The sequence below is a fragment of the Rhinopithecus roxellana genome, chromosome 9, assembly GCF_007565055.1.
Source record: "Rhinopithecus roxellana isolate Shanxi Qingling chromosome 9, ASM756505v1, whole genome shotgun sequence".
Lineage (NCBI taxonomy): Eukaryota > Metazoa > Chordata > Mammalia > Primates > Cercopithecidae > Rhinopithecus > Rhinopithecus roxellana.
In genome coordinates this window covers 72,536,290-72,680,468 of record NC_044557.1, presented here as the reverse complement: position 1 = coordinate 72,680,468, position 144,179 = coordinate 72,536,290, and the positions used below count along the sequence as shown (strand labels likewise).

General features: G+C 36.3%; 1 protein-coding gene across 2 annotated transcripts; it reads right to left on the bottom strand.

The window, feature by feature from the left end:
• Window positions 1–35,385: 35,385 nt before the first annotated feature.
• On the bottom strand, window positions 35,386–87,694 carry EMC2 (ER membrane protein complex subunit 2). Of its 2 annotated transcripts, XM_010370810.2 has the most exons (11): window positions 87,585–87,694; window positions 78,287–78,400; window positions 77,728–77,792; window positions 74,739–74,824; window positions 72,041–72,098; window positions 52,844–52,929; window positions 52,633–52,692; window positions 46,839–46,920; window positions 45,904–46,014; window positions 43,645–43,749; window positions 35,386–36,117 (listed from the first exon to the last, which is right to left on the bottom strand). In XM_010370810.2, the coding sequence occupies exons 1-11, from the start codon at window positions 87,622–87,624 to the stop codon at window positions 36,031–36,033; spliced, it is 894 nt and encodes a 297-aa protein (XP_010369112.1). In that variant the 5' UTR covers window positions 87,625–87,694; the 3' UTR covers window positions 35,386–36,030. The 2 variants fall into 2 exon arrangements, with proteins under 2 accessions (XP_010369112.1, XP_030793788.1); XM_030937928.1 differs by lacking the exons at window positions 35,386–36,117; window positions 43,645–43,749; window positions 45,904–46,014; window positions 46,839–46,920 and adding an exon at window positions 51,756–51,900.
• Between the last annotated feature and the right edge of the window lie 56,485 nt (window positions 87,695–144,179).

Here is a 144,179-nt window from a genome sequence, read left to right as displayed (position 1 = left end):
AGAAGAAACAGTGATTAAGTAAGTCAGTTCAGCCAAGGAAACCTTCACTGAAAAAGTGGCATTTAAGTAGGACTTTGAAAACAAGTAAACAAGTGTATCAGACAGAGAAAGGGAAACATAGGAAGACTGATGAAATGTGGAAAACTCATAGCATGTTAGGCAATAGGAATGGTGGATGAAATGGTAGAAAACAAAAATGAAAGCTAACTTATTAAGTGTATGCTACATGTTGAGCACTTTAAGTGGATTATAGCTCCTTTAATCCCTAAGTAAATTCCAGGAAATGGAAATTTTTATTGCTCTCATCATGACCACTTTGTGGATATGGAAACTAGTCTTACTAAAGTTAGGAAATCTGCCTAAGTAAGTTACACAGGAAGTCCTGAAAATGGAATTTTCATCCAGGTCTGTGTGCTTTAAAGCCCTACCCTTGGCCACCAACAATAACAATAGTGAGGCTAGAAAGAACATTAATTGCTCTATTAATAGAGTTAATGCCATAACAAGTGCAAAATAATCAAAGTTCTTAATGCAAAATAATCAAAGTTACTGCAAGGCACATTGAGAAGCTAGAGAGAGTAGAAGACCAATTAGGAGCATAATACAATAGGCTAGTAAAGCTCTGAATCAAGAAAATGAAAAATGAATGGAGAAAGGAAATTCAAGAGGCTTTTCCGAGAGAGAATTGTAGGACTCATGATCATGAAGGAGAGAAAATAATCCAAGGTTTATACTTTGGTGACTAAAAGACTAGTAAATCAATTAACCAAGAAACAGAACACAGATATGGTGGAAAAAAGTGATGAATTTGATCAGGAAGCTGGAATGGCTAAACTTGTATCAGACAAAACAGACTTTCAGTCAAAAACTTTTACAAGAGAAAAAGAAGGACGTTATATTATGGTAAAAGGATCAATTCATCAGGATTATATATAAATTATAAATATATATGCACCAATATTGGAGTATATAAATGTATGAGGCCAACACTGACATAACTGAAGGAGAAATAGACAGCAATACAATAATAGTAGGAAGCTTCAAAACCCTACTGTCAATAACAGGTAGAACAGCCAGACAGCAAATCAATAAGCAAATAACGGACCTGAATAATACTATAGACCAAATGGATATAAAGGGCATGTACATAGTATTTCAGCCAACAGCAGCAGAATACACATGCTTATCAGACGCACATGGAACATGTTCCAGGATAGATCACATGTTAGATTAGGAAACAAGTCTGAACAAATTTTTTAAAGTGAAATCATATCGTGTATCTTTTCCAACCACAAAGTAATGAACTAGAAAAAGAAGAACAAACTAAGCCCAAAGTTAGCAAGTTAGCAGAGCAAGAAAATAATAGATTAGAGCAGAAATAAGTTAAATAGAGAATATTTTTAAAAACTAATAAAACTGAGTTTGTTTTTTGAAAAGATAAGCAAAACTGATAAACCTTCAGCTAGGTTAACCAAAAAAGGAGATAAGACTCATATAAATAAAATTAGAAATGAAGGGGAAAATTATAACTAAAGCCAAGAAATACAAAGGACCATAAGAGACTATTATGAGCCATTATATGCTGACAAATTGTAAAACCTACAAGAAACGAAGAAATTCCTAGAAATATACAACCTGCCAAGACTGAATCATGAAGAAACAGAAAATTTGAACAAATAACAACTAAGGAAATTAAATCAGTGATCACAAATCTCCCAAAAAAGAAAAGTCCAGAATCAAATGGCTTCACTGGTGAAGTCTGCCAAATATATAAAGAATGAATGCCAATCCTTCTCAAACTGTTACCAAAAACTGAAGAGAAGGGAACAGTTTCAACTCATTTATGAAGTCAGCATTACCCTGATACCAAAGTTAAAGACATTACAACTAAAAAAAACACAGTCCAATACTCTTGATGCACATAGATTCAAAAATTCTCAGTAAAATACCAGAAAACTGAATTCAACGGGATGTTAAAAGGATCATACACCATGAACAAATGGGATTTATCTTTGATATGTCAAGGATGACTCAGTATACGCAAATCAATAAATGTGATAGACCATATTAAAAGAAATTAGGGTAAAAATCACATATTAATCTCAGTAGTTAGAAAATGAAATGAACAAAACTCAACAGCCTTTCATGATTTAAAAAAAAAACACTCTCAAAGAACTAGGTATAGAAGGAATTTACTTCAAAATAATAAAAGCTGCATATGATAAGTTTACAGCTTCATATTCAAAAGTGAAAAACTGAAAGCTTTTCTTGTAAGATCAGGAATAAGACAAAGGTGCTCTTTCTTACCACTTCTATTGAATATAGTACTGGAAGTCCTAGCCAGAGCAATTAGGCAAGAAAAAGAAATAAAAGGCATTCAAATCAGGAAAGATGAAGTAAAACTATCTCTGTTTGCCAATGACATGATCTTATATGTAGAAAACCATAAAAACTACACACATACACACACACACACACACACACACACACACACACACACACGAGAATCACCAAACTGCTAAAACTAATAAGTGAATTCAGTAAAGTTGCCGGACATAAAATCAACGCGTAAAAATTGTTACTTTTTTTTTTTTTTTTTGGAGACAAGGTCTCACTCTGTCACCCAGGCTGGAGTGGCATGATCATGGCTCACTGCAGCCTTGACCTTCAGGCTCAAGCGACCTTCCCAACTCAGCCTCCCAAGTAGCTGAGACCACAAGCATGTGCAAGCATGCCTGGCTAGTTTTTAAACTTTTTTTGAGACAAGGTCTCCCTATGTTGCCCAGGCTGGTGTTGATTTCCTAGGCTCAACTGATCCTCTCACCGCAGCCTCCCAAAGTGTTGGGATTACAAATGTGAACCACTGCACCCGACCCTAGTTGCATTTTTATATGTGAACAACAAACTATGTAAAAAGGAAATTAAGAAAAAATATCCCATTTATAATAGTATCAAAAAGAATTATTTGCTTAGGAATTAAACCTAACCAAGGAGGTAAAAGACTTGCACACTGAAAACCACAAAGCATTGATGAAATAAATTAAAGAAGACATAAATAAACGGAAAGACACCCCACATTAATGAATTGGAAGTTTTAATGTTGTTAAAATGTCTATACTACCCCCAAATGATCTATGAATTCAATGCTATCCCAATCAAAATTCCAAAGACTTTTTTTCCCAGAAATAGGATAAACAATCCTAAAATTCATATGGAACTATAAAAGACCTTGATAGTCAAAGTCTTGAGAAAGCAGAACAAAGTTGAAGGCATCACATGTTTTGATTTCAAAGTATATTACAAAGCTACAATAATTAAAACGATATAGTACCAGCATAAAGACAGATGTATAGACCAGTGGGACATAATGGAGAGTGATGAAATAAACTCATACGTATATGGTCAACTAATCTTTGACAATAGTGCCAAGAATACACAATGGGGAAATAATAACTTCTTCAACAAATGGTGGTGAGAAAACTGGATATCTAAATGCAAAGGAATGAAATTGGACCTACTTTTTACACCACACACACAAATAAACTAATAAACTCAAAATGGATTTAAAGGCTTAAATCTAAGACCCAAAACTGTAAAACCCCTAGAAGAAAACATAAAGGAAAAGCTTCTTGACATTGGTCTTGGAAATGACATCTTGGATATGACACCTAAAGCACAGGCAACAAAAGGAAAAATAGACAAGTGGGACTACATCAAATGAAAAAGCTTTCTGTGCAGCAAATAAAGCAACAGAATAAAAAGGCTCCCTATGGAATGAAGAAAGTATTTGGAAACCATATATCTGATAGAGAGTTAATATCCAAAATACATAAGGAACTCACAAAAACAAATCAAATTTAAAAACAAGTATCCTGATTAACAACTGGGCAAAGGACTTGAATAATCATTTATTTAAAGAAGACATACAAATTACCGATAGGTATGCTCAACATCACTAATCATCAGGGAAAAATCAAAACCCTTTTACACTGTTGGTGGGAATATAAAACAGTGTAGCAACTATGGAAAACAATATAGAAACGCCTCAAAAAATTAAAAATTGAACTGCTCTATGATCCAGAAATTTCCACTACTAGTTATATGCACATACAAATTCAGGATCTCAGATTATCTGCACTCCTATGTTCACTACATCATTATTCACAATAGCATACATGTGGAAACAACCTAAATGTAAACTGATAGATGAATGGATAAAGAAAATGTGGCATATAAAATACCATGTGTCCTCACTTGTAAGTGGCAGCTAAATGATGAGAATATATGGACACATAGAGGAGAACAACGCACATTGAGGCCCACCAGAGGGTGGAGGTTGGGAGGAGGGGGAGGATCAGGAAAAATAACTAATGTTTACTAGGCTTAATACCTGGGTGATGAAATAATCTGTAAACAAACCCCCATGACACAGTTTATCTATGTAACAAACCTGCACATGTACTGCTGAACTTAAAACATTTAAAAAATATTAAAAAAGAAATTGTGGTATATATTTAATATATACAATGGAATACAATTTAGCCTTTAAAAAGAAGGAAATCTGCCACATGCAACAAATTTAGATAACTTTGAGGACACTATGATAAGTGAAAGAAGTCAGCCATGGAAGGACAAATACTGTATGATTCCACTTATGTAAGCTTTCTAAAATAATCAATCTCAAAGAAAGAGAGTAGAATGGTAGTTGACAGGGGATGGGGTAAGGGGGAATTTGGGAGTTGTCAATGGGTATGAAGTTTCGGTTATGCAAGATGAATAAGTTATAGAGATGTGCTCTACAACATAGTGCCTACGACTAAGAATACTGTGTTGTGCACGTAAATATTTTGTTAACAGGGTAGATCACAGGTTAAGTGTGCTTACTACACAAACAAGAGCATAGGGAAACTTTTGGAGGTGATGGGTATGATAATTACTTTGACTGTAGTGATGGTTTCAAGCATTTGTCTAAACTCATTAAATTGTGTACATTAAATATGTGCAGTTTTTTTGTGTATCACTTATATCTCAATAAAGTAGTTTAAAAATAGGCAGTTGTAACCACAGCCTATGAACAGAATTTTATTCCAGAGTGTTTTCTGATGTTTTCATCCATCAGTCAAAATTCTACATTTTAGCAGAATCTCTTCCTTTTTTATCTTGAATGTGGGTACAGTTAATACTTTAAAAATAAATATTTTTAAATACTGAAATTTCAGTGTTGATACATTATTTTAATTAGCAAAACTTTTAAATAATCCATATTTAAAGTAATTGTTTCAAATTTTAAAATAAACACATAATGCTAATTTTAAAATAAACACATATTTTCCCAACTATATCTGAATTTGAAACAACAACAACAACAAAAATCAGCTAAACTAGGAAAGGGAGAGATTTAGTTTTACTCCATGTGCCATGATGGTACTTTTTCACTTGAGAGTTCCAAGAAGTCTAAAGTAATAGAAACATCTTTTATCTGACTTTAAATTCCTTCTGAGCATGTGAAGGAAATGAAAATGACAAATGATTCACCAGAAATCCCTGCATGTAAAGCACTATTAGTGGTAAGAACAGCCTCGTTAAGTGTTGTTCATTTGTGACTATTTGGGACTCCAATTCTGCCGAGGGAGGTTTTGTTGTTGTTGTTGTTGTTGCTGGCTAAAGGTTTCTTTTCTACCACCCCTGCATCTACCTGCTTTATTTTATTTTTTCCAAAACTCCCATAAAGCAAAATTTTGAAAAAGACTTCTTGGAGAAAACGTGTTGAGAAGGGAAGAAGGGATGAGTAGAAAAATAGCATCATCAGCCATGTAGCATTTAAGAATAAAAACTATTTGTTTCCAAAAACCATATATATTACTGGAAGATTGAGTTCCTTCCTTTATGTATTCACCTAAAATGTAGACCAATTAATATGTTATTTAAGTGTCTGTAATTCATGGTACTGGATTAACCCATGTTGCTGGACATGATAAAAATATTCAGAAAGAAAATTTTGAAAGCAGTTACTTCAGATGGCATTTTATAGGCCTGGGAAGTCACTGAAGAGATAATAATAATAAATATGAAATAGTTTAATAAAGCCAAGTATGTAATAAATTAAGTCATATAGTTATATGCTTTGATATAAAGTATTATCAAAACTAATTACATAGGACTTAAGTTGTCTCTGAGGCAGAACAGAGAAGACGAGGAAAGGCATCCTAAGTCTTTCAAATAGTAGGCCAATATAAACAGACAAGGGAATTCTCATGAAAAATTTTAAAATGGACATTGAAAATCTTGGGGGGGCGGAGCAAGATGGCCGAATAGGAACAACTCCAGTCTCCAACTCCCAGCGCGAGCGACACAGAAGACCGGTGATTTCTGCATTTTCAACTGAGGTACTGGGGTCATCTCACTAGGGAGTGCCGGACAATCGGTGCTGGTCAGCTGCTGCAGCCTGACCAGCGAGAGCTGAAGCAGGGCGAGGCATCGCCTCACCTGGAAGCGCAAGGGGGAAGGGGATCCGTTTTCCTAGCCAGGGGAACTGAGACACACAACACCTGGAAAATCGGGTAACTCCCACCCCAATACTGCGCTGTAAGCATACAGGCATTCCAGGAGAATATATCCCACACCTGGCCGGGAGGGTCCCACGCCCACGAAGCCTCCCTCACTGCTAACACAGCAGTCTGCCGCGATCTATCCGCAAGGCAGCAGCGAGGCTGGGGGAGGGGCGCCCGCCATTGCTGAGGCTTAAGTAGGTAAACAAAGCCGCTGGGAAGCTCGAACTGGGTGGAGCTCACAGCAGCTCAAGGAAGCCTGCCTGTCTCTGTAGTCTCCACCTCTGGGGACAGCGCACAGCTGAAGACCAACAGGGGAAGTAGCGGGAGCCGGTGCAGACGCGAACGACTCTGTCTGACAGCTTTGGGGAGAGCCGCGGATCTCCCAACGCGGAGGTTGAGATCTGAGAACGGACAGACTGCCTGCTCAGGTGTGTCCCTGACCCCTGAGTAGCCTAGCTGGGAGAAATCCCCCACTAGGGGCAGTCTGACACCCCACACCTCACAGGGTGGAGTACACCCCTGAGAGGACACTTCCAAAGGAAGAATCAGACAGGTACACTCGCTGTTCAGCAATATTCTATCTTCGGCAACCTCTGCTGCTGATACCCAGGCAAACAGGGTCTGGAGTGGACCTCAAGCAATCTCCAACAGACCAACAGAGAGTCCTTCTGACTGTCAGAAGGAAAACTATCAAACAGGAAGGACACCTATACCAAAACCCCATCAGTTCGTCACCACCATCAAAGACCAGAGACAGATAAAACCACAAAGATGGGGAAGAAGCAGGGCAGAAAAGCTGGAAATTCAAAAAATAAGAGCGCATCTCCCCCTGCAAAGGAGCGCAGCCCATCACCAGCAACGGATCAAAGCTGGTCAGAGAATGACTTGGACGAGAGGAGAGAAGAAGGCTTCAGTCCATCAAACTTATCAGAGCTAAAGGAGGAATTACGTACCCAGCGCAAAGAAACTAAAAATCTTGAAAAAAGAGTGGAAGAATTGACAGCTAGACTCATTAATGCAGAGAAGATCATAAACGAAATGACAGAGATGAAAACCATGACACGAGAAATACGTGACAAATGCACAAGCTTCAGTAACCGACTCGATCAACTGGAAGAAAGAGTATCAGCGATTGAAGATCAAATGAATGAAATGAAGCGAGAAGAGAAACCAAAAGAAAAAAGAAGAAAAAGAAATGAACAAAGCCTGCAAGAAGTATGGGATTACGTAAAAAGACCAAATCTACGTCTGATTGGGGTGCCTGAAAGTGAGGGGGAAAATGGAACCAAGTTGGAAAACACTCTTCAGGATATCATCCAGGAGAACTTCCCCAACCTAGTAGGGCAGGCCAACATTCAAATTCAGGAAATACAGAGAACGCCACAAAGATACTCCTCGAGAAGAGCAACTCCAAGACACATAATTGCCAGATTCACCAAAGTTGAAATGAAGGAAAAAATCTTAAGGGCAGCCAGAGAGAAAGGTCGGGTCACCCACAAAGGGAAGCCCATCAGACTAACAGCAGATCTCTCGGCAGAAACTCTACAAGCCAGAAGAGAGTGGGGGCCAATATTCAACGTTCTTAAAGAAAAGAATTTTCAACCCAGAATTTCATATCCAGCCAAACTAAGTTTCATAAGTGAAGGAGAAATAAAATCCTTTACAGATAAGCAAATGCTTAGAGATTTTGTCACCACCAGGCCTGCCTTACAAGAGACCCTGAAGGAAGCCCTAAACATGGAAAGGAACAACCGGTACCAGCCATCGCAAAAACTTGGCAAAATGTAAAGACCATCGAGGCTAGGAAGAAACTGCATCAACTAACGAGCAAAATAACCAGTTAATATCATAATGGCAGGATCAAGTTCACACATAACAATATTAACCTTAAATGTTAATGGACTAAATGCTCCAATTAAAAGACACAGACTGGCAAACTGGATAAAGAGTCAAGACCCATCAGTCTGCTGTATTCAGGAGACCCATCTCACATGCAGAGACATACATAGGCTCAAAATAAAGGGATGGAGGAAGATCTACCAAGCAAATGGAGAACAAAAAAAAGCAGGGGTTGCAATCCTAGTCTCTGATAAAACAGACTTTAAACCATCAAAGATCAAAAGAGACAAAGAAGGCCATTACATAATGGTAAAGGGATCAATTCAACAGGAAGAGCTAACTCTCCTAAATATATATGCACCCAATACAGGAGCACCCAGATTCATAAAGCAAGTCCTTAGAGACTTACAAAGAGACTTAGACTCCCATACAATAATAATGGGGGACTTCAACACTCCGCTGTCAACATTAGACAGATCAACGAGACAGAAAGTTAACAAGGATATCCAGGAATTGAACTCATCTCTGCACCAAGCGGACCTAATAGACATCTATAGAACTCTCCACCCCAAATCAACAGAATATACATTCTTCTCAGCACCACATCGCACTTATTCCAAAATTGACCACATAATTGGAAGTAAAGCACTCCTCAGCAAATGTAAAAGAACAGAAATTATAACAAACTGTCTCTCAGACCACAGTGCAATCAAACTAGAACTCAGGACTAAGAAACTCAATCAAAACCGCTCAACTACATGGAAACTGAACAACCTGCTCCTGAATGACTACTGGGTACATAACGAAATGAAAGCGGAAATAAAGATGTTCTTTGAAACCAATGAGAACAAAGATACAACATACCAGAATCTCTGGGACACATTTAAAGCAGTGTGTAGAGGGAAATTTATAGCACTAAATGCCCACAAGAGAAAGCAGGAAAGATCTAAAATTGACACTCTAACATCACAATTAAAAGAACTAGAGAGGCAAGAGCAATCACATTCAAAAGCTAGCAGAAGGCAAGAAATAACTAAGATCAGAGCAGAACTGAAGGAGATAGAGACACAAAAAACCCTCCAAAAAATCAATGAATCCAGGAGTTGGTTTTTTGAAAAGATCAACAAAATTGACAGACCGCTAGCAAGGCTAATAAAGAAAAAAAGAGAGAGGAATCAAATAGATGCAATAAAAAATGATAAAGGGGATATCACCACTGACCCCACAGAAATACAAACTACCATCAGAGAATACTATAAACGCCTCTACGCAAATCAACTAGAAAATCTAGAAGAAATGGATAATTTCCTGGACACTTACACTCTCCCAAGGCTAAACCAGGAAGAAGTTGAATCCCTGAATAGACCAATAGCAGGCTCTGAAATTGAGGCAACAATTAATAGCCTACCCACCAAAAAAAGTCCAGGACCAGATGGATTCACAGCTGAATTCTACCAGAGGTACAAGGAGGAGCTGGTACCATTCCTTCTGAAACTATTCCAATCAATAGAAAAAGAGGGAATCCTCCCTAACTCATTTTATGAGGCCAACATCATCCTGATACCAAAGCCTGGCAGAGACACAACAAAAAAAGAGAATTTTAGACCAATATCCCTGATGAACATTGATGCAAAAATCCTCAATAAAATACTGGCAAACCGGATTCAGCAGCACATCAAAAAGCTTATCCACCATGATCAAGTGGGCTTCATCCCTGGGATGCAAGGCTGGTTCAACATTCGCAAATCAATAAACGTAATCCAGCATATAAACAGAACCAAAGACAAGAACCACATGATTGTCTCAATAGATGCAGAAAAGGCTTTTGACAAAATTCAACAGCCCTTCATGCTAAAAACGCTCAATAAATTCGGTATTGATGGAACGTACCTCAAAATAATAAGAGCTATTTATGACAAACCCACAGCTAATATCATACTGAATGGGCAAAAACTGGAAAAATTCCCTTTGAAAACTGGCACAAGACAGGGATGCCCTCTCTCACCACTCCTATTCAACATAGTGTTGGAAGTTCTGGCTAGGGCAATCAGGCAAGAGAAAGAAATCAAGGGTATCCAGTTAGGAAAAGAAGAAGTCAAATTGTCCCTGTTTGCAGATGACATGATTGTATATTTAGAAAACCCCATCGTCTCAGCCCAAAATCTCCTTAAGCTAATAAGCAACTTCAGCAAAGTCTCAGGATACAAAATTAATGTGCAAAAATCACAAGCATTCTTATACACCAGCAACAGACAAGCAGAGAGCCAAATCAGGAATGAACTTCCATTCACAATTGCTTCAAAGAGAATAAAATACCTAGGAATCCAGCTTACAAGGGATGTAAAGGACCTCTTCAAGGAGAACTACAAACCACTGCTCAGTGAAATCAAAGAGGACACAAACAAATGGAAGAACATACCATGCTCATGGATAGGAAGAATCAATATCGTGAAAATGGCCATACTCCCCAAGGTTATTTATAGATTCAATGCCATCCCCATCAAGCTACCAATGACTTTCTTCACAGAATTGGAAAAAACTGCTTTAAAGTTCATATGGAACCAAAAAAGAGCCCGCATTGCCAAGACAATCCTAAGTCAAAAGGACAAAGCTGGAGGCGTCACGCTACCTGACTTCAAACTATACTACAAGGCTACAGTAACCAAAACAGCATGGTACTGGTACCAAAACAGAGATATAGACCAATGGAACAGAACAGAGTCCTCAGAAATAATACCGCACATCTACAGCCATCTGATCTTTGACAAACCTGAGAGAAACAAGAAATGGGGAAAGGATTCCCTATTTAATAAATGGTGCTGGGAAAATTGGCTAGCCATAAGTAGAAAGCTGAAACTGGATCCTTTCCTTACCCCTTATACGAAGATTAATTCAAGATGGATTAGAGACTTAAATGTTAGACCTAATACCATAAAAACCCTAGAAGAAAATCTAGGTAGTACCATTCAGGACATAGGCATGGGCAAGGACTTCATGTCTAAAACACCAAAAGCAACGGCAGCAAAAGCCATAATTGACAAATGGGATCTAATTAAACTAAAGAGCTTTTGCACAGCAAAAGAAACTACCATCAGAGTGAACAGGCAACCTACAGAATGGGAGAAAATTTTTGCAACCTACTCATCTGACAAAGGGCTAATATCCAGAATCTACAAAGAACTCAAACAAATATACGAGAAAAAAACAAACAACCCCATCAAAAAGTGGGGAAAGGATATGAACAGACATTTCTCAAAAGAAGATATTCATACAGCCAACAGACACATGAAAAAATGCTCATCATCACTGGCCATCAGAGAAATGCAAATCAAAACCACAATGAGATACCATCTCACACCAGTTAGAATGGCAATCATTAAGAAGTCAGGAAACAACAGGTGTTGGAGAGGATGTGGAGAAATAGGAACACTTTTACACTGTTGGTGGGATTGTAAACTAGTTCAACCATTATGGAAAAGAGTATGGCAATTCCTCAAGGATCTAGAACTAGATGTACCATATGACCCAGCCATCCCACTACTGGGTATATACCCAAAGGATTATAAATTAGTCTACTACAAAGACACATGTACACGTATGTTTATTGCGGCACTATTCACAATAGCAAAGACTTGGAATCAACCCAAATGTCCATCTGTGACAGACTGGATTAAGAAAATGTGGCACATATACACCATGGAATACTATGCAGCCATAAAAAAGGATGAGTTTGCATCCTTTGTAGGGACATGGATGCAGCTGGAAACCATCATTCTTAGCAAACTATCACAAGAACAGAAAACCAAACACCGCATGTTCTCACTCATAGGTGGGAACTGAACAATGAGATCACTTGGACTCGGGAAGGGGAACATCACACACTGGGGTCTATCATGGGGAGGGGGGAGGGGGGAGGAGGGAGGGATTGCATTGGGGAGTTATACATGATATAAATGATGAATTGATGGGTGCTGACGAGTTGATGGGTGCAGCACACCAACATGGCATAAGTATACATATGTAACAAACCTGCACGTTATGCACATGTACCCTAGAACTTAAAGTATAATAAAAAAAAAAAAAAAAAAAAAAAAAAGTCAGGGATCTGCAAGAATTACCAGAAAGAAAGGGAGCTGTCTTGTTAAGGACAGATTTTTAACAAATTCATGGAGTATGTTTCAGGAAGTTGACAGGAAGTAGAGTAGAGGAAACTCTAGCCAAGACAACATGAGAAAGGAAAGGGATCAGACAAGGAGAAAGCTGATCCCCTTCAAGAACCCCACAAGGTCTTAAGATCTGGAACTGCCAAGCCCAGGGGAGTTGGGAGATAAACGCAGAGCTGAAAATACATTGCATTTAGCAGGGAGGTCTCAGGACGACAGCAGTGCCGTGCAAATTGGAGTACTGGGAATCTGTGAAAGAGATCTCCAGAAAAAGACACAAAAGAGGAAAACTTGACTGTATACTTAATATAAGACAAATATTGAAAAAAAATGTAACACATAGCAAAGACAAATAGTTGAAAGTAAAAATAAAGGCAACTATAAACTCCAGAAGAAAAAAAAAAAAAAAAAAAAAAAAAAAAAAAAAAAAAAAAAAAAAAAGAAAATCTTTACCTCTTTCGTTTGATCAGAAGTCACTGGAAACCCCTAAGGAAATTCATTATGAGAACCCAAATGGTTATAGCAGTAGTAATAGTAGTGGCAGTGATTATTTAAGCTATGTGTATGCATAATTTGATAAAACTGAAAAATGAACAGTCATAATTTATAGACCATGGTGAATTTTTTTTTTTTTTTGAGATGGAGTCTCGCTCTGTTTCCCAGGCTGGAGTGCAGTGGCGCGATCTCAGCTCACTGCAAGCTTCGGCTCACTGCAAGCTCCGCCTGCCGTGTTCACCCCATTCTCCTGCCTCAGCCTCCCGAGTAGCTGAGACTACAGGCGCCCGCCACCACGCCCGGCTAATTTTTTGCATTTTTTAGTAGAGACGGAGTTTCACTGTGTTAGGCAGGATGGTCTCGATCTCCTGACCTCGTGATTCGCCCGCCTCGGCCTCCCAGAGTGCTGGGATTACAGGCTTGAGCCACCGCGCCCGGCCCATGGTGAATTTTTGAATAGAAGAATGCTTGTTCCAACTGTGTTAAAAAACAAAAGCTTTCTGTTGGCACTGCAAAAAGAACAAATAATGAAGGAAGGAGAGGGAAATCAATTAGAACTGTATTTCCCTAGGCTAAAGGGAGTATGTATCCTGAAGATTTGAACCAAGTTAGTATCAGTGGAACTAGAAGAAAAAGGGACAATTGAGAAAACATTTCAGATACAGAATCAGCAAAACATGGAGATGAATGGCTATAGGCATGCAAAGGAAGATGTTTAAGAGAATTTAGAAGGATGTTTAAGATAATTTGGAGGTTTTTTTCACCTGAGTTAGTAGGTGGAGCTGCTCTCTGGAAGAAGATAAGAAGTTCAGTTTGAAATAAGTTGAATTTGTCCATTTCTCTGTTTTAATTCATAACAAAAAGCATGTTACATATGATTATATAACATTTTTATGAATAATTATATATATTATGTGCATATATACACTATATATATCAAATATGTATATATTCATTGTGGAGAGACACTAATACCTTGGTTATATATATTGCAAGTTATATATATTACATTTATGTATAATTATATATTTTATGTATGTATATATTATACACATTATATATATATTCTAGAGAGATACTAATTACTTGTTGGTTATATAGATTGCAAGTATCATCTCCCAGTGGTTTTTCACTTTATGGTGATTTTTGGTGAAGGGAATTTCTTAATCTTAGAGTTTATTTGGCTTTCTTTTTCTTTTGTTTTTAGATACAGGGTCTTGTTCTCTCACCTAGGCTGGAGTGCAGTGGCACAATCATAGCTCACTGTAACCTTGAACTCCCAAGCTCCAGGAATCCTCCTGCCTCAGCTTCCCATATAGCTAGAACTACAGGTGCATGTCACCACATCTGGCCATTATTTAGCTTTCTTGATCTGAAGACTAATGTTTTTCAACAATTTAGGGGGTTCTTTTTGAATTCTACTCCCTCTTCCCTATTGGTTCTATAGTTTCCTTTTAGAACTCTAACTAGAAGTATTTTACACCTTCTCCCACCATTCTCCACAACTATTAACTTCTGTATCATAGTCTTCATTTGTTTCTCTGGACTGTGTTTTACATTTTCTTCAGAAATTACTTCACCACTTCTGTCTTCTGCCACATCTAGTCTTCTGGTTAATCTTCTCATAGAGTTTTGAATTTTAATTATTAAATTAATAGTTTCTATAAGTTCTATTTAGAATAGTTATTTTTAAAATCGTTAACTGTGTTTTCAAGGTTCTCTTTTATTTCTTTAATCACATTAAATATGGTTGTATATTCTGTCTGATAATCCCGGTGTTTATGGTTTTGGGGTCTACTGCTTTCTTACTTACGACATCCTTGGGTGTTCTTTGATTTTTGACTGCAAATGTTCATCTTCCTTGGAATTATATCTGTAGATAGAATGTGGTTGAGGCCTAGATGGAAACTAAATTCCTTGTTTCTGCCAGTTGCCGGGGTGTACAATTAGCCAGGAACATTCTAGGCTAAATTCTCAAGTGTTTTTCAGACCCACTGAGGGCCAACTTGTGCTTATATATTTTCAAGGAAGTTTTTACTTTTTTCTGCCACTTATCTAGCATTACTGTTACATTTTCAAGGAAGTTTTTACTTTCTTCCACCACTTATCTAGCATTGCTGTTATTTTTTTTAATTTTTTTTTTTTATTTAGAGACAGGCTCTGTCTGTCACCCAGGCTGGAGTGCAGTGGCACAATCACAGCAGCCTTGACCTCCCTGGCTCAAGTCATCCTCCCGCCTCAGCAGACCTCCCTCCAAGTAGCTGGGACTACAGGTGCACACCACCATGCCCAGCCAATTTTTGCATTTTTTGTAGAGGTAAGGTTACACCATATTGCCCAGGCTGGCCTAACACTCCTGGGTTTAATTGATCAGCTCACCTTGGCCTCCCAAAGTGCTGGAATTACAGACATGAGCCACTGTACCCGGCCTTATCCAGCATTATTAATGCAGGTAAATTTCCCTGGTGTTGCCTTCTTTGTTTCACCTTTACACATTCTCAGCTTTGCGTGGGGGTATCCTGTTAGGCTTCCTACCATGGATGGACCCTGAGTTTTCATTAGTATTCTCCATGTCCCAAGAAGCTGTCAAAATGCAAACCCAGTATTTCAGGATTCAGCAGAAATTCTCAGAACAAAAAGTACATATGACATTATCTTTTATGGTTCCTCCTTTCGTTTTAGACATGGCTCCTTTTTTTTTTCCAACTCATCAATGCCATTTAAAAAGATGTAAATGTTTTATTTTATGTAGCATATTTAAAATCCATTTTAAAGAATAACTTTGGGTATCTAATCTCCAAAAATATACATCCCGATGTCCATCTTTCTTTAGTTGTCAACTCAATTTTCTTTCTTCCCATATTGTACAATACCTTCTTGTTTTAACTCTGTTATACTGCTCATGGGTCTCTGATGTAGAGTCTCCAGTTCTCTACTGTGCTTCTTTTCTACAGTGAAAGGAAAAACTTATTTCATTAAATACATATAGCTAAACTGGACCTACATGGCTAATCTGACTTTTCATGTGTACAGGAGTATTGTTTCAGGTTTCTGGAAAAAGAACTCTGTAAAAATACAGTAAAAAAACCTCTAAGAAACCAAGCGTTGCTATATCTAGTGTGGAACAAAAGAACTTTCAGGAACCTTTGAATTATACAATGCCTTTCATTATTTCCTGAGACAGCATTTATTCAGATGCTCGATGTTGTTAGAAGGCTGGTTTGGGATTAAAAAAAACAACATTGCACATAAATAATTTCAAAAACTGGGGTTCTGTATATAGTTATCCTAAAATAGCTTCTTTATTTGAAAGCAGTTGCATCAGTTTCATAATAACTGATGTTCGTCAGTAAATACACCTATATATGTCCAAAGGGATGTGTCAATTTCTGACGACTGTTATTTCACTAAAGGAACTAAGTTCAGTCAACAAACATATTTTTAATTCTTATAATTAAGGCAAGGTTACAGATTAGGAGGGATATACATCTGGAAGGGAATTAAAAATTGGAAAGAGGAAAAGTAAGAGACACCTGCCACTTGAGAAGAGAAATATGATGTGGTTCTTCACACCAAAAGCAGTAGTAATTCACCTAGAGTGTGGTAATAACTCTATCAACATGGGTATGGAGAAGCTTTATTTTTCACACAGAGTAAGGTGGGACGATTTTCCCAGATATGGAGTAAAGAATTACTTTAAAAATCCAGCTAGCTAATAGACAGGTCTCCTCACTCATACTGTGAGATAAATAAAATAGTAGTGTGGAATTAGGGAATAACTTTTTTTTATGTTCAATCTACAGAAACATGAGCTAACAGCTCTGATCAACTGCCTGAGAAGTAAAAGAATACACTTTTGTTGAGTAGCTCAGGTTTTACAAAGGAAAACTTACTACTACTTATATACCGCATTCACAGTAAAATTAGATTTGGTACAAGCTAGTAAATTCATGGGTGTAAAAGAAATGAAGTAGCAATGCAATTGAAGCAAGAACTCAGCCTCTACTGAAAATATTGGAGAGATTGATGGATTTACTACACTCAAATTTCTCTACTTTCTGAACACAATAAGATACTATTATTTTGCTCATCTTAGAGCTACACAAACACAGACTTGTGCACCGTAGTACCACTAAGCTTTATCTTCTGCAAAAACTTTGGATTAGGCCGTAACTTTCTTCCCCGAGTAACTTTTTCTCCCTGAGTTAATATTAAAAAGAAAATGTAGAGCTAGCTAGATGCTTCAATAATGAAGAAAATTGTTTTGGCGTTATCCAAAGAGGAAAAAAGCCAGATTTGGAAACCTCAGGTCATTTTAGACCACACCCAGTCTGCTGCACATAGGCTGTGTGACCCCTTTTTGGTAACTTCCCAATCAGCTACATGCACTACGCAGGTTCAGCACTTCAGTCTTAAACATGTGCGGCCTGAGTTGGCTTCCACCAGCTGACTATCTTATTTCATGCAATCCAAATCATCCCTAACGTTAAACATCCTTCTAACTAAATCATACTCAGTACTAAACTGCCAGGCAAGCAAATGGCAGAAGAACAGGATTTTTAGCTTCACAGATGCAAGAACTAGTTACTGACTCATTTCAAAGAAAAAACTGACTGGATTTGTAACAAGGCTCCACTTGATTAAAGGGAAGCTGAATAATGCTAAGAATTCAGTAAACACCATAGCTAATCGGAGATGTACTTAGTGATTTAGGAAGAGGAAATGATCAGTAACACTTAAAACACTTGGTAAGCTAAGGAGGTCATCTTTCACCATAGGTACAAATCAGATTCTACTTCATATCTCAGGTTCAAAGAATTTTGGAACCCTGAAGAATTTTAGGAGGAAAAGAATTTTGGAATTCCTTTTCTACTAATATCTTTGTTCATTGGGAATTAACATTATTAAAATTATAATGCTTTGTGGTATAGAATATTTTCTATAAGCACTACAATTTCTGTTACAGAACAATATATTTTATTTTGCCATATGGGAAAGTGAGGTTGTGCATAATTTCAGTGTTTTACTTTATTTCATTTACTCTGCCATTCTAACTTACAAAAGTTTTCTGCCCTGTTGCTTATGAAAAACATGAGGCTCTTGGTTTACGTAAAAGTGGAAAGCAAGTATTTTGGAACATGTAATATGTAACTCGGGTCCTAAAAGACATTTATCTGTTCCAGATTCCCTTAGATGCAATCTGTTCCTTTAGTCTACCTGTATTTTAATGTGAAAAGCATCAGTCTAAAGTATTAAGAGAAGGCACATGCAAAGGGGGCACTAGCTCCTACTCCCACTCTATAAAAATACAGATCTTATGTTATCCTTTGTTCTTTAGAAATGACGGTCTCATAGTATTTTATATAGTAATATATTGACTCCTTTTATTCATTTTCAAAAGCAAGGCTCTGATTAAACAAAGTGTTTCTAATTTTTTTCCTTACCCTGCATATAATCAGCTTTGTATTTTCCAAATTATATTTCGTTTCAGAGTTTTGTTGCAATGCTAATAATCTTATTCATTTCCTTGTTACCAGGATTCAATAATTTACTTTGAGCCATATTAAGTATTGCATCTAAAAGCTAAAATGAAATGAAACTGTTTATTAAGCTTGTAATAGAATGTCATCATTTACAGATGTGACACTGGTATTGCACATTGGTGTTGTTGCCTACCTTTTATTCAGTCTAATCTATTTGACAGTATTCTAAATGAAGTTAAATGTGAATATTCACAGATAGAATTTCTATCAATTACCTTTCTATCGACTCTGAGTAAGCAGCACTGCCAAAGTAGAAGACATCAATCACTTTTCAGCATATATTTTCATGTTATTAAATGGAGTTTTCAAAACGTTTTACAGTTTTCTGAAAGAGCATTTCCATATGCCACAAAAACTAAATGTTAGAACGTTTTTACATAGGATAACATTTACATATCTGAAATGAGCTTCTTTATTAGAATCTCTAAATTTAAAACTGTGTTTACTAATACAAAATGGAAATGTTCAATGGGATATGTACCCCTTCTAAGTTCTCTAAGTAAAATATAAATAAATATTTTTCTTATTTTAGACACCAATTGGAACTTAATATAATGGCTAGAGCCATACAATAACTGTATTTTTTAACCACATTTAAGGAAAATATTTTACCATGTCTATTATTACTATAGATAATTAATCAATGCTCACTCTCTCGAGCTATTTTTTAAATTGTCTCCAAATTTTATTTTGTGATTTCAGTTTGGAGGATGGATGGCATTCCATATACAACTAATTGACTAATACAAAACTTCTTAACTCCACGTAGCACCAATTTGAAAAACAAATACATTTTCACTTTTTTTTTTTTTTTTTTAATCAAGTGCAGTGGCTCACACCTGTAATCCCAGCACTTTGGGAGTCTGAGGTAGATGGACCACTTGAGCTCAGGAGTTGAGACCAAGAATAGCCCGGGCAACATGGCAAAACTCCACACACACACACACACACACACACACACACACACACACACGCGCGCGCGCGCCAGGCATGGTGGCGCTGTGCTACTCAGGAGGCCAAGGTGGGAGGACTGCTTGAGCCTGGGAGGACGAGGCTGCAGCGAACTATGACTATGCCCCTGTGCTCCAGCCTGTGTGACAGAAAGAGACATGATCATAGCTCACTGCAGCCTCAACCTCCAAAGTCAAGTGATCCTCCTATCTGAACTGCCACACCTGGCTCATTTTTTATTTTTATTTTTTGTAGAGATGGAGGTCTCACTGTGTTGCCCAGGCTGGTATCAAACTCCTAGGCTCAAGTTCTCTCACCTTGGCCTCGCAAAGTGCTGGGATTACAGGCATGAGCCACCACACCTGGCCCAGAATTTATTTTTTAAAGTAGCTTTTGAAGCTCAATTTCAAAAACTTGTAGTAGATCCATGTGCTATCTCATGTTTATTTCCTATCAAGCTTTGTGTCATCGAGGCAGTCACATGAGAGAGAAAAACAAAACTTTTACTAGACTCCATGCTATCTCTTATCTAACACATCTAGTTCATCATCAAGTCTTAGTCCTAATATTTCTTAAATCTGCTCCTTTTCTTTTCTCTTCTCTCTTTATCCTCACCATAGTTTCATTTTTTTCTCCCTTGGGCAAGTCTGTTTTAGGTACATCAACTACAATGCTAGTAAGATAATGGGTTCAATGTAGACAGCACTTTAGCAGACTTCCCTCATCTATGGAATAAAGTCCTAGCTCTATAGTGTAATATACAAAGTTGTTGGTAACCTGGCTACGTTCTGTTTCTCCATTTCAATTCTTACCACAGGCTAATTATTATTTAAAAAAATATTTATTGAACTGCATTTGCCAGATATCTTCCTCTATGGATTATGCATTCATATACTTTGCCCATTTTTATTGATCTTTTGAAATTCATAAATGTGCACTGAATTACCTTAAAAGACTTTTTCTTCATTGAAAAAAATGCCGGAATAAGCACATGTTATACAATAAATTCTTTAAGATTAATAAGATGTCATCAATTTAAGATAAACCAAAATTTCTGTGACCCCACTTAGTCTAAAATTGTGTTTTTCAATGGCGTTACTGACCCACATGGCTACAATAGGAAGAGCCAGAGTAAGGGAGAGGTAGGAGGAATAATATTCTTCTTGGACTCCAGAGGCCAATCCAAATGGTTTATTTTCCATCCAACTTTATTTTTCATTATTTAACATCCATGTTGTCTTTAATTACTAACATCTTCAAATCATCTGTCCTTCTGTGAATCACTCCCAGAGTTCCATCATCCTTTGAATGTTCAATACCCATCAAGATCTTAAACTGGTCAAGTCTTTTTTGATCTGTAATCATCAATAGTCATGTACCACCAAGACCACAGTCTGGTGCCTGCTATAGGAAAAACTCTGTGCTTAGCATACAAGGAAAAGTAATACAGAACATTTACCCCATAATGCACCAGTACAGTGAGAAAGAGGTAAACACATCTGCTTACCTTCAAAGAATGTGGCTTTACCTCTCCTGTATGCTAGACTCTGCCCTTCAAGGCCTCTGCCAATTCCAGTGATCTTCTCTGAAATATCTTTTTGCTTGTTCTCCCTGTCACATCTAATGCAGAGCTCTCAATTATTATATTTATTTAGTTCTCATTCGTTTACCATGTTTTTTACTTCTGCTTCCAACTTTCTTTTTTTTTTTTTTTTTTTTTTTTTTTGAGATGGAATCTTGCTGTCGCCCAGACTGGAGTGCAGTGGCGCGATCTTGGCTCGCTGCAACCTCCACCTCCTGGGTTCAAGAGATTCTTCTGCCTCAGCCTACCGAGTAGCTGGGATTACAGGCGCCGGCCACCATGTCCGGCTAATTTTTGTAGTTTTAGCTGAGATGGGGTTTCACCATGTTGGTCAGGTTGGTCTCGAACTCCTGACCTCAGGTGATACACCAGCCTCGGCCTCCCAAAATCCTGGGATAAGAAGCCTGATACTTTAGCCCCTTAACCTGCTCTTCTCTCTCTACATTCCCTCTTTTCCTTAAGAATTACATGGAACCCGATGCTTTCATCAGCTCCTATTTAGACATTTTCCAAACAGTAATCCTTAAGGGCTCATGAAGTTCTCCTAGGGGATGTTAAAGTCAATAATAGTATCTGTTTCAGTACTTACTTTTTAATGTAAATAAAATTATTTTTAAAATACTCATCTCAATGGAGCATTTCGAGAGCCTGGGAGTGGAAGCACAGTGAAAATAACAGTAATCATCAGAAATCAAAGGAAGGTGCTCCAGGTGCAGTCACTGCCAGACTCAACAGAGCACTGCTAGTCACGACGATGGCATTCATCATTACTTCGTTTTAAATCATCTATTTCTGGTCCCTTAAGACATAATTTATATCCATAAGCAGTCAATGACTGAAGAAATACAAGAAAATGTTGAAATATATGATAATGAGGGGTAGAAATAGATAAATGTGCAAATTTGCCTCAAAATGATCTTCCTTGGACCCATTAGCTTAATTTGTCCAATTATAATTCTTTAAAAGTGTATCAATATTTCCTGTACTCCTCCCGGAAAACAATATTAATAAGATAAACTGTAGTGACAATAATATCCAATATGATCTAATTTTAATTGGGAGTAAAAGCTACTAATATCTACTGTGTGTTATTTGTGAAGATATACTAATAAGTAGCAACCTTCTCTCATATGTCATCATATGAGAGTAAAGTATAATAAGTATAAAAACTTTTTTTCCTAAATCACTTTATTACATGCCATATAAAAATTGGAAAATAATTTTTTATTTGGCAAGGTCATACATTATTGAGAAAGAGATCATTCATCCAAAAAGGTTGGAAAATAATGATAAATAGCAGTGGTCCCCAAAGTATATTCCTTAGAACATCAGTTGCATGAAGTTCTTATTTTAAGAATAATGCCTTTATTATTTTAGGAAAAGCTGATGCACATTCAGGTTAGAAAGTACACTAAAAAATGTCAAGAAAAAAACTCTAACAATCTACAAATATCCCATCACCTAAATATAGCCATTGCCAACTTTTATTAAGCATCCTTACAAATACATAGTTTGTAAAAGGAAACCTCAGATGAGCAGATAAAATTTAAGAAAAATTGAATAATCATGATTATTGTAAAAATAAAATTTAAAAATAAATGGAAAGCAATACTGAAATTCAGATAAAGTTTCACCTCCATAGGAGATATGGTTGCTAAATAAAGCATCTCTCTAAGGCTAAGAAAAAAATGTTAAGAGTCTTTGATGTCACTTTTGAAACCATGTGTTTTAATTTTAATCAGTCTCTTTTGTAACAAAAGATTAAATTATCACACTCTACCTTGTACCTATCCTCTACTCCACCCTAACTTTTGTTATATTTTTCTCTTTAGCTCATCAGAGGTTAAATTTATGTTTTGCTCATTTATATTTTATAACAATAGTTTCCTATTGTCAGCGCTATATTTATTTTTTACATAGGAGTAATAAAAATACTAGATCACAGGTATTTTGATTAAATGGGAATTATATAGAAATCTCTTATAAATTGTAAAGTGCTAAATATTTGTTCTAATATAGTAATACCTCCCGCCCTTCTTTCTCTCTACTTGCTTTTTAAAATTCTCCATCCTAGTAAGAAAAATCTACTCAGTGTGCCTCTAAAAATTACTGTTTTCTCATCTTTAAGATTGATGCATAAGTTGCTCCCTCCACTGAGAATGCCAACACTATCTGACTTTTGGTCGGGTGCAGTGGCTCACGCCTGTAATCTTAGCACTCTGTGAGGCTGAGAAGGGAAGATTGCTTGAGCTCAGGAGTTCGAGACCAGCCAGGGCAACATGGTGAAACTCCGTCTCTATTAAAATACAAAAAATTAGCCTGGCGTGGTGGCGCGTGCCTGTAGTCCCAGCTACTTGGGAGGCTGAGACAGGAGAATCGCTTGGACCCAGGAGGTGGAGGTTGCAGTGAAGGGAGATTGGGCCACTGCACTCTAGCCTGGGTGACACAGCGAGACCCTGTCTCAATAAATAAATAAATACTATCCAACTTTCAATATCAAGACCAAGCCCCTTCTCCTCCCTTGTCTTTACAGAATCCTCCAATCTTTAGTGGCATCTTCATCTGAAGATAAATATCACAAACATATTAATTCACTAGGCAATTAAAAGTCACTCTTCCAGCCTGGGTGAATGGCAAAATCCCGTTTCTACAAAAAATACAAAAATTAGCTGGGCATGGTAGCATGCACCTGTAGTTCCAGCTACTCAGGAGGCTGAGATGGGAGGATCGCGTGAGCCCAGGAGGCAGAGGTTGCAGTAAGCTGAGACTGCGCCACTTCACTCCAGCCTGGCTGGACCCCATCTCAAAAAAAAGGGAGTAAGACCTCATCTCAAAAAACAAAACAAAACAAAACAAAAAAAAAAAAAGAAAATCACTTTTATACTGACCTACTTACTGGAAAGCTATAGGCTGATTATACTGAAATAATTTTCATTCTTATGCCTTGTCTACAAACTAAATTACAAGGTCCTTGAAGGCAATCTCTAAGTATTAGATTTTTGTTTCCATGCAGCCTTCTGTTTTATACATACCAGGACCACTGGTATATTCATTTTAGAAGCTTCCAGAAGCCAGGGAAAATAATTGTGTACCATAGTTAGAGCATATACAGTGCTCTACATTAAGTTAGTAGATATTTAACTAAACTTTGCCTCTGAGACTGCCATTGTTCAAAAGATAAAAAGAAATACACAAATTACAATGAACATAATCTGCAAATCTATAAATTATGGAGAATATAATTTAATATGTGAGCATTTGGGAGTTCATTCCTCATATTTAGAACCAATACTAAGAAGGTGCTTCTATGTCCTTAATATTAAAAAGGCACTTCTTAGGATGACTGAAGATAATCTTTATGAACATCATCAAGCATTATAGGTCAATGTAGTAGATGCAGATTAATTTACACGACGGGCTTGAGCTAAATGTGTAGTAAAACGAAATCTAAAACATATACTGAAAATATTTTTAAGAAGAAATACCAGATACTTATGAGTTTACTTTTTATTCTGTTTCTGTCATAAAAGTTGAAGGGAAACAATTTTTAAATTAGTTCATTTAGATTTTCACTTGTTCTAATAAAACTTACATGATGGCATAGGTGATGATAGTTTTTCTTTAACTAAAAAGAAAACAAAAAATATCATTCTACATAGTTTAATTTCTCATATTAAAATTCCACTTGAAAAAATGCCATGTAAACTGACAAAGCATAATACTCTTTTTAACTTTTGGGTTTTAATATTATTATAAAATTTTATTATACTGCAAATGTAGTCAGTTATATGTAGAGTAAGTATAGCACACAACTGCAGTTGCATTTGGTGTTCTTGGAATATAATGATGCAAGTAACAAGAAGCTACTGCTTCGTTACCAAGAAGTCAAGTTTAATTTGCTTTCTTTTCCCCTCTCTCTTCAACTGGCCAAAATACAAGTTCCACTGCAAATGCAACAACCAGAAAACACAGATGCCATCATAAATATATAATGCTGCCAAGTAGGAAACCCTACATTGACAAATAACAGAACTCCCCATAGCAACTGGAAGACATTCTAGGCAGCATATTCAGTCTTGAGGCTATACTACAAATAAAATTTATGCGTTCCTTATAACTGAAAACAACATTTTTTGTTTTTTGTTTAACACCGACATTTACTGTTACCCAATGGGTAATTTTTCTGTCTGGTTCATATTCTTAATGGATTGAGAAATTTCCTACGTCTTTCATTCTGAACTGCTGCAATAGATAACTGCTATCACAAAGTTCCTGCTGAGCCTTAAATAAAATTGGCCACATTCAATTTAAAAAAAAAAAACCACAAACAACTTTCCAACTTTACTAAACAAATTCATAGTTTGATAACCTAATTTGAGTGTTAAAGTTTAGCAATTGAATGACACTCCTCACCATTAGCTGGCTTGGAGACAAAATATGAAATCAACAAATATTCATAAGCATTCACTGTGGGCTCAATATATGTTAGATGTTGTAGGGGAAAGGAAATTGAAGACAAGTTCCCCTCGTGTACAGGAATTTTTCCTCTAGCTTTTAGAAATTACTAACTCAGGACACTAATAAATCAAAGCAGTACTTCCTTAGAGAATCTGATCTCTTGCGGCCCATCTTGCAGGAAATAACATTTGCCTATAACTGTTCTAAAGTCTGAACATCTAAAAGTAAAAATTTCAAGCATTACGTATCAACAGATATAAAAACCAGAAGAGAACAGAATCTTTTAAAGCAGGAACAAGATAAAGGCTGTTTACCTCTGCAAATAGCTTTGGTTTTAAATCCAAAGTTTCACAATTTTTTAAATATCTTTCTCCATCATAATCACTATAACATCTCAATACTTTTTGACACTGCCTAGTTGAAGAAGCCTATAGGCTTCAACATCTTACGCATTATCTTCTCAATAAAGATATTTAGGTCTATGGATAAATTATAAAACTAGTTCTTTCTAGATTTTTTCCTAAGAAATACGCATGTATCATGTCCACCTGAAAACCATAAGAAGCCGAACAAAAAGTTATTTTCATCCACAATTTATTAGCATTTGAAAAACGTTACTGGTATTTTCAGATCTCCAGTATTAAAATTTACTCAATGGCTATGTCATCTGCAATTAAACTTTTTAAAAATCCATCAAAAACAACAAGGTTAACATACACTGTGATTGTATTTATATATATACATATATATACACACATACAATGCACTATTTATATCTTTCAAGTATTTATATTTTACTTGGTACAGATAACATTAAAATTAGTCCCAATGGCCGAGACAGGCGGATCACGAGGTCAGGAAATCGAGACCATCCTGGCGAACACAGTGAAACCCCGACTCTATTAAAAAAAATACAAAAACTAGCTGGGCGAGGTGGCGGGCGCCTGTAGTCCCAGCTACTCAGGAGGCTGAGGCAGGAGAATGGCGTAAACCCGGGAGGCAGAGTTTGCAGTGAGCTGAGATCCCACCACTGCACTCCAGCCTGGGCGAGAGAGCGAGACTCTGTCTCAAAAAAAAAAAAAAAAAAAATTAGTCCCAATATCATTGAATCAGACTTTACAAATTATAATTCCTGAGCATGATTTATTGTCTATCTTATGTGGGCATATAGGTGAATTGTTTAATCTGGAAGTATTAAACAAAAATATTCTATCCCCTATATAGCAATCTTGAGAAAGTTACATGTAAAAACCAAGAATACATTTATAAGATTCCATGATTATTATAATATTTGGCTTGATTTTGATTAAAATATGCCTACTTCTAGTTTAAAATAACCAAAACAAACAAACAAACAAACAAACCAGCCTGCAGTTTCTATAATTAAAAAAATTTAAAGCTCTAGGTGGCGTACTTCTACAAGCTAGTAGGAGGAAAATCATCCAATTGAAAAATCAAACTTTTTATTATTTCTAATCAATGACTGTTAAAACTATGAATTGAAAACTTGTCCACTGATATTTGAAGTTTGTTAATAGAAAAAATTAAGTACAAATTCACGTCCGGGCATAGTGGCTCACACCTGTAAACCCAGCACTTTGGGAGGCTGAGGCAAGCAGATTACCTGAGGTCAGGAGTTTGAGACCAGCCTGGCCAACATGGTGAAACCCCATCTCTACTAAAAATTTAAAAATTAGCCAGGTGTGGTAGTGCACGCCTGTAAGCCCAGCTACTACTTGGGAGGCTGAGACGGGAGAATCACTTGAACCTGGGAGGCGGAGTTTGCAGTGAGCCGAGATTGTACCACTGCACTCCAGCTTGGGCGACAGAGCAAGACTCAAAAAAAAACAAAAAAGACAAAAAGAAAATATTAAGTACAGATTCAAAGTCATTAAACAAAATTAGGCCATAATTTAAGCCACAAAATACCTAATTATGAGTCTTTTTAGACTAGTAAATATTTCCTTCTGGGGAAATCGTTATTATTTAGAGAATAATAAAATAAAACAATGAAATATTTAGCAGTATACACCCCCAAGTTAAAAGAAACAATATTGTCTTAAACTATTTTTACATCTTTAATGTATTTTCAGAAATTCCTTCTCTAATATTTGAAAGACTGCATTTGTGTACGCATTGAAGTCCTTTCCAAATACATGTATTTCATTGCCCTTAATATTTGAGAATAATTCTGCTTACATGAAAAGATAGCAACATTAAATCTGCCAGGTGACCATCAGATTACTCTCCTCAGAGCCAGCTGATACCACAGGGCCTGTTTCTAAGTACAGCTGTGATTCCTGGGTATTACTGAAGAGGTAACCATTTGTTTTGTACCATGTCTATGTCCCAACTGCTGCAACTTCTCTTAAATCATCATATCAGTGGTGCTATCTGAAGTTCGTTTTAGTAAGACATTCTTATACAGTCTTTCCCAATGCTTTTATTTGGAACTACCCAACTTTTATTCCTCTCAGAAGAACTATAGACATATTTATCCGTGCAGTTTGGTTTTGGTCATAGTAGGTGGGTCATTAGAAAATTACCAGCCAATGGGGCTGTGTTGTCTCCTATGTTCTCTGGCATACTACATATGACAGGTCGATCAGTATAGTGAAACTAAATCCAAAATCAGCTATCATTTGAGTCCAACTCTTGAAATCACTGGCTATTGTTACCACTCTGGAGACCTCTAATTTCATTTCAAACAGATATGATGTTGATCGTACACATTTTTACCTAGGGTTTTCAAAAGATGATACACATATGTTTTCACATAATTCTTACCCATGTTTTCATGTAATATTTAAGTTGCCTAAAAAGGGAACTGAATTCACAATTAAAAGAAATTCTTAGTATTGTTAGGCATGAGCTCAGATTTCTTCAGTTAGGAATCCATTCTGTCTGTTTGGAAATACTCACCATTACTTGGTCTACTGCAGGTAGATGTTTCCCCAGTAGCGACTTATTTGCAAGATTAATGTCTCCAAGTTTATTGTTGGTGGCAGCAGTCTGTTGAGCTGGAAACATTTTTCAGGGTTCTCATGATTTGAATATAAATTGTATTACTTATAATATTTACACATTCTTATAAGGAGTAGGAGAGATGTAACAATCCTACTGGAATTCACCTATTTATTTGTGGCTGCAAGTGGTTTATAGCAATATGCTTCTAATTTAACTTTTATTGGCATCCAAATCTAATTATTAATTGGTTTTTTAATTAAAAAACAATTTGTATAAGTCTTTATATTAAGACACATGCACACGTATGTTTATTGCAGCATTATTCACAATAGCAAAGACTTGGAATCAACCCAAATGTCCATCAGTGATAGACTGGATTAAGAAAATGTGGCACATATACACCATGGAATACTATGCAGCCATAAAAAAAGATGAGTTCATGTCCTTTATAGGGGCATGGATGAAGCTGGAAACCATCATTTTGAGCAAACTATTGCAAGGACAGAAAACCAAACACCGCATGTTCTCATTCATAGGTGGGAATTAAACAATGAGAACACTTGGACACAGGGCAGGGAACATCACACACCCGGGCCTGTCATGGGGTGGTGGGTTGGGGGAGGGGGGAGGGATAGCATTAAGAGAAATACCTAATGTAAATGACAAGTTAATGGGTGCAGCACACCAACATGCACATGTATACATATGTAACAAACTTGCACGTTGTGCACATGTACCCTAGGACTTAAAGTATAATAAAAAAAAAAAGCAAATAAAAGTCTTTATATTATTCTTGTCTTCTACTATGCTCACTATAATACAAAGTTCATACTTTCTGTTTCCACTGTGGTTATTACAATCGGGTTCTAAAATACATACAAATATGCATATATGCATAGAGAGATGCATACATGAACATACATGTATAGATAAATAAATTTCTTTTTCTAAAGACCACAGGCCTGGCAGGGTGCAGTGCCTCACACCTGTAATCCCAGCACTTTGAGAGGCCAAGGCAGGTGGATCACGTGAGGTCAGGTGTTCAAGACCAGCCTGACCAACATGGTGAAACCTCATCGCTACTAAAAATACAAAAATTAGCTGGGTGTGGTGGCGGGTGCCTGTAGTCCCAGCTACTTAGGAGGCTGAAGCAGCAGAATCACTTGAACCTGGGAGGCAGAGGTTGCAGTGAGCTGAGATCACACCAACTGCACTCCAGCCTGGGTGACAAAGCTAGATTCAGTCTCCCCCCCGCCCCCCCCAAAAAAAACCACTGGCCCATCTTCACTCCCTTCTCTTAAGAATTGTAAGTTTTTTTAAAAAAGCTGTTGAAAGCAGTCAATACAAATCAAGTGAATTCAGCTTGGCTTCTGAGAAAGAAAATAATAGTATAATTCTGTGTACTAATTTTAGAATTATTAAGAGAAAGATATTCCATTCAATATACAAAACAAACGTGTAACTCAGTTCTTTAGCATCTAGGGAGAATATGGCTGCCTCCCCCACCCCCCACCCCCCAAAAAAATAGAACAGGAGATGGGGAAAAACATATAAATAAGAAGAGGGGATAACTTAAAAAATGCCACACACAATCATAATGTAAGAAGCAAAGTAACATGCAGATCTCCATGAAATCATTTGCTTCTTTCAATCAGTTTTCAAAATACAATCTATTTGACACCAATGGCTCTCAAATTTTAGTGGGCCTCGGAAACATATGACAGGCTTGTTAAAACACAAAGTGGACCCCACTCAAGTTTCTCATTCAGTAGATATGGGGTGGGATTCAACAGTTTTCATTTCTAACAAGTTTCCAAGTGACCAGACTTTGAGAACCACTAACTAGACCTTTCTATAGTCCATCAACTTCTCTCGGCATTCACATAATCTTCAGAGTTGGGCAAAATTGGGGGCTAAGAATGCCTCCAGTTTGCATTTTTCAAACTAAACAAATTTCTAAGAATTATTTTTTCCTATTCTTTCTGTGTTTTATATATATGATCATCTTAGTTGTATTACTGTGTTGTTCATGATATGCAAATTAGATTTTGTTTTGTTTTGAGACAGATTCTTGCTCTGCCACCCAGGCTGGAGTGCAGTGGCACGATTTCGGCTCACAGAAACCTCAGTCTCCCGGGTTCAAGCAATTCTCCAGCCTCAGCCTCCTGAGTAGCTGGGATTACAGGCATGGGCCACCTTGTATTTTTAGTAGAGACAGGTTTTCACCATATTGGCCAGGCTGGTCTCAAACTCGTGACCTCAGGCAATCCATCCACTTCGCCTCCAAAAGTGCTGAGATTACAAACTTGAGCCACCACACCCGGCCAGCAGATTAGATTTCTGAAGTGCCTTCCTGCAGTTTCTTTTACTAGAGAACTAAGTGCAGACGTAGAATTAAGCTACTTCCGCAAGTAAGATTTGTTAAAACTATACCTAAATGTGCATAGTATTTTTAATTCATTCAAATACATACCATATGCAAGCACCATGGTAGAAACTGATAAGGTAAACATGGCCAAAAACATATAGGGTCTCTGCCCTCATGCAATTTAATAATCTACTGAGGGAGACAGATAATCACCTGAAAATATAATTAAAGTGATAAATGCTCCAAATGAAAGATGCATGATAGTTGTAACATAAAAGTGTATGATAAACTGATTTCCAGGGTAGCTAAACCTGTGTAATAAGTAATTCAGTAACTCTTATAGCTGTCTGCCTTAGGTTCTCTTTTTTTTTTTGAGACAGTCTCATTCTGTCACCCAGGCTGGAGTGCAGTGGTGTGATCTCAGCTCACTGCAACCTCCACCTCCCAGGTAGCTAAACCTGTGGTGGAAATTTTACATTCTTTAGAATCAGAATTATTCAACAAAGAATCCTTCTGGGATTTTTATAGGAATTGTATTAAACCCATAAATCAACTTGGGGGCAACTTAGTTAATATATTGTCTTCCAATTCATATAAATGGTTATGTTTCAGACTCTTTAAGTCTAGACATTTACAATCTATTCTCTCTCTGAATCTATTCTCTCTCTGAAGCATGTTATCTGGAGGATTCATCTGCATAAAACCTCGGTCTCTACAACCCGTTATCGTATCCCAGACATCCCTTTCTACTGATAATAACCGACTGCCAATCAGAAAATATTTGGATTTGTCTATGACATGGAAGCCCCCGCTTTCAGTTGTCCCACCCTCCTAAACTAAATCAGTGTACATCTTACCTGTATTGACTGATGCCTTACATCTCTTTAAAATGTATAAAGCCAAGTTGTAACCCAATCACCTTGGGCACATGTTTTCAGGATCTCCTGTGGGCTGTGTCACAGCCCATTAGTCACTCACATTTGGCTCAAAATAAATCTCTTCAAATATTTTAGAGTTTGACTCTTCATCAACAAGGTCCTGTAGGTGTTTTGTTGGATTTAGACCTAGTATTACATTTCAAAATTGTAAATGGTGTTAGCATACAGAAACACAATTTTTGTGTGGTCAATCTTGTATTCTGTGATCTTATTAAATTCACTAGTTCTTGTAAGTTCTTGGAGATTTCTGAGGAATTTGTATGTAGAAAATAATGTTAAATGCAAATATAAAGTTTAATTTTTTCATTTCCAATCTCTGTGCCTTTTATCCCCTTTTCTTACGTTATTGCACTGGATGCCAAGTACTACATTGAATAGGAGTGGTGAGTGTTCATATCCTTATCTTGTTCCTAATCTTAAGAGGAACGCATTTAGTCTTTCATCACATTATTTTGTAGATGTTGAATGTTTGTGGAAGAAGGAAGTATAACAACTTCATGCACTTTAAGCGTAGCTGAATTCAAAGTGTGGGAAAGTGGAAGGACATCGTTTACAATTAAAGAAATCTGAATTCTCCCCTTGATTCTGATACTATACAGATCCTCGAAGGCCAATAAATGGAAAACAACAAGAGTTTTAACGGTGGGGGCAGAGAGCAAAATGGCATTATATTATATTCTAAATATTCTGAAATAGTTCTCATATTGACTGTAAATGAAATAACATCTTAAATAATTTAAACACAATTTAAATTAAAATATAATTTACCTTTTTATTCAATTAAAAATTGTTTTACAAATCAGAACATCCGAATTATAATCCCCGATCTGCTAACAAGTTATGACCCTTGCATATAACTGGCTCTCATTTTTGTCACTCTAAAATTAGAACATCACAAGATAGCCAGATGCAGCAGAGGATACCAGAAAAAATGCTGACTTGGAAACCCCTGACATCCTGGGTCTAGTCCACGCTCTGTAACACAAGAGGTTAATTTATCTGAACCTCAGATCTCCTAATCTTAAAATGAAGTACAACAAAATCATCTCCAAAGTCCTGTCTAAAATCCTATGGTTCTATGAAATGAATTAAAATGAAGTTACTTTGACGATAAGTGGGCTACAGTATATAAGACAAAAAGATTATTTGAAATATTTGTCAATAAAAAGTTGGAAGTATACGCTTGCAGCATATTAAAATACTGTTCTTCCCTTTACATTTTTCTCTACATCCTCTTGTGCCCCCAAATCAGTATTATTTTTATGGTTAAAGCTGTGTAAACATGTCCCTTTTTCACCTCTGTTGGCTCAGAATGCTAGGTGCTGAGCTGCAATAAGACATTACTTCTTTTGTTATATGCAATTATCTGCTTGCTTTAAATGATTCAATTCTGAAATAGTATTCCTGACATGTCTAAAATAAGAATTTTACACGTTAAAAAAAGTTGAAGAGTGGATAAGCAGATATATTAGTTAAAAACATACATGGCTGAAGTAACAGGAAATCAAACAGTGTCTTAAACAATCAGGAGTTTATTATTTCTCATGTAATAATTGGGGAGTCTGGCAATTGCTCATCTTGGTTTGGGTGTTCAACAATTCCATCAGGGACCCAGCGGAGTTTGGCAATTGCTCATCTTGGTTTGGGTGTTCAACGATGCCTTATCAGGGACCCAGGATCCCCTTAATCCTCCTTCAGTTCCATCTCTGAAATGTCACTTTCATTCTCATATTTGCTGTTTCATGCCATTTAAGATGGCAGCTGCACCTTTTGGCATGTTGTTGGCCAGAAAGAGGAGAAAGAGGCAAAGACTGTTTTTACACAAAGCTCTGATTTTTTAATTTGAAGGGAAAGCCCTTCTCAGTAGGGTTCTGTTCATTTCATTCAATTTCTCTATTGCACTGGCCACATATCAAGTACTCAATATCACATATGGTTAGTAGCTACCACAACAGACAGACAGAACAGATGGTTCATTTCCTTCATTGCAAAAAGTAATCAGACTATACGGAATAAAACTACCACTTCTGTTTCAGATCAATGAAGGTGCAGCCTCTGGAGCTGGGATTAGGTCCTAATGTCTTTGAGGAAAAGGGATCCTTGCCACTATTGGATCAAATTAGGGTACTGTTAAACAAAGAAGAAATAAAGGTAATAGCTGTAGGCAACTGCCTACTGTAATGGGATTATCAGTACATTTAAGTTGAAGTTTATAAATTACTACGGAATGACAATGTGCTTAACAAATATAAAATCTTGGCAAGAAGTTATTAAAATTTTGAAAAAATAAAGTGATACTGGCCAGGCCCAGTGGCTCATGCCTGTAATCCCAGCACTTCGGGAAGCTGAGGCGGGTAGATCGCTTGAGGCCACGAGTTCGAGACCAGCCTGGCCAATATAGTGAAACCCCCCGTCTCTACTAAAAATACAAAAATTAGCCAGGCATGGTGGCGCATGCCTGTAGTCCCAGCTACTCAGAGGCTGAGGCACAAGAATCACTTGAACCTGGGAGGTGGAGGTTGCAGTGAGCCAAGATCACGTCACTGCATTCCAGCCTGGGCGACAGAACGAGACTGTCTCAAAAAAAAAAAAAAAAAAAAAAAAAGTGAAACTAAGGCAGACAGCTATAAGAGGCACTGAATTACTTATTACACAAATTTAATTGCTAGAGTAAACACTAATCCAGTGACTGATGGCGAGGAGGTTTGAAGGGGAAAAGGCAGTGAGACAACATACAGGCACTATTTTCTTTACAGAAAATGTAAATTTCAAATGGTTCATCATGTTGAAAATGCAGTTACTAATTTCATGTGTACAAAGAGTAGATCTTTGTCGTAACAAAGATTAGTAGAAAATTACCTTCATATGAAAAGAGTTCTTTCATGGAAGATATTAATTAGTTGCCTATTACTCATGGCAGAATAAAACAAAAATGACTGTAATATGAAAAATTAGACTAGATATGGAGAATAATTTATTAGCAGAACTATTCAAAAGGTTAAAAGAAGCTGATATTGACAATACTTTTCTTTCTAAACACTTCTAGATTGTCAATTCCTCCACAATCCCCACTTGCCCAAAGCAGTAATGGCAAGTCTGCAGATGCCTCTGTATATTTTTAATAAAAATAAATTTAAATATATTTATTATAAATACCACAAATATTTGCTATGAACAGTTGCTATTTTAAAACCTGATTTGTGTCTAAATGAAATTTAACTTTCAAAGTCTCTTCTATTTTACTGAAACATGTCAAATACTGTTGAAGGTAGCCTAATGGTTGTTTATTATGAAAAGAGAAAAATAAAAAATTCTAACTAAGGTAATGATAGAACAGGAAAATTTTAATATTTTCGTTTCTAAGGACAGTTTTAATTTTCTTATTTTTTTCAAAATTAAAAATAGCCACTAAAATCCCTTAATCCCTACTCTATATGATTCTTGAATATTCTTTCATGTAATTTACTATTAAAGGATTCAATAAATATAACTTGCATAAAAGTTAAATTTAAGTGTCATAACATATTTACCTTAAGGCATTTTATACGTATAAATCTCAATTATGTCCTATATCAAAACAAAAATTTTACAAAGAAATATTGCTGAACTTTGGAGAATGACATGTTTTAAGCAAGATTCATCAAAAGGATATTACAGCAGATAAAATAATTCAAATAGTCCACCGGAATGTACAGCAAAATCCAATTCGACAATATAAACAAAGTCTAAATAATCTGCTTCTGTCAGCTACACATGCTGTGTCTTTGCTATCACCAGTAAGGAGTTAACTAGAAACTGAGTTCTTAAACAATATATCCACTGTGAGTATAACAAAATGAAGTTAGAATCTTCATACGCAAGTTTAATAAAACATCATGGTTTATTTAACAAGGTTATTCTACATTAGAGTTTTATATATATATATATATATGTGATATGAAGAGACTGATGTACAATCAATAAGTCTTAAATCTCTCTTCCATGGATTTCCCCCATCTTCCCACTTAGCAGTAAAAGGCATTTTTAGGTTTATATAAACACATTCTTTACAACTGCCTTCTTAACAGAAAATTACTGTAGTATATAAACAGCACTGGGCATTTAGTAAATAAGTTACAGGCCAATAAGTTCAATTGTGCAGTTGTGAAATCTAATGTCAAAGAGTTTTTGAAACCTTAAGACTGGGTGATCTGCAATGTTTCCAACATGTCTTCGACAGCCTTAAGAGAATATTTGGTTTCCTTCTTACTTCGACCTGCAAACTAATTAAAAAAAAAAAAGCTCAATTAGGCTCAATTTCAGTGGTAGGTTCAAAATGACAATCTTACCTTCACATTGCTAATGAAACTTAACACTGACTATTTTATAACTAGTAGGAAATCAAATATATTCTTTGTTTTTTTCAATAAGAATAAAATTTGGGTATTAAGGACATTTTCCTTTAAGGTCTTACCTTCAGTAGAAGTGTACAGAGATTTCACTGCACACTTGGCCAGTTTAAATGTTTTAAATGTTTACATAGTGTAACAACCTATAAAATCATAGATTTGAAACTATCCTACTCAGACCAAAAAAATATGAAATAAAAAGTATAATTTTAAAATGCAATTTAGCTTATATTTATGTAGGAGTGTGAACCATTTCTACTCATCTGATGTCTAAACAGATTTTTACAATTTCAAACGAAGGTACAATATAAATACAAGTTATTTCACTAAACATTTTAAAGTTGCAAGTACTCTCTAAAATTATTTAAAGTAGCTCATAATTTAAGTTTCCAGATTTATTAGTTAACTAAATGATACGGTTCTGCAAACAGCTGTCAAGTAAAAACCTACGCTACACATTAAAACAATGTAAAAATGTTTTAAAGTATGCATTTCTACTTTATTAATTGTAATTTATTTATATTATAAAACTAATTGGGATTGGATTTTACTATGAAAACAAAATAGAATATATCAATACATACACAAAATATACCCTATATTTGTGTATTTAAAAGCAAATTCATGGCATATTAAATTCAGTATCGTACACATAATCGCTGGAGGGAAACACTGTTGAATACCACATGCTGATTTTAAAATGAGTTTGTTAACTGCACTGACAATTCCCATTATTTATTAGTCTGATTTAAAACAAAAGCTTTACTAGATAAGCAAGTGTTCCTTGTTGGAGATGGGAGAAAGTTTGTTTTATATACATATACTTTACCCATTTTCCCCCTGGTTAAATATGATTAAAATACTTGGTATTAGCAACATCTAGTGTTTTCAAGTTAACATCAAACCACTCAATACATTTTCAAGTGACTGATCATTTCTTCAAATAACAATGCTGTCTTAAGCACTTAGTACTTGATTTACGATGTGTTCCTTGTCTTTTGTAATTACCTTAATTTGGAAAACTTCTCATGACCTGTTCAGAAAGATTAAGTGATCAAGCACAGGTAACATCATAGAAGCAACAGGCTTCAGGAACTGGTAACCTGTCTCTGACCCCTCTGGCTACAGCTTAACGTTATGATTCCCTCACTTCCTACACTCTAAACCATTAGATTAGTTTTTGTAGTTGAATCCTGATTTGAAAAAGTAAATAAAGGATGTTTCTAGTGGAAATGCCAGAGGAAAAAAAAAAGCTTCTCATAAAAATCAATATCACCTTGCCTTTCAAAAGGCATCACGAATTTAAGGAATTCATATGTTAAATAAGGTAACAGCAATATCACATTTAAAACTTTGTCTTTTTATAATTTCCCCTGAGGACTAAAGGCTGTGGGGCATGCTTATTACTTTTGCTACCCAGTTAATAAATTACACAATACACAAGGATTTACCAGAAATAGAAAGCTTTTCCTTTTACCACCATTTATGAAACATAAATAGGAATGGTCCTAATCAGATATTTAAAGGTCTAATTCTGAGAAAATTAGGGGTACAGAATAGGACATCACATAGTAACATTACCACATAACATTTATTCTAATTGCTTTTAAATAGCAAAGTAAAAATAAAAAAAAATCTGCAGAGCTAAAACCATAACATGTATTTTTAAATACAGTATTTTTCTTGGTTTATACTTAAACATAAAAATAATACAGTGTGATCTTTTAAAATTAGCTAATTTTAAAGAGTCACCTAAAATGGTGTCAACATGACTCACAACCAGTGCAATTTGGAAAAAACCAAATGAATTTACTTGTGTCAGAAAAAATAAAAGAAAGTTGGAAATATAAATCTATCACTTCAAATGTAATGTGACATGCAATCATTCTGTCTATTCCAGAACTGCATGGCAATTTAACTGATTAAGTCAGAATCATTTTTTCTCTCAAATCATGATTTAATTTTCTGTTTCCCAAAAGGACAGTAACAGAATCACCGCTGCAATCATAAATAACATATAAATCACTAGCACAGATTTAACTGTGCACCAAAGAAGCATTTATCTGGAAAATCATTGTGAGTAAGTTCACATTAAAGTTTTTCATGTGCATTAATCAAATATGTCTGCTTCTACTGAACATGCTAAACCAATTACCTAATTGAAGAGCAAATAGTAGCCATATTCTGTTTCATCATTAAGTGGAAACAAAGAAAGAAAAGCAGTTTTTGAAACCTAATATTCCCTAATTTATAAGTATCTAGAAAAATCACATATTAAATATTATATACTCTATACTGGCTATACATGCTTAGATACGATTAAGAAATTCTCACTGAGATCCCAAAGATTTACCTAGTTATCAAGAATGTCATTCTCTGACAGTTATACTCTTCTACATGATTCACAAATTCTGTATTTTTGTTTTCATACAGTTAGATTTTGCTTAAGTAAATCTTTCAAAATTCTCTGTAAGATCTGTAAGAAAACTCATTAGAAAAAACCACAAAAACAATCAAATAATAAAAATTTGCTTATCAAATTCAGAGGTCAGTGATTCATGCATTGTAATAACTGAGATACCTTGCTTGGTATCTTTATATAATTTGTGGAAAATACACGGGTAGACAAAGTAATAGGAAAAATGAAATGGATTGTAAATGAATGAATCTCAAAAACATGCTGAGTGAAAGAAGCCAGACACAGAAGATCATATAGCCTATGAACTCATTTATACAAAGTTATAGTACAGGCAAAACTAATGTTTGGTGATAAAAATCAAATCAGTGCTTGTCTGTCTCCCAGTGGGGGATGAGGTTGACTGCAAAATGGCAGAAGGAAGCTTTCTTGGGTGATGAAAATGCTATTTTGAGTGGGGGGCTGGTAAGGGGGTGTACATATTTGTTAAAACTCAGACTGTATACTTAAAATATACGCATTTGATTACATGTAAATTATACCTCAACACACCTCAAGGGGGTCTTGTCACACTGAAGAGACAGGGAGAAGGAAAAACATGATAACTTATGTTTTAACTTCTTTGATTCTCAGAATATTTTATTATGGCTATCTTGCAGAAGAAAAGATAAGCCAAGAGATGTTAGGTAATTTACCCAAGTTTGCATAGCTAATAATTATATCAGAGTCAAAATTTGAACCCAAACAACATGCGTCCAGCATCTGTAATCTTCTCTTTAACGACACTGAACTAGCTTCCATGTACAGGCCTCATGATAGAATACAAGATGGACAGAAACACTGGATATCCATATGGGGAGCAACTGACCCCCTATTTCACATCATACATAAAAATCAATTCCAGGCCAGATGCAGTGATTCATACCTATAATCCTGGCACTCCACCGGGAGACTGAGACAGGAGGATCACTTGAGGCCAGGAGTTTGAGACCAGCCTGTGCAATACAGCTGGACCTCATCTCTACAAAAAATTTAAAAATTAGCTGAGCACAGTGACATGCGCCTACAGTCCCAGTGAGTTGGGAGGCTGAGGCAGGAGGATAACTCAACCTGGGTGGTTGAGGGCAAAGTGAGCCATGATCATGCCACTGCACTCCAGCCTGGGCGACAGAACCAGATTCTGTCTCAAAAAAATAAAAATTAAAAATTAAAATAAATCAATTCCAAATGGGTTGTGGATTAAATATGAAAAGTAAAATAGAAATTCTGAAGACACACAGAATTCTTTATGACCATGAGTAGCAAAAGATTTCTTAAACAGAACACAAAAAACACAAACAAATGACTGAGGCATCTGAACACATTTCATTTCAGAACTTCTATTCCTCAAGATCATATAAGCAAAAAAGTAAAAAGTTATATATATTTGCTTATACATAAAACTAGAAAAGGGCTCAAAGCAAAAAACTAAAGAAATAAGTCATGCAAATACTAATGAGAAAAATATTTCATGAAAGAGGATATCCAAATGGAACTGATCATCAGGGACATGCAAAATAAAACCATAAAGTACCACTCTACACATGTACCAGAATGGCTATAATTACAAAGACTGACAGAACCAAGTGTTGGTGAAGATGTGGGACTATTAGAACTCTTACTGCTGGTGGGAGCAAACTAATTTGGAAAACTGCCTTTAACTACTAAAGTTAAATATACATATATTCTATGACCCAGTATTTTCACTCAGATATACAGAACTGCACATACAGTAAGAACTGCATATACATGTCCACCAAAAGATCTGTACAGCAATATTCAGTATAGTTTATTCAAAATAGCCCAAACAGAAAATATTCCAAATGCATAGCAATAACTGACTAGACGAAGTGTAACATTCATACAATGAACTACAGTAGAAGAAAATGAATGAACTACAGACATAAACAAGGATAAATCCCATAAACTGAATAATGATAGAAATATGCAAGACAGAAAAGAATACATACTGGCTGATTCCATAAACTACAGGGTTATAAATGAGTACTCTTAAGGAATACAAGAAGAGAAATTAAGAGGACTTATCAAGAGGGCTTTGGGATGCTGCAATGTTTATATTTATTAGCCTGGATACATTTACCTTATATTAGTCACTGAAAGGCACATTTATTACTTGCATCCTTTTTTTCTGTTATAATTCTTATTTCTATACTGTAATTTAGCAAAAACTGATTTTAAAATAGTTATGTCAAAAAAGCACTCTGAAGAGCTGTTTCTCATAAATGTCTTAAAAATGATTATGTAGTATGCATAGCATTACTTTTGTATTATACAAATCTTACCTTTAAATCACACACTTCCACATACTCCCAAGCCTACTCTGTGTGGAACTCCATTACAGATCTGAGCTATCCCAAACTACATTTGAAGAAGCAGTCTCGCTAATATTTACAAATACTCTGACTTACAATATGCCAACAAAACTAACATGCTCTATAACAGACAATAAAAATACACAAAGGTGACTTTCGATGATGTGATTATGGAGGCATTACATTTTTTAAATCTCCTCAATTTTCTCCAACCAGAAGGGCAAAAACGAACAACAAAAAGCCAGCACCAAAACCAACATAATAGAACTCAAGCCCACAGATGACATTTTCAAAAAAACTAGGTAACAGTCAATTTTCTAAACCCTAGAATGTGACTATGTCATCAAGAGCAGCATGACCTACAAAAGATTAACAACTGTGTGGTAGGAGAAATAGAAATAGAGGACAACCTACTACTCTACAAGAAACCAAAAACCAAACAAATTATGAATTGTTAACCCACGGAACAAGAAAACCTGAGATGATGCATCTGCCAAGGGCCTAGAAGTCTTCATAAGCTCCGAAACAAATATAAGTGTAAAAAACTATTCACAAATATGAGATTAGACAAGTCTAACCATCCACTATCTTAAAATCTCTAAAATATCTAGCAAACATCCTCTTCCAGAAGGACAAAACTTCACACCCTGAAGAAAAACAATTAAAAACTGAAACCAAACCAGGGCAGAAACACCAGGGCAAGAAGGAGAGATGGTTCAGATAAGGAGGGGTGAGAAAAGGAGTGATGCCCAGAGGCAGCAATCCCAGAAGAAAACAAAGCAAAAATGAAGAAACACAAACTGTAACAACAATACGTAACATTTAAAGCTGACAGCAACACTTCAGAATTCAAGATCTTGAGGGCTCTAGAAATAGAACAGTGGGCTGAAGCCAGAAAATCTTTCCGGGTCACACTCAGTTCTAAGACAGATTCTACATTCACACTCAGTTCTAAGAAAGACTGGCTACACAAAGAGGTCGTATTTGAGTTCTCTTTAGCAAAAAAGAGGTAGAAATAGAATAGCCAAGCTGGGAAAGCTACCCTAACCTATCTCCAACTTCCTGCCATTCCATAAACATCTCCTCCTAATAGTCCAGGAAAACTACCTCATTTAAACATGGCGGACAAGAAAAATATGAATCAACTTCATAAAAAATTATGGAGAAAACATAAAATACAGAAAACGACAAAATAATTTGAAGGAAAATGAATAATAAAGGACACAGAAAAATGAAGTCTAATATACTTGTAACTGAAACTCTGAAAAAGAAAACTAAGCAGAGAAAAAAATGCTTGTAATTCTATAAGCAACTTTTCTCAACTAAAAGGGCTAAATTGATGTACTAAATGGGTGTACTGTGTATTTGGGAAAACTGACCCAAGAAGAATCAATAAAACAAATCGTAGTAAGACTACTGGATTTTAAAGATAAAGAAAAAATTCCTTTGGGTAACCAGACAAAAAGTCACTTATGATAAAAAGCAAGTCAAGATGGCATCATACTTCTTGACGGCAACATTTTATTCTGAAACAGAATGAAACAGTGGGACATGGTGATGCCTGCACCTGTAGTCCCAGCTACTTAGAAGGCTGAGGTAAAAGGATCACATGAAGCCAGGAGTTCTCTGCCAGTCTGGGCAATATAGCAAGATCTCGTCTATATTTAAAAAAAAAAAAAAAAAACCAACTGAACAATATGCTTAAGACACTTAGGTAAAGGATCAACGGGTATATAAAAAGCCAAACTGCCCTTAAAATATAAAGGCTATAGACAAATAAGGCTAAAGACATAAGAAGATGTGTTTTCCCATGAGTAAATTTCTCATGAAAAATAATTTCCCAAAAATCTGCTAAGGATGAGCTTTAGAAAACGAAGATACAAATGGAGAAGTTTCAGTAAAAGATTTGAAGTATAAGCAGACTGCACAAACTCTGTTACGCAGTTTGATTAGTTTACTTTAAGGCTTTTCTTCCTTCTTTTCTATTTCTTGAGATACCTATGATTAAAAGAAATGCGACATAATTTATTTATCCTGAGTTTTCAGAATTAGTCTGTGTTTGCCAAACGCAGAACCACTGAGATTTCTAGATTGTAAGGTTAATTATGAAATAATAATACTAATAGATTCCTCTTGAGGGGATAAAAAGGTAGTCTTAAAACCACATATTAATCCCAGCACTTAGGGAGACTGAGGCGGGTGGATCACGAGGTCAGGTGTTCAAGATCAGCCTGGCCAACATAGTGAAACCCCCTCTCTACTAAAAATAAAAATAAAAATAATTAGCTGATCATGGTGGCAGGCGCCTGTAATCCCAGCTATTTGGGAGGCTGAGGCAGGAGAATCACTTGAACCTGGGAGGTGGAGGTTGCAGTGAACCGAGATTGCACCACTTCACTCCAGCCCGGGGAACAGTGTGAGACTCTGTCTCAGAAAAAAGAAAAAAAAAAAAAAAACAAAAAAAACCACAAATTAATTCTACACAAAACACATTTCATAAAGCCCTAAAGGCATATAAGTCCAATGCTAGACATCTGACTTTGTAGTCTGTAGAAACAAAACTAAGAAATACATTAACTGACCTACATAGCAAAATGATCAATAAATACTAACCTGATAAGCTCTGTTTATTTGACTAGCTGCCCAACTAGCATATTTCATGTTGTCCTTTTTCGTTTTTGCACTTGCTTTTGGATTAGAAGCAATATGACTTGCCGACTAAAAACAAACAAACAATAACATCAAAAGCAAAATTCCTTTTTTGCTAGTCAAGATAATCAAAAACATAAGGGACATGGTTGCAATGGGATGATAATAAAGAATTTTTAAAAACTGTACCAAAATAATTTTTAATATAAACACAAAATTGAATATTAGTGCTTAAAAATGAAAATACATTTTAAAATATAGTATAAATCCAAAATAGTGGGAAGGGAAAATATATTTTAAATAATACCTAAAATTATTTAATTATGTATCTGTAACAGCTCTTAAAGGTAAAACTCCGTATTGTTTAAATAAAGAAGCTATAGAAGAACACTTTATAAACCAAAAGCACTTTACCACTGTAGGATATTACTGGTGTTATTTCTTGTTATTGAATTACATAAGCTTGCCTATGTCAGAATCACATAATCATTGAATATTTACAGAAAAAGGAAACTCAAAAATAATTTAGCCTGACATCCTACATTAATAGATAAAAGAAATTTAAGTCCAATAGGAGAGATTTAACTTGACCAAAGCAAAATAATGGGTCTTTGAAATAAAGAAGATCTTTATCTCTAATCCATTTCTCTTTTCACTATACCATGAGTTTTCAAACTGTGTTTCAGAGAACCAATTAGTCCCTGCAATTTGATCCACCCTCTCCTTTTTAAAAATGTATTTAAATGAGCAGTTCTTAATCTGGGATCTGTGAAAGAATCCATAAAACCCCAAAATCATATGCTAATTATTAAATGTATATATTACTGTGAAGAGTAAGATATAATTTTAATCCTATTCTTAAATATATTTTACTCTTAAAAGAATCTGACCATGTGATTCAAAAAAAAGGTTAAGCGTTTGTTTTATGCCAGCCTGTGCTATACCCTCTTTCACCTATGTCTCCGTCTCTGCCAGTGAAGAATCTATATCCCCAAATCTGACGTTTATACCTCTATGACTTTAATGTTACCTTCTTCTTATGAATTTTAGTAGATGCAGTGGTTACGAGAAAAACTATGGAGTTAACTTCCTGGGCTGGAAACCCAACTCAATCATTTAGGAGCTCTGTGCCCATCTTTGGGCAAATTAATTAAATCCGTGTCTCAGTTTCACCACCTGAGAATAGTATTGAGAGCCCCTACTCAAATACTTGATGTGAGGATGTATTGATTTAAAATAAAAACTACAGGTCAGAACAATGCCCAGCACATAAAGTGCTATGTATAAACTATTGATAATATGTTGTATATTATATAGTTTTTAAAATTAGTATTTATTTGATAAAGAGATACTTCTACTATAGTATATTTTCAAGCCATTGCAATTAGCTTTGCTAGAATCCAGGAAAATTTTCTTGAAATACATTTGAACCATTTTCCAATCATATTTTGCCATTCCTTTTTAAAAATTATTTCATTTTTATGTCTTCCTATCTCCATTTCTTCAATTAGTTCTTTTTCATTGAGCTGCAACTAGAAGACATTTATCAAGAAGTCTGTCAAAAGAACAGGATAAATAAAAAATTCAAAGAACTAACTGACATATTAAAATTTATTTTTCCCAGCCTTTCTTATTGTAGAGAGGTGCTCATTTTATATACATGTCTTAAAGGTCAGCAAATTATTCCTCCATTTCCCATACTCTTATTAATTGACTTTTCTAAACTCTGCATTTGGCATACCTAAACAAGAGATCATTACATACTTGCCACAATTTCCAAACTGTTTTTCTACACCATAAAAATGTTTTAATTTGATATATTAGGGATTTTATTTCTAATGTCTTTTATTGGCATAGTTTAAAAATACATCATACAACTATAATTTAGGAAAGAAATACAATAATGTTGGGCATAAACCCAAGAATATCAAAACAAGAAATCATATGTTTTTTTTCCTGTTACGATTTAATTTTATAAGGGCAGATTTCAATTCTGATACGATAAAAGATAGTTTACAACAAAAAAAGTCAAACAGCTAGGCTGTATTAACATTCAAAAATAAAACTGGCTTACAAGCTATTGCTCAGAATTAATTACAGAAAAAAATCATATGCTTATTAATAAAATACAAAAAACAGGAGAGGAGTGATGGGAGGGGATAGTTGAATGGATTTTAAGTGACAGATTTTTAAAAATAACATTAAACATGCACCTCCACTCACCATATAAAGCCCAAACAAAGCTCTCATATTTCTGTTGTTCAGTTTCAACGCCTGTGCAAAATACTTTCTTGAAAGTTCGAGGTTTTCAAGTCCACCTTGGGTATATTTAACCTGTTAAAAATTGCAAAGTGCTGAAAACTGTTTATTTTACTACTTTGAAATATAGCATGGTTTCATCATACCACAGGCATTAAGTAATCGAAACAGATATTCTCTCTAAAAACAAATACAAGATGTTAAAAGAATTCACCTAAAGGTTTTTAAAGCTAATCTAAAATTTCAAACATAACCTTCCCCCAAAAAGCTATTCTGTTCTACGAACATTGAGATGATTGAGTAGTTTTTAAAACAAGAATGCTGCCACAATAAAAAGCCAGAATAATTTCTATTTCAGCTGCCTCACAAATGCTTCACTTCACATTGTATTTTCTATTACTGGCATTATAAATGTGGACTTAAATATTGAATTGTCCTTTCATAATCTGTACGGACATTCTTTAATAATGAATCTCTTCTAGCCTTATAGCACTCAATTGTACTGCTATTCTTAACAGTATGCAAATTAAATAAACACTTCCTATGTCCCAACTGGCTTTAATACAAATTTCCCAGAATATGGATTTAACAATCATAATCACTATAAATGTCTCAGAAGCCATTAAGTGGTGGCAAATGTGATATAACTTATAATTAGGAAAGAAAATAGTACACAAATATAAAAATACAAGGAATTTCACTGTTTTAAGTATGTCTTAATTGAAGTCAGTATTACCACTGCAATGTTAAAAATTTTAAACTTTTATTCCCACAATGTAATGTTCATCAGATGTTTTAAATATATACTTGCTTAACATGAAGGAAATATTCTTAGTTCCATAATAATACCGAATAGTAACCAAAATAAAATTACAAGCCATTGTTCTGAAAACACTTACTTCAGCATACTGCTGACAGTATAAGTGGTTGTGTGGATTAGTCATCATTAGTTCCTCTAAACAAAAGGCTGCTTTTGCATAGCTAAAAACACATCAAGAGGAAAAATTAATTTTAAAAGTCACAAATTTTTATTTTAGTTAAACCTTGAAATAATTTAAAAACAACGTTAGTGATATTAAACAATTTATTCACAAATAATTTACATAGCTTTATTAATAAAGTATTTGTCATCTGAAATTCATAAATATCAATGACATTAAATTTTATCATGAAATCAATAAACACAGGCATCTTAAAGCAGCCTGTAAACAATCAATAGATACTGCATTTTAAAAATTGGTTCACTCCTACTACATCTCATCATTACTAATAAGAAAGGCTTCAAGACCTTGGATCAAGTTGTATACAGAACAACTTCTGGAAGCTCGCTGATCATTTTAAAAAATATTCAAACAGCTAATGTGTAAGGAGAAAATAAATACTTTATTAAATATTCTCTACTCACTAAAAATTCTTCACAGGCATGTATTTACCAACATATTCTATTACAAAGATTTCTCTCATTACTTAAGTTTACTGTCAAATATCAAATTATAATGAAGTTATAAATTTCTAAGCCCATGAAAAATAGATCAAGTTGGTTTTGATATACACTGTACTACCATTTAATCTTGTGGTAGAATAAACAAAAATCTTGCTGAAAACCTAAGGAAAGAGAACTGCCAGAAAGAGCTCTGGAAAAACATTTTAAAGCATGTGACTATAATTCACTAAATATATTTTAAATGTTTAATGCCATGTGCCTATCCTCACTATCTACAGGAAATCCTAATGAACACAGGTGTTACAAGATTTTTTCCCAGTGAGGAAGTGATGACACTACCCAACAAAAAGAGGTTACCTAAAGTTATTTTTGGCATTTGTTACCAACATACAAAAGTATCTACCTTTACACTAATGCCTGATATACTTTTAAAAATTATTTTCCTGTTTCACACAAGTATAAGCTAACTTTTAGTAATTGCTTATTAGGTGTCATGCATTTTCTACGTGTGTTACATATATTAACTCATTTAATCCTACCAAAATCCTAGGAAGAAGGAAATTATTATCACCATGCTAGAGCTGAGATTACTGAGGCACAGAGCTGTAAACTGAATCCCAGGCTGTGCCACTCCAGACAGCTTGTACTCTTTAACCACTACATATGCTGTTTATATGCATTACACATAACATTGAAAAACTGAAGATGTCAATGGTAACATGAAAATGTGTACAGCAGTCACACCCAAAGGGACTGAGGAAAAAAATACACCCTGCAGATTACCTAATAATTACAGCATTTTAGATTTATGAAGGACCATATATATATACTCTCATCTAAGATCATGCAGCTGTTTAGCCCTTTCCATGTTTAAATTCAAAACCTAGCATTGGTTCTTGACACATGATAGGTATTTAGTAAGACTGAACAAATGACTAAATAAATGTCTAAAACAAATGTATTATGATTACCTACTTAATATCTATTTATCACTCTAAAAGAAAAGGGAAAATTTGTCTCTACCTTAAAACACTTTATCAAAAGACAGTTCTCTTCTAAATGTGTTCCTTTAATTATAAAGTATGATACCAAAAATTCATATTGAGACTAAGAATAAAAGTTCTTAGAGATTTAAATGGGCTGAGCACAACTGTGACACTGGTGCATAAAGCAAGGTAAAATGGGCAGGTAGTAGTAGTTCTTAGGGTAAAATGAATACCAAGATATTTTATCAAAACTCAATTAGTATCACATATGAGAAAAGGATTCCTTCCCCCAATTTTACAAAGTATGGTATCAAACTAATTTTGTGGATAAAATATAGAATTAAATAAAATTAGAGCTAGGAGGAGCTCAAGAGATGGTCTAGTCCAGCTTTTCTAGGCCATTGTTAGGCCACACAAAAAGTGACTATTTCCTCAATCTTGTCAGGAATAATACATAGCCAGTACTATTCTAGGTGCATAGAGAAGTTAATTCATTATATACAGTGACTCAACAAGACTAAGAATAGAGAAGTGAAAATAATTTGAATCTACTTAAAACAGAATAACAATTGTTATTACAATGTTAGAGTCAGTACTAGAACTAAATAAAGTTTCCTCTCTTCCTTACAAAAGTATATATAACTAAAGGTTACAGTATTTGGTACTGTGTGTTACTTTACCAACATCACGATTTTTCCTTATAGAATTGTGGTAATTCCCTTTGATATGGAATTTTAAAAGGCTGGACCTATGAAAAGGAACTATAATCACAATCATAATTAATGTATTATACTAAACTGTTCCTTGCTGTATAGTATCTAGTTTCAATTACAAATCGAGTAAAAAAATTTTGTCTTTCATAATGTGAATGTATTTTTGCTCACAAAGGTTGAGTATCCCTTAACCAAAATGCTTGGGACCAGAAATGTTTCAGATTTCAGAATTTTTCAGATTTTAAAATATCTGCATTATCTTACTGGTTGAACATCTCTAACCCAAAAATTACAAATCCAAAATGCTCCAATGAGCATTTCCTTTGAGCATCATGTTGCCACTCAGAAAGTTTCAGATTTTGGAGTATTGTTGATTTCAGATTTTCAGGTTATGGATACTTAACCTATAATACATATTGGTAGTGCTGACACAAAAAAAAATAACTGTAGTTTTAAAACTTTAGAACAAGAGTCTCAATATGGTCAATGGGTGTAACATACACCCCTGGAATAACTAAAAACAAACTATAATTTATAAATCAGAAACGCACTTATAAAAGTAACTTAAAAATATAAAACGGTTATATGGCATAATTCTATATACCTTTTTCTCTCTATAAAAACATTAAATAGGGCTATATGAAAATTATACTACAGATATTTATTTGGAGTTAAAAATTCCAGAACTGGGCATAGTGACACACCTGTAGTGCCAATTACACAAGAGGCTGAGATGGGAAGAGCACTTGAGCCCAGGAGCTCAAGTCTAGTCTGGGAAATGTTGTAAGGCTCTGTCTCTTAAAGAAAAAAAATAGTTCAAGATCTAGGCTACCAAAGCTGCCTGTGACCTATTATACTTAAAAAAGCCTATAACTGTTCATACGCAGAAAAGAATATCAAATGTTGCATATATCTAACATTTTCAAAACTGCTACATTTTTGCCACTGTGTCCAGGAGACTGGTGCTAAAACTGATATCCTACGATTGTTTAACATTCCACCAAAAACTCCTTCTATAATGACTTGCTCAAACATGTCAAATGAATCATGTGAACTGACAGTAATTTTCAGTTTCAAAAAATCTGTAGATATGTATTTCCACTCACCTAAACATAAATATTTCTTCTACGTGTTCAATTAGAAAAAATAAATGGTCATTTTGTAACTACCTTCAAGACCAAAAAGACTTTCGTGATACTAGATAAAAGGGTAGGCTGACCATAATTATCATTTCCTCTAAAAAAATTTTTTCAGGTGCTCCTACATCTTCATATTTCTTGATTTTTTGAGATTTCTCAGTTCATTTCTCTTAAGTGTACATTCACCTCTATTTCAATAAACTCTTTAGATTCAAAACAAAGCAAAACTGAACGTGGTGCCACATGGTGAAACAAATAAATAAATTTAATGGTAGGTTAAAAATAAGGTATAACCTAAATTTGATGATGAAATAAATATTAGAAATCATGCAAAAAAATAAAATTGCAAACGAAGTAGGGGAAAAAAGGTGATATATATTTTAAGCTATTAAAGGATAGCAGACATGATAATGTTAAAAACTGATGAATCTGATTTTCTAAAAATGTAAAGTTTCTATAATTTTAAGAAGTCAGTATTTAAAAAGCATATAACAAGGATATACTTTTGACATATGGTTACTCTCCTTTACAAAAAGAGCTCTTAAAAATGAACTAAAAAGGTAGAACCAATTTCACCTATCAAACTTGTAAAGATTAAAAAAGAATCACAGTATCCAATATTGTTAAGGGACTCTAGTAAATGCTGGTGTGCTAGTAAACTGATGTTAACATTCTAGGGAACAATCAGGAACTATATATCAAAACCACAGAAAATGTACCTCTTATTTAATCAAGCAATTTTAGTTCAAAGAATTTAACTCAAGGAAACAAAATAAACATGATCACTACAGCATTACACATAAAAATATAAAACAACCTTTATATCTCCTTAGGAAACTGGTTAAAAATACTAGGGTAAACTGGTAAGATGAAATAATATAAAACCATTCAAAACACACTGCAGATTGTTATAGTGACAAGAAATTTTTGACAAAATATAAGGGAAAGCATAAACTACGAAAGATAGTTTTATTTTGGGCTTTTGTTTTAAAAGCCAAGGAAGGACAAAAATCAAACTACAGTTAACTTAGGATGCTGGAATTACATGTAATTTTTGTCTTGGTCTTTATGCTTTATTGTGTTTCTCAAATTTTCTGCATTAGGTATTCCTTTAACTTGAAAAAAAAATCCTTGTTAATTTGAAATGTTTAAAAATGCTTTCAGTCAGAAAAGTTTTAAAAAGTACAAAAAAATATTAAATGACTATCAACTGTTTTAGAAACAAAATAAAATTAATGCTAATTATTTTCACTATATTCTAAAAATTCAATTTCATGTATTTAAATATAAGTATTATACACTGTCTCACATGCATAAGAAATCATAAGTATGTTTACATATGTGTAAAAACAAGCATATCATCTATACTGAATGTGATTCAGGAAATAATTTCCTAATCAAAATCAGAGTATCTGTTTCAGACTATAGCAGAGAACTTCAAAAATAGTTCCCAGAATACAGTACACATTCATTAAATCATGGCTATTACTTTTATTTTAGCTCCCACTTTTCTTACACTTATGCAAATAGACTACTTCAATCCTCTCTATCACATTATATATATAGACCACAGACAACAGACAAATGTCTTCATTCTATTTCTCATCAGTTGTTTGTAGTATGAGAACAAGGTTAAATATTCATGCACAAGAAAACGTGCATAACAATCTGATTCTATTCTGTCAAAAAAGAAAGAAAAGAAGCAATGTCATATACTTCAGATTCAGAAGCACTAAGAAAAAAAATAAAAAACATGCCTCTAGATGGAGGTTAGCATTAATGCTGTAATATTAGCAAACTTGCACTAAGACTCTGGACTAATCCTCTCACACTGGGATTTCCTCCTGTCACTACAGCAATAAAAAAGCTAACAAAAACATTAAACATCCAATAAGCAAGATCCTACAGCATTCAACATTCTTGATTATTCTCAGTTTTTTACCCAGGCAACAGAATGCTTCTACTTTGGAAGAGTTGATTCTCTTAGTACTAAGGCTAATACATGCATACAATTGACAGAATTTTCAAACAGCAGGGAGTATAATACTCTTTGTATTATCAGAACAATCTGAACTCTAAAAATTCACAATTTTGATTCACCAAAAATAAACTTAGCTTAGCAAATGCAGGCCTTTTTACTTCCAAAGAATGCCATCTATATTTGAAAGAAAAACTTATTTCCTAAACATAAACAATATGGCAAAACACAAATGACCTAGTTAAAGCTATTCACATATTATGACCAGCAAATTATTGATTTGTTTTCATTTAATTGTTGATTTGTTTTGTTTTTCATTTCAAACTACATGATTCACACCTTCTCACCAATCCTCTGGAAACCACAGTGCTTTCTGAACTTACAGTGATGAAAACTGCACTCAACAAAATGTTAAGTGTGTTTAATAACTTACTCATGTTCATTGATGTAAAGTTCTGCAAGTTCATGCCAGGCTTCTTGGTCTCCAACAAATCTGGTGAGAGGAAAAGAAAAAAAAAGTAAGTGTGTGGATATTCTGCAAATGAACAGCATGAAGACAAACAGGAAAATCAAATGCAAATTCCATTTTAATTAAAAAAGATTTATCAGAATAACAAAACACGATCCTCTTGTAAAACACTCACTGTTCCAGATACTCATTCAGTTCCCGAATGGCCTCCACATTTTTCCCCTGGGCTTTTCGAATGGCAATCTTACGCTTTCTTGCAGCCTGTGGGTTGACATTAATAAAGGATTAGGCCCTCATGATTCCTTGGGGTTTTGTAAAGAAGGTAATTTGACTGTGCAAATTATTATCTCAATGCCAGAGAAATTCCATTGTAGAACTACTGCTTAGTGAGAGTTTATAAACATACCCTATGACATCCCACTGGGGAATTCAAACATTCCTCTAACAATCACATATGCTTTACTTTTGATGCACACAATGTATGCACCGTTTCATCCAAATAAATAACCATCCAGATTCTGATAATTACTAGCCAGCAGGGAATCCTAATCTTTATCCAACTTAAAGTCCTTTACTCTGTCTCATTCATAAGATCTGTATCCTAAGAGGTGGAGGAATGGTGGAGATTAGGGGGAAAAAAATCTCACCATGGCATAGCCTTTGAATATCATTATATAAATATGGCTTCTGACAACTTTTTCACAATTTTAAGAGAATATCTACCCATGAGTCTTTCACAAGAATAATACAGTCCTGAAATACTGTATAATAAGTAAAACAATTAAAAGTTGTATTCTAAAGTTTTTAAAATCATAAACATAAAAATCAATGCCATTTATTGTGCATTCATCAAATATGTACCAGACTTCTATTGTTCGCTAATATTGTGCTACACAATGAAAATAAAAGATAAAAAAGAAATGATAATTCCTTGCAGAAGCTCATTCTCATGACAAAAACATATCAAATAAAAAATTTAATGCAGTAAAAGCAATGACAGAGATATCTAGGGTGTCATGAAAATAAGGAAGAGATCCTGACACATGCTGTGGCAGAGTGGACAAAGTGGAAAGACAGAAAGCAAAGACGGTCCCACACGTGATACCCGTACTGAAACAAAGAGTAAGTAGACATTAAAAAACAAAATAGGAAGTTATTTACAGAAACTGCATAGTGGGAAGAACACACGAGCAAAGGCCTTGGAGAAAGCAGTACTGTATGTAATCCAAGACTACAAGTTTGAGGCTGAGGTAAACAGTCAGGGACCGGAGCACACTGTATAAATTATTAAATTTACATCCCCTCTATGTTTGCTTCAAATACAGAAGGATAAACAATGAAACATACTATAACTGAGGCCAAGCTAAACTTACTAATTATGAATAAAATTTCTTACTGTTTTATATAATATTCCACAAGATGCAGACAGAAGTAAAATGGATATGGCCTCTTTTAGAGTATCAAGAGCTACTCATTATGGGGTGGCGAGTGAGTGATTTGGCTCTGAAGAAATGAAAGTGAAAGTTTAGAGAAATCAAGAGACTAATAAACAAGGGTCAGAGCAATGTTTATAATAATTGTGGTAATATTTGGGTAATTAAAAATGATGTCTTAAGAATATATATCCTTAAGCATATCCTGAGAGTAAAAAAAAAAAATAAAAAATAAAAAAAGAATCTATATCCTTAATTAGGTCATGCCAAAGGCCTTAGCGCAATGCCTGTCACAGAGTAGGCACAGGCAAATATTTTTAATTTTTTAATTTATTTATTTTAATTATTTATTTATTTAATATTTTAAATAATGTATTTTAATTTTTAAAGTAAGTTTACTAAGTAAAACAAAAATGTACCACAATAAATGCAAAGTTTTTTTTTTTTTTTTTTTTTTCGAGACCGAGTCTCGCTCTGTCGCCCGGGCTGGAGTGCAGTGGCCGGATCTCAGCTCACTGCAAACTCCGCCTCCCGGGTTTACGCCATTCTCCTGCCTCAGCCTCCCTAGTAGCTGGGACTACAGGCGCCCGCCACCTCACCCGGCTAGTTTTTTGTATTTTTTAGTAGAGACGGGGTTTCACAGTGTTAGCCAGGATGGTCTCGATCTCCTGACCTCGTGATCCGCCCGTCTCAGCCTCCCAAAGTGCTGGGATTACAGGCTTGAGCCACCGCGCCCGGCCATGCAAAGTTTTAAAAGTCTCAAGAACTCAGAAGTAAAAGTAAAGCTCTGAAAGTAACTCAAACCCTAAAGCCATTAAGAATTTTAGACTTAAAATGGGACCATTGTCCCTAGTCCTCCCAATAGATGAGGGATAAATTAACATGTAATCAAGAAACTTTCTTTTGGCCATATCTGATTTCACCAAAATTTGAAACATTAATTTAATCTTTCATTTTTCATGACACTACTTCTTCCACAGACAATATGCAGGGCAAAACGTCTCTTTTGAAATCAAAAGGACAAGAAACTGAATCCCAACTCTTATCACTTACTAGCTTTTTTAACCTCTGCAAACCTCAGTAATACCATCTACCTTCAAGCATCAATATAAAGCAACTAACACAGTATTTAATATTAAATAAATGTTATCTTTCTTTAACATTTGGTTCCAGGCTTAATGTTTATGTGTTAAATCTTGCCACAAAATTCTAACTAAGCAATATTTAAAGGACTGGAATAGACTTGCTTTACTTGATATTTGTATCTTGTCCCAATCCTTACAGGATTTGTAACAGCAGAGATGAGATACTGTATGCAGTGAAAACTTGTTGAAAACAATTGGATTCACCTGGGAGCAGTGGTGCATGCCACTTTGGGAGGTTGAGGTGGGAAGATCACTTGAGCCCAGGAGTGAGAGACCAGTCTGGGCAACATAGTGAGACCCTGTCTCTACAAAAATAAAAATAAATAAACACTTTTTTAAAAAGAAAACATTGCATACAAATGCCACAAATCAAACAAAAAAATCAAAGTATAAATATGATAGCAAGTAACACATCTATAGTAATAAGAGGCATGAACACTGTCCTGGACACTTAGGCACAAGGAATTTCATGAAGGTGGACTGAAAACACCTAACTTTGACTCACTGTTTCAGTTATTTGACCACAGAATCATTCCTCTACTGTTCAACACATACTAATGTTTTCAGGTCAGCAGCTTTCTGCAGAATACAGCTTGTAAAGCAGTATTTTAGACTGCTTTTAATGAGTTTCAAAGCTCATTAATCTTTAAAAATAACTTTTAAAAGAGAATTATTTTGAAAATGATGGAAAACAGATGTGTATCCAACTGAAATGTGTCAACAGGGAGAACTAGAGTATCTGAAATTTCTGATTCTCATCCTAGATTCTTCTATAAGATTTCCTAAAAGAGGCTGGGCACAGTGGGTCCTGCCTGTAATCCCAGCACTTTGCAAGGCTGAGGCAGGTGGATCACTTGAGGTCAGGAGTTCAAGACCACCCTGGCCAACATGATGAAACCTGGTCTCTATTAAAAATACAAAAATTAGCCAGGTGTTGTGGTGCACATCGATAATCCCAGCTACTCGGGTGGCTGAGGCAAAAGAATCATGGAACCCGGGAGGTAGAGGCTGCAGTGAGCAGAGATCACACGGCTGTACTCCTGTCTGGGTGACAGAGCAATACTCTGTCTCAAAAAAAAGACTTCTTAAAAGAAAGAAGCAGATTTCTTACAAAGTAAATAATTCATTATTATTTTGAATTAAGTCCATTTGTGGTGGCTAGCATAACTTTGTAAGAATTATGCAAAAAAGAAATTTAGTATTAATTTTGTAATAACCAATTCCATCTGACAAAAACTTCAGGAAGATAGAAGACTTTACTAGGCTTGGCCAGACACGGTAACTCACGTCTGTAATCCCAGCACTTTGGGACGCTGAGGCAGGAGAATCAATTGAGGTCAGAGGTTCGAGACTAGCGTGGCCAACATGGCGAAACTCCATCTCTACTAAAAATACAAAACTTAACCGGGAATGGTGGTGGGTGCCTGTAATCCCAGCCCCTCGGGAGGCTGAGGCAGGAGAATCGCTTGAACCTGGGAAGCGGAGGTTGCAGTGAGCCGAGATTGTGCCACTGCACTCCAACCTGGGCGACAGAGTGAGACTCCGTCTCGAAAACAAAAATAAAATAAAATAAAAATAAAAATAAACAAATACTATGTTTTATTAATTAGAGAAGCATGTCCCCAAATCCCTAGTGTATGAGCAATACATTTCTCAATCACGTAAAACCTAAGATATAGCGTTTTATCTCCTACTATTCTAAAATTTTAAACAAACGTTTAAGTGGTAACCATTCAGCTATGCAAAGCCAGTCTTCCTAATTAAAATATATATGGTAGCTTAAAAAAAAAAAAAACCCTACTAAACTATCATTACCATATGAGCAAAGGTATATTATTAAGTCACAAACTTTTTACTAAATAACAGCCTTTTACAGGTTAGTTCTTCTAAAGAAAATCATACTATCCTGACATAAGAACCAATCTTTATCATAATTGTATTAAATTAAGCAGATAATTTAATCCTGGCCAAAAAGACATAACAGGACCAGATTTACTCCTCCTGCCTTAAGATATGGGACATTAGGCAATGAAGGACAGTGACCCCTGAGAGGTGGGGAAGCAAACCAGGTGAGTCCCATTTTTATTACCCTGGCTCACTGCTTTGACAGTTTCAAGGGTGCTGTGCAGGAAGGGGAAAACCAGGTTGAGCCAAGTTCAGGAGTTCAGGAGAAAGAGCTGAAAGTCCACGATGATCAAAGAGGCTGGACTTCATAGGACAGAGTGCCAAGGAAAGAAAAATATAGAATAAGGACTCTGGCGCTCTGCAGTGTTCCCCTTGAGTACTTAGTTTTGTACTGATCAGTGCAAGCAGGTGAGGAAACTGCCCAAGGCCAGGGAAAGAAACATCAGAAAGGGTTAAGGGGAACAGTGCACACCACTGATACAGGGCTGGAAACAGTCTCTTCTACCAGTCAGCCTGGAAAATGTCATGATTCATGGGCACTGAATAGAGTATCCAGAAGGATCTTGCTTCAGTAATGAGCCCTGGTCTAAACACTGTTCTGGATCAGGTGTAGCAAACACTCAAAGGTTCAAACTATTTGCAAGTAACTTAACTGCAGCCCAGAAGAAAGCTCAAGAACACAGGAATACAAACATGGAAAGAGAGGCAAAAGGAAATCTTTAAGCATGGCTCTGTTCACTATCTTGATTGAGGTGATGGTGTCACAGGTGTACACAAACATCAAAACTTACTAAATTGTACACTTTAAATATGTGCCATTTATTCTATGTCAATTACATGTCAAAGCAGTTAAAAACTAGTGCTAAGAAGACTACATGTTAATAGTCTTGAATATTTAACAACTTTGATTTTGCATTTCTTTTTTCTTTTCTTTTTTTTTTTTTTTTTTTTTTTTTTGAGACAAAGCCTCGCTTTTGTCCCCCAGGCTGGAATGCAATGGTGCTATCTCGGCTCACTGCAACCTCTGCCTTCCAGTTCAAGCGATTCTCCTGCCTCGGCCCCCCAAGTAGCTGGGATTATAGGCGCCTGCCACCAAGCCTGGATAATTTTTGTATTTTTTTAGTTAAGATGGGGTTCCACCATGTTGGCCAGGCTGCTCGAGAACTCTGACCTCAGGTGATATACCCGCCTTGGCCTCCCAAGGTGCTGGGGTTACAGGCATGAGCCACCACGCCAGGCCGATTTTGCATTTCTTTCTTTTACTTTTTCTCCTGCCAAAGTTCTCATTTTCTCTAAATATTTTGTTTAGATCTATCTTTACAAAAGTGAATTAAAATCTTAAAAATGAAAACTTCTGCATAAATGATTCTAATATTTGGAGTTAAAATCTTTATTATAAAGTACAAAACTTCAAAAAGTACTCATTATGATATAGGATAAATTATTTTTTAAAAGCCATTTAAGGCTGGACGTGGTGCTTATGCCTGTACGACTGTAATCCCAGCACTCTGGGAGGCCAAGGCGGGCAGATCACCTGAGGTGAGGAGTTTGAGATCAGTCTGGCCAACATGGTGAATCCCCATCTCTACTAAAAACACAAAAATTAGCTGGGTGTGGTGGTGTGCACCTGTAATCCCAGCTACTTGGGAGGCTGAGGCAGGGGAATCACCTGAACCCGGGAGGTAGAGGTTGCAGTGAGCCGAGATTGCACCACTGCACTCTAGCCTGGTCAACAGAGCGAGACTCGGTCTCAAAAACAAACAAACAAACAAAAAGTCATTTAAAGTCTTAAAGTTTTGTCACATAATTCAAAGCTTATGTAAAATTTTAAACAACAATATACAATGTATCATACATAAAAAAATCAATTATAATAACAAAAACACTGGTTCAAAAAACTAAGATAAAAATAGAAACACACATCTTAGTTTCTGTGCATTCATACAGAGCAGCAATGGGCATTGAAGGAAGTATATACTGCAGTTTGGTAGCCATCTGCAGAATAAATGAATACATCACAAATTTTACAGCTGGAAAGAAATGAGGAGAAGGCAGTGATAATTACATCTCTTCATTTTATGTAGACAAAAACCAAAGCCCAGTCTTACACCGTAAATCCTGGGGCTCCTGAATCTGTTCATGTCTCTTTTTTGCCATAGTCTCTTGCTCTCTGGACACTTACTACTCAGTTGTCCAACTCCTTACTAATATAATGTCTAACTGCGAACAGAGTCAATTAGCATATCTCCCAAAAGCCACACAAAACCCTAGGTTTTGAATGATTATCAAGCAACTAGAATGAGCCTCAACAAGGCTTCTTGTGGCTGTTGAGTCTCATTTAGAGCACACAAAAAATGATTTTAACAAATACCAATTTTGGCCAGGTACAGTGGTTCATGCTTGTAATCCCAACACTCTGAGAAGGCCAAGGCGGGAGGATCACCTGAACCCAGGAGTTTCAGAACAGCCTGGACAACACAGCAAAATGTTGTCTCTACGAAAAGTTTTAAAAGATTACTTGGGGCCGGGCACGGTGGCTCAAGCCTGTAATCCCAGCACTTTGGGAGGCTGAGACGGGCGGATCACGAGGTCAGGAGATCGAGACCATCCTGGCCAACACGGTGAAACCCCGTCTCTACTAAAAAAAAAAAAAAAAAAAATACAAAAACTAGCCGGGCGAGGTGGCGGGCGCCTGTAGTCCCAGCTCCTTGGGAGGCTGAGGCAGGAGAATGGCGTAAACCCGGGAGGCGGAGCTTGCAGTGAGCTGAGATCCGGCCACTGCACTCCAGTCCGGGAGACAGAGCGAGACTCCGCCTCAAAAAAAACAAAAGATTACTTGGGTATGGCGGTATATGCCTGTAGTACTAGCTAATCAGGAAGCTGAAGTGGGAAGACTGCTTGAGCCCAGGAGTCAGCGGTTATAGTTAGCTATAATCGCCTCACTGCAATCCAGCCTGGGCAACAGAGCGAGATCCTGTCTCAAGAAAAAAAAAAAAAATTCTATCATAGCTTCCTTAGCATAATATTCTATACAATAAAAATTATGCTTAGATTTTTTAAAAATAAAAACAAGTTATTCATCTTCACATACTCTTCAATAGTGGCAAGTACAGTCTTGTTAAATGACTAAATTTAAATAATAAAATTTCTGTAGGAGTAACAGCTGGTTGTCATGTGTTAACTACCTACTCTCAATTCCATTTATTACCATTGCTTCTTTCCTCATGATAAAGAGCCTTAATTTCTGAAATCAAAGTACCTATCTAGAGTTTCTTACTAACTGTACAATCTTGGGCAAGTCACTTAACTTCTCTATGATCTTGTGTGCCTACAGAATAAAGACAATATCTGAAAGGACTATGATAATGAGATAATAAATGTAAAGTGTTTAGCTCAGTGATGGCCCATAGTAAATATCTTATAAACATTACCTTTCTTCATTATCACGTCATCATCATTTTCTTCAATTCTATCACTCCTCCTTTCACCACTTTCCTCGTATTTATACCCTGCTTTGTAGAAAGCTGCAGCTTTTTCTCAGTTGTAAAGTAGGAAAGAAATCTGGATGATCATATAAGCTGCTCTTTTAACTGAACATACTTTAATGTTTTCAAAAATTCACAAAATCAGAGCTCGCTAAACAAATTATATCATCCCTTAATCAATGCTAATAATTACATTTTTTGACCTCACAAAGTTTAGAAGATTTTTAGCCAACACTGATTCAAATAATTTGTCTGCGGCCCTAATCGATGTTCTGAATAAACAATCTTGAGGTATTAAAAACACAGCAATAGTTTTGAAGAACCCATGTATGATAGTGAAAAACATGCTACTAAAAGAATACCATGATCACAAGCAATGTACTCCATTATTGAAAAGTAAATCAACTGGCCAACTACATAGATCCTATTCTATTTTCTTCAAAGAGCACTGAATACATAAGGTTCAATCCCTGGCTTCAGAGAATTCACATTCTTTTAATTGAAATATGTGCTAAATATAATATAAATAAAGCTGAGAAGGAACTAAAAAGTACTGTATTGTTTAAACTTTGGAGTGAGCATAAAGGTTATTGTGATGTTTACTAAAACAATCAAAGGGGATGTGGCTACAGGACAGCTAGACCCTGAATAAAGACTAGAATTGGAAGAGTCATGCTCCTGTAAGATTTTTCCAACTTAAGATACATATATATACACTAATGCCAAACCATAAATGGAAACCTACATAATTTGTTTCAAACTTTTAAAGACCATGAATAAATCTTCATCCAATTGGCTACATGCCTTCTATAATGTTACACAGAATAGGGCTAGCTAGCAATTTTTTTTGAAAGACAATTTTTTAAAATTTTATTTTAAATAGGCTACCTGGGGGAAGAGATATTACCTAGAAAAGGATTAAAGGATTAAGGCAAAATACAATCTAGAATCTCCCTCTTGCCTCACTCCAGACTCAGGGACCCAGAAGGAACTGGACAGTTGACCAGCAAAAGGAAAGCAGAATCCAGGTTCTCTGCCTCCAAGGTTTATACCTAGAAGCCTGAAAAATGTGGCATTTTAAAAGCATCTTCCAGAGCAAGATACCCTCTCAAGGTAACTGGTCTTACACACTTACTGTTTATGGAACAAATGTCTGACTGTGTACTCGGGTGTATTCAGCAGCATTGTTGCCTGCAGTTCCTTGTGCTCACCAGAGATACTGAGCTCAAAGAAGAGGTTTTACTCTACTCATCACTGCAACCTGCACATTTATCCACAGTCACACAGAGGCCTGTGTTCTGTTCCCCGTAAAGGGAAACATGTTCTGAGCCTGTCTGCCTCCCGTGGCTGCACCTGATCCTCCATACCAACCCCTGGGGGTGTCTACAACCACTTGGGACAGAAGAAGGTGGAATTTCAGACAAGAGCTTGATTGGATCTTCAATGACAGACTTAGACTAGCTGTGGCCCACACACTGGCCCTGCCCAGAATTGCCAGGAGAAAGCTTTGCTGGCCCTGGAGGTAGCACAGGGCCTGCCTCCCTCCACTGAGTCCAACAGGCACAAGCAGGCTGGCGTATGGCCAGAGTGTGTCAAAGCCCTCTGATGCCTTTCCTTTACCTTTTTTAAAGAATCCCAAATAACTCATTGAAATGACTCAAAGGCGAAAAAGTTTTACCAAAATGAACCCTTTTTCAGTTAACTACTAATCAAATGGATGTATTTGGACCCTCTCAAGTTTCTTTCCCTAGTTACAGTGGGGAACTGGCTGAGTGTTAACTGTGGGATTTACTGCACCATCTTACCCTCAAGACACGAGAAGACGAAAAAGATGAAAATGCAACCTGCAGAGCTGGGCTTAATTCCCACGTCACCGTGTGGTTCCTGCTACAGGAGGCTACCTTTCTCAGACAGAGATTTAATAGGGAATTGAAGGAATAGTTAGGGGGCCAGGGAGATGTGACTGACACTGGTTTTCAAGGTGAATGAGGGGTTGGTGGAGGGTTTGGTGCTACAGCCAGTCAGGACATTTGCAAATTCAAATACATTCCTGTGTGAGGCATGTTACCATTTATCAGTTTTTGTGAATATGTGTATTTTAAGCAATAAGATTTAGCTGGTCAAACTTTTCTAGGCAGTCTCAGTGATGCATTTCCTGTGTTGTGACTGTTCTGAAGACAGAGTGGCTCTAACCACTGTGACAGCCTGAATAAAAACCAACCCCCTCCCCCACCTCCCCTCACCAAAAAAAAAAAAAAAATCTTTACCCTTGGCACAGAGAAAATTACATCTAATTCATAAATAAAACTACAAATATTTGATATATCACAATAGGCAGAGTTCACAATTCAGAACAAAATCTGATGTTTCTGAAGTATGAAATCAACTAAAAAACAATAATTACTCTGCTTTCTGAAAGGCATTCCTTCAACAGTATTCACTGGAAGCCTACCAAATGCTGGGCACTCTCCCACTCGATGGATATAATTTTTTCCCCTTAAGGAAGATTCAAAGTATGAAAAGTTAATCATTTTCAAAACACAAGCCGAAAAAAAAAAGTGCAAAACTGGTACTGGAGTAATATAAATAACAAAAGCTGTCAGTAGCCCAGTCCCCTCCAATTCCACCTGTCTTAGTTTTAGATTCCCATAATCTCTAGCCTAAGAACAGCCTCCAAATTACTTATCTCTTCTCATCTCCTTCAAAATATATCCTATTTCGATGACACATTGTCTCTAAAACTAACTGATGGTATTTACCTTATCAAAATTTGACTTCATACTCCATTCTCTAAGAATAAAAATTAAAAATTACCCAGTTGTTCACAAATATAGACCTTCTTTTTGTACTTCTAGCTACTCTGTACAATGAATCAACTCAGAGGTATAAAATACTGTCTTCCTCAGAAGTAAATTAGTGGAGGAGAAGAAGGTTAACCAGGCAGAGTACCGGAACCTTGCCCTATCTTTATCAGAAGAGAAACGAAATTTGAAAAAAGTGTAAAAGGAGACAGCTCAGAAAGAAAAATACAAATGGTGGTTTAAAAATATTAAAAGATGTTCTCACTCCTGTAATCCCATGGTTGTTTAAGAATACTAAAAGACGTTCTCACTCCTGCAATCCCAGCACTTTGGGAGGCTGAGGCGGATGGATCATGAGGTCAGGAGATCGAGATCATCCCGGCTAACACGGTGAAGCCCTGTCTCTACTAAAAAAATACAAAAAAATTAGCCGGGCGTGGTGGCAGGCACCTGCAGTCCCAGCTACTTGGGAGGCTGAGGCAGGAGAATGACGTGAACCTGGGAGGTGGAGCTTGCAGTGAGCCAAGACCGTGCCATTGCACTCCAGCCCGGGAGACAGAGCAAGACTCTGTCCAAAAAAAAAAAAAGAATATTAAAAGATGTTCAGCAGTACTCATAATGCAAATTAAAACAAAATAACATTTTTAACCAATTAGACAGGCGACTATTAAAAGAAAAAAGCTGATAATATACCACGTGACAGGATATGGGGAAAGTGGCACTCTCATATGCCACAGAAGGTGGGTACAGATGAATAAAAAGCCTTTTCAGAAGGAAATTTGGTAACATCAATCAAAATTTAAAATCCATGGACCTCCTGACCCAGACATTTCACCTCTAAAGATTCATCCCACCAATGACATCCGTGGAAAAACTGTTTCTGAGAGGAAATACCAAAATCATCCTAAGGGTTCACCAAGGGGACTTAGTTAAAGAAACTTTTTCATTAAGACAATGCAATCCTACTCAAGAGGGTAAAGGATGTGATGACATGCCATGATCTTTAAACTATACTGTTACATAGACTATACCACATTTGCAGTTCTAGCCATTCTCCCCGTCAGAGGAATACGCACACACACACACACACACAAGCACACCTATTTGTCTGTGCATGAAAAAATATATCTGAAAGATCATATAGAAAAATCATTAACAGTGCTTGCCTGGCTGGGCGTGGTGGCTCACGTTTGTAATCCCAGCATTTTGGGAGGCTAAAGCGGGCAGATCACTAGGTCAAGAGATCAAGACCATCCTGGCCAACATGGTGAAACCCCATCGCTACTAAAAATACAAAAACTAGCTGGGCGTGGTGGCACGCACCTGTAATCACAACTACTCGGGAGATTGCATTAAGCCGCAGCCTGGAGACAGAGCAAGACTCCATCTCAAAAAAAACAAAACAAACAAAAAAAATGGGCTTCCCTAAGAGAAGGAGTACCTGAGCTCAGGGATAGAGGAAACCTGAACTCAGGGATAGAGGAACAGACTTATTTTTTTTTTTTTACCATATCATTTTATATTGTCCGCAATTTTTAAAATGCGTATGACTTTCTCAATAGAGTATTTCAGAGCTTTCAAAAAGATGGGGAGAAGGTATGCCATTCCACCATTCTCTCAAAATAAAAAATTTTGGAACTTCTATTCTAATTTCCTTATTCTTTTTTTCCTAAGCAGACCTTGTACTTTAATAATGCTAAGGTTTATTCATGCATTCACTTGGGATACAATGTCTTTCTATCATTTAAGTCACACTCATTCCTTTAAGGCCTTCCAGACTCAAAACTCATGCAAGTCACCAAAGAAAGAGAATAAATCAGTTTCAAAGTCTATAGCATGTTCATCATATCATGCTACCTCACCAGAAGCACAGAAAAGGCTAATTCATCCTTGTGTTTGTTCCCACTACCATGCACACTGCAAGCATAACAAATGTTCTCTGAAAGAATAACGAATGCATGTGAATAGGAAGTACAGCTGCTTAAAGTTTCAATGAACAACTTCATTTCTATACTGGATATCCAGAAACACAGAGGCATAAGACAAATAAAAGGTCATGTGATCACTTTTTGACAACGCAGAGAACAGTAAATGAGAATAAAACTGGACTTTCCCACCTTTGGGATACTAAGTTGCTTTGGAAAAAGAAACGGTGATGCCTTCTACACAGTAACTTTAACCATTGCATATTAGTGAGCCTACTTATAGACTTTATTAGTTCTAGGTCTTTTATGGCTATGTTTTCTCCTTCAATGTCTAGCACAGTGCTTCCCAAGGATGTAGGAACAAAAACAGTATCTCTACTCTTAGTAAGGGCAACTCTTTGATGGTTCATGAGAGGTATTCAATACATGTTTACAGAAGGAAAGAAGGGACTGAGAAAAGACTAGATCATGTTTGATAAAAAAAAAAAAAAATACATTTAGCAAAGCTGAATTAAGTCGCCTTGCTCTCAAATGTTTACCTACTGGTAGGGGATTTAGTTACTATAGGGAGTATCCCTTATACAAAATGCTTGAAACTAGAAGTGGCCGGGCGCGGTGGCTCAAGCCTGTAATCCCAGCACTTTGGGAGGCCGAGACGGGCGGATCACAAGGTCAGGAGATCAAGACCATCCTGGCTAACATAGTGAAACCCTGTCTCTACTAAAAACTACAAAAAACTAGCTGGGCGAGGTGGCAGGCGCCTGTAGTCCCAGCTACTCGGGAGGCTGAGGCAGGAGAATGGCGTGAGCCCGGGAAGCGGAGCTTGCAGTGAGCTCATATACGGCCACTGCACTCCAACCTGGGCGACAGAGCGAGACTCCGTCACCAAAAAAAAAAAAAAGAAACTAGAAGTGCTCCACATCTCAGATATTTTCAAATTTTGGAATATTTCTGTATACATGAGATATCACAAAATTGGTTTACATTTCCTATACACCTTATACACATAGCCTGAAGGTAATAATTTTATACAGTATTTTAAATAATTTTGTGCAGAACACAAAGTTTTCATTGTGTTTTGACTGCGACTTATCACATGTGATCGGGGTGAAATTTTCCACCTGTGACATTATTTCATTCTTCAAAAAGTGCTGAATTTTGAAGCATTTTGGATTACAAATTTTCAGCGTAAGGATGTTCAATCTGTACCACTTCACACATATTCTATGAGAGGAAACATTTGGATTTCTCTTTTAGCCAGTTTTAAAAGTCACAAAAAGCAGTAAAATATGAAAGGTACTACAAAGACAGAGCAACAATTATATATTATCTTATATCCTGAAGAAGTGAAATAACTTATTAAAAATTTCCAATGTAAACTGAGACAGAATTAAAATATTGTATTCCTAATTCCAAAATTAAATTATATTGATTTTTAACCTGGGATGAGAAAAATAAAATTCAGAAGCTGTTTTCAAAAACTTGATTTCAGTTTTTTCAATCTATGGCTAAGTGAAAAATGAGTATCTTTGAAACCACAATGAAGTCTTACAAATGAAAAATAAGTACATGAGAAAATCTTCAGAAAAAAAAAATGGGTGCTTTTTCTAAGAAACTGTTGAACTAAGACAGATGGTAAGCTATTAGAATTGTAAGATTAGAAAATTATTCAAAAACTTTCCAATTTTAACTTTTTATTCTCAGTATCTACATTAAGCTTATAGAAGCTATTTCTTATTTTTATTTTTTATTAGATAGGTTTGCAGCTGTCAAAACTTTTCCTTGAACCTTCTATATTCTGTGAATCTTCACAAAATAATGGAAGTTCTCAGCAACAAAACAAACACATCAAATAACAAAACAAACACATCACACACATACACATTCTCACACACACACACACACACACAGAGACACACACACTCACATGGTTTGGCTGTGTCCCCAATCAAATCTCATCTTGAATTGGAAATCCCACAATTCCCATGGATCATGGGAAGAACCCAGCGAGGTAACTGAATTATGGGGGCATCTCTTTCCTGTACTGTTCTCATGATAGTGAATGAGTCTCACAACATCTGATAGTTTTTAAATGGGAGTTTCCCTGCACAAGCTCTCTTTGCCTGTTGTCATCCATGTAAGATGTGACTTGCTCCTCCTTGCCTTCTGCCATGACTGTGAGGCCTCCCCAGCCATGTGGAACTGTAAGTCACCTTTTTCTTTGTAAATTGCCCAGTCTTCTAGGGTACGTCTTTATCAGTAGAATGAAAACAGACTAACACAGTAAACTGGTACCAGTAGAGTGGGGCATTACTGAAGTTACTCGAAAATGTGGAAGTAACTTTGGAACTGGGTACTGGCAGAGGCTGAAACAGTTCGGAGGGCTCAGAAGATGGGAAAATGTGGGAAAGTTTGTAACTCCCTAGAGACTTGTTGAATGGCTTTGCCCAAAATGCTGATGACACAAACAATGAAATTCAGGCTGAGGTGGTCTCAGATGGAGATGAGGAACTTGTTGGAAACTGGAGCAAAAGTGACTCTTGTTATGTTTTAGCAAACAGACTGGTGGCATTTTGCCCCTGCCCTAGAGATGTGTGGAACTCTGAACTTGAGAAGGATGATTTAGGGTATCTGGTGGAAGAAATTTCTAAGAAGCAAAGCATTCAAGAGGTGACTTGGGTGCTGTTAAAGGCATTCAGTTTTAAAAGGGAAACAGGGCATAAAAGTTCAGAAAATTTGCAGCCTGACAATGCAATAGAAAAGAAAATCCCATTTTCTGAAAAGAAATTCAAGCCAGCTGCACAAATTTGCATAAGTAACAAGCAGCTGAATGTTAATTCCACAGACAATAGGGAAAATGTCTCCAGGGCATGTCAGAGGTCTTCATGGCAGTCCCTCCCATCACAGGCCTGGAGTCCTAGAAGGAAAAGGCAGTTTCATGAGCCAGGTCCAAGGTTCTGTGCTGTGTGCAACCTAGGGACTTGGTGCCTTGCATCCCAGCCACTGCAGTTGTGGCTGAAAGGGGCCAACATAGAGCTCAAGCCATGTCTTCAGACGGTGCAAGCCTCAGGTCTTGGCAGTTTCCACATGGTGTTGAGCCTATGAGTGCACAGAAGTCAAGACTAAGGTTTAGGAATCCCTGTCTAGATTTCAGAGGGTATATGGAAATGCCTGGATGTCCAGACAGAAGTTTGCTGCAGGGGCGGGGCTCCCATGGAGAACCTCTGTTAGGGCAGTGTGGAAGGGAAATGTGGGGCAGGAGCCCCCACACAGAACCCCTACTGGGGCACTGCCTAGTGGAGCTATGAGAAGAGGGCCACCATCCTCCAGATCCCAGAATGGTAGATCCATCGACAGCTTGTACTGTGCACCTGGAAAATCTACACTCAATGCTAGCCTGTGAAAGCAGCCAGAGGATGTACCCTGTAAAGCCACAGGGGCGTAATAGAAGACCATAGGACTCCACCTCTTGCATCAGCATTACCTGGATGTGAGACATGGAGTCAAAGGAGATCATTCTGGAACTTTAAGATTTCACTGCCCCACTGGATTTCGGACTTGCATGGGGCCTGTAGCCCCTTTGTTTTGGCCAATTTCTCCCATTTGGAATGGCTGTATTTATCCAATGCCTGTACCCCCATTATATCTAGGAAATAACTAACTTGCCTTTGATTTTACAGGCTCATAGGTGGAAGAGACTTGCCTTATCTCAGATGAGATGTTGGACTGTGGACTTCTGAATTAATGCTGAAATGAGTTAAGACTTTAGGGGACTGTTGGGAAGGCATGATTGGTTTTGAAATGTGACATGAAATTTGGGAGGGGTCAGGGGCAGAATGATATGGTTTGACTGTGTCCCCACCCAAATCTCATCTTGAATTGTAACTTCCACAATTTGCATATGTCATAGGAGGAACCCAGTGGGAGGTGACGGAATTATGGGCGTGGGTGCTTCCTGCACTGCTCTTGTGATAGTGAGTGAGTCTCTGATAGTGAGAGTTGATGGTTTTAAAAATGGGAGTTTCCCTGCACAAGCTCTCTTTGCCTGCTGTCATCTACAGAAGATGTAACTTGTTTCTCTTCACCTTTTGCTATGATTGTGAGGTCTCCCCAGCCATGAGAAACTGTAAGTCCAATAAACCTTACACACACAAACACACACACAGACACACAAATCCCTACACAAACCCCCACACACCCACTCAAAACCCTAAGAAATTTCCATAGAAAATCTCCCTGGGGTGGGAAAAGATTAAAAGTAAGCAACTATCATTTAAGAAACATACCAACTACTATAATACATAAGTATTATTACAGAATATCAAAGGAAATAAGCAGAGATAGGGGATTTATGATCAATGCCTGAGATAAATGTGCTCTAGAAACTACAGACATCGAGTTACTGCTGTTCAATTACTAAGCATTTTACATTTTAAAATCTACAGTCAGACATTATATAAGTTTTTTTATGTCTATTTTTAAAGAAATCCTTGCCAAATAAGAGAAAAACTTCATGCATCTTTATTGTGTTAATATAACAATTTCTCCTTCTATAAAAGAAAAAAAACTCAACCTGGTTTTTGTTTAAAAATTTTAAAAATACTTATTTTCTTTTAGCAGGCATATGTGTGCATGGAAATAATGACATAAAACATTAAAATGACTGACATATTATCTAAAGTCTCTCTGTAACTTTTTAGTTAAAAGGTTAAGTCTGAGGGAAGCTATTATGGCAATAACCTATAATGTTCTCAACATTAAAAACAGAATTCACCAGGGTATTTTTCAAACAAATACTACTATATAGGTATCTTTAGAACAAATAATCTATCCAATAAACTAATATACTTGTTCAAAAGTACACTAAATTAAAAGGGTATGTTTCTTCTTATTCATGTATAAGACAGCAAAAAGCAAAAACAAAATAAAATGCCTTCATTAATTCCATATACTAATTACTGAAATGGCTTTATTTTTCATTAAGACAACTAAAAAGTAACTGCACAAATTAAACTGCACAAATTAAACAATTTAGTATTTCATAAACTTCAAAATATTTTATGCAAACACATAGTCTACTCTTTCCAAATCACAACTAGGCCCTTTTCTAATAAGGTATCTTCTAGAAGTCTTTTTTTTTTTTTTTTTTTTTTTTTGAGGTGAAGTCTTACTCTGTCTCCCAGGCTAGAGTGTAGTGGCGCAATCTCAGCTCACTGCAACCTCCACCTCCCAGGTTCAAAGGATTCTCCTGCCTCAGCCTCCTGAGTAGGTGGGATTACAGGCGCGTGCCACCACGCCTGGCTAATTTTTGTATTTTTAGTAGAGATGGGGTTTCACCATGTTGGTCAGGCTGAGAAGTCAAATTTTATTGGAGAGTCTTAAATCTATTTAAAATAAAATGTGGCCCATGACGTACTATTTAAAATTAAAAATAATCTTTCAATTACAAATTAAAAATATAAAACTTAGTTCCTTATGTATCTTTCTATTATTTTCTCAATTAATTAATTTTATCTTTTAAATTAAACTTTAAGCAAAAGCAAACATTGACAAATGGGATCTCATTAAACTAAAGAGCTTTTGCACAGCAAAAGAAACTACCATCAGAGTGAACAGGCAACCTACAGAATGGGAGAAAATTTTTGCAACCTACTCATCTGACAAAGGACTAATATCCAGAATCTACAAAGAACTCAAACAAATATACGAGAAAAAAACAAACAACCCCATCAAAAAGTGGGGAAAGGATATGAACAGACATTTCTCAAAAGAAGATATTCATACAGCCAACAGACACATGAAAAAATGCTCATCATCACTCGCCATCAGAGAAATGCAAATCAAAACCACAATGAGATACCATCTCACACCAGTTAGAATGGCAATCATTAAGAAGTCAGGAAACAACAGGTGTTGGAGAGGATGTGGAGAAATAGGAACACTTTTACACTGTTGGTGGGATTGTAAACTAGTTCAACCATTATGGAAAACAGTATGGCAATTCCTCAAGGATCTAGAACTAGATGTACCTTATGACCCAGCCATCCCACTACTGGGTATTTACCCAAAGGATTATAAATTATTCTACTACAAAGACACATGTACACGTATGTTTATTGCGGCACTATTCACAATAGCAAAGACTTGGAATCAACCCAAATGTCCATCTGTGACAGACTGGATTAAGAAAATGTGGCACATATACACCATGGAATACTATGCAGCCATAAAAAAGGATGAGTTTGCGTCCTTTGTAGGGACATGGATGCAGCTGGAAACCATCATTCTTAGCCAACTATCACAAGAACAGAAAACCAAACACCGCATGTTCTCACTCATAGGTGGGAACTGAACAATGAGATCACTTGGACTCGGGAAGGGGAACATCACGCACTGGGGCCTATCATGGGGAGGGGGGAGGGGGGAGGAGGGAGGGCTTGCATTGGGGAGTTATACAAGATATAAATGATGAATTGATGGGTGCTGACGAGTTGATGGGTGCAGCACACCAACATGGCATAAGTATACATATGTAACAAACCTGCACGTTATGCACATGTACCCTAGAACTTAAAGTATAATAAAAAAAAAAAAAAAAAAAAAAAATAAATAAATAAATAAATAAATAAATAAATAAATTAAACTTTAAATTTTTTTCAAGACAATCTGCCAACTTACAGTGTTAGTTGGATCTTCTTGTAAAATCCTATCATATAGTTGTACAGCATCATCATATCTATTTAAAATAAAAAAGAAACATCTACAATTATTACCTTAAAAATATACTGATAAATAGTAAATACAGAAAAAAATTAAACTGGCTTTAATCTTTTAATTTAAATGCATTTATAATTGCTTTAAATGTATTTATAATTGTTACCAAAGTCTTCCATCTTCATGTAACAGTAAACGTTCACTACAGTTTTATTTTGTTAAGTAAAGCAGATCGTGTATATAGTACTTAGAGAAAATTTCCCTTAAAAAAATACTGATTCAATTTGTCCAGAGTACAAAAGTAAAAACTAGCCACACATAGCCAAACTATGAAGAGACATAACAAGCATCAGGAGACCAGATGTAGATATGGTAGAAGTATTGGCATAAACAGACTAGGAATTTAAACAATGATATGTATTTTCACGACTCTAATGCAAAAAGTAAACAAGATGCAAAAACAGATGGGTAATGTAAACAGAGATGCAAACTCTAAAAAAGAATCAAAAGATAATACTGGAAATCAAAAACAATGCAAAAGAAATGATGAATGCCTTTGATTGGGCTTGGGCTTATCAGTAGATTGGGCATAACCCAAAAGAGTCAGTAGGCTGAAGAATTATCAATACAAACTTTCAAAACTGAAATAAAAAGAGAAAAATAATAGAACACAATATCCAAGAAGTGTGTATGATTACAAAAGATGTAACATATATGTAATGGAATATTAGAAGGAAAAAAGGAAGAAAGAAATATAGAAAACATTTGAAAAATTTCCCAAACTTATGATAGACACAAAACTACAGATCCAGTAAGCTCTAAGATCATCAAGCAGAATACCAAAAAATCTACACCTACACATATAATATTCAAATTACAGAAAATCAAAAACAAAGAGAAAATCTTAAAAGATGCCAGAAGAAAAAAACACATTACTTATACAGGTACAAATATAAGAACTGTATCAGACTTCTCTTCAGAAACCATGCAAACAAGGAAAGAGTAAAGGGAAATATTTAAAGTGTTCTGAGGGAAAACTAACTTAGAATTCTGTATCCTGAGAAACTGTCCATTAAATGTGACAGAGAAATATACTCCAGACAAATAAAAATTAAAGCAATTTGCTGTCAGCAGACCTGCCTTTCAAGAAATGTTAAAAGCAGCTCTTCAGAGAAAAGGAAAATAATATTGGTTAGAACCTTTGGAAGTTTCTAATATATAAAAAAAGATCATTAGAAAATGAATAAATAAAGGTAAAATAAAATCTTTTTCTTATTCTTAATTGATCAGATAAGTTTGCTCAAAATAGTAACAGCAACAAACTGTGAATCAGTATAGTGTTACTTAAAAGTGGACTTGGATAGTTCTAAATACACATTGTAATCTCTCAGACAGCTATTTAAAAAATATAAAAAGAAGTATAACTGATATACTGAGAGAGAGAAAATATGAAATTCTATAAAGCCTCAATTAAATCAGAGAAGGCAGAAAACAAATGATAAAAGAAAAAATAATAAGATCAACAGAAAATAGTTATGAATATGGCAGATAATGAAACAACTATATTAATAATCACTTTAAATGTAAATGGTCTAAGTATACCAATGAAAAGACAGACTATCAAAGTGGATTTAAAAACATGACCCAACTAAATGCTGTCTACACAAAACCCTCAAAATATAAAGATACAACAGAATAAAAATAAAGGGAAGGAGAAAGATATGCTGTAACACTAATCAAAAGAAAGCTCAGGAGCTATATTAATTTCACACAAAGCAGACTTCAGAACAAGGAAAATTAGTAGGGATATAAGAGGGGCATTACATAATATAAAGGGCTCATTCTCAAGAAAAATGCAACAACCCTTAATATTATGTGACGAACAACAGAACATCAAAATACGTGAGGCAAAAACTAATAGAACTGCAAGGAGAAATAGATGAATCCACTATTAAAGTTGGAGACTTCCATACTCCTTTGTTAGTAATAGACGTAATAGGCAGAATATGAGGACACAGTTGAACTGTACAGCACAATCATCCAGAAGTACTGAAAATAAAATTTTAAAAGACGGCAAAAAGAAAAATAGTCTGAAAGCACTCTTATGAACTAAAAATAATCATAATTTAACTGTTCCTACTGTCTAGAAAACACTACCGAATATTGTTGAGATATTAGAAAACAATTATTGGACAGGACAAAAGAATCACTAACGATTAAAAATACATGATAAACTAAACTTCATCGGAATTAAAAACTTCTCTACTTCACAAGGCACCATTTAGAAAATAAAATATTCAAGCAGGAGAATAGGGAGAAACATTCACAGCACATATATCTGACAAAGTTTTTATCCAGAATATATAAAGACCTCCCACAAATCAGCAGTAAAAAAGGTGAAACAACCCAATTTTTTAAATGGGTAAAGACTAAAGAAGATACTTCAAAAAGAAGTTATTTGAATATCTAAGCAGACATGACAAAGTTTTCAATGACATTAGTCATCAAAAAATGTAAATTAAAGCCATAATGAGACAGTATTTCACACACTCTAGAATGTTTGAAATAAAAAAAAAAATTAACACCACCATGATTAACAAGCTCCATGCCTGCCAGTTTTAATAGGAGTGATCCTACTAAACTGTTGACAAGATTTGGTTACCTTTCCATGGCTTCAAATCTCATGCCTGTTAATCGCTTGACTCTGTGGCTGCCAGGGAACTGTCTTCTTAGCTCTTGAAGACAAAACTGAAAAAAATAAGAGTTTAGTAGTAATTACATTATTTATACTAAATGGGCTATAATGAATGGCCTATATAGTCTTCAATGTGTTTTCTTGAATAATTTCATTAGTGTCATCTAATAACATGAAGTGAAATTAATCAGTAACAACGGATTGAAAGAAGAACAACGACATTACAGTGAAGGCAACAATCAGTTTAGAAACTGATCATGCTCTTAACCAGGAAAATAAGCAGATTATGAGAACCACTAATAACGCTTCAAGTACTAATATCATATTATTCCTCCTTAAAAACTACTTCTATGTGTCAGGCTCCTACTTAAATGATAACAGTGCTTGGCGTTTTCTTCCTAATTGCAGCATAAGCACTCTCCTGGTAAGAACTAAGTTTTTTAGTAGTCATCTCAAGTTCCTAGCAAATAACATTAAGTGTTTAATTTTGCCCTGTTGAAATTTTATATTAATCCATCAACCTTTTTGTTTTTTTTTTTTTTTTGAGATGGAGTCTCACTCTGTCACCCAGGCTAGAGTGCAGTGGCACGATCCTGGCTTACTGCAAACTCCACCTCCCGGATTCAAGTGAATCTCCTGCCTCGGCCTCCCAAGTAGCTTGGACTACAGGTGCCTGCCACCATGTCCAGCTCATTTTTGTATTTTTAGTAGAGACGGGGTTTCAACATGTTGGCCAGTCTGGTCACGAACTCCTGGCTTCAGGTGATCCACCTGCGGTGGCCACCTGCGGTAGCCTCCTAAAGTGCTAGGATTACAGGCGTGAGCCACTGCACCCAGTCAATCAATCATCCTTTCAATCAACATATCCTGATTTGGGGGTCAGAAAATGCAGACATCAAACGAATGGAATACCAATTTTTTTGAACAAGTATCCATAACTGACTCATCAACTTGACTAAATAAATAATCAAGTATTTACTGAGTAACTACATTCTCTGCAACATATGAAGGATTATAAGTTTTGGAAGTCCTAGAAATGTTAAAGATTATACAAATGGTCCACTGAAGCATATTAATGCATGTGTGACCAAAACAATGCCATTAACTACTGATGAAGCTATTAACTGGTAATAAAATAAGTTTTAATACGAATTGGAAATATAGCTTCAAAGTTTGTGGCTGAAATTTGCCACAGTAAGAAAAATATTCAAGTTAGTCAAAAGTGAAGATATGTTCATTTATTTTTTTGATATCAAGCAAAATCATATTACTTGGTCAGTCAAGCAAGCTAACTGTATAATCTTAACCATTAAACAGTTACTATTTAACTGGATATACTGCTTTATTAATCAACAGTGTTATCTAATTTGACTTCCTACTTTATCAAGTGATATTTGGCTACTTCAAAAAAATAAAAATAAAAACTTCTCTCAAGATATAAAACTGCCACCTCTGTGAATATTCAAAAGACTGTCTCATAGGTTCTGAAGGTAATCCAACAAAGGTTTTGTGGAATGTTTTCACCACTAACAGCTCCACTAGATTTACATGTATAGCCAACCCAACCTTGAAAAGGATAATACTAATTCAGATGTGAATTTTTTTCAGGTATTTCAAGTTTTTGTTTTTGTATATTTTCTTTCAGTTTAAATACAGAGGCAGCATGAAGTGGTACTTAAGAATTCAAGATGGGCCGGGCGCGGTGGCTCAAGCCTGTAATCCCAGCACTTTGGGAGGCCGAGACGGGCGGATCACGAGGTCAGGAGATCAAGACCATCTTGGCTAACATGGTGAAACCCCGTCTCTACTAAAAATACAAAAAACTAGCCGGGCGACCTGGCGGGCGCCTGTAGTCCCAGCTACTCGGGAGGCTGAGGCAGGAGAATGGCGTGAACCCGGGAGGCGGAGCTTGCAGTGAGCTGAGATCCGGCCACTGCACTCCAGCCTGGGCGACAGAGCAAGACTCCGTCTCAAAAAAAAAAAAAAAAAAAAAAAAAAAAAAAAAAAAAGAATTCAAGATGATAGGAACAACAGAACAGACACCTCTGCTTTCTGATTTATAAAATAAATATAATAATAACATGAAACACAAATCAAATCAATAAATAATTATGAAGGCTCAATAAAAGCATGATGTAAAGCATTTAGCTTCATTCCTAGCACAAGTCCAAAAACACAGCTATCATTACAGTGTTATTTTAAAAACAGTATTAGGTTTGTTTGTTTTGAGACGGAGTCTTGCTCTGTTGCCCAGGCTGGAGTGCAGTGGCACAATCTCAGCTCACTGCAATCTCTGCCTTCCAGGTTCAAGCGATTCTCCTGCCTCAGCCCCCAGAGTAGCTGGGACTAGAGGCACGTTCCACCACACCTAGCTAATTTTTTGTATTTTTAGTAGAGATGGGGTTTCACCACATTGGTCAGGCTGGTCTTGAACTCCTGACCTCAGGTGGTCCGCCTGCCTCAGCCTCCCAAAGTGCTGGGATTACAGGCGTGAGCCACCTCACCTGGCCAAACATTATTAGTATTTTAAATTATGTTCTATACATCAGGATTTTCTTATGTCAGATATGTTTATAATATTGTGTAACAGTACTGAACGTTACATTCTATGAATGTCACATTCTATGAATGTCATTCATATTTTACACAAAAGATAAAATTGTTTTAAACTTTCTTACTTTAAACTCTATAAAATAGGATAAGTTACCTAATAAGGAGATAAATTTCAGTAACTAAATCTTTTCAGTAAAACTAGGATACTGAACAGCTACTTCTCAGGACTAATAAAAATAGTTAAGATACTTTGTCCTAAAATATCCAGTTGGTTCCACTTACTCTTCAGAGTAGCACTCAAAACCAGCTATAGAAAGCATTCCATATAAGCCATACATTAAGTCTTAACTACGGTATACAATTCATGAAGCAAATTAAATATATACTTCATTTAAATACCTACCAATGCCAAGTCATCCCGACCATAGTCTAGTGCTGCAATCATCACCTGTTCATATATGATCCAAACTAGAAACATACAGAGCAGGAAAAAAACTAAATTTAATATTAAAAAATAAAACAAATGGAAAGTAATGAATTCTAGTTTCTGATATTTCTAGAAAATATTACTTATAACTGAAAATTGATTTATTGTATTATCTCTGAAACTAAGGAAAGAATGCATTCTTACATGTTTCAGCAGTGTAAAATATGTTAATATAAGGTTAAAATCTCCAATTATTTAATACTTTTACTGTTCTACAAGAGTCCTTAGACAATACATTTTGGCCAGACATTTGGCAGACCTTTGAGCTTTAAAACAAAATGCCTATTTGATAGCTTACTACTACCAAGCAATTATAAATCCTTCTCAAAATAAACTATCATTAAAAGTCTTGGGACGAAAAGTCACAAAGAAGATTAACATGACAAGTAGAAAAATCATAAATTAAAGAACCGTTAAAAAAAAAAGGCCCATAAATGAGACATGTACTGAGCCTGAATGTAATAAAAGAACTTACTATCATCTCCCAGCTTAGAAGCATATTCATTAATTAATTCTTCTCCAACTTCCACAATTTGCTCACTATTTCGTGAGTTTTCTTCTCTCCATTTTCTCATTTTATCTCGCATTTCTGAAAAAAATAACATGACATTTAAGTGTATATGTACCCAGACACACGCATACACACCAGATAGATGTCAAAAACCAGACAAGACAAAATCAACTTTTTAGGTAAGGAAAATAAACTCACAATCATGTAGAAGTCTGTGGTAGCTCAAATTTGATAAAGTAGAAAATTAACTGAACAAAGGCAACAGATCCTTTAGAAGGCTGAAACAGCATTACAACTGGTATTACGACTATCTTTAGAAGTGATGAGGCCGGGCGCGGTGGCTCAAGCCTGTAATCCCAGCACTTTGGGAGGCTGAGGCGGGCAGATCACGAGGTCAGGAAATCGAGACCATCCTGGCTAACATGGTGAAACCCCGTCTCTACTAAAAAATACAAAAAACTAGCCGGGCGAGGTGGCGGGCGCCTGTAGTCCCAGCTACTCGGAAGGCTGAGGCAGGAGAATGGCGTGAACCCGGGAGGCGGAGCTTGCAGTGAGCTGAGATCTGGCTATTGCACTCCAGCCGGGGGCAGAGAGCGAGACTCCGCCTCAAAAAAAAAAAAAAAAAAGAAGTGATGAATGGGCCAGGCATGGTGGCTTATGCCAGTAATGCCAGGACTTTCGGAGCCCAAGGCAGAAGAATCACTTGATCCAGGAGTTCAAGACCAGCCTGGCCAACATGGCAAAACCTTGTCTCTACTAAATATATTAAAATTAGCCAGCTGTGGTGGCACGCACCTGTAATCCCAGCTACTCAGGAGGCTGAGGCAGAATAGCTTGAACCCAGGAGGTGGAGATTGCATGGGCCGAGATCGCTGCACTCCAGCTTGAGCCACAAAGCAAGACTTTGTTTCAAAAACAAAAACAAAAAAAAAAAGAGGCATGATGGCACCTGCCTGTGGTCCCAGCTACTCAGGAGACAGATGTGAGAGGATCACTTGAGCCTGGAGGTTGAGACTGCAGTGAGCTGTGATTGCACCACTGCACTCCATTCTGAGCAATAGAGCAAGACCCCTGTCTCTTAAAAGTTGAAAAATGACAACAGGCAAATAACAAAGTAAGTTATCCTATACAGAAAGAACTACTGGTAGTTCAGAATTAAATAAACACACTAGGATCGGGAAATGAGTGTACAAGAAGTAAGGTGAGTGAGTTTCTTGGAAGACTTTTATTTTATACTAAAGAACTTCTAAGTTTGTTTTTAAAGGTACAGAACAACTAAAAAATACTGAGCAAAAGAAAAGCAACACAATCATAGCTGTCTGACAGGAAAATCATTCTGACGCAAAAACAAACAAACAAAAAAACTAGAATTTTATATTTTATATGTCAATTTAAAAAATAAATAAATTTGAAACAAAAGCAAAAACAAAAAGCCCCAGAAGATAAACTGGAAAGGAGTAAACAGTTCAAAGAAAAGAAACCGGTTGTATTAGTCCGTTTTCACATTGCCGATAAAGACATACCTGAGACTGGGCAATTTACAAAAGAAAGAAGTTTAACTGGACTTGCTGTTCCATGTGGCTGGGGAGGTCTCACAATGATGGCGGAAGGCAAGAAGGAAAAAGTCATATCCTATGTGGAAGGCAGCAGGCAAAGAAAGAGAGCTTGTGTAGAGAAACTCCCGTTTCTAAAACCATCAGTTCTTGTGAGACCCGTTCACTATAATGAGAACAGCATGGGAAAGACCTGTCCCCATGATTCAATCATCTCACAGTGGGTCTCCTCCACAACACATGGGAATTATGGGTGCTACAAGATGAGATTTGGGTGGGGACACAGAGCCAAACCATATCACCGGTCATGGAGGACGCAGAGCCTACTGGAAAGAACATGGACTAGATACACTTGGTTGGAATCTAAACTCCATCTTTTACACGACCTTACATAACTTACCGAATCTGTACTTAGTTTCCAATAACAATGAATAGATAGTATTACCTTTAGCTCAGGGATGAGCAGTTAAGATTACATAAAATATACATATATAAAGTTGCTTGGTTAGTACAACAGTTTGGATATTTTTGTTTTTAAGTTGATTTTGATTACCCTTAGATAAGGGTATACATACACTTACCAGTTCTTCATAGGCATCACTACTGTCTTTCACCCAACTACATGTATTTTCCTCATCTGCTTGGCCTTTGAGTTTAGGAAACCAAATGTTAGAAAATTCGTGTAAAGCATTTTATAAAATGTGAAGTAAGTCCTACAAAAATTCTAGTCATCTTTATTAAAAAAAAAAAAAAATCTGATAACTCTTTCAGTCTCTCACAAGAAATAAAGGCTCTTCCCTCACTCTTTCCTCAAAGGTGGCTTAAAATTTTCATTTTACCCTTTCACCCTCCGGCAAAAGGACCGCTCCTCAAAGCCAAGGTCATTTTATTACATACTATGTAAGTAAGCTGCTCACTGCTTGCTTGTACATGTTATCAACTACTGTGCAACCCTGTGGGATGAGCTAAAGGTCAAAGGTTAAGAGTGGCTATGATTGTTCTCTTTATTCCTTCCATGACAACTTGCATGAGGTGCCACTGCAGTGAGGTGGCCTCTGAAAGATGGAAAAATATGTCTGCTACTTAATTCTGCTGACTTCTTTAGTCCAAAACTACTTCCGCCAATCTTGTATCTTTTCCACTTCATTTTGTTATATATTCAGAAATACCACTTACAGATTCGTTTACATAAACCAGTATATTCTTTTAAAAGGTTGATAACTATAGGATAATAAATTCTAAATTATTCATAGTCCCATAAAAGTATCTAGTCAGATTGGCTGCAGGCTGTTGGGAACAGCTATTCTAAAAGAAAAGGCAATCTGATTTGAAAAAGGAAAGCATTATTTTAATGCACACAGAGGTCCAGAAGTATTTACAAACTGTGTATTACAATCCATTAATAAGGTATAAAATCAATTTAGTGGATTTCTTCCAGAATATATTGGTAGGGGAGGGGGTGCGGGGGAGAATGAAACAAAATGAACAGAATGCAATACTCACAAGAATAGTTTGTAAAAGAAACTTTGGTTTCAGTTTATACATACACTCAAAGATACATGTATATGTATACTTAATTGAGTACCAGTTAATCTGTAAAAGGTATTTCTCATTGTGGAAAAACACTCTTGGAGGAAAGAGAACACTTTTTTAAAGCATAACTTCTAAAAACAACAGTTTGATACACAGTCATAAACATATTAAAATAGCTGAACACAAAACAAGAAACACTGTTTGTGTATGAAAATATAACTTTCACAAAACAAGCAACATTTTACCTATAAACACCTTAAGCTATATATCTTACTTAGCTGACCCTGCCACACTCTTGAGTGCTGCTATAATACATACATTTGTTGCACTATTAGTCACACACTATTTTTAGAAATGCCTTAAATACATTTATCTAAAAAGCTATTCACAAAAATAAAACTGTCTTGAAGAAAACACGTTTTCACCTTTGATAGTTCATTACCTCAAAATCACAGCATCCAAAAATCAAGTCATCTTCAATTCCTAAAAATATGGCTTCCCTTCCCAATGTTCACATTTCTGTTAATTCCACCTTCTGTTAATACTACCTGACATTCCACTTTTGAATGCTGTTTCTGACTCCTACTTTGGTTATCTAAGTCCTGTGGACTCTTTTGAAGTAATTCTAAGATTTACATCTTCTACTCTATTTCCACTGCTATTATCCATGCCCAGGCTTTCATCACCCCATGCTAAAACTGCTAGGATAGCTTCCAAACTGATCTCTCCACCCGAATTCAATCTGTAAATTACTACCAGATATTTCTAAAGATTTACTTCATTACAATTTAAATTCTTAAGATACCCAACAATTTCTACCTTCTTTGAGGCAGTATAGTGTATGACCGGAACTTTACTTCATTATTCAACTAACACTTACTTCTTGGAGTAAATATTGTTCTTCTTCATTCAACTAATATTTACTAAATGCCTACTACGTGTCAGGCCTGATCTGGGCATTGAGGATAAAGAAAGAAAGAAAAAGATATCCTATATACTCATAATGCTTAGAGTCTAATAGGTAAAAAGATGAAAATCCACATAATTTCAGATAGTGAAATTACACAAATAAAACTAAAAGACCATATGAAAAATTTAGGAGACTGGGAGAAAGGAGGAGCTTTTGGAAAGGGTGGTCAGGGAAGGTTTTCTAAGAAGGTCATTTTCAAGCTAAGAGAGGAATGAGAAGGAGCCAACCATAAACAGCAAATCTAAATTCTGGAGAAAGAAACTAATTTGGCATATTCCAGGAATAACAGAATGACAGCCTAGGTGGAAGAACTTAATTAGTTAATAACTCAGTGGGGGAGAAGTGTTTAAGAGCAGCTCAAATCACAGGACTCCCTTTTACTAGCTGTGGGATATTAGACAAGTCATTTCACCTCTCGCTTGCTTCCTTATCTATAAACCGGAAATAAAGCCTATTTCATAAGATATGTGTGAGGATTAAAAGAGATAATATACACAAAATGTTTCATATATTATTTTCATTATTATTACCATTACTACATACACTAGTGGATCAAACTTCAAAAACAAGCTTCATGTCCTAGCATTCACCCACTGAACAAACGAGCATTTACTGAGAGCTTGTTTTTTGATTCTCACCACTATGGCTGGTCAACGGAAGGACTGAGAAGATCTCTGTGTGTAAAGAATGTAAACAAGTAATTAAAATATGATGGAGAGATTAATGAGGTTCAGTAAAAATTCTCTTAATCATTTTCCGGTTAGAATCAACTCAAAGAATCGCTTTCTGCAAAACTTAATAATCGTGGCCACCAAGATTTTAGAAGCTCTTCGCTAATAAGTCATATCACCTAGCTCTTGGTTAACTGTTTCCAACAGTTATTACATTTTAAAAATTTAGCTACCTGTATCCAAACCAGTTCATGCCAGTTAAATTTAATGTAATTATATAGTATAATGAAATATTATAAGCCAAAGAAAACTTAAGTGCGAAAAGAGACTGTTTCTAAAAAACAAAGTTGGATGCTTTGACAAGACTTCATAAAAATAAATAGTTCTGAAAAACTGCTGTAATATTAAATATGGAGACTTAATTTAAAATATTATGAGAAAAACAACAAAAATCTAAAAGATTTGTGCACTGAAGCTTCTATATTAGGGACTTTATGTGCCTGCTCCACATTAAAGCAAAACCAAACATGGTTTATTAAACATAAGAAGGAATTTCAATCAGCAGATCTCTACCAAAGAAAAGGCCCTGTTCTATATCAACATGCAAAAGTTTAATGAAAGGAGCCATTGATTTTTTCTTTTTGAATTTAGGACCTTGCCTCCCATCTATATACAAAAAGAATTCTGAACTCCTTAGTCTACCATTCAAGACACCAACCTACCTTTCTAGTTTTTACCTTTCATAAGTGACGTTTGCAAAGCATATACTTCATTCCCATACATATCTGTACTTTCCAGGCTTTGAAGTCTCATAGATCTGTATCTTAAAAGGTGAGCAGAAGTTGTTTTATGAATGAGGGGAGGTACACAGTGCTATCTACTTTTCCAGGGAAAATGCAGAAAAGAATAAGTGGTGACAGCAGTGATGCTGGAGGCAGAAAGCAAAAGGAAGATGATGAGTTCAGTTTTGAGTTTTATTAATTGTGAAACATCCATTACATGTGCTCTGTAGAACACTGGAAATACGGATCTTCAGTTTACAAGTGAAATTTCAGGGTATGTCCCTTGAAATCTGGGGCCTTGCCTGTCCTACTTAGCACTATACCCTCAAGAACTACAACAGTGCCTGGTGCAAAGTACTCAAATACATGTTTAATGTGTTATTTACTATATCGGCTAATGGATAGCTAAAATTGGATGTGGATAAGATTGCCCACAGATCAGACGTCATTTAATCTATTTTAGGTATCTTCAAAGCTAATGAGAACTTTGAACCATCTATTCCCAGAAATAAGTGTTTACACATGCACTAAATTTTGCACGATTTCATCAGACCATATGACACTTATGCTTGCATCAATTTAAAGTCTATTGATCTCAAACGTAAAAACCACCAATAACAGATTAAGACGATGACTAAGAAACACTGAAACACCAAAAAATGAGCAAACGGATGTAGAGAACTCAACAAAGGAAAGGCCCAAAAAGAAAGGAGAAAATAAGAATGTCATTAAGAAAGAAAGAAAGAGTTTTCCACAGAGGAGTGATCTACAATAGCAAAAGTAGTAGAAGTATACAAAATATATGTTATTATTAGGTCTCCTAGAGATCTTAGTGGAGTGGTAGGGCATGGAAACCAAATTGAAGTTGAAGGTCTGAATAAAAAGAGAGGAAGTAGGGGCAGTGAACATAAACAACTAAATTGCTCTCAAATATTTCTCATACATTTTTTGTCTTCAACAAATACTCATTTAATGCCCATTATATGCCTGGCATTGTTTTAGGCATCCTATCCATCTCCTGCCCAAATATCATATTCTCAAGAAACTTGAATATACTCTCCTTACAAGTCTAAATTCTCTTTCCCACCTCCAAATGTCTAATAACTTCCCTACGTAATAAGTATCAATCACTCTCAATTGGCTGAAGAAACAAACCAAATAGTCTATTAGTAGAGTCTAACACAGATGTGGAAGTGTTAAACTTACTACATAGGTCTTTTATAAACAAATGATAAATTTTCCTATCACAAGAATTATAGCACTCTGAACTAACCAATTCACGACACTGTTCAGTGGAATTCCTAAGGACACACCTCTGACACACACGCCCTCAAAAAATCTGAAAACACTATCCCTGAGAATCTTCCCATCACCCTTCATCCTAAAAATTTGTTATCATAAGTCTCTGAAATAAAAATCTAGAATACTCTTTTAAAAGTCCCTTAAATTAGAATTTTAATTCTGGAAAGGTCTAAACCTTCACTTTACTAGTGAGCACACTGTATCCTATTACTTAAGGAAGTTGCCTAATTTCATCTAAGATACTGAAACCTTTATCTAAGATACTAAAGAAATTATTTCAACGCTAGAAAAATAGTTTATAATCTTTTCTGACAATGTGTTAGTGTTTATTATTAATCCCATTAACAATTCATTTAGTCAACAAATAATTACTGAGCTCCGTCCCCATGTGTCAGGCTCTAGGGAAGTGACAGTGAAGAAACAGGCCTAGTCCCTTTCATCTTAGAAGAGACAAAATTTTAAAACAAAACACAAGTGGGTAAGTGCTTCAATAGTATGAGAACAGAATATATAATCGAAGGATTACAGGTGTGTTTTGTTGCTTGATTTTGTTGTTTGGGTTTTTTCTTTTTTCAATTTTGGTGGGGGATGAGGAAAGGGAAGTGGGTAGTAGAGTGTTCAACTAAAGCTTTTTTGTACTAGGTGAGCTTTGTGGGGAACTGATAAATGATAAAGCTTAATGGGGGCAAGAGTGAGGGAATAACACTGCCAGTGGAAGGACTAGCATTTGCCAGCTTTAAGAAGCAGCATAGCAATTTAGGGTATTCAACAAAGGCCAGCATAGGCAGCTCACAGAGTGAGAGGGAGAATGGCTCAACATAAAGCTGGAGACATGGGCAATGACCAGATCATAGAGGAGGGACATAATCATATTAGTACTAGCTAATAATAACACTTCCTTTTATATAGTACTTAACAGTTTACGAAACACTTTAAAATGTTTCTCTTTTATTCCTACAAATTTGTGTAGTAATTATTTATACCAAATTAATTACATCAATCCTCTTTAGAATGACCACAGGGTAAGGCCCAAGTCACTCAGTTAAATCACCTTGTCTGTTGGTAGTATACAGCTACTCGCCCCTCAGGATTTTATATATGCTACCATCATCTAGGAAAGCTATAATGAACATACCTTCATAACAGCAGTTTCTAAAAATTATGTAATATTTAAAAGTTTTTTAAAAGCATTAAAAATAACAGCCATTTATCTACCATCCAGCTTACGGAAGATACCCTGACACAAGCCTTTTAAAACTGTGTGTTTATAGGTTTGTTTTCTCCATTAGATTGTGAATTCCTTGGAAGTATGGACTGTGTGTTGATAGATCCAATATTTTGCACTAAGAAATCAACACTGTTGTTTAATATAACGGAATCTCTCAATTCAGGTATAAATACTGAGATTCACAACGTGCTAGAGGCCACAAAGCCAACAAATCATTTAATTCAGTTCAAGTACAAAGGAATGTTGCTTTATTCGTAATGGATTTACAACTTTATAATACCTGATACATTTATTCACGATAAAACAGAAAATATAACTTTCACGTTTTCAGGTCATTATTAAAACATCCCAAGAAGGCATTCGTTGAACAAACTAGCTACTGAAGTCTCCTGTATTATGCTAAATGCTAGAAATATGAATTCCAATTACACAAATTCCACGCCTTAATGAAACTCAAGTTTCTTAAGCACACAGAATTGATCCAACGTTTGGCTGTTCCCAGATTCAAAGAATATATCCCACTCTCGATCAACTGAGAGGGGAAAGTGACCATCACACGTAAGCACGTAAGTAGACCAGAGTTAATCAGGTATTTTTCCCTTCAGAAAAAAATCTACTAGTAGGGAGTAAGAAGGAAGTTGTGTTGTGTGTGTAAACGTGTTTTGAGATGGAGTGGGACAGAGACTAGACTAAAAGGAAAAGAAACTGGAAACCCAGGTTTAAGGAGAAAACTAAACGTAGAGTGGCATATGTGAATCACATTTGTTCACGCATCTTCTACACAGCTTTTCTGCACAGAGCTGTAATCCTTACATAGCACTTAGTAAAAGGCCTTAGAGGCCCTGTGTTTCTTGGCTCCAAAGAAGCTTCAGTAACCACCTATTCCGCCTCTTCCGCACCGCCCAGCAACCACGGTTAGAGTGTGACAACCCCAGCCCCAAGTCCTTCCCGCCCGCCTCATAAATAAAAGCGGCCCTGGGCCGCTGGACTGGCGCGGAGGAGGGCAGGTCAACCGATGAGCAGACACCGCGGGAAACGCCGCGGAGTACGCGCCCGGGCCAAGGAAGGGGTCAGCCTCAGCTTCCACCTCAGCTTGGCCCGTCCAGTGAGGGCTCTGGTACCAAAAAGAGACCGGCGAATCCAGCTCTCCGAAGGCAGCGGGTACTCCTGAACGGCTTCCCAGCGCTTTTAGTCTTTCCGCACCCGTCCCCACCCGAAGTTACCTTCCCAAGTGACATCGTAAAGCTCTGAGACCTTCGCCATCTTCCCAGAACCTAGAAGCAGCGGGGTGAGAGGGCGGGGAGACGCAGTCACGTGGCGCTCCACCGGGCGGTGGCGAGCTACGTAGCTTTTTCTCATTGGCCAAGAGAGCAGAGGGGGCGGTATCCGCCACACACGTGCACGCGGCTCTGCGGAGGGGCTTTCGGGGAAGGGGGCGGAACAAGATGGGCGGAGCGAGGTGGGCGGTGCGCGGTGCTCCTGGAACCTGAGGGTACTCTGGCTGCCGGCAGGGCGACGGTGCTGGCTCGGGGTGAGGAGTAGGGGTATGTGTGTGTGAGTGTTTTGTTGTGCGTGTGTATTTTGTTTTTGTTTGTTTGTGTTTTTTGCCGTGGATTTTTAACAAATGCTGGGTTTTTAGTGTTCGCCAATCCTGGCTTTTCAGGTTTTTCTACCTAGGCGTGTTCATTCTCTTCACACTCCCTTAAGTACTCTTATTCTCTTCATGGCCGGCCGCGGTGCAGCCTTCTGCACGAATTCCTTATTTGTCCCCAACTTTCCTCCTTCCCTAATGGGATTTGCTTTCCGTTCACTTTTTAATCGACTAAACGGATAAACTCCAAAGTTTTGAGGGAGTAAGTGGGATTCTTCCTTTGCGCTTTGAAGTTCCCTTGAATGCCCTCGTGCTGGCTTGTACCCTTCATTAAGGCTCATCGTGCCTGTAATTGCTTCATCCATGTCTGCATGCCACACTAGGTTTGAAACTGTCGCGAGTATGTGAGAATGAGACCTTCACAGTTCCTAAACTTCGCTCCTCATTACTCTTGGGTGTGTGGGGGAGCCTCCTTTCCCACCAGACTAATTGCTTTTAGGAAACTTTGAACGTCATCTCCTAGACTTAAGGAGAAGTGTTTGGACAAGAGGCAAAAATTTGAGGATGAAAAGCATATATTTAGTATTTGAAGCAAGGGGGACATGAGATTGTAGAGGAAGAATATGTAAGCTGAGGAAAAACTAAAAATCACTGCAATGCAGCCATGAGTTATGGGTCAGTGAAGAAGGGGCAATTGATTTGAGAAGTAGAAATAATCGTATCCCACAAGTCAAAAGAGTGGAGGGTTTTTTTTTTTTTATCAGCTTTATTGAGGTATAATGGACAGAAATTGTGCATATTTAAGGTGTACAAAGTAATGATTAGATGTAAATATACATTGTGAAACGATTACCACAAGCAAGCTAATTAACACATCCGTCACCGTACATATTTCCTGTACGTGTGTGTGTGGTGAGAACACTTAAAAATCTCTCAGCAAACTTCAAAGTATACAATACAGAATTATAATTATAGTGACCATGCTGTACCTTCGATCTCCAGAACATATTCATCTTACAATCAAAAGTGTGTACTAGTTGACCAACGTCTCTCCATTCCTCACCTGTCGGCTCCTGTCAACAACAGAAGTTTTTTTGTTTGTTTGAAAAAAGAAAAAAAAAAAAACATCAGGTCATCTACCCCAGAGAAGTCACTTAACAACAGAAAAGACTAGTGAATTTATACACTTGGATTGAATTCTGAATGAGCTGGCATTCTTTCTAAACAGACTTTTAAGAAAATCTTTCATTCAAAAAGTTAAAAAATACTCAGAAATTCACATGTTTTAACACTCCAATAAAGCAACCTGGTGCAACAGGAAGAACAAGAACTCCCAGATCTGAATCCAGGCTCTACCTTTTAGTAGCTGGGTGACTTTCAGCTTGTATTTCTCTCTGAACATCAAAAAGGTTCATATGTAAAAATCTAATAATATCTGTATAAAAAGAAAATAACGACCTTGTGTTGTTAAGATGAAAACAGATGCTGCAGCTAAAGCCCCTGCGTGGCACTCTAATGAAAGTACCATCCTATGTCTAGAGATACTGTTTATATGCTGATCAGTCCCAAACTGATAAACCTTCCCAAAACCTAGTCTGGTTGCTTCACATACTCAGATGGCTAGCTGATATGCATCTCAAAGTTAACATAGCCCACACAGAACTCTGGATTCCTGCTGTTACCTGCCACATTCCCACTTTGCTTTTCCCCCGTCATAGGTGAGGAAACCATTTACCTAGTTGCACAAGTTAAAATTATTGGAAGTACCTCTGATTCCTTTTTTTGACACCACTCCCCATGTCTAGTCTATCAGCAAATTCTATATTGCACTTCCCAAAGTTCATCTACTTTTCATATCTATTGCTACTACCTTAATCTAAGTCACAACCATATCTCTCCCGAATGATTGTGATAGTTTCCTAGCCACCTTTGTTTCATTCTTGCTGTGTAAAATCTGTTTTTTTAATACAACAACCCTACTGGTCTTAAAAAAAATAAATAAATAAAAATCAGACTACAGAAGTCCCTTGGCAATAGGCGTCAAATGGCTCCCCATGGCAATAAACATATACTTCAAACACTTTACCATGGTTTACAAGGCTTTACTCAGCCAGGTGACATTTGTCAACCTCTCCTACCTCATTTCTTACTGTTCTATCGCTCCTCACTAGCTGGCAGCCATTCTCATCTACTTCCTATTCCTCAAACAGACCAAGATTCTATCTGCCTTGTATCTGGCATTTACCCAGCTGTTTCCTTTTCCTAGAAACCATCTTCCTTTGTCATTCATATCTCAGTTTTCAATGTATGTACTCATAGACCTCTCTTGACCATCCAATAAAAAGTAGCCCTTAGGTAATGCCTGTCCATCATCATGACACTTATCACTATTGGATTTTTTGTTTGTTTACTTGCTTACTTTCTGTATTTTACACCACTTTAAGCTGCTTCAGAGTACCAACTTTGTTATTTTAACCTTGGAACATCAAGCCTAGAAAAACACCTGGAGACAGTAAAAATGTTTATTGAATGAATGAATCAGATTAAAAATGATAGCTTGTATTAATGATTATTAAGAATAACATTTCTTAAAAGTACACATATGAACTCTTGTTTAGTTAAGCATAGGATGTTTTCTTTTTATAGCCAATACTTTCCTAAAAATTATAAATTCAATGAATTCAGCGACCATACCAGTTCATTTTTATATCTCTCAGCCCTTACTACAATATGTTGCATACAAGAGCCAGTTAATATTTTCACAAAATTATTGACACTTAACATTTTGGTGATTTGTTTGAGGGGTCTAAAGCCTCTAGGAAAGCCCATGGAGGTCTTTTTTAAAGCCTTGCAATGGTTTTTAAAGGTTACAACTAATTGAAGGAATACGTATTTTCTAATCACTTCAACTAAATATGCCATAGCTAGCTACTATTGTCTGTTAAGCGGTAAGCCATATGACAGTGAGTTAAAAGTCATCATTTTCAGAATTTCTAAGCTGGAAAATAGAGTAATTTCATTTTCGAGTTAGAATGGGCTGATGATTCTTGAGAACAATGTTTTTCAAACTTCTTTTTCCTGCAACTCATTCTAAAGGAGTATGTTTTGCATTGTCACATAGTATGTGTACTTGTGTTTAAAACTGAAACAAAATTTACAAACTAGCTTTGTCATGTGTCTTGTCCTCTACATTTTGTATTCTAATTATGTCAGCTACATTTTATTTTATGAAACTACTGGTGTGGCACAGGAATGAGGTCATGACTCATGGTTTAAAAAACACCAATGGATATCGTCTTTCCTAACCTAAGGCCCTAACGTGAAATGATTTGCCCAAGTTTCTGCCACTAGCAGGTAACAAAGATAGGTGATTCATATGGAGATCAGTTGTTTAGATCATAGATGAAAGATACAATATTGAGAAAAATATATTTAGGAGAAATTTTGTCACCAACAGTACTCTGAAGTGAGGAAAATGATTGCTTATAGATTGCAACATTTTAGATGTCTAATAAAACTTGCCTTCCTCAGGCACACTTAGGAAAAAACTGGTATGTCAGTGACAAGAATTCTATATTCTTCTTTAACATTGTATAACATGTAATTATAACTAAATGAAAAAAATACCTTCTATAAATAAAGCTGTAACACTGAAAACGTAAACATCAATCTTACCTTCTGTAACTCCTCCTTTACAAGATGTCTTCAAAGTTTTGCCTCTCACCCTCTCACTCATTGGAAAAATTTTCATTCACATGTGTTTAAAATATTTAATCCAGTTTTTCTGACTGAACATTGCCCAATATTGGTGACAAATACCAAGGAAATGTCCAGGCATCCAAATATGAATAAGATGTGTCAGACAGCACGGGAAGCATTATCTCACTTAGTGATATCAACAGCACAATGAAAATGTCTATAATTTTTTTGTGTGAAGCTAAATTGTGATTTGGTTTTTTTTCCTGCAAGATTATGGTTGAAGAGATGGAATGACAATAAATCGGGATGAACCAGAGTGATACAGGAAAAACTTCAAATAAGCCCACATTTTCTTTGAGGTAGGATATAAGCCAAATTAGTCCACAGAGTACTTTAGAGTACATCTTTTTGTGGTTTACTTAAATCAATTAATGTCTTCAGACATTGTGAAGGACTAAAGCAACCTCTTAAATTTAATAAACTTTGTGGCATTTATACAATGTACATTATTTCACAGTATATAAGCCAAATTAGTCCACAGAGCACTTTAGGGTACATGTCTTTTATGGTTTACTTAATTCAATTAGTATTTTCAGACATTGTGAAGGACTAAAGCAACCTCTTACATTTAATAAACTTTATGGCATTTATACAATGTACATTATTTCACAGGATGGAACATAATACTATTCTAGTTGATTTTGCAATATTCAGCATCTTCATCAAACCATTTGTTAGAATCTTCTGTCTGCTTTGTCCTAGTCTTATTCATAGTGAATTAGTGTCCCACGTTATGTAACACAGCTTGTAACTCCTATTTACTATGATAGTTACCCATCAGAGTAAATTGGTCTCACTACAACTCTCCTATACAATTTACCAAAGCTTTTAAATTATGTCATTGTTTCTAATTAGTGGATCATAACCATAATCCCTTTTTATTTAAGTGGAAATATTATTCATTCCATGCCACCAGAAAATAATTTTCATTCCATGTCACCAGACTTTCATTGTGATGCATCTTGTTCAGAATGAAATTTTTCTTAGAATTTTATTTACCAAAAACCAGATTAATATGGAATTGTTTTAGGAATCTACTGAACATTGTTTTTATTACATTTTTAAAAGATTGTATAATTAATATGTTTCCCCCAAAATCAATACCCAGTCCCCCCTTTGCTGGCACAACTGTAGCATTTAGGCAGGTCTTTTTTTTTAAAGTTTGTTGTCATTTGTAATATATATGTTTTTAAATGTGCCAGCCATCATTTCATGCCCAGTTAAATTATTTTAGACAAGAAAGGGGAGTCTGTGGGAAACATTTCCAGTGAGATTGCTTTGATCCTTTCACAGTAGATTTCGCAAACTAATAATTACCCCTCTGTGCCATAGTTGTAACAGTGAAAAGGAAAGTACATCCAGAAAGAGTACACCCAGAATTCCCCCACATGGGCAATAAATTAGATGTTACTTTGTGAGATTTATAACCATACATAAGAGTCTACTTTTTCAAATGGTATTTATTTAATTTCCCCAAAGTGTATATTCTATTCTGATACACACATAAATCTGTGTAAATGTAACTCCTTGTGCAAAAATGTATTTTCATAAACATCTCTTTTGGTTATCAAATATCCAGGAGTCCCTAAATACTATTAATGTGACCTGTTGGTCCCTGAAGACCATCTAGACTCTACTTTCTATAGTAGGACTATAACTGAATCCTTTACTTGAAAAAAATGTTCAAAAAGGTGTTTATTCACAATAAATAAATTACATTATGGCAAGCTCACGCAGATATACTGAATGTCACATTATGCATGTTAGTCTATTATTGATGTAATTTTTTATTTTTGAATAGTCCCTCTCTTTGGTAGTTTGGTAGCATTACTCTAGTTACAAGTGGCTAAGTCATTTGTTCAGACCTGTAGTTCTCAGCTATCTTACTCTGGTCACCAGACCAGAATGTCATTTTCTTTACTGGCCATCTTTTTCTATGGTCATACTGACTACTTGGCTAAAATTGGCCTAAAGGACAATGGCCACATTGAGCATAATGTGGTCATCTTCTTTTCCAGATCATAAATCACACTCTCTTTTGTACCTAAGAGGGCCTATGTGGTCAACTCCACGGTTTTATTTGGAAAAAAAAACTAGTTTCCCAGCAGAATGTCTAACAAAACTGCCCACCCCCAAATCCATTCTATTAGACCTATGCATCATCATCTCACTCCTGAGAAAATAGCATGATCTCTATTTTTCAAAATTTTATGTAACATAATTTTTAAAATTTTATTAAAATTGTTTATCTTAAAACTTTGAAGTAAGGAACAATAGAGACATGCTTCAAAAGCCGCCACTTAAATTGCTGCCACCTCTCTAGAAATTCTTTCACCAATAGAATATTTTAATTTCCTTCTGTTCATTATGTTTCTATTACACATTTCTTTTGGATCTTTAAATAATAAATTTGAATGTGTGTTCAGTGGGGATGGAGGTGCGATGGGGGGTGGTTTCAGTTGATAAAATTTTTCTAGCAATATGCAAGATTATTTTAAGTAGAACCTCAATCGAGTTATTAGAAAACATCAGACAAACACAATTTGAGAGCCATTCTACAAAAATAACTGGTACTCATCATGGGGTAGCAGTGCCATTCTATGTTCCTCTTAACTAAGTTTTAGACAAGTGCTTAGCCTTAAGCACCCATTGATAGATTCTAAGTTCATATATTTGATGAAATTAGAAGAATAGACTTACATTTATGAAAGAATCTCCAAAATAGTTTATGTTAATTACATTATACATACCATGCCAGAGAGGGTGTGGAGCACCTTTACATTCTAGGTGACAGCAATGGATTCTTTGCCTACATACATGTACATTCCTCTCATCTGTGGAGATTAATGGGTTTTAATCTAAGGTTACACATTCTAGCAATGCACATTAAGTAACTTGAGCAAGCTGACTTCACTGAATGCTAGTTTCCTATGTAAAACAAGCATGATAATAGTTGCCAATTATAAAAAGGATTACAAGTAACAAACACAAAATTTCTCAGAGTCTGGCATAATAATATTTTCAACGTACATATCAGTTATTGAGTACTTACTGTATACCAGGAACTGTACAAATTCCTCTTTCTAGATTATTTTGTTTAATTCTTAAACAACCCCACTTTACAGATGAGGGAACAGTTAGGAGAGGTTAAATAACCTCCCCAAATATCTTGTGATATATTTTGTGACATTGTAGGTTCTTGGTAAACAGTAGCTGTGTCATTTTGGTCCATTGGGAAGCAGACTTTGAGATGGAGTTAGAAATGCAAGAGATTTATTGGGAGCACTCTATATGAAATATAAGAGAAAGAGGAAGCAAAATTGGTTATAGAGAGCTTTTACACCATGACGCATATATAATGCCTGTGTAAGACAAGTGGGTAGGAAGAAAGATTGAGCAAAAAGAGCCGTAGACCATGATTTAGATTTGACAGAGTATCAGCCAACTCATTGAGAAGCTTCTGAACAAAGATTGCCCATTAGAGGAGACCCACAATTGCCAGAAATTGCCAGGCCTTGTGTAGTGACATGCTCATTTATTGGCTGGGGACTACCCAGAAGGGCATGGCCCCCACTTAGAAGCTGAGATTAATCCTGAAGGTTTTAATAGCTGGAGGCTGTCAGCTTCCTGTACTACTTCAGCAGACTCTTTTTTGAAGGGAGATTCAAACAGTATACCTCATGGCTGCCATAGTAGCCATTATTATTATCTTTCTGTTCTAGGTGTGCACTACCTCAACACTATTAGATAAAGAATTGTTGATGAGAGGTAGGGGTCTGTGTTCTTCAGAAGTCATTAGTAATTTGACATATGGAAATTACCCATTTTTACTGCACAGAATGTCTTTTTCTAGTATATAATAAATAACTCAGCAATGGTTGCCTTGTGTTGAAGAAAAGACATGGTAGAATACCTATAATCCACAGAGGCTTGTTTTTATGAGATATAAATCAGGAATCATTCATTATTCTTATAGGTGGAGACTAATACTACTACCATTGGTAAATTACCTAGAACTTCATGTTTCTTCCTCCTTTTTTTCTCAGATGCCAAATATATCCAAGTAATTCAGAATTTTAGAAATGTCTTTCCAGGAATAACAGTATAACTCTGAAAAATGGCAACATTTCTAAAATTCTAGAACTCAAGCTCTCCATGAAATACTAGAAAATTCCAAAGACACTGCACTCAGAATGCCCCCTAGATAGTTCAATGGCTAGCTGCCATAATATCATTGATGGTTGCTTGTTAATAAACTTAAGCAAGGCTAAATTTTATCAGTATTTTCCAACAGTAGATAATTGATTACAGGTGTGAAATATGAATGCTGCGTAAATATGCAGCCCCCCAGTGTCATCTTGCTGTTCTCTCTTTTGAATGCCAGGGCAGACTTAGTTAGCATCTGCTGTGCTGCACAGATGCTCTTCTGGGAAGGTAATTAATAGTGGTCTGTACTCTGGACTGCCAGAAGGAATAATATAATGAAATCAGTGCCTAATGGGCAGAGACAGAGTGCTTCCTAGACTTCACATGACTAGTAAAGTTGAGTTTCAAAGAGAAGGATTGTCTCTTTTTAAAATATTTAGCAACAGAAGAGGGCTGCTGATTGTCTCTTTTAAAGAATTAAAGCAGCAGAACAAAACTTTGGCAGTTCTTTTCAGGGAGCAGTTACATGGGACACAGTAGTTATGAATCTCAATACACAAACTCAGGTGTGCAAGAACAAAATTTGCACTTTTATAAAACAATTTGTTTTCAACTTCTATTTTAGAATCGGGATACATGTGCAGGTTTGTTACATAGGTTTGAAGTATAAATGAATCCAGCCACGACGTGGTAAGCATAGTACCCAGTAGGTAATTTGAGGTTTTGTGGTGGTGGTGGTTGTTTTTTTTGTTTGTTTTTGTTTTTGTTTATTTTTGAGACAGGTTCTCACTCTGTCACCCAGGCTGGAGTGCAGTGGCACGATCAAGACTCACCGCAGCCTCGACCTCCTGAGCTTGGGCTCAAGCAACCCTCCTGCCTTATACTCTCTCCAACCAGTAGCTGGGACTACAGGTGGATGCCACCACGCTTGCTAGTTTTTTGTATTTTTTGTAGAGATGGGTTTTCACCATGTTGCCCAGGGTGGTCTCAAACTCCTGAGCTCAAGCAATCCGTCTGCCTCAGCTTCCCAAAGTACTGGGATTATAGATGTGAACCACTGCACCCGGCCCAATATGTAGTTTCTGTTTGTTTGTTTGTTTCAAGTCTTACCTCCCTCCCTCCCTGTCCCCTTTTTCCCCTTATTCCCTTTATTTCCCCTTATTCCCCAGTGTCTGTTCCCATTTTTATGACCACATATACCCCATGTTCAGCTCCCACTTATGAGAACATACAGAATTTGGTTTTCTGTTTCTGCATTAGTTTGTTTAGGATGATGATTTCCAGCTACATCCATGTCACTGCAAAGGACATGATTTTATCCATTTTATGGCTGTCTAGTATTCCATGGTATATATGTACCACATTTTCTTTATCCAGTCCACCATTGATGGGTACCTGTGTTGATTCCATATCTTTGCTATTGCGAATGCTATTGCAATGAACATAGGGGTGCAGGTATGTTTTTGGCAAAATGTTTTATTTTCCTTTGGATATATACTCAGTAGTGGGATCTCCAAACTGCTCTCCATAGTGGCTGAATTAATTTACATTTCCACTAATGGTGTATAAGTGTTCCCTTTTCTCCACAGCCTTGTCAACATCTGTTTTTTTGTTTTTGTTTGTTTGACTGGTGAGAGACGGTATCTCTTTGGTTTTGATTTGCATTTCTCTAGTGGTTGGTAATGATGACCTTTTTTTCATATGTTTGTTGGCTGCTTGTATGTCTTCTTTTGAGAAGTGTCTGTTCATCTCCTTTGCCCACTTTTTAATGGGGTTACTTGTTTTTTGCTTGTTCAACTGTTTAAGTTTCTTATAGATTCTGAATATTAGACCTTTGTCAGATGCATGCTTTGTAAATATTTTCTCACATTCCTTTGGTTGTCTGTAAAGCTCAATTTTTATTTGAGGTACCATTCTTTGGGGAAGACAAAAATTTAATCTCAGTTTGGGGTTTGCCTTATCCTGCTGCCTTCACCTCTTTCCAGGCTACTCTGACTCATGTGTGAAAGTGATATTCAAAATATTTAACAAGCTATAGGCAAGGTCGCCAACTGTCATAGGAGCCTTCAAGATGGTTCCCAGCTTAGCTGGGTGATTCTGGCTTAAGGTATATCAATGGAGATAGATTGTCATCTGAGTCTATAGTCTTGACTGGGGCTAGAGGACCAACCCTAAATACCTAAATTCTCAGCAAACTATTGCAAGAACAGAAAACCAAACACCACATGTTCTCACTCATAGGTGGGAATTGAACAATGAGATCATTTGGACACAGGAAGGAGAACATCACACACTGGGGCCTATTGTGGGGAGGGGGGTGGAGGGATAGCATTAAGAGATATACCTAATGTAAATGACGAGTTAATGGGTGCAACACACCAACATGGCACATGTATACGTATATAACAAACCTGCACGTTGTGCACATGTGCCCTAGATCTTAAAGTATAATAAAAAAAAATTATAATTTAACACCAAAGGAGTTGTAAGGATTCACTACACAACAGTCCCTGCAATAGAGGAAATTTAACTTTTTTTACCAGAGACCAGTGACAACTTCCACCTAGATTGGCACCACATGGCTTGGAGAATGGCTGATAACTTCTTAAATCCCTTCCACTAGATAAATTAGGGAAATTTGAAATGGTAGCTCATCTGTTTTCAAGGTGGCAACTTCTAGATGTTAAATTTCTTTTTAAAGAAACACTTCCAACTAACTAAAACTTGTTTCCTATCCTCATTATCTATGTCTTTAAAGAAAAAGAGTCACTGAGCATCTTGGCACATGATTCTCAGCTGGGACTCGTTATCCTCTTCAATAATTTTTTCTCTTTCCTAGTAAATCTCTGAAGAAGTGAACATATTAGGAAGTACAAACTACTGTAATTTTTTTATTTTAAAACGTTTGGGGAAGGCTTGCTACAGTCTGATCTAAGAAGAAAAATAAAATTATACTTGAAGTATCTCATGATGCAAACCATTTCTGGCAAATTTATTTTGGATATGGCTCTTATCTCATGCATTCAGCAAAATCCATTTGGTTAAGTTTTACACTAAAGCACAGTACATGTGTTATTGGTTTTTAATTTTACAAATTGCAAAAATTCTTCTTGATCTCAGTGACAAAATAGTGAATATATAAAAAGCATTTTCATTGGAACTGGAGCAGAAGATACTGTTACCTCTATAAATAGGTGTGGTTTTAACAAATGGCAAAGACAATAAAGATAACACAGAAGCAGTGTTTCTATTTTAAATTTTACTTATTTTGAGAACTCATGGGATAAATTACAACAGCCTTTGGGAAAGCAAAACCATCAAAATTAGGGAATGGAAAAGATTAAATCAATGATGATGTAATCTAGACCCTAGATGATACAGGAGACTCTCTTAAAAATTCTGCCTGCATGCAGTATCTGTTGTAATGCTTTAGGCTAGGAGAAATTTCTGAATCTGACTTGTCCTTTCACAAATCTATGCTTTCTCCATATTTTTATTTTACTTTATATCGTAACTTCTTTACTTTCTTTAGGAAAAAAGAGGAAAGAGGCCTTAACAGTCTAGTTTCAGTCAATTTTTTTACAATAGTCATGTTGAAAAAAAAGCATGCTATTTTCCGTTATAAAATAATTTTGCTGGCAAATTTCCCAGCTAAAGTTCTCAGTAAAATAGTAAATCAAACAACATCCATACACAGGAAGAAAAATCACAAATCTTATGAATTATAGAGCTCCATACACTGCAGACTTTCAAGAAGAATTATGCCTTATCTTAACCTAGTGTTTTTTGCCTCATCAGAATTCTTAGAAAATAAAAGAATATAGCACTTTTGAAATATACAACATGTTCAATCAAACTTGTGAAAAATAATCCATTTTAATATATTGGTTGCCCTAATTAAGGCAATACCTAGTTTGTTAATTTAAGGAATAATTTTTTTATTTTTTTTTTTTGAGATGGAATCTTGCACTGTTGCCCAGACTGGAGTGCAGTGGCATGATCTTGGCTCACTGCAAGCTCCGCCTCCTGGGTTCACGCCATTCTCCTGCCTCAGCCTCCCGAGTAGCTGGGACTACTGGCATAAGCCACCACGCCCTACTAATTTTTTGTACTTTTAGTAGAGACGGGGCTTCACCGTGTTAGCCAGGGTGGTGTCGATCTCCTGACCTCGTGATCCACCTGCCTCCGCCTCCCAAAGTGCTGGGATTACAGGTGTGAGCCACTGCGCCTGGCCAATTTAAGGAATAATTTAATAGTCAGAAATGGTATTTACGATTGCTATTAAATCTAGCCTATTTCAACATGAGCATAGAATATGAAGACTCAGATTATATATTTTTAAAATATAAAGTGGTCTTGCACGTTGTCATTTAGTTCATAAACAGACAAGTAACATCTTAAACCATTAATTTTGAGCATGAATTTTCTCATTCTAAACATGCTAGGAAATGAAAAACAAAAATGATGTTGGTATCATTTTTTGAGAAGTGTTAATGATAGTAGTTAAATAGTTTGGAACTATCAGGAGCTAAATTTGGTTTATCACTTATGAAAGTAGTTATAACTGGCAGCATAATATCAATGAGTAGATATTTGAGTGTCAACACAGACAAGATTATCAACTTGAGCTACACACTAAGCACAATTAACTGAAAAACAAAAGTTCAACCAGAGTGCACTGGTCTGATGTTGAGAGTTGTTCTGTAAAGCTTCAAATTATGATCATTTAAGATTACTTACATGAAACTAACTTAAATAGGCAGGTTTTTTAAGTGAGAAGATAGAAAGAAATGATTAATTTGAGGAAGAAAAATTACAATATTAATCAGTAAAATATAAAAGTATTTTGCTGAAAGACTCATGTAGCTGAGCTTCTGAAATATATCTTTGAATTACCAGTGGACAAGCCTATAAGGAGACAGTTGTCTTTGAAGAAATTGTCATTAAGGAATAGACACCCAAATGAAATTGTAGGCATGCAAATAATGATGTGACTGAATACATAACAAAAATAAGGACACGCCATTTCTCACAGTTACTGCCAAAGAGAAACTGTGTTGAATTAGTTATTTTTTCAATTGTAGCCAACATACTAAAATACTGATATTCTTAGAATCCTGAAACTTTGACTTGATTTCTGGCTACATCAGTTATTAACAATGTAATCTTGCATAAATCCTTGACTGTCACATTTGATAGAAGGTAATAATACCTATCTCAGAAGGTTCATAAGAAGATTAAATGTGAAAATATCTGAAAGCACATATTAGCTGAGTAAAATAAATTTTAAGTGGTTAAAAATAAACATGAATGTTTTAACCATTTAAAATAAATTTTAAGTCATTAAAAATAATCACTGCAATGAAGTCATCACTTCATGAATGATTTCTATTTTCTTTTCCATTCATCAGTCACCTGTAGTACAAGATGATCTAGCAAATTGTGTAATATTTTATTGGTGACTGTTAAATAGAAGTCTCTCATATATTTGAAATAATATTTCAGAAGAAGCAAAGGTAATTTTTATTAGTTACATTTTTATCCACACTTTAATCCACCTACTTTATATTTGTAAAATCTAAAGACAGTTGTCTTGAATTTTCAGCCAGATATCCAGGAAGCCCAGATGGTTTCCTACCCTTATAAAATAACCATTTACCTACTCTAAACTATCTTTTCTATGAATACTTGAAATGAAATGAAATTGTAAACACACTGTTTCATGTCTTTTGCCACGTATAACCTAAAATGAAACCTCTTTAACCAATAAAAACATTGCTGATAAACCCTGCTAAGACACACGGGTTTTCCTCTCACTCTTCTTTTTGGAATTTTTCCCTTAATATCCTTAGGTGGGAAAGCCAAGATATGAGTGTCATTTAACATAATTGTAATTTAAAATTGTTTTCAACTTTAGAAGGAAATGACAATTTTCAAGAAATGAATATTTATGATATTTTAAAGGGGCTAACATGCTAGTTCAAGTATCTTGCATTTTAGAATCTAATATATTTCTTCCAGCCCATCAATCATTATCTTAACCGTGTTCCTTATTGTTTGCCTACATACAGTATAAAATGGATAGAGATGTAAGAATTGGTTGTATAGCAGGAAATATATGTGTAATTTTTATATTCTGTAATAACAGGCAAAGCAACAAACTCATGAACAATAACTTCTGGAAACCTTTTCCATGGCACAGGCTCTTTTCTCATACCACTGGTAGCCACAGTGAAAATTAAGTAACAACTCACAGCACCAGGGAATCATTTTTGCCTAAAATGCTGGTCAATTGTGGGAATATCTCTAGGAAATAAAAAAATAGAATGGGACCAGGAGGTTCCTGTTATACCCCTGATGTAGAATTCCCGGGCGTACATGTGAAAAAACGTTACTCAAAAATGAGAAGAGAAACATACATTCTTCTTTACACTTTTCACATTTCCACCTCATTTGAAATCTTCATCAATCACTCCGTATTTATTGAGTGACCACTTTGTTGGGAAATGGGGCTAGGGATAGAAAGAAACCTTTTGAGTCCTTATCAAGAGAGCTGAGTAGGTAGAGCAAATGGTTAGGTCATATGACATCCTCCCCCAATGTGTGCGTGCGCATGCACACACACACACACACACACACACACACACACACCCTCTCACACAGCTGATTGGCTCAAGCTGAGCCAATTGGATTCTCCCTTGCAAGCATTTGGAATTGGAATTTAGAAATCCTAGTCAGCAATTTTGAATTATTTAGGGAGATCACTTAAGTTGCCTTTGGAATGTCTAGGTTTGGGTTTGATTAAGTAACACAGAGACATCTATTCTGTAGAGAAAGAGAGTAATGAATCAGGCACATAGTAAGTTGAAGAGATGAGAGTCCCTGTGGGCCCTGCAGAAAGAGAATAGAATAAAGTAGGGTGGTTCCCCGACTTCCCATGGTTTCCCTTTGCACAGTTTCAGTTATCCATGGTCAACCCCACAAATATTCCATGGAAAATTCTAGAAATAATAAGTTTTAAATTGCACATCATTCTGAGTAGCATGATTAAGTATCATGCTATCCAACTCTCTCCCACCGGGCACACAAATCATCCCCTTGTCCACTGTATCTACACTGCACGTACTACCCACCTGTTAATCACTTAGTAGCCCTCTTTGTTATCAAATCGGCTATCTCAGTATTGCAGTGCTTGTGTAGTAACCCTTATTTTACTTAACAATTGTCCCAAAGAGCAAGCATAATGATGCTGGCCATTCAGATATGCCAAAGAGAAACCTTTAAATGTGTCCCTTAGGTGAAAAGGTGAAAGTTCTTGACTCAATAAGGAAAGAAAATTGTATGCTGAGGTTGCTGGGATCTACAATAAGAATGAACCCTCTGTCTGTGAAATTGTAAACAGTATGTTGTTATAATTGTTGTTGTTAATAGATCTTTTCTTTAGCAGTCATTTGGTTCCTCAGAGAAGAATTCTCTTCTTCTCCGTATTAGTCAGGGTTTTCTAGAGGGACAGAACTAATAGGATAGATATATGTATAAAGGAGAGTTTATTACATATTAACTCACAGGATCATAAGGTCCCACAATAGGCTGTCTGCAAGCTGAGAAACAAGGAGAGCCAGTTTGAGTCCCAAAACTGAAAAACTTGGAGTCTGATGTTTGCAGACAGGAAGCATCAAGCACGGGAGAAAGATGTAGACTAGGAGACTAGTCTTTTCACGTTTTTCTGCCTGCTTATATTCTAGCTGCACTGGCAGCTGATTAGATGGTGCCCACCCAGATTAAGGAGGGTGTATCTGCCTTTACCAGCCCACTCACTCAAATGTTAATCTCCTTTGGCAACATTCTCAGACACACCTGGGATCAGTACTTTGCATCCTTCAATCCAATCAAGTTGACACCTCAGTATTAACCATCACATTCTCTCTTAGTGCTTGTGTTCCAGGAGCAATTTAGAGGAATGGGGCTGGTGTTCCAATAATCACTATGAAAACTTGGACTTAATCCCTTTGGCTTCAGTCCCTTTTCCCTGCTCATACTTCACTCTGACCAGTGCCCCTGTTCCAGAGCTTCTCATATCTAATAATTCAACTAGAGGTTAAGACATTGGTATCCTGCAGAGTGAAAAGTCAGGAGAAAACAGGGAAAAAAATAGTTAGCTTAGGGTTGTGAGACAGGAGACAAAATCTGGAAACCTAGCCACTTTCAAACATTCTCGTTGTTTTCAGCAAACCTCACTACCAACATTCCAGCACCTTGTGCCTCCATGTCTTAAACCTTTCTGGGTGTCTGGAGGGCAAATAAAACTAAAAAGAAAACAGAAGAAAAAGGAAAGAAAGGATGTTTCTTGTAGATAACTTTCTATATAGGTACTGGGTTATAGCTTCCTTTACTGGGCACTACTCTCCATCAGCTTTCTATCTCCAGAATTTTGTTGAAATTTCTCATCGTCTTTCTTTTACTTCATTTTTATTATATTTTTTGTTCTTTTTTTTTTTTTAAATCATGTTTCTAGTGTTCAGAGTTGGGAGAAAATGAATTTCTTCCATTTAATCCATCTGGTGTGTGGCATTTTGTTTTATCTGCCCAAACAAATACACTATATAAGACCAAAAAAAAACAAAGGGGGTGGAGGAAGAAAAATATAATTAAGTCAGTGGCACATGTTGTCCGAAGATAAAATGCATTTTTTTAAAAAATTAATTTTACCAATATCGATGGGTTATTTTCTAGAAATAGTAAAAGATTGGTGAATTTATTAATTTAATTTTTTGGGGGTGTGACTTCAGGAGGATGAGGAAATAGAGGCAGGTTTAACCAGAAGTTTCCTCCTTACTTCATAAACTATAAATTTAGATTCCCTTCTTAAAGATGCTTCTGCTCATTATTCTTGCCAGGTCATGAGTTTATCCCCAAGGTATAGTACTTTAGGGATTTCAACATGAAAAAATCAGCATGAAGAATTTTCCTAAATTGAAGAGAAACTCAATTATAATCTTATAGTTTTGCTCACTTGAAAAGCATGGTATTAGCCAACAGGAAAAAACACACCAGAATAGTGGTAGCCACAGCTGGCACAGTTATGAATTTTTAGGCAATGAACACACTGGCTCAATGAGTGGAAAAATGATTCAGTTAATTTGATCAAGCTGAGTGATGGATCTCTGGGGATATCCCCTGAAGAGGAGAAGGAATGTCATATGTTTGCCACTGATCCTATGAAATGTGGCTTTGTCCTTAATTGCAGTATTAAGAGTGAATACAGAATTTTAGTTGACCATAGTCACTATCCTCCTGGGAGTCATCTGAAGTTTTATACATTGTGAAAAGCCTTGAAATAACTTTATTGGAGTCTGAGGAAAGTCTGATTATAAACTACGTGCTAATGTAAGTAGTCAGAAAGGTAGCTTAGTCCTATTTACAAAATAAGCCTATCCTTTTTCCTTAATTTCACCATGCTTCTACCTTTTATAGATACAGGCAGCCATGCTTACAGTACTTGAAAAAGCACTGTGCAGTGATGAGCTCAGGCCTAAGTCAGTCTTCTAGAAAATCCCTTACGATTTATGCTGATTTTTTGAGTCTTCCAAATTCTCATGCACATAAACTTCCATCTGCCATTCTCTTTTTTACATATAGTATAATTTAAAATGAAAATTTAAACTAAAGCAGTCACAATTAGGGATAAAGTAAAATAAAACATTAAATTAGGCTGGATGTGGTGGCTCATGCCTGTAATCTCAGCACTTTGGGAAGCCAAAGCAGAGGGATCACTTGAGCTCAGGAGTTCAAGACCAGCCTGGACATCACAGTGAGACCTTTTAAATGGCCATTTGAGTGAAGAATAGGAAGACAAAAGTTTTAGACCTAGCCATATTTTTCTAAATTTTTATGAGTACCAATTTCACAGGGTGCTAGACTCAGAAAAGAATAAGTATAGGAAAGCTCCTTGTAAATTATAAAGCAGTGTGTAATCTATCCCACCATTTTTGGTTTTTCAAAGAACACAGTGATGATTCTGTTTAAAATGATAAAGAATGAACATTCTAATTATTGTAATAAAATGAATTCCAAAGGATTAATTTGATGGAGCTACTATTTAATTAAAATATGATGACTACATAAAGAAAACTATCTTAAGGCCTTTTCCAAGTATAGTCCCTATTACTGACTATACTGTCTTATTTATGGGCTGAAATGTGTCCCCTCAGAACTCTAATATGTTAAAGTCCTAACCCTCAGCACCTCACAATATGCCTATATTTAGACATAAGGCCTTTAAAGAGATGGTTAAGTTGAAATGAGTTGGTTCATGTTGGCCCTAATCCAGTATGATTGGTGTCCTTTCCAGAAGAGCAGATTAGAATACAGACAGCACAGACAGAGGGAACACCATATGAAAATACAGAACAGGGCCATCAACAAGCCAGGGAGAGAGGCCTCAAAATAAACAACCCTACAGACACCTTGATCTTGGACTTCTAGTATTCAGAATTGGGAGAAAATAAATTTCTTCTGTTTAAGCCATCCAGTGTGTGGTATTTTGTTACATCTGCCTAAACAAAGTAACACTATTTAAGACCAGGGGAAAAAAAAAAAAAAAACAAAGAAGGGGAAAGAAAAATACACTTAAGTCAGTAGCACATGCTGTCCCAACATAAAATTCATTTTTTTAAAAAAGTAATTTTACTGATATCCATGGATTATTTTCTAGAAATAGAAAAAGATTGGTAATTTTATTAATTTAATGTGTGTGTTTTTTTAGAGAAGGACTCACTCTGTCGTCCAGGCTGGATCAGTGGCATGATCGTGGCTCACAGTAGCCTCAGCCTCCTGGGCCCAAGCAATCCTCCTGCCTCAGGCCACCAAGTATCTGGAACTACAGGCATGTGTCACCACACCTGGCTAATTAAAAAAATTATATATATGTAGAGGCAGGATCTCACTGTATTGCCGAGTTTCATCTCGAACTCCTGAGCTCAAGTGATCCTCCTGCTTTGGCCTCCCAGAGTACTGGGTAATTTTAGGCATGAGCCACAGCACCCAGCCTAATTTAATGTTTTATTTTACTTTATTTTTAGTTGTGTTTGTTTTTGTTTAAATTTCAATAAAAGATAAGGTGGTGATGTTTTTTATCTCATCAATAAAACTGATACCTAGTCATACATTCAGTAGTACCATCAATAGCATATGTGGGATTTGTTTTGTTTTTTGTTTTAGTAAATTTACCAGACTAAAAGCTTAAATTCAGCTACTATGCAAAGTAGTTGAATAGTAATTGACTATATATACATGTATGTATATATATGTGTGTGTATATATATACATTACAGTATATACAGAGAGTACATTACAAATAGAATTATATAAAGCAACTGTTTTTGAAAAATAATGTTTCCCATTAATATTTAACATGTAACTTGAATATATGAGACCCGATGCTAGTTCTGGCATTTTAGATTATTTAGGTTATTAATAATATTTAGGGCCAGGTATGGTGGCTGACTCCTGTTCCTAGCACATTGGGATGCTGAGGCAGGAGGATCACTTAAAGCCAGGAGTTCCAGACCAGTCCGGACACCAAAGCAAGAACCTGTCTTTACAAATTTTTGCTTAAGAAATTAGTCAGGTGTGCTGGCATGTACCTGTAGTCCCGTGTACTTGGGAGGCTGAGGCAGGAGGATCATTTGAGCCGAGTTCAAGGCTCCAGTGAGCTATGATCATGCCCCTGCACTCCAGCCGGGGCAACAGAGTGAGACCTCATCTAATAATAATAATATTTAGATTACTGATGAATCACTGAAAATATTTGAAAAGTATGCATAATTTACTGATATCACCTTACTTGCTCCAAATTATGAATCATAGGAAAGAAGACCAGTGTATTTTATGTAGCCTAAATATAAAAAATGCCAAATATTATCTCCCTGTATATTATTTACTCTAGAGTATTATATTACCCTGGGGTGTATTATTACTTGGGATAAATAATATAGACTAAAAATAGTATAGTCCTTCACATACCCCTGCATATCCCTGTTCATGGAATACCCTTATGAGGTATATTGGTTACGTTTTTCATGGTTAAGGAAAAACAGTAAAGAGTCTTGGAATGTATTCTGTGAATTCAAGTTGTTTCTGCCATTTGAAGTAGTGTTACACCACACTAGAATTGCTTGAGATCAGAAAGGTTTTTTGGAGTGAAAGTAAGAAACCCACAAAGCCATTTTTTTAAATTACATATAAAAAATAAAATATATACAGTAATAAAACAGAAGTTAATTTACTTTTAAAATAATAAATATATATCAAAGAAAATATAAATATAAGGAAAATAGTAGTAATAAATGAGCATAAGCTGTTTTCTCTAAACATATATTCTGCCTTTATTCTTATTTGTGAGTTGTTTGTGTGCCTACGTAGGGTCAACCCCTGCATTTGTTCACTAGACTTCAAGCCTTTTAATCAGCTCAGGCCATTCCAGCAGTTCTCTCTCCTGCTTCATTTCCTTTTCTCTTGGTTAGTAAGCATAAAACATGTTGTTGTCACTCCCATCAAAATTTTGTTCCCTCTATTCCCCAGATATGTTGTATCAAGGACAGAAATTACCTTCGTCTTTCTAAATCCACTGGTTCATTTCCAGTCTTCATCTTAGTTGATCTACGAGCAGCATTTTAAACAGTGGCTTCCAAGACATTCCTGGCCTGCTGGTCACTTTTTCTCAAACTCCTTTATTTGTTCTTTTGGCCTGGTGATATTAGAATGCCCCAAAGCTGAGGCATTGAACATCTTCTGTCTGTTTACTCTCAATAATCTCATCCTGTCCCATAACTTTTTTTTTTTTTTTTTTTTTTAAATAGAGATGAGGTCTCCCTAGGTTGCCCCTGCTAGTCTTGAATTTCTGGGTTCAAGCATTCTTCCTGTCTTGGCCTCCCAAAGGGCTGGGATTACAGGTGTGAGTCACTACACCCAGCCCAGTTCCATAGCTTTATATGCCATCTTTTGGCTAGTGATTTCTAAGTTTGTATCTCTAGCATAGACCTCTCCTCTGACTTCAGACTCTTGTATCCAACTTCCTACTTAACACCCCCAATTGGATGTCTAATAAACATTTCATAGTTAACATGATTAAAATTGAACTCCTGATATTCCATTCTTCCAGCCTCCTCTAAGCCAGCGTCTCCCATATTCCCCCCTTCCTCATTGTTGGCAACTCCATCCTTTCGGGTGTTCAGGCCAAAAACCTTATTGTCTTTCTTTCGCACCCCACATCCACTCTGTCAACAAATCCTATTGGCTCTGCCTTTAAAACAGATCCAGAATTTAACCTGTTGGGAATAGGCCCCCAAAATCTGGCCTTAAACTGGCCCCAAAACTGGCCATAAACAAAATCTCTGCAGCACTGTGACATGTTCATGATGGCCATGATGCCCATGCTAGAAGGTTGTGGGTTTACCGGAATGAGGGCAAGGAACACCTGGCCCACCCAGGGCAGAAAACCGCTTAAAGCCGTTCTTAAACCACAAACAATAGCATGAGCGATCTGTGCCTTAAGGACATGCTCCTGCTGCAGATAACTAGCCAGACCCGCCCCTTTAATATGGCCCATCCCTTTGTTTCCTGTAAGGAATACTTTTAGTTAATCTATAATCTATAGAAACAATGCTTATCACTGGCTTGCTGTCAATAAATATGTGGGTAAATCTCTGTTTGAGGCTGTCAGCTCTGAAGGCTATGAGACCCCTGATTTCCCACTCCACACCTCTGTATTTCTATGTGTGTGTCTTTAATTCCTCTAGTGCTGCTGGGTTAGGGTCTCCCCGACTGAGCTGGTCTCAGCATTAACCACTTCCTACCACATCTGTGTCAGGCCTCTGAGCCCAAGCTAAGCCATCATAGCCCCTGTGACCTGCACGTATAAATCCAGATGGCTTGAAGCAACTGAAGATCCACAAAAGAAGTGAAAATAACCTTAACTGATGACATTCCACCATTGTGATTTCTTCCTGCCCCACCCTAACTGATAGGATATATTCTCCCCAGCCCTCAAGAATGTACTTTGTACGCCTATCCCAAACCTGTAAGAACTAATGATAATCCCACCACCCTTTGCTGACTCCTTTTTCAGACTCAGCCCACCTGCACCCCCAGGGGAAATAAACAGCCTTGTTGCTCACACAAAGCCTGTTGGTGGTCTCTTCACACGGACGTGCGTGACATTCTGTCTCTCACCTAGATTATTGCAACTGCCTTTTTACTGATTCCTGCTTCACCTTGTCCTCTAATAGTCAATATAAAATCTAGAATGGGACCTTTAAAAGATAAGTTAGATTACATTATTTCTTTACTCAAAAATCTTCCAACAGCTTCTATATCAGGCCTGAATATAAGGCTGTATAGCAAACTGCTAATAACTTGCTATTCTTATTGCCTATTAATTTCCCCTCCTTCCCTCTGCTCCAACCTCACTGGTTTCTTTGTTCTAGCCTCTTGTTCATGAAACATGCTAGAAATGGTTCTACCTCAAACCTTTTTCACTGCATAAAAGGTAACTTTCCTGTGTCCTCCCATCTTCCCATCCTCCTCACCAGCCTACCCCCACCAATCATTCTGTAATTTGTTCCGTCTCATGTTTCAGGCCTTTGCTCCAAAGTCAGCTTCTTAATGAGAGCTTCCCTGACAACACCATTTAGAATACTCTGATTATCCCTTCACCCCACTTTTTTTTTTTTTTAAGAGACAGGGTCTTGCAATGTTACTCAGGCTGATCTCGAACTCCTGACCTCGAGCAGTCCTCCCACCTCAGCTTCATAGACTCCACCCTACTCCTGACCAATTACTGTGTCCCTTTCTGCTTTGTTCTTCCATGACACTTCTCACTCTTTGATATAATACACAGTTTATTTAGTTGTATGTTCTGCATCACCACTCACTAGAACATAAACCCAAAAAGGAGGATTATTATTTGTTTGTTCACTATTGTGTCCCCGCAGCCCAGAACAGTTGCTGGCACACAAAAGGCCCTCAGTAAGTATTTTCTGAATAAGTTAACATACACACTAATATGTTTATTTATTTTTAACCTATTCATAGCTAGATTTTAAATAACCCTAGTCTACTTTTAATTTGACAAATCGTGGCCAATTTATTTAATCTTTGTTTTTCTCTTACCATAATCTATTCATAGACTTTCTATTTAATCATAGGACAATATATTTTTAGAGCTTGGAGGGACATTTTTTAAAAAGACTATCTTTTTAGAGCGGTTTTAGGTTCAAAGCAAAATTAAGAGGAAGGTATAGAGAGTTCCTATATACCCCCTACCCCCACATATGCATGGCCTCCCTCATCAACATCCCTCACCTAAGTGGTACATTTCTTACAATCAACGAACCTGGAGGTATCTTTTAAAGTGAACAAAAGCTCTTGGTCACACTGACTGTTTATTTAACTTCTTTGGACTTCAGTTTCCTCACTGTAATTGAATCAGTCAAAGTCAGGTTGTATGTCCAGCTCATCTGTTATGTTCCACATTGAATTTGTGTATTACAGTATCAGGAAGGTATATGTTTATTTGTCTGATATACCCCCAAATCAATCACTTTCTCTGGAACTACTGAAATAAACTTCTGTTAAGGAAAATCTCCTTCCAGTCATTTGGGAGGCACAGAGAAGGCAAATGAGGGAGTTCAGGCTAGATGAATTTATATTTTAGTAAAGTGAGAAGTGAGGTCTTTGACTGAAAATGAGAGGGATAAGAATAGTAATGGGCATCTGGGGAAGAATGGAAAAGATTTAAAATAATTTGAACAGTACGTGGAGAATTTACCATGAGTTAGTTTTATTAAATGTATACAAATTATGCAAATGCTTTTTTCAGGATAAGATCTATTAAAATAGGAGTGGGAAATTCTAACAGTTCTTTGTAAGAGAAATGCAAATAAAAATATTTTGAAAAGATTTAAAGAAATGGTACATCTAAGTAACTTGATAGTACTTAAAGAGCCGCTTTTTTTTTTTTTTTTTTTTTTGAGACAGAGTTTTGCTCTTGTCACCCAGGCTGGAGTGCAATGGCACGATCTTGGCTCACTGCTCACTGCAACCTCTGTCTCCCGGGTTCAAGCAATTCTCCTGCCTCAACCTCCCGAGTAGCTGGGATTATAGGCATCCACCACCACACCCAGCTAGTTTTTGTATTTTTAGTAGAGACGGGTTTCACCATGTTGGCCAGGCTGGTCTCAAACTCCTGACCTCAGGTGATCCCCGTCTTGGCCTCCCAAAGTGCTGGGATTACGGGTGCGAGCCACCGCACCCAGTGGCTTCTTTTTTATTATTACTATCTTCAGCTTTATATCATACTGTAGTCTCAAAACCTATTGAGGGCCTGGGGGCCAAGGTAGGAGGATTGCTTGAGTCCAGGAGTTCAAGACCAGCCTGTGCAACAAAGCAAGACCCCAGTCTCTACAAAAAAAAAAAAAAAAAAACAAATTAGCCAGGCATAGCAGTGAATGCCTATAATCACATCTTCTCTGGAGGCTGAAGCAGGATGATCACTTGAGCCCAGGAGCTGGAGGCTGCAGTGAGCTATGATTGCACTGCTGCACTCCAGCCTGAGCAACAGAGCAAGATCCTGACTCAAAACAAAAACAAAAACATACTAAGTCTTTACTCTTATAAAGTGTTTCATATGATTTGACTGTTAGGGCTTTGAAGTAAATTGAATTTTTGGAGACTTAGAAACAATTGTAGTTTCTTGAAGTTCTATTTAAAAATTCTCTCGTCTGCCTATTCCTAGAATCTGAAACTATTAACATTTAGTTCTCCACTATTCTAGTTTGTTCATTTGTTCATTCATCCAACAAACAGTTTTTAAGAATCTCCTGCTTGTTGAACATTGTAAGAGAATTGCAGGGTATAAAAATTGTGAGGAATAAAAATTATAAGGAATAAAGATTGCAAGGAATAAAAATATATAAATATTGTTTTATGGATAGTGCTAGTAATTTGAGAAGGATCCTTATCTGGAATTGCACTTTTGTGTTTTCTTCACAGGACCCAGAAAGAACCCCTTGTTCTACTTCATTCGGAATATTCACTCAGTGTTCAACTAGTATCATATCTAGCTTCTAAATATTTCTCTCATATGTCTCCTCTTTTACATGTTCATTAATAGCCACCCATAGTACCTTTCCATCTCAAACAGCATAGCAGGCTTCCTAGCTGGCTTCTGTGTTTTAGTCTTACCATTCCAAACATCTCTACATTGCAATTAGAATTGCCTTTTTAAATCCAAATTTAAGTCACGCCCTCATTAAAATCTCCACAAAAATCATGATATTCCAACAGTGGAGAATCACTTGAGTTTTCTCTCAAGGGTAATATCGCCTGTGTTGTACGTATTTTTTCTTCTGCTGCAGTGTTCCTGTCTCCCTTCCCCTGCTTTCCTTAGCTACCTAAAGTCAACCCATGCCAACAGACCTCACTCAGGCACTACCTCAAGGAACCTTTCTTTGAGTCATTCCTTGCCTGCTCCTCTGAGTTGTGGGTACTTCTTGAGTGCTTCCATGTAACTATGTAAACACCTCTAGTACTCATTCATTATGCTTAGTTTTCAATATCAGTTGACTTGCCTCTCTCCCACATTTATTGCTGAGCAACCTGAAGGCAAGAAATGTGTCTTTTAGCTCTATGTTCTCAACAGCTCCTGTGGTATCTAATAAATAGCAGACATTCCTTAGATGTGAATACTTTTGGGAACTATTCTATACTTCTTCTCTATAGGTAGTACTCAAACATATGGAATATTATGCCTCTATTGTATCCATAATCCTAAAAATTAATTTAAGAAACTGTCTTATCTATAATCCTAAAATTAAGAAACTTTCTTTCTTTTTATAATTATTAACTTATTATATTGCCTATTTGTGTGTACTGTAGCAGTAAATATCTTTTGGATTAACATTCCAGAATTAATATAGTTAAGCATGATAGAGACTTCTACAGGATGATAAAAGAAGTAGCACATAAACTTTAAATAACAAATAATCTTCAAAAACTGTGAGTTAGGCTAGTTTCTTTTTTTTTTTTTTTTTTATTATACTTTAAGTTCTAGGGTACATGTGCATAACGTGCAGGTTTGTTACATATGTATACTTATGCCGTGTTGGTGTGCTGCACCCATCAACTCGTCAGCACCCATCAATTCATCATTTATATCTTGTATAACTCCCCAATGCAAGCCCTCCCTCCTCCCCCCTCCCCCCTCCCCATGATAGGCCCCAGTGCGTGATGTTCCCCTTCCCGAGTCCAAGTGATCTCATTGTTCAGTTCCCACCTATGAGTGAGAACATGCGGTGTTTGGTTTTCTGTTCTTGTGATAGTTTGCTAAGAATGATGGTTTCCAGCTGCATCCATGTCCCTACAAAGGACGCAAACTCATCCTTTTTTATGGCTGCATAGTATTCCATGGTGTATATGTGCCACATTTTCTTAATCCAGTCTGTCACAGATGGACATTTGGGTTGATTCCAAGTCTTTGCTATTGTGAATAGTGCCGCAATAAACATACGTGTACATGTGTCTTTGTAGTAGAATAATTTATAATCCTTTGGGTATATACCCAGTAGTGGGATGGCTGGGTCATATGGTACATCTAGTTCTAGATCCTTGAGGAATTGCCATACTGTTTTCCATAATGGTTGAACTAGTTTACAATCCCACCAACAGTGTAAAAGTGTTCCTATTTCTCCACATCCTCTCCAACACCTGTTGTTTCCTGACTTCTTAATGATTGCCATTCTAACTGGTGTGAGATGGTATCTCATTGTGGTTTTGATTTGCATTTCTCTGATGGCGAGTGATGATGAGCATTTTTTCATGTGTCTGTTGGCTGTATGAATATCTTCTTTTGAGAAATGTCTGTTCATATCCTTTCCCCACTTTTTGATGGGGTTGTTTGTTTTTTTCTCGTATATTTGTTTGAGTTCTTTGTAGATTCTGGATATTAGCCCTTTGTCAGATGAGTAGGTTGCAAAAATTTTCTCCCATTCTGTAGGCTGCCTGTTCACTCTGATGGTAGTTTCTATTTTTTTTTTTATTTATTTATTTTTTTATTTTTATTATTATACTTTAAGTTCTAGGGTACATGTGCATAACGTGCAGGTTTGTTACATATGTATACTTATGCCGTGTTGGTGTGCTGCACCCATCAACTCGTCAGCACCCATCAATTCATCATTTATGTCATGTATAAGTCCCCCATGCAATCCCTCCCTCCTCCCCCCTCCCCCCTCCCCATGATAGGCCCCAGTGCATGATGTTCCCCTTCCCGAGTCCAAGTGATCTCATTGTTCAGTTCCCACCTATGAGTGAGAACATGCGGTGTTTGGTTTTCTGTTCTTGTGATAGTTTGCTAAGAATGATGGTTTCCAGCTGCATCCATGTCCCTACAAAGGACGCAAACTCATCCTTTTTTATGGCTGCATAGTATTCCATGGTGTATATGTGCCACATTTTCTTAATCCAGTCTGTCACAGATGGACATTTGGGTTGATTCCAAGTCTTTGCTATTGTGAATAGTGCCGCAATAAACATACGTGTACATGTGTCTCTGTAGTAGAATAATTTATAATCCTTTGGGTATATACCCAGTAGTGGGATGGCTGGGTCATATGGTACATCTAGTTCTAGATCCTTGAGGAATTGCCATACTGTTTTCCATAATGGTTGAACTAGTTTACAATCCCACCAACAGTGTAAAAGTGTTCCTATTTCTCCACATCCTCTCCAACACCTGTTGTTTCCTGACTTCTTAATGATTGCCATTCTAACTGGTGTGAGATGGTATCTCATTGTGGTTTTGATTTGCATTTCTCTGATGGCGAGTGATGATGAGCATTTTTTCATGTGTCTGTTGGCTGTATGAATATCATCTTTTGAGAAATGTCTGTTCATATCCTTTCCCCACTTTTTGATGGGGTTGTTTGTTTCTTTCTCGTATATTTGTTTGAGTTCTTTGTAGATTCTGGATATTAGCCCTTTGTCAGATGAGTAGGTTGCAAAAATTTTCTCCCATTCTGTAGGTTGCCTGTTCACTCTGATGGTAGTTTCTTTTGCTGTGCAAAAGCTCTTTAGTTTAATTAGATCCCATTTGTCAATTTTTGCTTTTGCTGCCGTTGCTTTTGGTGTTTTAGACATGAAGTCCTTGCCCATGCCTATGTCCTGAATGGTACTACCTAGATTTTCTTCTAGGGTTTTTATGGTATTAGGTCTAACATTTAAGTCTCTAATCCATCTTGAATTAATCTTCGTATAAGGGGTAAGGAAAGGATCCAGTTTCAGCTTTCTACTTATGGCTAGCCAATTTTCCCAGCACCATTTATTAAATAGGGAATCCTTTCCCCATTTCTTGTTTCTCTCAGGTTTGTCAAAGATCAGATGGCTGTAGATGTGTGGTATTATTTCTGAGGACTCTGTTCTGTTCCATTGATCTATATCTCTGTTTTGGTACCAGTACCATGCTGTTTTGGTGACTGTAGCCTTGTAGTATAGTTTGAAGTCAGGTAGCCTGACGCCGCCAGCTTTGTCCTTTTGACTTAGGATTGTCTTGGCAATGCGGGCCCTTTTTTGGTTCCATATGAACTTTAAAGCAGTTTTTTCCAATTCTGTGAAGAAACTCATTGGTAGCTTGATGGGGATGGCATTGAATCTATAAATAACCTTGGGGAGTATGGCCATTTTCACGATATTGATTCTTCCTATCCATGAGCATGGTATGTTCTTCCATTTGTTTGTGTCCTCTTTGATTTCACTGAGCAGTGGTTTGTAGTTCTCCTTGAAGAGGTCCTTGACATCCCTTGTAAGCTGGTTTCCTAGGTATTTTATTCTCTTTGAAGCAATTGTGAATGGAAGTTCATTCCTGATTTGTCTCTCTGCTTGTCTGTTACTGGTGTATAAGAATGCTTGTGATTTTTGCACATTAATTTTGTATCCTGAGACTTTGCTGAAGTTGCTTATCAGCTTAAGGAGATTTTGGGCTGAGACGATGGGGTTTTCTAAATATACAATCATGTCATCTGCAAACAGGGACAATTTGACTTCTTCTTTTCCTAACTGGATACCCTTGATTTCTTTCTCTTGCCTGATTGCCCTAGCCAGAACTTCCAACACTATGTTGAATAGGAGTGGTGAGAGAGGGCATCCCTGTCTTGCGCCAGTTTTCAAAGGGAATTTTTCCAGTTTTTGCCCATTCAGTATGATATTAGCTGTGGGTTTGTCATAAATAGCTCTTATTATTTTGAGGTACGTTCCATCAATACCGAATTTATTGAGCGTTTTTAGCATGAAGGGCTGTTGAATTTTGTCAAAAGCCTTTTCTGCATCTATTGAGACAATCATGTGGTTCTTGTCTTTGGTTCTGTTTATATGCTGGATTACGTTTATTGATTTGCGAATGTTAAACAAGCCTTGCATCCCAGGGATGAAGCCCCCTTGATCATGGTGGATAAGCTTTTTGATGTGCTGCTGAATCCGGTTTACCAGTATTTTATTGAGAATTTTTGCATCAATGTTCATCAGGGATATTGGTCTAAAATTCTCTTTTTTTGATGTGTCTCTGCCAGGCTTTGGTATCAGGATGATGTTGGCCTCATAAAATGAGTTAGGGAGGATTCCCTCTTTTTCTATTGATTGGAATAGTTTCAGAAGGAATGGTACCAGCTCCTCCTTGTACCTCTGGTAGAATTCAGCTGTGAATCCATCTGGTCCTGGACTTTTTTTGGTGGGTAGGCTATTAATTGTTGCCTCAATTTCAGAGCCTGCTATTGGTCTATTCAGGGATTCAACTCCTTCCTGGTTTAGTCTTGGGAGAGTGTAAGTGTCCAGGAAATTATCCATTTCTTCTAGATTTTCTAGTTGATTTGCGTAGAGGTGTTTATAGTATTCTCTGATGGTAGTTTGTATTTCTGTGGGGTCGGTGGTGATATCCCCTTTATCATTTTTTATTGCATCTATTTGATTCCTCTCTCTTTTCTTCTTTGTTAGTCTTGCTAGCGGTCTATCAATTTTGTTGATCTTTTCAAAAAACCAGCTCCTGGATTCACTGATTTTTTTGGAGGGTTTTTTGTGTCTCTATCTCCTTCAGTTCTGCTCTGATCTTAGTTATTTCTTGCCTTCTGCTAGCTTTTGAATGTGTTTGCTCTTGCTTCTCTAGTTCTTAATGAAGCATTTCTGAGCCTTTTTTTTCTCATTAGGATTTTTGAGATACAATCTACCTGGAGTAAAATTGCCCATTTAAAATATATAATTCTTTTGAGTTTTGACAAATGTATACCGTTGTATAACCACTCCCACAGTCAAGAGATAGAACATTTTCGTAATTCCAAAAAGTTATCTCCATCTTCTTTGTAGTCATTAACCTATCCCCATCCCCAGCCCAGGGCAAATACCGGATCTGATTTCTGACCCTATAATTGGGCCTTTTCCAGACTGTCATACAAGGGTTTGGTTTGTAGCTTTTGTATCTGATTTCTCCTACTTACCATAATGTTTCTAGATTCATCTTGATGTTGCATGTATCAGTAATTAATTACTTTTTATTGCTAAGTGGTATTAAGTTGCTTGAATGTACTACAACTTATCTATCAGCAGTTGGTGGGCTTTTGGGTTGTTTTCAGTTTATGACTATTATGAATAAAGCTGCTATAATACTCGTTAAACAGAGTTCTGTGTGAACATAATATTTTTATTGGCTTTGGAAAACACCTAGGAGTGGGATTCCTGGGTTATATGGTAATTATTTGAAAAAATTATATTCCCATTGAATTTTCTTGGCACTTTTGTAAAAGAGGTTTTTTAAAAAAATATGTGTGTGTGTGTATATATATATATATATATATATATATATATATATATGTTTATCTTTTGGCCACTGCCCCACACTGATTACCATAGCTTTACAGCATTATGATCTTGAAATCAGGTAGTGTGAGTTCTCCAACTTTATTCTTTTCCAAAATGGCTTTGGCTTCTCAAGGTCCTTTGCACTTTTATACGAATTTTAAAGTTTGTATAAAACTTGTTAATTTCTACAGAAAAGTCTTCTGGGATTTTAATTGAGATTTTGTTGAATCCAAAGGTGAATTTGGGGTGAAATTACATCTTAATGATGTTGACATTCCAATTCATGAACTTGGTATATGTCTCCACTTATTTAGGTCTTTAATTTCTCTAACTTGTATCTTGTAGTTTTCAGCCTATAAACCTCCCTCTACTTTCAAAATACATATCCTAAGTGTTTCATGTTTTTTTATGCTATTGTAAATGGTTTCTTTTAATTTTTTGAAAGAAAGCATGCTTACATTTACCTTTCATTGCTGTATTTCTCTGGTTAACTTAATAGGACCCAGTGGAGAAAGAAACATGTTGTAATAACATATACTAAATGTTAGCTTGCAAAGGTGTTTCTTTGTCATACATTTCCATTCACTGATAGAAAAACAGCCTATCATTAATCTTTTTCTAAAAAAAAATGGAGTTAGAAGTTACAAGTGCGGATTTGTTGCATGGATATATTGTGAAGTGATGAAGTCTGGGCTTTTAGTGTACTCGTCACCCAAATAGTGTACATTATACTCTATAGGTAATTTTTTATCCCTATCTATCCTTCACCCTCCCATCTGTTGAAGTCTCCAACGTTTATTATTTCCCTTTGTACGTCCATGTGTATCCATTGCTTAGTCCCCACTTATAAGTAAGAACATGCAATATTTGACTTTTTGTTTCTGAGTTATATAAATGGTTTCCTTTACATTTTAACTTCCAATTGTTTGTTGCTGTATTTAGAAATACAGTTGATTTTTTGTATAATTGATATTCTATCTTGCAATCTGACTAAACTCACTTCTGAGTTCTAGTAGATTTTTTTTTTTTAAGATACTGTAGGATTTTGTATATTGGCGATCATGGCATTTGCAAATAAAATTTTACTTCTTCCTTTCTGATTTTGAGTAACTGTACATCTTTTTCTTGCTTAATTTCACTGGCTAGAATCTCCAGGACAATGCTGAACAGAAGTAGTAAAGGGAACGTCGTTGCCTTGTTTTAAATGTCTAAGAGGAGATAACAGATTTGACCACAGGGCTCTCATTTTCATTGGATGTTTTTTAAAACTGACAATCTAGGGAACATATTAGGGAATGCTAATGTAGCAAATATATGTGTAACATAGGCAATCCTTTTTTCCTTAATTCAGGATTATTAATGAGGGGTAACCAATGTAATGTAGATAAAGCACCTAGCTTACTGTAAAGCGCATAATAAATGCCCAAAAGAGATTCAAACATTAAAAGCTAATTCAGGCCACACACAGTGGCTCATGCCTGTAATCCCGACACTTTGGGAGGTGGAACTGGAGGATCACTTGCCTCCAGGAGTTTGAGACCAGCCTGGGTAACATGGCGAAACCCTGTCTCTACAAAAAATACCCAAAATTTAGCTGGGTATGGTAGTGAGCACCTGTAGACCCAGCTACTCGGTAGACTGAGGTGGGAGGGTCACTTGAGCCAGGGAAGTCTAGTCTGCAGTGAGCAGAGATCAAGTCACTGCACTACAGCCTAAGCATCACAGTGAGACCCTGTCTCAAAAACAAAAAACTAATTCAAATTTGAACATTAATTCTACATTTGTTGCATGCTTACTCTTTTGATAACTGTTAGTGGTATTACAAATCTAATGAATATGAAAATTAAAATAACTTATTAAAGATGGGATTAAGTTAATTTAGGGTTTCTCTACCCTATAAAGAAAATAAATGTATATTCTCTCAGAATTATAAAGAATGGTTGTCTTCACACCTCAAACTTGCCAGATTGCAACCTTACCCTGCAGAGACAGGCCTGACCAAATCAAATGTTCCTCACCGCCAACATGACTGTTACTATTTTAAAGGTTGGAATGGCCTTTGTGAAATTTTCTCCACATAGATAGGAAAACGGGTAAACATGCCTGCATTATGACCTAGCCTCATCCCTGAGAAATAAGAAGACGGTTGACCCTTTCAGGTTCTTTTGTGTGCCATCATACGTGTAAGAAGGTTTTAACTATGTGGGAAATCTTGGAAATCATTATCTGGTCTTTAACCATTACTTGTTCAAGAGGAAATGAAAACATTTCTGTGGACGCCGTGGAAAGCAAGGATGTAATTTGACAACCACAAAGAAAAACACAGAAAGTACATGCAGCTTTACCTTTCATTTCATTTTTGATCCAGAGAGTCCCAAACTAATTGTCTGTGCTGATGTTGTAAAACCATAGATAAGTTTATCGATCAATTTTATCCTGAATTTTCATTTGCCTGGTATAGTTGGTTTGTTCCTTTTGGTGTAAGAATTTTCAAGAACAGAGGAGAACCAGCTAATTGCAGGTGACATGCCAAATATCTCTTTCCTGTTACACATTTTTGCTTTAAAACTAACTAATTATGTGGCTCTAATGAATCACTGTCCCTGGGACAATAGTTTCCTGACATTTCAGAACAGCAGTTTATAATAATGCTTACATATGGGTTTGATACTATATGCTGTTAAAAGAATCAGCAGGTCTAGACTGGAGTTTATTTTTTAAGTTTATGTTAATGATCTGCTGTATTCCAAACAGAGGGGCATGTGATTGAGTGCATACCTTGAAGCAAGAATAATTGGGTACCAGGAAGTAGTCACACTGCCTATGCAATTGTTGAGGGGGTGGGGGGAAAAAAAGATGCATCAGGCCTTCATTTCCTAACTCTGGTAATGTATGAAGAAAAGGTACCTGGATCAACAGATAAGTACTTAGTATGATACTGCCTCAGAATGGTCATAAAAGGCCAAAAGACTTTAGTTTCAAGCGTTACCAATATTACCTACTTTAGATACATTTACTAATTTATCTTGGTTTTCTCATTTTAATCTTATCTCCTACTTTTATGATAAAAAGGCAAAACTATAAAACTGACATGCAAAATAACCTATTTGTCTGAAGTATTTATCAATATTTTCTGAGTTATATAGTTGATGTTATGAATCTATAATTTCTAACATTGTTATTTTCCTTCCTTGTGGTTATAAACACTTACAACTACTCACCCATTGACAACTGGCCAGTACCCCCAGGTCTTGAAAATAATTATTAGTGGCTTATGATGACTTCAGCTAATTCCTTACGAAACCTAAGAGGAAAGAAATGGAATTCACAAATTGGAAAACTTTGAGTTTAGAAAAGTATCTATTTTCTCATATATTTTAGTGCAGTCCTTTGGTCTTTCATGCATTTGTAGCCACATACAAGAATCAGATCACAAATGAGTTTTTCTAAGGCAGATATTAAAATAATAACACTTGAAAATGATCATTAGGAGAGTTGAGATATTTTTCTTAGTTTCTATCTCTTCATGTATTTGTATTTTTATTTCTTTATTTATTTATTGTTTTTGAGACGGTGTCTTGCTCTGTCGCCCAGGCTGGAGTGCAGTGGCAGGATCTCAGCTCACTGCAAGCTCCCCCTGCCGGGTTCCCGCCATTCTCCTGCCTCAGTCTCCCAAGTAGCTGGGACTACAGGCGCCCGCCACCACGCCCGGCTAATTTTTTGTATTTTTAGTAGAGACAGGGTTTCACCGTGTTAGCCAGGATGGTCTCGATCTCCTGACCTCGTGATCTGCCCGCCTCGGCCTCCCAAAGTGCTGGGATTACAGGCATGAGCCACCGCACCCGGCCTCATATATTTAATAAATATCTATTTTTTCTGCATAATTATAGCTCATTTCTTTTGGCTTCTTATTTGAATACTACAGAAATATTCTAAGACACACTCAGTAAGCAGTCTTTTAAAACATTATTCCCTATGGACCTTTTAAAGAAAAATAAAACAGAAAATCGAAGACAGAGCTTTTTGAGTTTCTTTAAATCTCAGCTTCCAAGTTCCATTATATTCTATGCATGATTTAATTTTAAGTATAAAATTCGTAATTTTGTGTTCGTCTGACATGATGGTAAGTCAATACTTTTAAAGTTTTTTTTTTTCTTTTTTTTTTTTAAGTACTGCTATGAGGGCATTTGTGTTGACCTCATGAAGCAATAGCCCTTTTCATTGAATTAAGAACTCTTTGACCAGGGTTCTTCTAAATTTACAAAATATTATCTTAAGAAGATTCTTTACCAGCCTTTTAAAACAGAGAACTGCCTTTCAACTGTTGTGTTATTATATACTAGTCATACAAAATGCCATATTATTATTACACAGTCATGTGGATTTTAAAATTTAATTAGTGAAATTTAATTAAATCAGAGTGCATGACTTCTATTAATGTTTTGGATAACTCATCTAATCAGTGAGATATTCTTAAACAAATGTTTCTGTTTTTATTATGTCTTATTAAGATGGTTAATAGTTATCTATAAGACACAAGCCAAAAGTTTCATTCACATTAATAACTCTGCCTCAAGTGATTTCATTTGCTTTTGGTAAATGTGCCCACTCTTATTTTCTTCTATGCAATCTTTCAGTTTTCATTTTCTATTTTATAAACATCATAATTATAAGTTGATTTCAATATCTCACATTTCTTTTTTCTCTGTTCTTTCCTTTTCCACATGGAAATTCTAAGATAATGCTTTTTATTCTTAACTTTCCCTAAATGAAGACATCGGCCACAAACATTAGATAATTTAATAAAAAGCATCATGAAATGATAATATCATGAGAAGTGTTGCAGGTATTACATAGGCTTAAAAACTGTAAGTAAAAATTAATATAGTAAATAAACGGCTGACCTAGTGCTCAAATCCAGGTCTTCAGACTACTAGACGTATGCTCAAATTTCCCCCCCCAACACCCCAAAAAGGATCCCTTATTCTTATCATATATGTAATACATATTCATTTGTAAACCTTAAAAATTAAATATACAAAAAGAAAAAATGAACAATAGTAAATCATAACCAGTGTTAACATAATGGCATATACCCTTCTTAATCTGTGCTGTCCAGTATGGAAGTCACTAGCCCTATGTGGTATTTAAATGAAAAGTAACTAAAATTAAATAAAATTAAAAACTCAGTTTCTTAGTTTCACTAACCACACTTCAAGTGTTCCACAGCCATAAGAATGGCTAGAGACCACCATATTGGAGTACTTCATGATGGAAGATTCTTTTTTTTTTTTTTTTTTTTTGAGACGGAGTCTCGCTCTGTCGCCCGGGCTGGAGTGCAGTGGCCGGATCTCAGCTCACTGCAAGCTCCGCCTCCCGGGTTTACGCCATTCTCCTGCCTCAGCTCACTGCAAGCTCCGCCTCCCGGGTTTACGCCATTCTCCTGCCTCAGCCTCCCGAGTAGCTGGGACTACAGGCGCCCGCCACCTCGCCCAGCTAGTTTTTTGTATTTTTTAGTAGAGACGGGGTTTCACAGTGTTAGCCAGGATGGTCTCGATCTCCTGACCTCGTGATCCGCCCGTCTCAGCCTCCCAAAGTGCTGGGACGCAAGCTCCGCCTCCCAGGTTTACGCCATTCTCCTGCCTCAGCCTCCCGAGTAGCTGGGACTACAGGCGCCCGCCACCTCGCCCGACTAGTTTTTTGTATTTTTTAGTAGAGACAGGGTTTCACCGTGTTAGCCAGGATGGTCTCGATCTCCTGACCTCGTGATCCGCCCATCTCAGCCTCCCAAAGTGCTGGGATTACAGGCTTGAGCCACTGTGCCCGGCCTAATTTTCTTTTCTCTAGCTTGCTTTATTATAAGACGGCAGCATATAACACACATAATATACAAAGTATGTGCTAATCGACTCTTATGTTATCAGTAAGGCTTCTGGTCAATAGTAGGCTCTTGGTAAAGTTTTGGGGGAGATTTCTGACTTCTCAGGAGGACAGTGTCCCTAACCCCCACGTTCATTGTCCAGGGTCCACTTTATGCATGCACGAATGTGTATTTTAAAAATATAAATGGATCATACTACACATAGTATTTGTAGTGTGATTTTTTTCACTGAACATATATGAACGTTTCCCATGTTAGCATATGTAATCTGGATAATCATTTTAAAGCACAAATTGTTCATTGTACTTATATACTATAATATATTTAATCAGACTTCTCTTTCTGTACTTTTATTTTTATTTATTTATTTATTTATTTAATTTATTTTTGAGACAGAGTCTCACTCTGTTGCTTAGGCTGGAGTACAGTGGTGTGATCACAGCTCACTGTAGCCTTGACCTCCCAAGCTCAAACAGTCCTCCCATTTTAGCATCTCGAGTAGCTGGGACCACAGGCACATGCCACCTCACCCAGGTAATATTTTTTTATTTTTTGTAGAGACGAGGTCTCCCTATGTTTCCCAGGCTACCCTGGTCTCGAACTCCTGGGTTTAAGCCATCCTCCCCCATCAGCCTCCCATAGTGCTAGGATTACAGGTGTGAACCACAGCACCTGGCCCTCTTTGTATTTTTAGATGATTGTTAATTATCTTAAAGTGATAAGCAGTGATACAGTGAACATTTCTGTATATGCAACTCTATACTTTTATCTATTTCCTTAGGATGAAACTCTAGAAGTGGATATTTTAGATAAAAAGGTACACACGGTTTTAAGACGTTCACTATAAAGACCAAATTGACCTCCAGAAAATAGTTTAACAATACACATCTTCACCAGCACTGTGAGACCTTGCTTATTAATCCCTACCTTACCATAGCTGTTAGATTATTTCCTTTTAAAATTTATGAAAACTTCATATACTTTATTTTTCAACCAATAGTCTCCTCAGAAATTTTATATTTAAGAAGTAGTATGCCAACTAAATAAATTGCACAGAGTGTGAACTAAATCTGGAAAAAATTAAAATGTAATTTAAAATTATGTATGTATATATAATTATTTATAATATGTAAAATATGACGTGTATATAACTATATAAAATGTAAAAATATTAAATTATATATATTTATATACTTAAGTTTCCACATATGTCAATGCTTATAATTAGAATTAACTTTCACTTAATATTTTAACAGGCACATTATTATTTTCTGCAAAACATCTTAATTATGACAAAATTGCCACTACACAGCCCATTTTGAAACCACAATAATACATTCCAGGGTGTGTTATGCTGGGAAATTGCCATGATGGGAAGAATGAAGTCACTTGGCCTTTAAGCTGGTGCATCAGAACATGCTCAAGGAAAGTAATATCTAAACAGAAGGCATGTATTACAATGGCTACTTACTTAATTGAAACTAATTGCATTTTAGTTCCAATAGCATCTCTTTACTCCATGTGATTTTTTTAAAGACTATGTTCTCTAAGAAGGTTTTTATTGTTCATTAAATTTGTCTTCTTTAAAGTACCAAAACTTAGAATATATACCTTAAGCTATAAAACTAACTAGAAACAAAGCCTTTTCCTAATTGTAGAATCTGGCTTGTTGGTTCCAGTTCCCATGCCAGGTGAGTGATGATCTCTGCCCTCTTTGAGCTCACACATTCTCAGATTATGTGTTTTATACCTATAGACCATAGGCAGTGCTACTTCTATACATTACATTAGCTCAAATTAGTTTCTCATATGATCTAATCATCACTAGAAAGCCCTGAAGGAATAGAATGCAAGGCAGGTAAAGTTTGATAAGAAAATAGAAGCTAAGAGGCATTAAAGGGTAGAGCTGTATGGTAGGAATGAATCATTGGGGTGGCGGAATGAGAGGGCTTGGGAAAAAAGACAAATTAGTATTTTCACATTAAACTTACCCACTTTGTGAGATTTAGATTGAAAGCCATTATGATTTGCTTCACATTTAGGTTGAGAAGTTTTGGGGAGAAAGTGAGATCTGGGGGAGCCTTGATGCAGAAGGAAAAGTAATATCCTGTAGGAAGAAAGGTAGGAAGAGGGAGGATGTTCCAAGAATAGAGACTAGAAAGTATACTCAATACACTTGGAGTTGCAACATAATCACTTGGAAAGGAAATGAATATTTATGTACACTCTGCATTTACAACTATAACACCAGTGTGAGTAAAAGAAAGAAACTTTCATAAGGAAAGGCAAAAGATTCTAATCTCATTAATGAAATTATTTGGATCACTGGTATGTTAACACCTAGGACCAAGATGAAATTCAACACATTGCTAAAATAGCACTGTTGTTTAAAGACTTAAATTACGGCTCAATCATTCTCATTGACGATTAGAAACTTAATCTTTGGAGTCTTCTTCATATATAGCACTGTATATATATATATATATAGCTTCAATAGCACTTCGTTAAAGACAAATTATAAAGAATTTCTGCAGTTTTTGATTCAACCTGTATTTTAAAAAGCCTCTCTACAGTGATTAGTAGCAATTGTACAATGTAAAAAATACACATTACCTTCTAGTGCACAGTTTTAAAATATATCATTCCCACAGTGGTGTATGCCTGTAGTCCCACTTCAGGAAGCTTAAGAGGGAAGACTGCTTGTGCCCAGGAGTTTGAGGACAGCCTGGGCAAAATAGCAAAATCTCCATCTCAAAAATAATAATAATAAAGTTGATCATTCCTTCGACTTATGGTTTATTTAATTGTTCTTGCTTCGTTTGTGCTAATATATTCTCTAAGTATAGACCATGAAGAAACCCTGGAATGCTAAGTAGTTTTACCATGTGCACTTAATTAATGTGATTTCTAGATATTCCACAAGTGAATGTGATGTACTTTTAAGTAATCTCAGAAGGAAAAAGGTATGACAATGTGCAATTGAGAATAATTGGAGTATGAATTCATGGTGTTATAGTAATGATGCCATAAGTGTAAGACGGAGACATTAACGTTAGATTCAGAACATTAAGAATGTCTAATGCCTCTCCCACTACCTCAGAGGAATTTTTAGTTTATAAAAGTGTAACATTTGAGAATGGCATATAAATTATCCTCTCAAATTCTTTTTAAAAAATTAAGTTAACAGTGTGCCTGATAAAGTTCCTTGGAGGAAATAAACTTCATCTGGGATTTAAAATTCTACAGTTCCATAATTTATTTAAATATATTGCTATAGAAACTATCATCACAGAAACCTTTGTTCCTTTAACAGAAATTGCAAAAATTGAGCAAAATTACACCCATTCTTATGTTTGGATTGGCAGTAAATTTCTTCATGAAACTTAGTAATTCAAGTAAATACAAAAAATAGAGGTGCAAATATTTTGTCGGGGTTGGGGATTAATAAAAGGATAACTTTAAAGGAAGTCTTCAAAGAGGCAATGAGGCTAACCACAATTTTAAACAATGAATGAGAGATTATCAAGTGGATAGTAATATTAGATCCTATTCCAAGTGCTGTATACACATTATCATAATCCTCAAGATTCTATAAAGTAAGAAATATAGGCCAGGCGCGGTGGCTCACGCCTGTAATCCCTTTTGGCTCACGCCTGTAATCCCTGCACTTTGGGAGGCCAAGGCAGGCGGATCAAGAGGTCAGGAGATCGAGACCATGCTGGCTAACACGGTGAAACCCCGTCTCTGCTAAAAATACAAAAAAAAACTAGCCGGGCGTGGTGGCGGGCGCCTGTAGTCTCAGCTACTCCGGAGGTTGAGGCAGAATGGCGTGAACCAGGGAGGCGGAGCTTGCAGTGAGCCGAGATCGCGCCACTGTGCTCAGAGAAAACCTCTAAGAGGGTTGTCTTTGGGTTGTCTTTGCACCTTGTCCCAAGAGCTAAGAATAAACAATTCAAGGGAACAAATGCACAGAAAACAGCAGTCCAGGAACAAGTGTAAAGGTATGGAAAGACCAAAGGCTTTAGTTCCTACAAGGAACTATGAGGAACTATACCTGTGAGCAATGAGAGAGGATGTGAAAATTTAGGAAGAAATCATCAGGCAAACCTTTTAGGCCATGGTAAGACGTTTGAATTTTATTCTAAGACACATGGAAGCCAGTGAAGAAGTTTAACCAGAAAAGAGACATGATCTCATTTCTATTTTTAAAATATAACCCTGTGAAGAATGGATTCTAAAATGGATATGTGACATCCAAGTGGATATGTCAAAGGCAATTGGAGTATAGGCGAATGGTCTGTGCTGGAGATGTAATTTAGATCCCTCTAAGTTGTTAAGATTACCTAGGAATAGTCTAGATAGAGAAAAGAAGAGGATCTAGGACTAATTTCTGAAGCTTTCCAAACTCAAGAGCTGGAGTAGAAAAGAGGTGAGAGAGGTCAAAGCAGAACTTTGGCTAGCCAAGACAGCTGTCATGATTCATGGAGCACTGATGCCCGTGACTTTTGCCCATCTGATCTAATCTACTATCATTAAATGTGACTTTGCCAATATGAGGTTTCAATTTGAGCTTGTGTTTTTGTCTTGTAAACTGTGCAAATATGGATTGGATTGGATTGGATTGGATTGGATTAATGGTATTAGTGAACATCTTTTGGCCATTCCAAATCAGTATATATTAAGGAATGCATTAAGGAGGTAGGGCTTATAGTAGATACACCGTTTCTTTTTAAATGTCCAAATCTTGAAAACGATGATTGTGACGTTAAACAATGATTCCAACATCTATTATATCAGCCTGAAATTAATAAAAGTTGCAATTATTCTTGATATTAAATAATAACATTTTATATCTTAAGAAAAGATATAAACTCTCCACAATAAAACTGCAGTCTTTCTAGAAAGAGTCTGTGTCTGGTTGTCCAATTATTCCAGTCCATCCAAACTTTGTCAATTTTTCCCTCAAGCTAAGTTTTATTACTTTTTCTAAAAAGTTTATTGTTTTAAAGTTAGATTTAATATGGGATAAACTGTATCAAAGAAAATGCAAGAACACAAACAGCAAAAGTAGTTTGATTTGGTGGATAAATATTAGTGTAGAAAAAGCAATATATTATCCTGTCTCATTTTTTGAATTTCTATATCAAATTAAGCTGGATACAAAGTTCCAAATTTTCTTCAGGCAACATTTTTTGTTCTTCTAGCAGCAGTTTTCACTTAATACAAAATAACCCTGTGGCAAATGCCCAGATTTTGTATTAACACATGTAATTTTCCAGAAGAAATGTCAAGTTGTGTTGCTGGCCCCTTAATACGGATTGATCAGATGCAGTATCTGAGTTCTATTAAGAACATCTGAAATGAAGAGTGGGCTAGAAAAGTGGGTATGTCAGTGGTAACTTTCATATTTTGTTTCAAGGGATGGACTGGTTTTTGCTAAAGCTGCACATTTCTCTGGGCTTGAATGAATTGGATAGAATTTCAGGCTGAGTGATGAAGTACAAACACTTGCATTCAGATCCTTTGTTATTTTACACATGTATACATGGCTGTCAAGGGAGTTTCTGGTTCCTTGTAATATTCATTAGGTTTGGGGGTCTCTTAAATCACCCAGCTGTAACATATAGCAATAGATCTGTACATCCAATTCCAACACCTCCTGGTCATCCTGCATTGCCCATGGGTCACGTTTGTCAAAGTTAGTCTGTGAGATTTTTGGACCTGGTGTCTTGCCTTCTTTGGTGCTGAATTAATAACCATATCGTTTTTACTGTGCTTGATTACATTTGACTTTTATACTGTAAGAATCTATCTCCTTTTCTTGTAAATTTTGCCAAAACTGGTTCCTATATGTAAAAGAACCAATGATATTTAACTTTTTAAGTCAAAACCAGAATAAAATGACAACTGTTTTTACCATAAATGGAGCTTGCATCTGATTTGAGTTTACGTCTGATTTTGAGCTGCTATGGCCACAGTTTAAAGTTTACTATATACTCACAACTCAGAATTAATCATTTTTTACTCACTTCTCTTTTTTCATCATGGGCATGGATGGAGAAGTTGATTCCCCACTTGTTAATATATCTACCTATGTGCTACATTGCATCTCCTTTTTTCTCCCTTTGAAAATCCTTAAATTTACCTTATTTTCTACATGTATTTTTCATGATATTAGCTTGATTACTCATTTAATATCAAGTGTTTTTTGAGCATCCACTATGTGTCAAACACTGTGCGTAAACCCTGGGGATAGAACTGTAAAGTTAGATTGACTTCATCTTGTTACAGAGCTTGGATCTAGTGAGGGAAACAGGTGGTCTATTACATTCTAGAATGGTAAGTGCTGCAATGGTGGAAATGCAGAATTCTAGGTGAACACAGAAGGACTTGTGTAAACAATCATTTCTCTCTTCTATAGAAACAAATTCAGTAACTCTACTACATCACTTGGTCAATACCCACCATTTTTTGCTGTAACAACTTTACTTTTAGCATGATATTACCTTCATTCTACTTGAAAGTGTCATGTCCATCTTTTACAGTCCCTTCTCTTGTGGGAATAGCTGGGTTTTCTGTGCACAGATTTATTAGTGTGAAATACTTTCTGTACCAACTGCCAAGTGACCTGATGCTCTGTCATTCTTCAAATGTCTTCATACTGGAGGTGATGCTTACAGTAGTTTCTCCTTGGACTCTGAGCAACCTTTTCTAAAATGTCATGAAATACCCACTTTCTAGAGAGGAACATAAAGACCAGGGTCGCCAAGGACTCACTCAACATTCTGAGCCATTATGTCTGATGATCCTCATTATTTGCCATCAGTATGTGCTCATTTGTGGTCCAATGAGACACAATGTTTTTTTTTTTTTTTTTTAATCCCCATGACCTCTGTCTCAGAGCACTGGGGAAATGAATAAGTATCTCAGATTGTGTAATAACCCTTCAGGGTAACACTTGATCTAGACCCTAGACCATTTTTGCTAATTACCTCATTTATTTAAAACAAAACAAACTCCCTGCCATTTATTGAATCATTTTCTGTATCAAGCTCTTTTACAAGCATTATCATAGCAACTGTGCCATTTAGGTATCAGTATCCATATATTTTAGAAATAGAAAATGAGCCTAAGAGATTATGACTTGTCACCCAGTTAGTAAGTGACAGAACTCAGGACGTAAGCCCAAGTATTTGAACTCTTTTACATTATACTCCCTCCCTGCATTAGGAAATCTCAGATTTGTTCAGGTCCTGAGAGCACTGGAACTAAAGCTTGCAATGTCATAGGTGCCTCTTTTCCCCAGTGGTTGGGATATTTCATTAGTATTTCACCTATTTGAATTTAGAACCTGGATTGCAAAATGCAACCTGGGATACTTGTATATTGACTAAACTGTGATCAAAGCTTAACTTCTGTCATGGGTTCAACAGATAACCTAGCCTCCGGTATATTCCTGGAACTTCTCCTTTATCCCCAGTAGGATACTTACCTGACTCTAACATCTGACTAATGATTATTTCAACACATATACGGGACATCAGCCACTACCTGCCACCTTCCAGATTAAGCTAACTGAATATCAACTCGAATTATACCCAAGCCCAAATCGCCAAGTTCAGTGTAATTTTGATTCATGCCACCTTCCTTTGCGAACCATCTTTCAGCTAGTCTTAGCCCCAGCTGCATTTATCCTGATCTCGCTTCTCTGTTTCCACCGGTCAGCCTCTGAAAGAATAACACAGCTTTTGCCAAACTTCTTTAGGTTTTAACTGGAAATAAGAAAGGAAATGTATATTTTACTTCAGGCTTTATTTTGTTGCTTTGGTTTTTCTTATTTCTTTTAATTTTTAAGTTCCTTCTCCACTTTGTAAAGAAGTCTTTTTTCACATTTCCATTAAATTCGTGTCTCTGAAGCTTTACTTCCATTATATTACACATATGAAATTTCTTGTCTCCTGTTACCTAAATGTTCCTAGTCTGATAAACAGATTCTAACTACAATTTGATCAGAACTTAATGTACCTCAGTCAGGCAGGTATATTCCCTACTTTCTTGCAACCCAGCCCATCTCAAAGCCTTTTCTCATTTCATTGCTCTTACCATGAATACCCTCTCTTAATCTCTCTCCTGTCATCCACTTGTTGTTTAAGGGCCCAGTTTTATCTCCACTCGTCTCTATAATCAGCACACACTAACCTCCCTTTATATAACTTATTGCCTGTGCTACTTCTTAAAATGTACAACTTCTTAAAACATAAATCGAACCAAGTAATTTTCCAAGCTAAGACTTTTCAGTGACTTATGACTGCATTTAAATCAAAATCCATTCTCCATGCCATTGGCTTCAAAACCAGGTATTATCAAGCCCCTGCCTACCTCTTTATTATTGAGCTGGAATTAACTGATTCTTTCATTAAGAAGCAAAATGAAGATAGAGAATTCCAAGAGAAAGAAGCCAGCCAAAAGGTTTTCAGTAAAATTCCTTTTATTATTTTTATCCAAGTTAATATTGAGTAATAATGAAATTTTACCCACACGGTTCCTCAGGCCTCAGCTGATAGCATTTCTTTTTTAATTTCAGAATTCTGGACAATTGTACTTGCTGTTCTTATCCCTCTTCTCCCCTAACTGAAGACAGGGAGATTAAATAAGATCCATCAGGCCAGGCACAGTGGCTCATGCCTGTAATCCCAGCACTTTGGGAGGCCAAGGCGGGCGGATCGCTTGAGGTCAGGAATTTGAGACGAGTATGGCCAACATGGTGAAACCTCGTCTCTACTAAAAATACAAAAATTAGCTGGGTATGGATGCACAAACCTGTAATCCCAGCTACTCAGGGAGGCTGAGACATGAAAATCACTTGAACTCAGGAGGCAGAGGTTGCAGTGAGCTGAGATCGCAACACTGCACACCAGCCTGGGTGAGAGAGCGAGACTCTGTCTCAAAAAAAAAAAAAAAAACAAGATGCATTAGATTGGGCACATTCAGGGTGGTATGTTTGTAGACAGTAATTTATTATATAGTTTCAAATAACTAGAAGGAGGATATTGAATGTTGCCAATGCAAAGAAATAAATGTTTGAGATGATGGATATGCTAATTATCCTTATCTAATTACTATATATTATATGTGCAAAACATTACTACATACCCCATGAATATGTACAATTCTTATTGTTTAATTTAAAAAATAATTTTTTAAATAAAAAAAGATTCATGTATAATTAAGTCTAAGAACATGGTTGCTCATTTCTTCCAATGGTGGGAGTGGAGTACAGCCTTACCCATTCTTTTATGACCCATATGAATGATACTGTTGACATCCAATGACAATGTTTCTTATTTGGGACTTTGAGAAGTAGGCTTTCACCATCTTCTAACTTGATAGAAACACAAATCAACAGGTATATATATTATACATATGTGTACACACACACACATATGTGACAGAAAAGGGGATATAAGAATTTTATAGAACAACACATACTTAATTTTTCTTCCTTTACTGTAACTTTTATAAACTACCTCTCGGGATGCAGTGGTTGGATCTTGTATTACTTGTATTACTATGTTCTAAGAACAAAAATTAGCTTTTCAATTCCATCACTTCCCAGGTTGAGGAAGAGATGTAATGCAGCAAATACTCAAAAATCTCCATTTGCAAGCAGAACATACCAAGGATCTTTTGCTTGCTTCATCTCGTGTGTCTGGCCACTTACTGTAGTTACCCACATTGGCTTCCTCTGTTGCTCAAGAATGTTAAGCTGTTTCTCACCTCAGGTCTACACATCTGCCCAGAACATACTTCCTTTCATCTCTTTTCATGGCTATCTCTTCCTTCAAGTGTGTTACCTTCGCAAATCTTGACTACTGCCCAAGGTAAAAGAGGTTTCTTCTTTAATCTCTGTCTTAGCAACTTGATAGCTTTTTTTTTTAACAGAACTTTTTATAACTTTTAAATATTTAATTTATTCATTTATTTACTTTTTCAACTTCTTTCCCATTCGACTATAGGCTCCATGAAGGCTGATTATTTTGTTTTATTAACTATTGGATCTCCGAGGCCTAGAGCAGTGCCTGGAAAAAAGACACAATTAATAAGTATTTTCTAAAAGAATACCTCCCATTCCTCAATAGTAAGACAATAGTTATTTTTATGTACCTATGTCTTGATTCCTAAATTACCCAATACTATCTTTAAGGAAAGAGATAGCATCTTCAACCTCTTGATTAGGGGTTATGAAAATTTGCCTCCAATTAAATATCAAGTGATACAGTTTACATATTTATTTATTCATTCATTTTTGTTTTTCAGAACTGCAGTTTTGTTTGTTTGTTTGTTTGTTTGTTTGTTTGTTTGTTTGTTTTGAGACAGGGTCTCCATCTCTGGCTAGGCTGGAGTGCAGTCTAATCTTGGCCCACTGCAGCCATGACTTCCCGGACTCAGGTGATCCTCCCACCTCAGCCTCCTGGCTAACTGGCACTACAGCTGTGCACAACCACACCTGGCTTGTTTTTTGTATTTATTGTAGAGACAGGATTTCACCACATTGCCCAGGCTGATCTCGAACTCCTGGACTCAAGCAATCCCAAAGTGCTGAGATTACAGGTGTGAGCCACTGCACCCAGACTACAGTTCTTTACATACTTTTTAAAAACTGTATGTCTTTGTAATGTTCATCAACATCTTTTGGAAACTCCTTAAAAATTAATTTGTCTGGCAGGGGGAAATGTAGGTGTTTAGAGTTTGAAACTTGTACAATTTGGTGGCGGGGGTCGGGGGCGGCATTTGGAAAGAAAAACTATAATGTATACAAATTAGATACTGGTCCTTGGAAGGGACCTGTGTAAAAGAAGGGAACCTAAAACTGAAGCTTCCTTTAGCTCTGCTGTGAGTCAGCCTCAGTCCCCAGGACTGAACTCTTGAGTGCAGCATGTTTCTTCTTGCACTAAAGTTCAGCATTTGTAAGACATAACATTTGAGCCACATTCATCTCACAGATTATTCTGTCTGACACTTAATGCAGTCCCACCCATGCTCCACACTCCCACCGTTCCTGTTTACTGCATTCAAAATAAATGCCAAGTGGATAACAGTGTGAGAAGCCAACCTCACCATGCAGCTGTTAATACACTGATACTAATCCCATGTTATGTTGGCGTTGCTCTAGCTTCATATTGATCTGAAAATCTCATTCTTCCTCTCTTTCAAAAATTTTTCTAAAAGTTCCAAGTTTGCTTTTATCTTTTCTCCCTGAACTGTCACTCTGTATCAGAAATTGGCATCTATTTTATTGACAAGAGTAACTATTTTTTTCTGTTTATTTTTTTCTCATAGGACTTAGATTTTTGAGGGTAAGACAAATGCATAGCACAGCCCCTACATTGTCCATTTGACTTTTTTTTTTTTTTTTTTTTCTGACTTGCTCTATTTGAATACCTAAGGTCGGTTTTAGTTTTACTGTTGAGGCAATAAAGTTAAGAAAAAAGTGGTAATATAGTAAATATATCACTAAGAATTAGAGTTTCTCAAATAAAATTTCCTTGCAGCAGCAGAGGGGCAGCCTTCTGCCCTGCTGCTCATATTTTAGGCCAGTGAATTACTGGCTTTCACAGTGAGCTGGAGTTCAGTGGGTCTGGAGACGATCTGCCAGCTGTGAGGCAATGTTTAGGTTAAAAGATTTGTCTCAGAGATTGGGAATGCTGAAACACGGGTAAAGAAAATAAATGTCTTGAGGGACATTAACTTATAGAGAGAATATTTATCCCATCTGAATACCTTGCTTGCCTGGAGTAACCCAGATATTTAACCTCTGAGGCGGCAGTTGAAGCAGAGAGTAATGGAAGTGATGACAATGAAAGCGAGAAGGGAGGGGGACAACTGCAGTGGGGGCTCAAGGGATTGTGATTTTTTTTTTTTTTTTTAAGAGGAGTCCCTAGGTAAGAAACCACAGACTGGGTTCTGTTAATCAACATTTAATCAGCACCTACCATGTGCCAGGTACTGTGCTCAACAACAGGAATATAGCAATGAATAGAACAGGGTCCCTGACTTTAAGGAACATACAGTATAGTAGGAATGGGGATGGCACCACCATAAGGAGCATAGTTCTACAGCCAAGAAGCTGTATTAACCCTAGAGAACTTGGTTAGTAATATGGTTCGGCTTTGTGTCCCCACCCAAATTTTATCTCATATTGTAATCCCCACGTGTAGGAGGGAAGGATCTAGGGGAAGGCGATTGGATGATGTGGGCGGTTTCCCCTATGCTGTTCTTGTGATATTGAGTGAATTATCACAAGAGCTGATGGTTTAAAAGGGGCAGTTTGCCCTTCGCTTATTCTCTCTCTCCTACCACCATGTAAGACGTGTCTTGCTTCCCCTTCACCTTCTGCCATGATTGTAAGTTTCCTGATGCCTCCCCAGCCATGCAAAACTATGAGTCAATTAAATGTCTTTTTTTTTATAAATTACCCAGTCTCAGGTATTTCTTTATAGCAGTGTAGAAGTGGACTACTATAGTTAGAGTAGAACCTGTGGGTTAGCTCACCTAGAAAGCTGCTCATTCAGTGGGAAGGCATTCGCTTATCTTCCTAAAATTTTGGAGGAATTATACATATTTTAAATAGCTGTCTAGAAAAATTTGAACTTTGTTCTTGACTGATTTTCCAATATCTAATAATTTTCTTCCTTGGAGTCAAGGTGGAATCAGAGAGTGCAGAGCCTACACATAGGATAATTACAGGGAAGAAGAAGGAAGAACTATTTTTTATCTATTCACTCAAAAAGTATTTATTAACACCAACAGTATGGTAGGCACTAGTTTAAGTTGGAGATACTAGCATGATCAAGACAGAGAAGCACTCTGCCTTCATCGAGTTTATGTTCAAGTTGAAGAAACAGAAAATAAATAAATAATATGATTGCACAGTGTGATGTGTGAATCACACCAAAGTGAATAACGAACAGGGTGATGTTTTACAGTGTAACTGGAAATAGGAAGGCAAGTCAGAATGGAAGGACTCTTTTAGATAAAGTGGTCAGGGAGGATTCTTAATAGAGGTGAAACCTCCAGCTTTGATAAGCCACAGCGGAAGCGAAGAGTGGTAAGATCTGAGACTGGAAATTCTGCTCTGATTTTGTTATAAAGCACAGCAGAATGTCATTGAAGAATGTTAAACAAGGAGTTGTGACCTTATTTACATTTTTAAAAAGTCATTTATATGGAGACAAAAGTAGAAGTAAGAAAAAAAGCATGCATGGGAATGATAAAGACCAAAATCAGAATGGTAGTCATGTGTATGGTTGGAGAAAGATGATTGAGATTTGGGGAGGATAAACAGGAAGAATTAATGTATATATAATGTTTCACATCTTTTAAAAAAAAGTATGTTACCACTTAAGCAAGCTAAGAGGTGGTGATGTTGTATGCAATATTATTCTTTATTGCTTCTTACATTTGAAATGTATTTTAAGGCATGTTCTATTTGTATTTTAAAGGCATGTTTATTGCTAATTCAAGTATCTAGTACAGCCAGTCAGGGAATGTAAAGACAAGAGGCCCTCCAATGGGTCTCTGGCACTTGAGACCCATATCCCCTCCAAACTAGGGCAGCTGCTACCCAGCCCTAGTTACCTGTTGCCAAGCAGGAACTCAGACCTTGTGTTGCTAGAGAAATCAGTAATCTGGAATTTATTTTTTAAATGTGAAATGTCCTAATTTTAAAAGCTGGCAGTTAACTCAAATTAATGAAACAAAGCAAAGCAAAATGCTATGAAGAGCCAAACAAGCAAACAAAGGCAAATGCCTGTGCACTAGATTCAGCCCTCAGGTTACCATCCTGCCACCTCTGCATACTCTCTGTTGGCAAATTTAGGCAAAATGCTGTAAAATCGTTTCTTGTGGAGACTAATATTCAAGTGGAGAAGGTGAATATATTCCAGGGCCCTTCAGAAAGAGTGTACTAGCCAAGACTCCCTGGAGTCTCTGTGGGGAAGAGCTTTGGCTATGCTAAGGGAGATTCTTAGCTTCTTGTATACTTTACAGTCTGCAGATCCATCACTGTGAGAACCTCAAAAAAGAAGCCAGACTTTTCCATTGACTTCAAGGCTGTGTCAGCAAATGCCAGACTCAGCAGGCCGTTTCTATTGTATGTTAAGTTTCCAAACAGCTGAAAATAGTTTGTGCCAAGATCTCTATAAGTGTGACAAACACACAACATTCTATGTGCCCCAGGAGGCCAATTAAAGCTAGGAGACCACAGATGACAATTTCTGAATATAGTCACCACACCTCTCAGGACTGATGGCCATGATGTTTTCTATTCTTTCATCAGAAATGAAGCCTTGGATTGAAGATTATTTATTCACGGCTTTTGGTTTAATTTTTAGCAGAGGTATTTTGGACCTGAAAATCTCCTAAAAAGAAAATATTGCCTGGATGTCAAATGTATACATTTTCTTACCAATATCATTTCATGTGAGTGACTTACATAGCCTCTTCATATAAGTCACCCAGTTCATCAAAGTTTCTTTGAACACAAACTGCAGGCACTTAATAAAACCTCCTTAAAGTGCTGAAAAAAAATCTTTACAGTATGTTAGAAATCATTTGTGAAACCTTTTATAGGAATAAAGCATTCTTAGTTTACCAACTTTCAGACCAAAAATTTAGTCTTTTTTAAAGGAACTTGATTCCATTTCTATGTTGATTGACACATCTCAAATATTTTTCAATTATTTATCAGAATATTCTTGTGTCTTTAGATGTAATATATTATTATGTACAATTTATAAAATATTGTAACATACTATTACCGAAATGGGGCTTGAACAGTCACAAGGGGATAAAATGAGCAAATGCTCATGTGGTATAACTCCCAGCTACTATGATACCTTAGAAATGATTGGCATAAGGGGAGCCTTCTGGTGTGCATTATACTAAAGGCAGCAGTGGGTAAAGGAGAAAGAATGGTACTGATGTCAGAATCTTGCCTTGTAGAAAACAAAATAAAAATAAAATAAATACAAAACCTGAAAACAAACCTAAGAAATGATATTTACACTGTGAATGGCATTTTCATATTTAACTAGTCACAATGTAAAGTAATCAAATTCCTTGAATGTTTAAAATAAATAAGCAAGTTCTCAGATCAAATAATTTCATTGTTTCCAAATGCGTATGGTTTTCTGTTCAGTTGTTTTACATATAATTTCCACTTACATTTTTATCCATTTAACATTGACTGCCAAGTAAATCTCTTGGCGATCAGCTGTATGTAGAACTTCAAAAATAAGATACTTGGAAGGTATCTTCTAGACAGGAATTATTGTTCAATCTATTTAAAAAAAAAACAAATCTGTATTTATGTGAAGAGACCATGGATAAATATATAGAATATAGTTAGCAATGAAAACATTTATCTGGATAAATCAGGAAAAATGAACAAACCACCCCCACCCTGCAAAGAAGGTCTGCTTACACACATTGAATTTCCTCATATAACTTCATAGACTTGTTCCTTATTTTGTTATTTAGAAGCCAAAAACAAATTATGAATCCTGCCTTCCTTTTGCTACATATTGAAATAACAAAAACTAATGGGTCAGTAATAATTCAACTCTACAGTGTTAATCAAGCTTGACCACAAGGAGCCTTAGAAGGAAACACTCAGTCACCCTGTGGTTTGCCTTGCCAATGCCTTTCTACTCTTCTGCCTTACGAACAACACCACAATTTTGTTTGGGTAGTAATCTCCTAACCCCAGGCCCAGGGAATAAATTCTTACTACTCTCCATTAGTCACAGGGATCTCATTCTTTATTGGTCTACAGGTTTGAATGCAACCCAGTCCAGGAAAATGAGACCTAAGGAGATACTCTACTCCTTGGGGAAAGAAAATCTCTTTTCTTCCTGCCTTCTTCCTTTCCACTCTGAATACTCTCAAGTAATGCTGTAGCCAACTTGTGATCATGGATAGGGCTTGGGAGCACAGGAAGCAAAATAATTCCAGAAACATTTATTAACAAACACTTTGACATCATTGAGCCTCTGAGGGAGCTGCCTATCTCCAGATTTCTTGTGAAGTGAGGGAACAAAGTTCTGTGTGTTTGGATCACTCCAATTTGGCCTGCCACTTGCAGCTAAAAACATCTTAGTAAATACATTCATCATGAAACAATTATGCTGAAAAGAAACCAGAAACAATAAATAACAAATGTTGATTGAATCATCATGAGGTATACACTATCATTATCTTCATTTATCAACGATGCCAAGGTATATAGAAAGGTTAGCATTATTGCTAACATGTTGCTGTGATCACCCAGATTTGGGGGCTCCATTGTTACATAACTTTCTGGCATGATATATAAGAGTGCCTTGTATTCAGTAGCACTAAATCTTAGCAAAGCACAGGTACAGAGAACCTTTTACACATCCAACTTGTAAGCAAAATAGTTATTGATTTAACATAAACTCATATATTATTTCAAATACAATTTCAAGAGAAGGCTGACAAACAGGCTGACAGACTGCCTCCACCAGTGTTTAATCAATAGATTTTCATTTTGCTTATGAACAGAAACCAGAAAGCAAGGAAAAGTTGGCTTTTTCAACACCAATCGTGTAAACAGAAATCACTGCCAGTTGTGAGGGTAGTGGGGGAGTAACTGCATACTTGGGAAATAGAAATATGGTACCCAAACTGATTTCCTATGTGCTTCCAATGGGTAGTTATAAGAAAACCAAATATTAAAGATATGATACAGAGCCACATAATAGCCACTTATTCATGTATAGACTTTTGAATGCACAAGCCAATATATCTCTAACATGAACATATAACATAAACTGTAATTGTCTCTTATCTCTGTAATGGTTCTCTAATGTTTCAATTCCTAAGTCCAATTTCTTTTGGCCTTCCCCAGAGTATTTGCTTTTAAATGGCATTAAATTTCTGCCTCATTTGTGTTTAGACCCGTATTTCCATCAGTACTTTGATAATAAGATGATATATTTACAGACTAGCTTTTATTTCACTTTAGCTTAAAGATTTTCTCTTTATAGACTGGGGTTATTGAAATAATTAGCTTTCTTATTAAACTATAATGGAAAATGAAAGAATGGAGATGGAAGGGAATGTAGAATGTCTCCTCATAAAAATATTGATAAAACAATCCTGCTGGAGGGTAACCTCTTTTAGGATGCACATTAATTTTTGGCAAATTTTAAAAATGTTCTGGGTTTAGATTACCCAAATCACACTCATGAATGTCTTGAAATGACAGCTGCAATAATACTAGGAGTGTAGAAAGTTTTTAAGTTGATTTGTCTATTCAGAAAGAGTATGGGCAAAATTTAAATTAGGTCAGATTTGTCCTGTCTCCACCCCGCTAAGGTTTGTGTTTGTTTGTAGTACAGCAGAAAGCCTATTCTCACTATGATCCTTTGGGCAAATTTCTTAGCATATCCAAGTCTGTTTCTCTTATTAAAAATAAAAAGGGATTCCATAGTCTCAGAGATTTTGTGACAATTACATGAGCTAATGCTTGTGAAAAGTTGTATAAAACATTAAAATTTCTAAATGTTTACATTTCTTACCCCCATGCCATGAAAACTTACTCATTATGTGTCATTGTTTAGAGAAGCACTTATGGCTAGCTGTAATCCCTTCTAACTATTCGTGCTTTAAATTATTTTAACTAAAGGAAAGAAACGTTAATGATGTTCATCTTGAGAAGTCCAAATTTGCCAGCCTTGTATGGTAAGCAAACAGATATATTTAGCTCCTTGTTCTGTATACACTGGGAAATTAATTTAGAGCCCTCCACAATTTCCCAGGTATTCCTTAGGATGGTGGGGGCCTCCGAGAGGCTTCAGGATCCAGTCATCTTTCACTCCCAGTCCCAATCCCTATTTACTGCCTTGCCTCTGTGACCTTTCTTTGTCTGTATCCTTAACCCCCTGTTAATTTCCCAAAGCTCCACTAACAAAAGACCGTTGGGTGAGTAGCCAACTTTTTATTAAACAAAACATTTGGGGAGGGAAATATGCCTAACATAGATGCAAAAAAAGTAAAATTAATCACTAGAAGATTGTTTTAAACTGAGCTGTCTTTCCATCTTTGGGTATTTCTCACTGTGTTTTCTTCTTCTATTACATTCCTCTCCTCCCTGTCCAAGACCTCTAAACCCCCAGTCTGTGCCCCCATGCCCAATCAATTGAAAGTTCCCATAATATATTATGCAGAGCAACTTTCCAGTTTTCCCCAGCTCAATTTTCTCTCTCCAGACTATGCCTCAGGACCTTGCATACCTTAAAAATCTTGATATGTCCATTAAAATATTTTCCTAAATGGGAGAACAGGACAGAAAACTAAGCAAATCCATTGGTATTAGAGTTTGTCTTTAAAATGTCTTGAAGCACTATGCCAGATGCTTCTGTGCATTGTTTTATTTAACCTTCACAACTCTGTTACATGGGTTCTGTTATCCAAATTCTATAGATGAGAAATCTGAGGCCAACTTTATATCTGCTCACTTGTTTTCGTTCTTTTAATATTTTGTTAAAGAGAAAGAATTTCATATAAACTAGATTTAAATAGTATTCTTATCTAAAAGAAGTAAACTGAGAGCCAATCAAAACCAGAAATAATGAGCTCCACTGATAGAAAATAATTGGAATAAATTTTTATGTGTTTGTCTGGGGTGTGTGTGTGTGTGTGTGTGTGTTTAGCTCTCTCTCCTTCATTGATTTCATAGGAATATTGTAATTAGTCTTTACCATATTTATCCACTGATTATATACTTGATCTTATTGCTTATTCTGCTTTTTAAACTTATTTATAATAGTCTTCAGTCAATTATTATCACAGTTTTGGAAGAAATTGACTTCTCTACTTTTATATCTAAGAGGAATTCATGAGTCCTTGTCAAATATGCACAATTAGTTTACAATAGTCCCAATGTTGTTGCTTATTTTTTTTTCTTTTTGGCATTCTCAAATTATTTGGGGTTTTTGTTTATTATTTTTTAAATATTTGGGAAAATTCAACATGATTTTGTGGCATAAAGACAAATAATTTGGAATTTTATGTTCTGATCTTGTTACTCTCTCAAAATTTCTAAGAGATCTTGGGCAATTTTTAAAATTTTTCTAATTCTCTGAAACTTCGTTTTAAGTGGAAAATAATGCCTAGCTCACAAGAATACAGAATACATTGAGGATGAGATGATTATAAAGGGATCTTTAAGAGATTTTATAAGATATAAAATTAAAAGACATTTATATGTTATAATAGTTGGGTTCTAATTACAAATTACTATATGAAAATGGTTTTAATTGAGCTCAACGTAAGAGGACTTTACACTCCAAATAGTCTTAGTGATAAGAAAATGTTAGTAATCAAAAGAAAATCTTTTTGTTCTTATTTTTATCAGGTGTTCATATACATAATGAGCTAAATTGTTCTACAAAAATCACAGAAACTATTATGAAAAATAATACTGTTAGAAAATATTTTTTTACTTTCAGATTTCTA

What these genes read in the sequence shown, in the direction of transcription:
- EMC2 (XM_010370810.2), bottom strand. Translation starts at nt 87,624, where the DNA reads ATGGCGAAGGTCTCAGAGCTTTACGATGTCACTTGGGAAG. An exon ending in AGATTTGAAGCCATGGAAAG is followed by an intron (nt 72,099 to 74,738) that starts GTAACCAAATCT and finishes TATTTTAAATAG; the next exon opens with ATATGATGATGCTGTACAAC. An exon ending in CTGAATGAGTATCTGGAACA is followed by an intron (nt 52,693 to 52,843) that starts GTGAGTGTTTTA and finishes TCCTCTCACCAG; the next exon opens with ATTTGTTGGAGACCAAGAAG.